Source organism: Mobula birostris, chromosome 14 (genome assembly GCF_030028105.1).
Source record: "Mobula birostris isolate sMobBir1 chromosome 14, sMobBir1.hap1, whole genome shotgun sequence".
Classification (NCBI taxonomy): Eukaryota; Metazoa; Chordata; class Chondrichthyes; order Myliobatiformes; family Myliobatidae; genus Mobula; species Mobula birostris.
In genome coordinates, this window is record NC_092383.1 from 92,922,574 (window position 1) to 93,046,305 (window position 123,732).

General features: G+C 40.9%; 3 protein-coding genes and 1 pseudogene across 3 annotated transcripts in view; 2 read left to right on the forward strand and 2 right to left on the reverse strand.

Annotated features, from left to right (window-relative positions):
* Nucleotides 1–1,518, forward strand: part of LOC140209554 (acidic mammalian chitinase-like) — a 28,907-nt gene extending 27,389 nt beyond the window's left edge. The window contains exon 11 of the mRNA XM_072277819.1: nucleotides 977–1,518. Within this exon, the coding sequence (XP_072133920.1) occupies nucleotides 977–1,518 (542 nt within the window). The remainder of the gene's footprint in view (nucleotides 1–976) is intronic.
* Nucleotides 1,519–11,483: 9,965 nt separating this feature from the next.
* On the reverse strand, nucleotides 11,484–51,691 carry LOC140210107 (uncharacterized). The gene is made up of 10 exons (XM_072278946.1): nucleotides 51,574–51,691; nucleotides 42,430–42,678; nucleotides 36,735–36,838; nucleotides 34,904–35,049; nucleotides 30,777–30,878; nucleotides 27,010–27,325; nucleotides 24,413–24,504; nucleotides 18,317–18,470; nucleotides 17,730–18,095; nucleotides 11,484–13,890 (listed from the first exon to the last, which is right to left on the reverse strand). The coding sequence occupies exons 1-9, from the start codon at nucleotides 51,676–51,678 to the stop codon at nucleotides 17,732–17,734; spliced, it is 1,632 nt and encodes a 543-aa protein (XP_072135047.1). The 5' UTR covers nucleotides 51,679–51,691; the 3' UTR covers nucleotides 11,484–13,890; nucleotides 17,730–17,731.
* Nucleotides 41,739–42,302, reverse strand: LOC140209555 (large ribosomal subunit protein uL11 pseudogene; annotated as a pseudogene).
* A 12,986-nt stretch (nucleotides 51,692–64,677) lies between the features above and the next one.
* LOC140209416 (acidic mammalian chitinase-like) lies at nucleotides 64,678–120,944 on the forward strand. Its single transcript, XM_072277662.1, has 12 exons — nucleotides 64,678–64,718; nucleotides 68,612–68,705; nucleotides 70,132–70,164; nucleotides 70,926–71,130; nucleotides 96,157–96,213; nucleotides 102,451–102,616; nucleotides 103,985–104,109; nucleotides 109,102–109,225; nucleotides 109,893–110,075; nucleotides 113,737–113,853; nucleotides 118,780–118,912; nucleotides 120,931–120,944. The coding sequence occupies exons 2-12, from the start codon at nucleotides 68,681–68,683 to the stop codon at nucleotides 120,942–120,944; spliced, it is 1,182 nt and encodes a 393-aa protein (XP_072133763.1). The 5' UTR covers nucleotides 64,678–64,718; nucleotides 68,612–68,680.
* The last annotated feature ends 2,788 nt before the right edge of the window (nucleotides 120,945–123,732 follow it).

Sequence of the window (123,732 nt, forward strand, 5' to 3'; positions counted from 1 at the left end):
CCTGGAAAAATGGGTTGAAAAATAGCAGATGGTTTTTAATGCAAGTGACACACTGCTTCACTTGCTTAAGTCCCTGAATGATGGGACGGGGAAAAAGTGAAAGGACAAGATACAAGAATTGAGTACTACCTGGGCGAGAAAGATTAGACTGATCTGGGAGTAGGTTAAAAGCTCAGCACAACATCGTGGACCAAAGGGCCTGCCCTGTCCTATATTGTTCAATGTTCTAAGTGTTCCGTTGGAAGGAGCTGTATGATAGGAATTGTTTGGTGGGAATGGATGAGTGGCCAGGGAGTCACCCTTCAAAATCCTGAAAGGGGTACGGGAGATAGGGGAAGAATACTGGTTTCACCTGTCTCTTATGATGGTTCACCTGTGATTAAGCAGCCTTCATCATCCCTCTCAGCCACTACCACCGCCCCTTATTCACACCCCTCTGGACTGCACCCTGTCATTCCCTCTCCACTCCTCCCTACTCTCTGCAACTTCTAACATGTCTGAATTCTAGCTTTTCTCGCTCCTGATTAAAAAAATCATCAACCCAAGATGTTAACTACTTCTCTTACCACAAGAAGCTTGCTGAGTAGCTTCAGCATTTTGTGTTTTTATTTCAGATATACTACAGCTACAATTTTGCTGTGCTTTCCGCATAAAACATATGGAATCTGTTGGGAAAAATCAGGGAAGTAATTGGTGGAAGCTCTGACCATTTTCCAGTTCTTCTTAGACTTCAAGCTAACCAAGGGCACACTATCAGGAAACTGGAAATTCTAAAATGGTGCTGTTATTTTAACAAGTGAGAGAGGAAACTAAGGCCAGCTCAGCCTAATACTGATGAGAGAACAACTGCAGAAAAAACTCTAGAGCAGCAACATTTAGGAAGTACTTATTAAGGAGAAATTGAATTAATTTTTTGTTGTTGTGAGGAACAAAGAGAACAGTGTAGAGTTAATCACGTCATTGTTTCTTCTTTCAGCCACACCATTGCCCACCTCCACACCACCAGATTCACAGTCCACGTGCCCTAACCTAGAATTTTGCGAAGGCAAAGAGAACGGTGACTATGAAGTTGAGTGTGCGCCAGAGAGCTTCTATCGGTGTACTGACAATGACACACAGGTTAAGAACTGCCCCAGAGGAACTTCCTACAGCAGCATTGGTGGCAAGTGTGTCTGGCCACCCAGGCTGTTTCCCGCAATTCATTTGGCAGCCAGCAGCTTTTGCGAGGGCAAACCTAATGGTTCTTACGCAATCCCTGTCCCCATCTACTACAAATGCAAGGCGGAACAAACACAAATAAAGCACTGTTCCTCCAATTTGCTCTATGATGCAGTCAGAAGAAAATGCGTGAGTGCGAATATATTCAGTGACTATGATGTGGAGTTCTGCAGTAACAGTGAAGATGGTACCTATCCTATTCCTGGCAGACCTAGCAAATACTACCACTGTTCCAAAAAGAATACCAACATCGGGAATTGCCCTAAAGGAAGTGTTTACAATGACCTCTGTAAATGCTAACTCTACGTTTATGTAGAAACAGCAATAAAAATCAGTTTAACAAACTGGGTGGCAATAACATTGTGCACGAACACAAAACAGAATGGGTCTTGTGATATTTAGAGATACAGGTACGGTCGCCGTTTCACATCTCCAGAGACCCAGGTTCATTACTGATCACTGGTGCTGTCTGTGTGTAGAGTTTGCACGTCCTTTCTGTCATCGCACGTCTGGATCTTCAAAATCAGAATTATTATCACCAACTGTGCAGATTTTAAAATTACTAAAAAATATACTACAAATTACAAACTAAATAAATAGTGGAGAAAATAGGAATAATAAGATGGTGTTTATTTACCATTTAGGAATCTGATGGTGGAGAGGAAGAAACAGATTCTAAATTGTCGAGTGTCTGTCTTGATGCTGCCGTACTTCCTCCCCGGTGGCAGCAATGAAGGGAGCCTGTCCTGAACCTTAACAATCAAGGTTTCCCAACCTGGCATCCACGGACCTCTTGGTTAATGGTAGAGGTCCATGGTTGGGAAGCCCTGTCAGTGACAGACGCCGCCATCTTGAGGCACTGGCTTTTGAAGGTGTCCTCAATGGTGAGGAGGCTAGAGCCCATAATTGAGTTGGCTGAGTCTACAACCCTCCACAGCTTTTTTATTTTGCCTGATCCTGTGTATTGGTATCAGATAGTAATGCAAGCAGCCAGAACGCTCGCTACCGTACATCTGCAGAAATTTGCTAGCCCTTGTTGACAAACCAAATCTCCTCAAAAACCTAATGAGGTATAGTCTCTGGTGTGTCTTCTTCATAATGACGTGGGCAGCAGATCGGAGTTAAGAGCTCTCTGCTGCAAACAGAGGAAAGGAAACAGGGACCCTATAATAAGGTATTAACCAATTGGTCTGTTGTCTCCACACCTGCCACTCTGCATGTTAGTTTTCTCATCTACTCTCCCCCTCACCTGAATTCATGTGTCACCTGTCAGCTTGTATTACGTACCCTCCCCTACCTTCTTATTCTGACTATCTCCCCTCTTCCTTTCCAATCCTGATGAAGGGTCCCCGGCCTGAAATGTCGACGGTTTATTCCCCTCCATAGATTCTACCTGACCTGCTGAGTTGCTCCAGCATTTTGTGGTGTGTCACAGTTTATAGTTCTGATGAAGAGTCCCTGAAGGGAAATGTTGACTGTTTTTTCCTCTCACTCCTGATGCTGCGTAACCGGCTGGTGCTTATAGCTTCGGCAGTTTTTGCTTCAATTACTAGATCTGAAGTTTTATTTTAATTTCACTAGTAATATTATGGGTGGCAGGGTGGAGGTATGTCTCTATCAAAGGAGGTGTCTGGCACTCCTTCCCTCCGCTAGCCTGCAGGTCACCCTTGGGTAAGGCGTAGCACCCTCCCACCCCCCCAGCGATCAGGGTCACATGAAGCCATGGGAGCAGATGGTGGATGGTCGTATGAGCAGCTGGTGCATATCACAAGTCCTGGTTATGAGACCACTGACACCAGGCTGACGATCTCTGAAGAGTATTGCTCATGGCTGGGATCACCCGTCTTGTAAAGACACTGCCCAGGTGGTGGTAATGGCAAACCACTTCTGTAGACAACATTTGCCAAGAACAATCGTGGTCAAGACCATGACCGCCCGCATTATACAACATGACACATAATGACAATGGAGTGACATTGTGCTTTTTACCTTTTTTTTGGGAGGTACGGGCAGATTTACTTTTCAAACAAGACATTTTTTTTTAAATGGATACCTGCTGCCAAGGAGACAGAAGCAACAAGTACTGGGCAAAAGTCTTAGGCACATGCAAAAAAATTCTGTGAAGCAAATATACTTTCAAAAATAACGAAATGAACAGTTCCTAAATATCGGAAAATTTACTATGAAGAGTTTACAATAAAAAGATAAATCAAATCAAAATTTGGTATGACCACCCTTTGCATTTAAAACTGCGTCAATTCTTCTAGGTACTGTTGTGCAGTCTTGTAAGAAAATTATCTTGGAGAACTTGCCACAGTTCTTCTGCAGACTTTGGTTTCCTTGCTTGTTGCTGTCTCTACAGGTATTTGTAGACTGCCTTGATGTTGTTGAGATCAGGGTTCTTTGGAGACCAAACCACCTGAAACCACATAAAATATCTAGGGTACTTAAGACTTTTCCACAGTACTGTATGTGGAAGGAACACAACCGTCATCTGGTTCCCCTGCAGTCTAACATCAAAGTCTCTCGTCATTGTTCCTATATCACTCTTCTAAATCTTAGAATCCTCTCCCCAACCTCACCACTATGAAGTGTGAGGAAACATGAAGGCTGCAGAAGGACTTAAGCAGATTAGGAGAATGGGCAAGAAAATGGCAAATAAAATACAATGCTGGAAAATACATGGTCATGCACTTTGGCAGAAGAAATTAATATGCAGACTATTTTCTAAATGGGGAAAAAATCCAAAAATCTGAGATGCAAAGGGACTTGAGAGTCCTTGTGCAGAACATCCTAAAGGTTAACTTGCCAGTAGAGTTGGTGGTGAGAAGGCAAAGTACAATGTTAGCATTCATTTCAAGAGGTCTGGAATATCAGAGCAGGAATGTGGTGCTGAGGCTTTATAAAGCACTGGTGAGGCCTCACTTTGAGTACTGTGAAGAGGTTTGGGCTCCTTATCTAAGATGTGTTGGCATTGGAGAGGGTTCAGAAGAGGCTCACAAGGTTGATTCCAGGAATGAAAAGGTTATCATACGAGAAACATTTAACTATACTCACTAGAATTTAGAAGGATGAGATGGGATCTCATTGAAATCTTTCAAATGTTGGAAGGCCTAAACAGAGTAGATTTGGAAACGATGTTTCCCATGGTGAGGGAGTCTAGGACAAGAGGGCACAGCCTCAGGATAGAGGGGCATCAATTTAAAACAGAGGTGCAGAGCAATTTCTTTAGCCAAAGGGTGGTGAATGTGTGGAATTTCTTACCACAGCTGTGGAGGCCAGGTTGTTGGTGTACTTAAGGCGGAGACTGATAGGTTCTTGATTGGGCATGACATCAAAGGTTATGGGGAGAAGGCCGGGGAGTGGGGCTGAGGAGGGGAATAAAAAGATCAGCCATGATTGAATGGCGGAGCAGACTCAATGGGTCGAATGGCCTAATTCTGCTCCTATGTCTTATGGTCTTATAAATAAATAGATGTATCTACACAAACCCTCGAGATTGCACAAACGTGATGAAAAAGTGGACATGTAAAACTTAAAGACATATTAATCATTCAAGATGCAACCCAGAAAACAATGACAGAATTTGTGATACACTACTTCTTTTGACGTAGCTCTCTAACTCAGCCAACCAAATAAAAGAGAAAATGAAAGAAATATTCAGTAGTCTAAGTGATATCTGTAGAGAGAGAAGCAGTTACCCATCAGAGGGTTAACTTTACACAGGACAGTAACTCTGTCATAAGAAACATTTAAGAACGCCTGAACCAATGACCTTTCGTAGTTCCTACATTCACATCCATGTAAGACTATAAGACATAAGAGCAGAATTAGGCCATTCAGCCATCGAGTCTACTCTGCCACTCCATCATGGCTGATTCTAGATTCCACTCAACCCCATATGCCTTCTCGCCATATCCTTTGATGCTTTGACCAATCAGGAAACTAACAACTTCCGCCTTAAATATTTCCACGGACTTGGCCTCCACCGCAGTCTGTGGCAGAGCATTACATAGATTCATTACTCTCTGGCTAAATAAATTTCTCCTTACCTCTGCTCTAAAAGGTCTCCCCTCAATTTTGAGGCTGCGCCTTCTAGTTCTGGATACCCCCACCGTAGGAAACATCCTCTCCACATCCACTCTACCTAGTCCTTTCAACATTTGCTAGGTTTCAGTGAGATTTCCCCCCCCCACATTCTTCTAAATTCTAGTAAGTATAGGCCCAAGGCTACCAAACACCCCTTAAATATTAACCCCTTCATTCCCAGAATCATCCTTGTGAATCTCCTCTGGACTCTCTCCAATAACAACACATCCTTTCTGAGATACTGGGCCCAAAACTGTTGACAATACTCCAAGTGCAGCCTGACTAATGTCTTACAAAGATTAAGCATTATCTCCTTGCTTTTATATTCTATTCCCCTTGAAATAAATGCCAAAATTCCATTTGCCTTCTTTATCACAGACTCAACCTGTAAATTAACCTTCCGGGAGTTTTGCACAAGGACTTCTAAGTCCCTCTGCACCTCTGATGTTTGAACCTTCTCCCCATTTAGATAATAGTCCGCATTATTATTCCTTTTAACAAAATGCATTATCATACATTTTCAACACTATATTCCATTTGCCACTTTTTTGCCCATTCTTCCTGCTGCAATCGCATTGCTTCCTCAGCTCTTTACCTACCCCTCTATCTATCTTCGAATCACCCGTAAACTTTGCCACAAAGCCATCAATTCCATTATCCAAATCACTGACAAACAGTGTGAAAAGTAGCTGACCCCTGAAGAACACCACTAGCCAATGGCAGCCAAACAGAAAATGTCCCTTTTATTCCCATTCACTGCCTCCTGCCTGGCAGCCATTCCTCTATCCATGCCAGTATCTTTCCTGCAATGCCATAGGATTTTATCTTGTTAAGCAACATCATATGTGGTACCTTGTCAAAGGCCTTCTGAAAACCCAAGTAAATGACATCCACTGCTTCTCCTTTGTCCACTGCTTGTTACTTCCCCGAAGAACTCTAACGGATTTGTCAGGCAAGATTTCCCTTTACAGAAACCATGCTGACTTTGACTTATTTTATCACTAGCCTCCAAGTACCCTAAAACCTCATTCTTAATAATAGACTCCAACACTTTCAAAACCATTGAAGTTACGCTAACTGGCCTATAATTTTCTTTCTTTTCCCTTCCACCCTTCTTAAAGAGTGGAGTGACATTTGCAATCTTCAAGTCCTCCGGGACCATGCCAGAATCATGCGATTCTTGAAAGATCATGACCAATGCATCCGTTATCTCTTGAGCAACCTCCCTCAGTACTCTGGGATGTAGTCTGTCTGGTCCAGGTGACTTATCCACCTTAAGGCCTTCGAGTTTGTCTAGCACTTTTTCCTTTGCAATAGCAATGGCACTCACGGACCTCTGGCACACTGTGTCTTCCACAGTGAAGACTCATGCAAAATACCCATTTCTTTGTCCCCCATTACTACCTCACCAGCATCATTTTCTAGTGGTCCAGTACCAACTCTCACCTTCCTTTTATTCTTAATCTAACTGAAAAAACTTTTAGTATCCTGCTTTATATTATTGGCTAGTTTGTCCTCATATTTCATCTTTTCCCTTCTTAAGGCTTTTTTAGTTGTCCTCCGATTCTGCTGCGCCACCTGATCATGGCTGATTTATTTTCCCTCTCAGTCCCATTCTTCTGCCTTCACCCCATAACCCTTGATAGCTTTACTCACCCCAACACTGAACCTATGGGCTCACTTTGAAGGACTCTTCAGTATTATTTATGTAATTTCGTATTTGCAAAGTTTTGCTTTTTTTGCACATTGGTTGTTTGTCAAGTCTTTGTGTGTAGTTTTTCATTGATTCCATTTTACTTCTCTGTTCTACTGTGTATGCCTGCAAGAAAATGAATCTCATGGTAGCGAGACCATGGTCTTGCAAGACCATGGATCTGCACCTGGAAAGTCTTCACTCTCCAGGGCGCAGGCCTGGGCAAGATTGTATGGAAGACCAGCAGTTGCCTATGCTGCAAGTCTCCCCTCTCCACGACACCAATGTTGTCCAAGGGAAGGGCATTAGGACCCATACAGCTTGGCGCCAGTGTTGTCGCAGAGCAATGTGTGATTAAGTGCCTTGCTCAAGGACACAACACATTCCCTCGGCTGGGGCTCAAACTCACGACCTTCAGGTCGCTAGTCCAATGCCTTAACCACTTGGCCACGTGCCCACATATGTCCCAATATGCTACCTCATGGTAGCATATGGGGACACTACATACTTTGCTAACAAACTTACTTTGAATTTTGACGCCATTGCTAATCAAGTACCCCAATGACTTGGCCTCCACCCTCTGGCTAAAGAAATCCCTGCCCCACCTCTATTCTAAAGGGAGAAATGGTTCATTTTAGCCAACTTCTAATGTTCATTCTGGGCAACTAAAACAAAAGATGCAATTGCCTAATCATGTACAATGCTCTTAACTGAATGATTTTAGAAGACAGTTCAGAAAACACTGGCCACAACAAAATTCGCATTACTGTGCTGTCACCAATTTTCAACTATTAATTTGCACCACTGGGTAAAATGAGAGGCTGGGAGAGGGTGGACAGAGCAAGAGGAGGGAAGGTGGAAAAGAGAATCATAGACACCACAGACAGAAAATCTAAAATATTCTGGTGCAATCTAATCAATGTTATTTTTTCAGAAAATTCATGCACATTGTTTGATGTACACCTAAAGCAGGTTAGAACATTTGTTATTTAAGAGTTCTATTATGTATAAAAATGTTCTGGGCTTGCCCAACCAGAATAATTGATACCATGAGATAGTTAATTATGGCCATGTAAAACGAGCATTTAATTCCGCCTTGGATGGTCCCAAGCCTGGCTGCAGGAGGAGGAGGAGGGCTGGGCAAGGGGCTAGCAACCCCATCCTGTAAAAACAATGTTACAGAAATCCCAACAGAAGCTCCAAATACTCAAAGATCCTGGGAGAGGAAGGATCTTTGCCTAGATGTATGAAGTTGCATGGTGAAAACAGAAGCCACAGGCCAATCAACCTTCAGCTCAGGACAGAGGACTCAGGCGAGGTGCTGTGGCAACCTATACCCCAATAGGGGTGATGGTTTTAAGAAGAAGAAAAGGAACATTTATCTGCAACCATTACTGATCAGTGTTGCCCTACAGGTTATAGAGAAGACATGACAGAGCCTACACGAGAAAATCGATAGGGATATGTGACCAGGATAGAGATCTATCTTGGTGCAATCACATTGATGTCATGGGCAAGAAAGCTCAGCAGCACCTTACCTCCTCAGAAAACTACAGAAATCTGACAGGATTCCTTAACAATGCACCACAGAAAGCACCAATTCAGATGCATCACAGCTTGGTACAGCAAATGCTCTGTCCGCGACTGCCAGAAGTTACAGAGTTGTGAACACAGCTCAGCACATCACAGAAACCAGCCTCCCCTCCATGGACTCTATCTGCAATTCTCGCAGTTTCAATAAAGCAGACGGCATAATCAAAGACTCCATCCAATGCTGCTGACTAGTCTAGTAAGAGTCCTGGTCCACATCTATTCCAGCAAAAATGCCACATGTGTGTGGGTGTTCCTGAGGCACAAAAATAAAAGCATTTTTGGAAGGACTGGCACCATCAAAGTCTTCCCTTTGAGGTTCAGGGTGATGAGAAAATCCTAGAGAAAGATTTAACAGGACAGTATAGGGAATATTGCACAACACACGGAATGTTTCAATGACTGCAAAGAAAAATTTGTGGATGCTGATTCCAGTCTTGTCGTCATTTATACTTGAGGGCTTCATTACGATTGTCTGCTAGAGGGTCCAGATGAAAATTGTCCTTATGGCCTTTGTTGAATTTAGTAGTAGATCCTGTAAAAAGAGTCGAATTGGGTTTATTGCGGTTGTTGAAACAGGAGGCTTAGCTGTGCGAAGCGTGCATATCGATGAAGATACACTTAACTGGCTGTAGTGAAATGTGTATAAGAAGCTATCACAAGAATCAAAGGCCTTGCAAAGATGCTCAATTCAGCATTGCAGGTGATTGGAATGCAAAACAACACTGTAGATGTTGAAAATTTGAGTTATAGAGCGCTATGGCACATCTGAATCTAGGAGGGTTTCTTGAAATATGCAGATAATCCAACCAATGGCTGTAGTAGACTACTGAGCTGGGATTGAGTCTGCCCAGGTGATCAAAGTTTCAGTGAGGGGAGTCACAGTAACGTAGCAGTTAGTGCGACGCTATTACAGCGTGGGGTGTCAGAGTTTAAAGTTCAATTCCAGCATCCTCAGAAAGTAAGCTTGTACACTCCTTCCCATGTGCGAGTCGGTTTCCTCCCACAGTCCAAAGGCGTACCAGTTAGTAGGTTAATTGGTCATTGTAAATCGTCCTGTGCTTAGGCTAGCACTAAATTGGTGGGTTGCAGGGTGGCTCAGCTTGAAGGGCCGAAGAGCCTGGCTCGTGCTGTATCTCTAAGTAAAATAAATTTTGGAAATACTATATTGATCATCTTTCTGTAAGGATAGGACTGCAGTTGGAAGGACAAAGTTAAAGATTAGCTTTATTTGTCAAAGTATACAGCGAAATGCATCAAATCAAATCAGTGAGGATTGTGCTGTGCAATCCACAGATGTCACTACATTTTGGGTGCCAACATAGCATACCCATAAATAGTTAAACTGTTAAACTCTTCCTGCTCCTGATTAAACTGGAGAGAGTGCAAAAAAAAATCATTTATGAGGACGTTACCAGGGCTGGAGGTTGGAGTTATAAGGAGAGGCTGAAGAGAGGAAATCATAGAGCACACAGCACAGAAACAGGTCCTTCAGCCTAACGAATCCATTCTGAACCCTTACTCTACTTAGTCCCCTTGATATAATTTTATATAGAAACATAAGGAATAGATAAGATAGAGGGGGAAGAAAGTTGTTTCCACTGGTGGATGAGACTAGAACTAGAGGACACAGCCTCAAGATTCAGGGGAGTAAATTTAGGACAGAGATGAGGAGGAACTGCTTTTCCCAAAAGTGGTGAACTTGTAGAATTCTCTGCCTAATGTAGCAATGGAGACTACGTTCGTAAATATCTTTAAGACAAGGTTGGATAGATTTTTGCTCAGTAGGGGAATTAAGGGTTATGGGGAAAAGGCAGATGGGTGGAGATGAGTCCATGGTTATATCAGCCATGATCTTACTGAATGCTGGAGCAGGCTCAACAGGCCAGATGGCCTACTCCTGCTCCTATTTCTTATGTTCTTATGTTTTTATGTTATGACCCACACCTGGACCATAGCCCTCCATACTCCTCCCATCTATGTGCTTATCCAAACTTCTCTGAAATGTTGCAGTCGAACCCGAAGGTAGCTCTTAAACAAGAAAAAAAAAAGTGCTGGGGAGACTGAGCAGGTCAGGCGGCAGTTGTGGAAAGAAAAAGTTAGTCAATGGCCTGACAAAGACTCTGAAGACAAGGATATGTTCTCATGCACGCTAACCGTTTCTCCCTCGCAGAATGCTGCTTGACCTACATCAGTTTTCTGTATTTTCAGTAACATTAGGGTTCTTTTGTGCTTTATTGTTGAATAACCTTGCACATTGAAACAAGTACATTTATGTAAGTGTAAAGCACAGATAAGAGCGCTATCTACCTATTAGATTAAAATATTAGAAATACTTTCCCATTCACCTCAATTAGTCTACAGCATGATGAAACAGTCTGGTAACATTTGATAATGGTTTGGGAACATTTATTTGATTGTTGGGCGGCACAGTGATTAGCGTAATGCTATTACAGCGCCAGAAACCTGAGTTCAATTCCGCTACTGACTATAAGACGTTTATACATTCTTCCAATAACCACATGGGTTTTGTGGAAATATATCTGTAACCCTTAAGTCTTTATGAATTTATAACTTTTGTCAAATATAATGTGACAAAATGGAACCTGAGTGATCCCAGAATGCTTTGCTGGCTTGTTGAAGTGTTTAGCTTGCAAGCGGGTTGCGCTTTCTATCAGGATGTATGCTTATGGCAGGTAGTGCTTTGACAACAGAGAAGAAAAGGACGCAGCTGTCATAGGGGGAAAGGCCTCAAAATGCAATTCTGATTAAAAGAACAGATGCATGGATCCAGATAAGGAAGGAATACCATTATGAGATGGAATGACCTCAAAGACATGAAGTTGATGAATTACTGATCTCAGTAAAATTATAAAAATGATTTATTCTGAGTTGTAAAATTGAAGCTACCTTCCAACGATTTAACATAAGGAGGTAGACGTTCTCTTGCAAGAAATAAATGCATTTATTAACGTGATCCACTCTGAACTTGTTATAGTTCTTACTGTATTTTAGAGGACGTAGCTGAATGGTACACAACAGTTTCCTCCAGGTGCTCCAATTTTCTCCCACATTCCAAAGACATACCTGTTAGTAAATTAATTGGTCACATGGCTGTAATTTTATTTAGAGATACCAAACTGTATCTGTAAATAAAAATAAATGATACAAAGAAGTGCAAGAATTAAACAAACTTTCAGACCTCTAAGATCTATTTATTGTTAACATCGGGGGGTGGGGCGAGGGTAGGATAATAACTTCCAACTGGGAACAAACGTGGAAGGTGATGAACGACAATGTCTTCTGCCAGTAACTATAAAGGAAATACATACACTTAGTGGCCACTTTATTAAGTACACCTGTACACATGCTCATTAATGCAAATATCTAATCAGCCAATCATGTGGCAGCAACTCAATGCATAAAAGCACACAGACATGGTCAAGAGTTTCAGCTTTTGTTCACACCAAACATCAGAATGGGGAAAGAAATGTGATCTAGGTGACTTTGATCATGAAATGATTGCTGGTGCCAGACAGGGTGGTTTGAGTATCTCAGAAACTGCTGATCTCCTGGGATTTTCACATATAACAGTCTCTAGAGTTTACAAAGAATGGTGTGGTAAACAAAAACGCATCAAGTGGCATTTCTGTGGGCAAAAATGCCTTGTTACTGAGAGAGGGCAGAGGAGAATGGGCAGATTTGTTCAAGCTAACAGGAAAATGACAGTAACTCACATAACCACTCATTATAATAGTGTGTTGCAGAAAAGCATCTCTGAACGCACAACACATGAAACCTTGAAGAGGATGGACTACAGCATCACACTGGGTTCCACTCCTGTATCTAATAGGTGGCCAGGGAGTGTATTTCTCACACTGCAAATTAAAATTAATCCAATAAACCAGGGAAAAAAACAGAGCAACAGCAGTGATGGGGAAATGCTGAAGGACAAGCTACTTAAGTATTCACTTCAAAGAGAGTTAACACACACCCAGCAGGTCACTAGCACCTTTAACTATCAAAAAATAACTAGCATCTGAATTCATTAAATATATCACTCATTCATTACGTGGCAAACTTTCCTTACTCTATACAAATCAACAGCTTTTGTACAAACAGAGAAAATCTGCAGATGCTGGAAATCCAAAGCAACACACACAAAATGCTGGAGGAAATCATCAGGTCACGCAGCATCTATAGAAAAGAGTAAACAGTCAAGATTTCAGGCCGAGACGTTTCAGTTTTTGTATTTATGGCTTGAGTTAATTTGATGGTCATCAGAATATTTAAAAAATCTAAATAAGCCCTGACCACTTCACCATGCACTCGATACTGAGGTATTGACAAGAGACGGAAAAAGTTGAAAAGAATTTACAGTAATTACTCTCCAAATATGATGCTTTTCTCCTTGATATATTTTAACCAATAGAATTCATACTTACTGAAGGTTACTCAAATTATACAGATGCACATCATTTCTCATACAACGCTGATTCTGTCACACTACTGAGATACAAGGGAAAGTATAACAGATATAAATAAAAAGACATTAATATTGTGAGAATCCAACCATTGAACACATTACGCTGTTAACAAACCTATCACAAATAAAGACCTAATGGACTATCCTATCAAGTCTTTGTAAGCTTTGTATTACAAACCATTTGATAATTTGCAAGTTACTTAAAAATGTGAATAAATACCCAACTGGAAATACTGGAAATCAATACCCCGAGAACATACACTCACTGGCCACTTATTAGGTACAACCTGCTCATTAATACAAATATCTAATCAGCCAATCTAATCTAATCAGTGATTAGCACAACGCAATTACAGCCTGGGGCATTCCAGAGTTCAGGGTTGAATTCCAGCGCTGTTCCGTACATCTTCCCCATGGAATGCGTGGGTCTCCTCCCACAATCCAGACGTACCAGATAGGTTAATTGGTCGTTGTGAATTGTCCCATGATTCCGTTAAGGTGAATCGGGGGTTGCTGGTGCAGTGTAGCTCAAAGGGCTGGAAAGGCCGACTCCACACTGTCTTACTAAATGAATAAATCATGCGGCAGCAAATCAATGCATAAAATCATGCAGACACGGTCAAGAGGTCCAGTTGTTGTTCAAATCAAACATCAGGATGAGGAAGAGGTGTGATCTAAGTCACTGTTCACGGAATGATTGTTGGTGCCAGACAAAGTGACTTGAGTATTTCAGGAACTGCCGATCTCCTGGGGTTTTCTCTAGAGTTTATTAGAGAAGGTACGAGAAACGAATAACATCCACTGAGCGGCCGTTCTGTGGGTGAAAACGCCTTGTTAATGAGAGAGGTCAGAGGAGAATGGCCAGACGAATTCAAGCTGACAGTAACTCAAATAACCACACCTCATAAATAAGAATCTCTGAATGCACAACACATTGAAACTTGAAGTGGATGAGCTACAGCAACAGCAGACCATAAACGCATACCCTGTGGCCACTTTATTAGGTGCAGGAGGTACCTAATAAAATGGCCACTGAGTGCAATTTTGCAACCAGCATTTTGCAGAGGAATGCAAATTTCTCAATGAAGACCTAACATTGTCCAACACGCTCCTCAAAGTCATATTGTTCCTTTCAAGTAGGATTTTTCTGGAGGACCCAATTCTTTCTATCAGAATTCCTTTCAAAAGGACCGTACAATTCCTTTAAAATGTACTTAAAGCAACCAATCCGATAAAATGTAAATAACATCAGCGAATACAGGTACAAAACCACTGACTGGAATTAATGCGTCATCCATCTACAGGCCAAAGCATCTCTGCATTGCGATGAACATTATACAGCAGAGTGGTCAATAAGACCACAAGAAATTCCTCCTTATCCATTCTAAAGGGACATCCCTCTATTCTGAGGCAACGCCCTCTGGTCCTATACTCCCAGCCTGCGAGGTTTCTACTGGATGCAGCCAAGTTACAGGGCAAGAACTCTCTAACAATACAAATGGCCCAGCTTGTAGAGCTGCTACTTCATAACACCAGCGAGTCTGCTTTAGTCCTGACCTCTGGTGTCAGGAGATTATGAATGAGAGGGAAATGGATCAGCTAAATGGCCTAATTCTGCTCCAATATCTTACGGTGTTTTCTGTGCGGAATCTGCGTGTTTCTTTGTGACCATGGCTTCTTCTCGTTTCCTCCCACATACCAAAGGCACATGGGTTAGCAGGTTAATTAACCCCTACCAGGTTTGTGAACAGTTGAATTTGGAGTCAATACATGTTAGTGTGGGGAGAATGAAGTAGGTTCAAGGTTGTCGGTCTGCATGGACTCAGTGGGCCGAAGGGCCTGTTTCTGGGTTGCACCTCCCTATGATCTTAATGAAACTCCACTTGAATTTGGCTTGATGCTATGGAAAGAGATTTACAGATTTAAAATAAAAACTTTAAAATTATTACCTAAGTTAATTAGGATTTTAAAAGACACACGAATTTTACAGGAACATAAATGTCAAAAAAAAGGTACAGAATAACCTATATAAAATATCAATTAGTTTCAGTTGTACCAATATCATAGCAGTTAATGGTGAGGCTTTGACAAGCGGACACGGCAGAAGCCCCCCCTCCACCCCACCACCCACCCACAAGAGGCCTTAAAAACTCAGGCATTTTCATTATGAAAAATTATACTTAAGAAGTTTAGGATTACGATAGGGTAAAGTAATAGATAGATACACTTAGTGTCTGGTAGAAAGTAGTCACTTACGAAGATGCGCAATGGGGAAAAGCAAAGAACCGTCACTTAATTGTACAGCATAGATGAGGAAAAACCAGATCAAAATTTATACTAGATCATTAATGGAACAGTGTGGAAAATTTGATTATTTGTTTATGAGATAAATTCCACATGAACAGTTCAGCTCAATGACATTTTTTCTCTTGTTATCTTCGACACTGTTCCTTAGCTTGTGGGGTGGGGGGGGGGAAGATGAGCTCCCACTACCTATTAAATGAGCCCTAAAACCAGTCACTCCAGGCAGATGGGGCTCATCAGCCGTGGTTGGCAGCTCACCTAGGAGAAGGAAAACGGGGATCTGAAACCTCCGCTGCCTTGCGGCTACACCCACTCATGGGGAAGGCTTCAGGAGAAAACCCTGAGGAACACTCCGGAGCTGGAGTCCCAAAGGTAGTTCTACACTGAGCTCAACATTGACCGGCAACTCCCGCAACGCTGCTAGTGCCAAACTGAATCAGTCTCTGCCATTCCTTTGGATCCATCAGCTGTGTGGAGAAGGGGAGCCTGCTGCACAGGAAACAGCTTGCTCTCCACATCGTACTGCCCTGGCTTGCATATCACATATACAGCTGGGAAGCAACATCCAGAGTTGACTGTGGCCAATGGAGTCCTCAAGAACTTCTACATACTTCTAAGCATTAACCAAATTTCTACCACTACTCAATGCTTTATCAGCTCCAGGTATCCCAGGATCTGCCTCCCTCATTTCTCTTTTCACTACTCCACCACAGCAACCCAAAGCAAACAATATTTCACAATGAAGGATTTATCATTAAAGAAATCCACACCAGAATTATACAACTTTTTAATATAACCTGGTGTCTGTGGATAGTAAAGGACAGAATCCCTGCTAATATGATAAAAGAACATCTAGAAATGAAAAGTATCGCAGTGAATAGTCAGTGGGTATTTCAAAAGGGAATTTTTTTTTACTGAATTTGAGATACAGAGAAAGTAGACAATGTAATACAGTAGATCCAATTTAACTCAACTTGCTAAAGATCTTCAATAAAATACTTCATAAAAAGACTATGAACAAGGTCAAAGATGGAGGTATGAGGAACAAGTGACAAAATGGATTGCTAACTAACTTTAGGACACACTGCACAGAGAAGTGCAAAGAGTAGCTATTCACAGTTGAAAATGTCAGATACTGGTTTTCTAAGAGGACAATGCTCTTCACACTTTACATTAACAATTTAGACTCTCGAACCAAAGACAATTTCTAAATTTGAAAACAATACTAAAGGGGGGAAATGTCTGATACTGAGTATTACTGCAGTATATGTCATTAATAAACTTGCAAAAAATGGGAAAATCAAAAAACGAGGTTGAAAACATCACTTTAAGTACATTTCCTACAGAAAAGACAGGCCAGTTATTTATTACTCTGAGGGTGCTTGTCTAAGTTGGGTACAGCAGAGGTTTTGGAGTTCCAATAACTTCAATAAAATCAGTACCGCAGCTTAGCAAGACCATAAGACAAAATAAAAAACCAAAAAGCATCAAGTGCTTTCTTTCTGTAGGCAGAGTTGCCAAGTTATGCTGAACCTGTATTGAACCTTGGTTAGACTACATTTAGAGGACTATGTACAATTCTACTCTCATTATAAAAAGGATGAGAGGAGATTACAAGGTTACTAGAAATGAGAGAGGATACGTATCAGGAAAGTATGAACAGACCAAACTACTACTCTCTTGGGAAAACGGGGCCAAATAAAGATCTTTAAAATTATAAAAGATCTTGAATTTGTGGAAAGACAACACAATTCCACTTGTGGGAAGAAGCACAACCTGCTGTCAACAATATAAGACTGTCAAGAGGAAACTGAATTTAGAAAAACCTTCTACACCAACAGTGGTGGGAATGTGGAACTCACTGTTGTAGAGAGAACTCAAGGTATACAGTATAGTTACTTTCAAGGGAAGGCCAAACAAGCATATGTGGGTAACGAAACTAGGGGTCACTCTGATAGACGTTCAAGACGCAAAGCTAAAAAGGCTTACTTCTGTGCAATGTTCACTGTGTAACTGCAATTAACCTGATCTACTGTTGGTTAAGACATGGCACTATGTTACCAGCCTCATATTTAAAGACACAGACTGCAGACAGAGTTTCGCCAGTTAAGTACTGCATGAAAAGGATCAACATTAAACGGCTGATCATGTACCAGAGGCATTATTGGTGGCGAACCTCTACAGACGAATTGGGGATCTATTTTGCTGGAATCCTGTGGAAGATGCTAAATTGGGTCATCACTGTAGATTTATTTACAAGGTATTTAGTGTGTATGTTCATTTACAAGATATTCAGTGGCTTTACTATATATAATGATTTGTCCAAAAAGACAAAATCGACACACATACCATCAAAACTCGTACTCTCTGTCCTTTTCTTTTTTTCTAAGATATTTTTCTTCACTGTAATCGTGTCCTTTTCCACTCTTTTCTGAATAAACATGCCAGATATCATCACTTCTAGAGGTATATCTCAGAGAGTCACAAGGCCCTTCTAGACCATAGCTGTCCCTTTTATCTCGGCTTCGGTCTGAATGGTGATCCCTCCGAGGAGAATAATCACAATGAATCCTTTGTTGCCGCTCTGGATCATAATCCATTTTTTTATCTTGATAGTGACCATCACTGGAACTCGGACTCCTGGAGCGATCCCTTACAGATCCGCTTCTCTCCCCAGATCTCTGATTTTCTCTCTGCCTTGGATATTCCAGCTCCCTTAAAATGAGCAATAAAATACAAACTCATTAGAATAAACAATTCATTGTATTTGAAAACCCAAATATTTCTTGTGTATTTTTACAACTTGTCAAATTCTAGCACATCTTTAATCATTTGACTTCTACATGTTTAGATCATGGACATTAAAATTCCATGGAAATACAGAAACGAACCTTAATAAATAAACTGCTAAATGTTCCGCAAGGAAAATAAATTACCGTAATCCTGAAGAAAATTGTTTCAATTCTGTTCCATGCAGCTGGCTTGGAGGACAATTTAACGAATCCCTGTAGTTATCAGGTGTAACTGATTTGGTCTTTTTTACAAAAGAAACAAGCCGAAGGAGACTCCCATAATCTTCTGAAGAGTCATCTGAAACAAGGATGGAGAAAAACCTCTTTCAGAAAACTTATCAGCCCTTGCATGGCTGGACCAAAAACTTCCACTTAGAAAATAAATATGAAATAGAAAATAAATATATAAAATCCAGATGAATAAGACAGCATCTTGGGCACAAACTATATAAGACTCTGGTCAGACCCCACTTGGAGTACTGTGCTCAGTTCTGGTCGCCTCACTATACGAAGGATGTGGAAACCATAGAAAGGATGCAGAGGAGATTTACAAGGATGTTGCCTGAATTGGGGAGCACGCCTTACGAAAACAGAATGAGTGAACTCGACCTGTTTTCCTTGGAGCGACGGAGGATGAGAGGTGACCTGACAGAGGTGTATAAGATGATGAGAGACATTGATAGTGTGGATAGCCAAAGGCTTTTTCCCAGGGCTGAAATGGCTAGCATGAGGGGGCACAGTTTTAAGGTGCTTGGAAGTCGGTACAGAGGAGATGTCGGGGTAAGTTTTTTTTTGAAACGCAGAGAGTGGTGAGTGTGTGGAATGGGCTGCCGGCAATGGTGGTGGAAGCAGATAAGATAGGATCTTTTAAGAGACTCCTGGATAGGTACATGAAGCTCAGAAAAATAGAGGGCTATAGGAAACCGCAGGTAATTTCTGGGGTGAGGACACGTTCCGCACAGCTTTGTGGGCCGAAGGTCCTGTATTGTGCTGTAGGTTTTCTATGTTTCTAAACCTCCAAACCATTGAGGACATCTTAAAAACGTGGTGCCCGAAGGCAGTATTCATCACTAAGGGCCCTCACCATCCAAGACATGCCCTCTTTGTATTACTACCATTACGGAGAAGGTATCGGAACCTGAAGACACACCTTCAACGCTTAAGGACAGCTTCTTTCTCTCCATTGTCAAGACTTCTGAAGGGTCCATGAACACTATCTATTACACACACACACACACACACACACACACACACACACACACACACACACAGTACTATGCAAAAGTCTTTGGCACCCTAGCTATATACTTCAGACAGCATTTACGCTCTTGTAGTGATGGAACTACACAAGCTGCAGGCCTAGATAATGCAATTTATAAATTAATAAATACTTAGAATCCCCACAACTTCTGATTTTGTTTTGTCAATCAGAACAGAGACAAGACTAGCATTTTTGTCTGCCTCTGTCCACCATCAAGTGGTGACAAAATAAAGATACACCAGGCCACAAGATTAGATTTTGGTGATGGCCCATCATAACGATCATGTCACATGACTTGGTGAGGGATATATATTTTCACACAGAAGGTGGCTGGTATATGGAACAAGCTGCCACAGGAAGTGGTTGAGGTGGGTACAGTAGCATCACTTAAGAAGCACTTGGATAGGGACAAGGCTTCGAGACATGGGCCAAATGTAGGAAACTGGGTCTAGCTGGATGGGCACTGTGATCGGCATGGATTCATTGCACCAAAGGGGCCTATATCAATGCAGTAATGCTCTATGACAGCACTAGAGAAAGGACAAGACCAATTCCCGTCAACATAATCTGCATTGAGAAGATAGATATGAATAAGGGCCTGGAAGTTTATTTCTTGTGTTCATGTGCACATTTTTTACTACAGACTGCTCTGGCGATATTTTATCCAAAACTCAATGATGCCACTTATTATTACAGACATTGAAGCCCTCCACCCAAAATTTTCGAGCATTTGCTACTCTCATAAGCCAAAGGACAATAGGTGGTCTTATCACCAGTGTTTGACTAGCAATTCAACATCAACAGCAAGGGCTAGTGGATGTGTCTCCTTACTGTCAATGGAAGACAGTACCCAGGAATTGTAATTTAGCAGTTGAGGATACTGGCTGTAAGGTGCAAGTCTGAGTACAACACGAACAGGCAACTGCTTGCCTGGTCTGCTTGTCAACTCACCAAATTTTGTACATTACAAGCAGTAAGGCTGATCAACACCTCCACCCAATAACTAACTTCACCACCACTACTTTATCATTTCTTGTCAGAGTTCAGAGCCACTTTATATAGAGACATTCCTGCGCCTAGCATTTTATGTACATATAGTATAATCAATGTGTGTGTGTGTATATATATATATATATATATATATATATATATATATACACACACACACACACTCCCTCTCTATAATTATATGCTAATAAATATATGGTTGGGTCGAGTTGTGCTCCAATCTTGGCAATTTACTTGCAAATGTTTCGTCACCGTTGGCCAGATAAATTGCCAAGATCAGAGAACAACTCAACCTTACCATTAACCGCACGAGCTATCCAAATTATTTTATATAAATATATATTTATATTTATTGTATTTTTTATTATTGTGTTCTTTATCTTATTGTGTTTCTTTTTTTTGTGCTGCATCAGATCCACAGTAACAATTATTTCATTCTCTTTCACGCTTGTGTACTGGAAATGACATTAAAAATCATAGCCATTGTGCTCTAAACTTACATCAGTCCACCTCTTATTTTATTTCTTATGTTCTGCATACAGAGAATAATTTAGTGTAAAACTTTTTAAAATTACAATCAGTTCTGACCCCTTGACATTGTAGATGCTAATTTTTTTCTAACATGCACTTAATTTCAGTGTAGTGTGTTAACTCGTTCAACTTATTTTTTCAACAAAAATCACAAGCCTTTTAAAATAGCTCTAGAAATATACCATTCTTTCAGTCACTTAAGCTAAACAGCATAATGGACAAATGTTTGCCCTTAAAAATGGACAATTTGGGAAAAGTTGGTCAAGAAAATAGTAAATATAGAGGACAGTAATGAGACATGAATATGTTTATTTATTTACTGGGGTGCAGCATAGAATAGACCCTTCCAGCCCTTCGAACTGCACTGCCGAGCCATCCTCCAATTTAATCCTAACCTAATCGCAGGACCATTTACAATGACTAATTATCCCTTTTTTTTTCCTCACCCCTTATGGGTGGTGTGTATGTGTATTTTTCCCTCTACCAGGGGTCTGGGAGTTTGAGGGCTGGGTGCAGTATCCTTGCTGTTCCCAGTAGTGCACTCTTCTGGACCGAGACCTCAGGTGCTGTTCTGGGGATTTTTAGAGCCACTCTCCCAGTCCAGGTGTCACAGCTCCAGGTGCTCCTATTATCACCGGAATTACGCTGGCTTTAACCTTCCACATCCTTTCTATCTGCTCTTTCAAGCCCTGGTATTTCTCCAGCTTCTCATATTCTTTCTTCCTGATGTTACTGTCATTCAGCATTGCCACATCTGTGACTATTGCTTTCTTCTGTTCCTTGTCCAGTATTACTGTCTGATTGATTGACCAATACCTGCTTATCAATCTGCATTTGGAAGTCCCACACGATCTTAGCTTTGTCATTCTCCACTATGTTCTCGGGTGTTTCCCGTTTGGAGTTGAGAGTGTCCAATCCATACTCAGTGCAGGTGTTCCTGTACACAATTCCTGCAACGGCCCATGAATTCTTGATGAAGGTCCTTTGTGTCTTGTTGACCTTGTGCAAGGACAGGCATTTCAGGATCCATGCATGAGGCATTGAGTCGTATGCTTTCTGGTAGTCGATCTAGGCTGTACTTAGGTTGGTTTGTCTGGTCTTCAAGTCTCGCATGACTGCTTTGTCTACCAAGGCTCAGGAACTTGCACACAGATCCCTTCAGCTTGATGGCTATGATATCTGATAGGATCTTCCATGTTATTAACAGGCAAGTTATAGGCTGGTAGTTTGATGGTGTTGCTCCTTTGTGACGATCCTTTATTAGGAGTACTGTCCCCCTTGAGTTAGCCAGTCAGGGTGGGAGCCTGCTTCAAGCAGCTGGTTCATTTGAGCTGCCAGCCATGTCAGTAATGCCGTTAGTTTCTTCAACCAATAGGTCTGGATCTTGTCAGGCCCTGGTGATGTCCAGCTCTCCATACTTGCTACCCGTTGCTGGACATCTACTGTTGTGATGGTGACTGGTTCTTCTCATAAGAAGCATTCCAGTGTTAGTCCAGTATAGTAAGCTATATCTGAACTACTTCCAACACGACAAGTTTGACAGTTCTCCAAGAGGACCACGACCTTGTCCTGGTTTGGAGGCTTGCATACCTCAATGATCCGGAGAGCTATATTGGGTGGAGTCAGGGCTTTATGCTTTGGCTCTTGGTAGGGTCACCTATGCCAAACAGGTCAAAGGGTAGAGGCCAGACTAAGAGTCATCCACTGGACCTCTAGGTTCGGGGGTACAGCACAGGGGTAACAACCCTGAATGGTAAGACAAAACTGTTATGAAAAAGCAATAAAAAATCCTTCTACAGCTGAATGCAATGGTATTCCTGAGTCTCCACCTGGGACTTGCATGACTGACAGTAGTGAAAACCGAGAGGAAGCTACTGACATGATGAAGGAAGCCCTGAACACCACCAGAGATGGAGCACCTTCATCGTTGCCCTAAATGCCAACAGTGTAACAGGCAGTAAGTAAATATTGTACAGGTATTGGACTCCTTATTTTGAGGAAAAATATCCTGTTGGAATACTTCTTATGAGGAAAAATTAAATAGGCTAGATTTGCCCCCACTGAATGTTAGAAAACTAAGAAACTAGATTTAAACGTAAGAGTCTGCAGGAGCTTAACAAGATAAATGAGGAATGAATCTTCCTGTGTGAAGAATTTAGAACTAGAGTCATTATTTAAAATTCACCACGTTAAAACAGAAAAAAAAAGTGATATTTCTTTCCTCAGTCACAAGTCTTTGGATCTCTCCCCTAAAAAGGACATTAGGGTAGAGCTTCTAAATATTTTTAAGGCAGAGATAGAATGGATACTTAATAAGCAAGCAACACACACAAAATGCTGGAAGAACTCAGCAGGCCAGACAACATCTTTGGAAAAAGAGGACAGTTGACATTTCAGGCCGAGACCCTTCATCAGGACTGATGGATTCGCAGGATCTGCAGATTTTCTCATATTTGTGTCTTGATAAGTAAAGATTAGTACAGTCAGAACAACCATGATTTTATTGAATGGCAAATGTTCGTGGGTCCTGAGGGACCATTAATGCTCCCAATTCAAAATGTTCATACAGGAAAAGTGACAGTACACAAGTACCTTCAAGAGCACAGCATACCTTTTAAAGTTCTGTCTTGTCTTCTTTAGCTTACATGTAAGGAATATACTTGTATGGAGAATACTGGATTACGGGACCTTTTTTGAATTATTTTCAAAATCTTTGATTTGCTATTAAGCACAGATGTTGGTGAACAATATGTTTTATTATATGATAAGGATTTTTTCCTTTTCTTTTTTTTAACCAAACAGCTGTTTTTTTTTCTGGTAGTTGGTTTAGATTTTTTTTGTATAATAAAATTATCTTTTCAGTATTATGTTTAAATTTAATGTATACGGATATGGGGTCATGAGACTATATTTGTGATTTCAATATATTGTAATCAATATATATTATATATCCTACTGTGTATTCTTTTATGTAAGAAATCAATAAAAATATTGAAAAAGAAAAGAATACTGGATTACTATTTCTGCTTAAATACTTCTTAGAGCGGCACAGTAGTACAACAGCGAGCAGAACACTACACAGCGCCAGCGGTCTGGGTTCAATTACTGCCACTGCCTGTCAAGAGTTTGTACATTCTCTCTGTGGCTGCATGGGTCTCCTCCAGTTGCTCCAGTTTCCGCCCATGTTCCAAAGGCAGACAGGTTAGTTAGCTGTGGGCTTGCCATGTTGGCCACACTTGCAGGCTGTCCCCATCACATCCTCGGACTGTGTTGGGATTGACGCAAATGACGCATTTCAACATACTTCTAGATATAGAGGTAACAAATAAAGCTAAGTGTTTATCTTTAGATCATTTACTGACCCAATGCATACTGAGCATCTTTATGTTTGCAGATATGCAACGTCTGCAGCATTTTACTTCTGCTGTCTGAGCTCTTACCTTTGCTCTCATTACTGGGTAAAATTGCCCCTCTTCTTTCAAGCTCTTTTCTGATCTCCATGCTTTGCAGGGTCTCTTGAAATTGTGGTTCCCTGTGAAACATGTAACGCTCAGTTATATTGGCTCGTATATGTCAAGGGGAAATCCCACCCAGCACCTGCCTCAACGCTTCCCACGGAGTCGGCTGCCGCCCGAATCAATCCCAAACACCAATCATCAGCCAGCACACCCAGTACGTTTTACCAAGGGCACTTTATAGATATTACTAATTCTATGATATTAATATAAATTCGATACAGAAAATAATGAAAAACAGGCGCCAAGACTTATCAAAGTCCAAGTTCTTCGCGCGCAACTGTTGGAGCTCAATCGATTCCTGACAACCACCCAGATCCTATCGACTCACGGCTCGGGACCACCTGAAGTGATCGACCGGAGCCTCTCCACATGTCCGCCGTCCTCCCTGTCTCTCCTCCGACTCCCCACCAAAGCCCCATCCGCCATCCTCCCCGTCTCTCCTCTGACCCCCCGCCAAAAACCCCGTCCCCAGTCATATGATACAGCATTGTATCCGAAAAGAAAACGATACATGACCACCCATTGGCTAATAGCACCCTGCTGTCTGTACTAACCCAAGCAACTGTCTAGCTAGAGACTTTCTCAGCATTTAACATAACAAAGAAGCATTCCCCAGTATAACATAACAAAGAAGCCATTTTAAATTTAACATAAAAAAAGAAAGACCCGTACAAACAAATGGCCTTAATTTAACAAGACAAGAGTTCAATTTGCAGCATACATGATCTGATATGCTGGACTGAAGCTGTGACATAACTTGATAATAACCTGCTATGCCCAATGGACACTTTCCTGAAGGGTCTCAGGAGGTACAGGAGCCCCAAGACACACACGCAACGTTTTACAAATAGTTTCTTACACTCTGCTATCAGATTTCTGAATGGAAAATGAACCCACGTACACTACCCCACTCTGCATTTTTTTTTGGCTTCTGCTCTCTTTTTGCACTACTTAGTTACTATATATATGGTTCCTTAAGGTTGTTATAGTCATGGGAGATAGTGCAGATAAGCTCGCACTACTTACTAAATGCTCCCAATGGCGTGCGTCTCAAGTAGTTTTTGACAACCAAGGCCAGCTCCCTAGCCTTCACTTGAAGCTCAGCTACTAAGCCTGGTGGAGCCGTTTCTACTGACAGGAGACAGGGCAAAGGCAGGCTACTGGTGCCTGAAGACACACACACAAATGGTAGATGGCCCTTGACAGCAATGGTTGGCAGTTCATCTAGGAGAAGGAAAACTCTGATCTCAAACCTCCGCTGCTTTGCGGCTATACCCACTCATGGGGGAGGCTTCAGGAGTAAACCCCCAGGAAAAATTCAGAGCTGGAGTCTCTAAGGCAGTTCTACGTTGATTTCAACAGTGATTAGCAACTCCAGCAATGCTACTGGTGCCAAACTGCATCAGTCTCTGTCATTCCTTTGGGCTCATCAGTTTCATCGGGGGGGGGGGGGAGCAACAGCTTGCTCTCCATATTATACTGCCCTGGCTTGCGCATTACAGTTAGAATACAACATCCATTGGTCAACCATGACCAACGGAAAATAGCTATAAATACACACACACACATATACATACACACACACAGGTATACAGCCACAGATTATAAATACTTACAAACAGGTATACATTGTAATTTGTAGTTTTTTTTGAATTACGTATTGCAATGTACTGCAGCAAAACAACAAATTTCAAATCACAAGCCAGTAATATTAGACCTGAGGGTGATATTCACTGAACCACAGGCTACAAGGGCACACAGCATGTAATAGGACTTCCATATTCAATCAAGATTGCAGATGAGTTGTCAAACGATGGCATCTCACATTTAAGTGACATGCACCGATGGAACAGTAAAAAGGCCATCGCTCCCATGCTCTCTGCCAAAGCATACATGGATACCAGGGAGAAAGATGTGCCAGCCCCTTGGGAAAATTACAAATTTCAACAAGCTCTGAGTGAAGAAATGCCTTCTCACCTCAGTTCTGGATGACTGGACAGTTAACACTCTAAGCCTTGGTTCAAGAATCCCCAGCCAGAAGGAAAACTTTTTCCCAGCACTTATGGTGACTAAGAATTTTATGCTTTAATGAGTTCAGTACTGATTTTATCGAGCGCAATGGAGAACAGCCCTATGTTCCAGGAATCAATTTTGCACTCCCTCTTTTAAAGGTTTATCCTTCGTAGATAGGGAGACCAGGTCTTTACATACAACTCAAGGGGCAGACTTAGTAGGAACCCATTTGATTTCAGTTCATTCCTCTCTAAACTTGAGTTTGTCAGTGGTGGGAAAACTAATGGAAAATATTGTCAAGGACAACATTTGCTTTTGAGAAACGTAGGTAAGAATGGGAAAGCCATCCTAGATTCATCGAATCATGCCTAAGTTTATTGAAGTCAATTTTTTCCAAAATGAAGAAAAAACATGAATTTTGATAACAATAGTAATCCAATTATGAAATTAATTTGATTAATCCAATTCTGAAAATATAAAAGTTAAATAGAGCTGTAAATTCTCACCTTGCAAGCGCTCTGTATGGATTAAACATAGGTGGAAATAAGTTGTTGCGAAAAGGAAAAAATCCGGGGTTGATTGGTGGTATGAAGGGCGCAGGAGCAGCACAAGCCATCTGGAACGACTGACGATAACCATGTCCACCAAAACCTAGTCGTGGAATACTCATAGCTGAAACACCCAGTGAAATGAAGTTTCGTAACAGAAAGTTAGGAGAAAGAAAAGCAGCAGGTTGGAATTTATTTCCAACAACCGAAGCTGTTAGTTTAACTGCCGACTGTTCGATTGGTGAAGGGGTCTGGTCTTGAAGAGCTGAGTCCCCTGTCACAAAAAGAAGATATTTAAATGATGCCATGGAATTATGCTGGATCTGCTGTCAACATGGAACACTATAGCACAGGACTGGTCATTCTGTCCACGATGTTGTGCCAACCTCTTAACTTACTCGAAGGACGATCTATCCTTCCCTCTACATAGCTCTCCCAATTTTTTTCACCCATGTGCCTATCTAAGAGCCTCTAAAATTTCCCTAATGTATCTGCTGCTACCACCACCCCAGGATTCCACACCCCTATCACTCTCTAAGAAACCTACTTTCCTCCAATCACCTTAAAATTATGCCCCCCTCGTATTAGCCATTACCCTCTGCATTATTTTCAAAGAAAGTAGCCTTTATAGTATCTAAATGGAAAGTTGACCAAATAAAACTGGAAGTACGGAATACCTTTTCATCTACGCTTTAGACACAGGTTTTTACAAGATCTTTCTGATGCACTGAAATAGTCCAAGTTTTATACAAATAATTTCATTGGTGAATAGAATCCAGCTCCCAAAGTACAAAATTCATTGGATCAACACCTCAGTTAAGCAAAACAACAATCATTCATTCAGCACAACTTGACAAACGAATGCCATCACCATCTAAATATGCAAGTAAAGTTAAGCAATTTTTTTCCTCAGATACAGGTTAGAGGCTGGGTATATTGCGTTAATGGAACCTGGAAAACTTTCTATGAAAATAAAGCTAACAAGAGCTATACTGCGGTTTTTAAAAAAACATATACTGTCTCGATGGTTGGGATTTGTTGCTGGTTCTCGAGTCGGGGAACTCGGAATAAAAGCGACAACGCAGACTGTAACGTCAAAATAGCGAGTTGTTTGCTGGCGTCCCATCTCGCTGTGGAAGGGGAAACACCTCTCGGTTCCTTGTTCGCGAGAGTAGCCTGTGGCATGTCGAATTGTACTATGAGCTTTTGGTCCCTTATCTAAGCAAGGATATGCTGGCATTGGAAAGGGTCCAGAGGAGGTTCACCAGAATTATTCCAAGAATGAAAAGGTTAATAATATGAGGATCATTTGATGGCTCTAGGCCTGTACTCATTGGAGTTTAGAAGAGTGGGGGGGTGGGGATCTTTTTGAAACCTAACAAATATTGAAAGGTCTGATACAGTGGATGTGGAGAAGATGTTTCCTGTAGTGGGGGAGTCTAGGATCAGAGAGCATAGCTTCCAAATAGAGGGATGTTCATTTAGAACAGAGATGAGGAGGAATTTCTTTGCCACAGGTGTGTGCGGAGGCCAAGTCATTGAGTATATTTAAAGCAGAGGTTGAAAGGTTCTTGATTAGAAAGGACACCAAAGGTTACAGGGAGAAGGCAGGAAAATTGAGGGTTGAGAAGGATAATAAATCCCTCTTTAGCAGTACTTTGACAAGGTCCTGCACGGGAGGTTGGTCAAGGTGGTTCAGATACTTGGCATTCCAGATGAGGTAATAAGTTGCATATCGCTCTCAACCCTCAATTCTCCTGTGTTCTCCCTGTAACCTTTGACACCCCTTCCAAACAAGAAACTATCAACTTCTGCTTTAAATATACTCAATGACGTGGCCTCCACACCTGTCTGTATTCTTTTTTCCATAGATGCTGCCTGACCTGCTGAGTTCCTCCAGCATTTTGTGTGGGTTGCTTGGATTTCCAGCATCTGCAGATTTTCTCTTGTTTGTGAGTGGAAGTAGTAGCCTCTCTGACTGGAGGCCTGTGCCACAGGGATTGGTACTTGTTTGTCATCTATAGCATCAATCTGGATGATAAAATGGTAAACTAGATCAGCAAATTTATGGATGACACTTAGTCTGGGGTTATAGTGGACTGCGAGAAAGGCTATCAGAGCTTGCAATGGGATCTGGACCAGCTGGTAAGATGGGTGGAAAAGTGACAGAAGGAATTTAATGCAGACAATCATGAGGAGTTGGACTTCAGGAGGACAACCAAGGTAGGATTTATGTGGTGAGCGTAGGGCACTGAGGAGTGCAGTAGAACAGAGGGATCGGAGAATACAGATCCATAATTCCATGGAAGTGGTCACAGATAGAAGAGATCGTAAATAGAGTGTTTGGCACATTGGGCTTCATCAAGTTTTAAGTACAGGGTTGGGACACTTTGTTGAAGTTGTAAAAGATGTTGGTGAGGCCTAATGTGGAGTATTATGTGTAGTTCTGATAACCTACTTACAGGAAAGATATCAATAAGATTGAAAGAGTGCACAGAAAATTCACTAGGATGTTCTCAGGTCTTGAGGACCTGAGATACAGGGAAAGGTTGAATAGGTTCAGGCTTCATTCCCTGGTGCATAAGAAAACAAGGGGAAATTTAATACAAGTATACAAAAAATTATGAGGGGTATAGATAGAGTAAATGCAAGCAGGCATTTTCCACTGAGGTTGGACATGACAACTACAGGTCTTGGTTTAAGGGTGAAAGCTGAAGTGTTTAAGGGGAACATGAGGGGGAGCGTCTTCATTCAGACTGTGGTGTGACTGTGGAACAAGCTGCCAGGGGAAGCAGTGGATATAGGTTTGATCGCAACATTTAAGAGAAATGTGGATAGAGTTATGGACCATTGCAGGTCAATGTGACTAGACAGATTAATAGTTCAGCATGGACTAGATGAGCCAAAGGATCTGCTTCAATGCTGTACTTGTCCTATGATTCTAAATCAACCATGATGGAATGGTGATGCACCCAATGGGCCAACTTCTACTTCTATGTCTCATGGTCTTATAATTTATTAATTTATTGTTATTGTGATTATTTCTTTTTTTCCTCTTTCTTTTAGTATTTGCAGTTTGGTTTTTTTTTTAACACCTTGTTGTCCATCCTATTGGGTGTGGCCTTTCATTGATTCTCATAAGTTTCTTGTATTTACTGTGATTGCTCGCAAGAAAAAGAATCTCAGGCTCGTATGTGGTGACATAAATGTACTTTGATAATAAATTTACTTTGAACTTTGCTCATCACAGAATACCTAAATGTCAGCTTTGTTTTCTAGCTGCAGTGTATGTACTCAACAGCACTGGCCACTCAGATAATGGTGCACGAACGAATCTCGAGGTTAGATAGGTGGTACAAATACTAAATGCTCAACAGCTTTGCCCGGGGAGCAGCACTACAAACATGGGATGGGTTAGTTCTCAAGTTACCCTTAATCTCCTGAGCCACTTCAGAAGTATTTGATCAAAGGGCAACTTCCCCTCTCAATTGCCCTCCAGAAGCACTTGAAAAAAAGGCTGAACAGAGATCCTTCCTTCCAGGCTCAATGTAAACACTGGTAACCCAAAAGAAGAAATTTAGGTAACACAATGGAGGAAAGCCACATCTTGTATGAACAAAAGACAGCAAATAGCCCTTGTCTTCAAGAGCAAAGCAAATAAAATATTGGGAGCTTGGCAGTGACAGGACAAAAGCAGACCCACTTGAATATGAGGTTAAATATACCTTGAACTGTTTCTTTCAAAGAATCAAATGCAGACTGACGATCACTTCCATCATAACTAAATACTTCATTTCCTGATGAATACGCCTTCGATTTTTTCACCGCTGCAAGATAAAGAACATTGTACTATACACCATTGCAGTAGATGGGTGTCCTTAACACGAGACAAATAAAACCAGCAATCAAATTTAATGCCACATTATTTGTTGCTTTACTGGGCCACTTGCCCATAAAATTCAAGATTCAAGATTTTTTAATGTCATTTCTAGTACACAAGTGTAAAGGAAAAAGAAATAATTACTCCAGATCCAATGCAGCACAAATAAAAACACAAACACTATAATAAAAAGACACAATAAATATGAATACATAAGATAGCTTATATACAGAGATTGATTGTATGTCCATAGAGTGACACTACAGACAGGAGTGTCTGTACATAAGGTGACTGACAGGAAATGATAAAGTGATGGGGAAGGATGTAGAGGAATGGGTTCAAGCAACAATCAAGCTGGGAAGTTGACTGGTGAAAGAGACAAAGGGCTGGAGAAGGGGGAATCTGATAGGAGAGGACAGAAAGACATAGGAGATAGGACAGGAAGAAAGGGAAGGGGGAGGAGCACCAGAGGAAGATGAAATGCAGGTAAGGAGATAAGGTGAGAAAGAGAAATGGGAATGGAGAATGGTGAAGGGGGAGAAGCCAAGAAATTGATGTTCACGCCATCAGGTTGGACGCAACCCAGATGGAATATAAGGTATAGCATAAACCCAGAGGGAATACAAGGTGTAGCATGGGTGCTCGGCAAAGCGGTCTCCCAATCTACATCGGGTCTCACCAATACACAGGAGGCCACACCGGGAGCATCGGATACTGTAAGTGACACCAAAAGACTCACAGGTGAAGTGTCACCTCACCTGGAAGGACCGTTTCGGGCCCTGAATGGTAGTGAGGGAGGTGTAGGGGGAGGTATAGCATTTATTCCACTTGCAAGGATAAGTGCCAGGGAGGGACAAATGAACAAGGGAGCCATGTAAGGAGCGGAAAGCAGTAAGTAGGGTGAAAATCTGCAGGTTTCCTCTTGTTTAAGATATTCTTGGTGGCGAGATCTTGTTGGAGATGTTAGAACTTATGGAGAGTTGTGTGCTGGACATAGAGTCTGGTGGGGTGGTAGGTGAGGACAAGAGGAACCCTATCCTTGGTGGGGTGGCGGGAGGATGGGGTGAGGGCAACATAAGTGAAATGAAAGAGATACGGTTGAGGGCAGCGTTGACAGTGAAAGAAGGGAAGCCCCTTTCTTTGAAAGAGGAGGACATCTCCTTCGTTCTGGAATGAAAAGCCTCATCCTGACAGCAGATGCGGTGGAGACAAAGGAATTCAGAGAACAGGATTGGCATTTTTACAGTAACAGGTTGGAAAGAGGTATAGTCCAGGTAGCTGTGAGAATGAGTGGGTTGATGTTTTCTCCAGCCCTTCATCTCTTTCACCAATCGACTTCCCAGCTCTTTACTTCACCCCTACCCCAGTTTCCCGTGCCACTGGCTGCAACACAAGCCCAAAGCATGATCGATCCACCCCTGTGCTTAACAGTTGGAGAGGGGTTCTTTTCATGAAGTTCCGCACCCTTTTTCTTCAAACATACCTTTGCTCATTATGGCCAAAAAGTTCTATTTTAACTCCATCAGTCCGCAGGACTTGTTTCCAAAATGCATTAGGCTTGTTTAGATAACAACACACATCAAAGTTGCTGGTGAACGCAGCAGGCCAAGCAGCATCTGTAGGAAGAGGTGCAGTCGACGTTTCAGGACGAAGGGTCTCGGCCTGAAACGTCGACTGCACCTCTTCCTACAGATGCTGCTTGGCCTGCTGCGTTCACCAGCAACTTTGATGTGTGTTGCTTGAATTTCCAGCATCTGCAGAATTCCTGTTGTAGGCTTGTTTAGATGTTCCTTTGTAAACTTCTGACGCTGAATTTTGTGGTGAGGACAAAGGAAAGGTTTTCTTCTGATGACTCTTGCATGAAGGTCATATTTGTGCAAGTGTCGCTGCACTGTAGAACAGCGCACCACCACTCCAGAGTCTGCTAAATCTTCCTGAAGGTCTTTTGCAGTCAAACGGGGGTTTTGATTTGCCTTTCTAGCAATCCTACGAGCAGTTCTCCCGGGAAGTTTTCTTGGTCTTCCAGACCTCAACTTGACCTCCACCGATCCTGTTAACTGCCATTTCTTAATTACATTACGAACTGAGGAAACAGCTACCTAAAAACGCTTCTTATAGCCTTCTCCTGCTTCGTGGGTATCATTTATTTTAATTTTCAGAGTGCTAGGCAGCTGCTTAGAGGAGCCCACGGCTGCTGATTGTTGGGACAGGGTTTGAGGAGTCAGGATACTTATAAAGCTTCGAAATTTGCATCACCTGGCCTTTGTTAACGATGACTGTGAACAAGCCATAGCCCTAACAAGCTAATTAAGGTCTGAGACCTTGGTAAAAGTTATCTGAGAGCTCAAATCTCTTGGGGTGCCCAAACTTTTGCATCGTGCTCCTTTCCTTTTTCTCCCCACCCTAAAATTGTGCAAAATAATACACCAATCTTGCTTAAAATATTGAAAAGAATGTTTCATCTTTAACTTTATGACTTTTGGAGATCAGTTCATCTTCTACTCACTTAACTATTCACATACACACACACACACACACAAATGAAACCCTGCATAACACTACCCCACATAGCGCTGATTCGTTAAATGCAGTTATTCTTTATTGAAATTATTTTAAATGACAAAAATTCATTCTAAAGAACACTTAGAACTTCTCAAGAGCAGTCACCATTAAAGTAAACATTTAATTAGCCATTGAGAGTGCTTTACATATACTCTGCGCCACTCACAGCCAATCACGTATTAGTTCACACTCTGCCTCTCCACATGTGTGTAAACGTTCTTGCTCCCTTGCCAATTTATTCCATTTTTTTCACCCATGATGTCTGGAAAACGACCTGCAACTTTCAGTGAGGGTAGAACATCCAAGATGTCTAGGAACAGCATTAGCATGGATGTGAAACTGCAAGTGATACAGTGTCTGGAAGCTGGTTGCTATTGGTGCCTCTTTGAAAGTGGCTACCCCGATGATTAAAACAATAAAAAAAAATGAAGACAAGATAAAACGACGACCTTAAAGTTATCATCAATGAATTTGACTCGTTCAAGGAGATATTTGCTTGAAAAAATAGAAGAAACTAAATATATGGGTGGAAACCAAAGACAACAAAACATGCCCCTAAGCCAGCAGATAATAATGGAAAAGGCAAGAAGCATCTTCAATCATATTCAAGAAGAAGGTATGTCGGTAACATTCACAGCTGCAGAGGCTGGTTTGATAGATTTAAACAGCACAGTAACCTCCATGGCATACGCACCTTTGGTGAAGCGGCCAGTGTAGACAGCAAGAGCTTTAATAATGAAGAGCTTTGCAAATTGGGAGAGCAATGCACCCTGGGTGAATCTAAGGAGACAGATGGAGTAGAGGAAACACCAGGAAGAAACCTCACAAAATTCCTCAGCACTAGCATCACCACGATCACACAAATCATGGACCAGTTCATCGATAATGACCCTGACTGGTAGCGAGGCAATAAGGCAAAGAGAGGTGATCTCCACGTGATTCCTTGCTACCGAGAACTGCGTTATGATAGGAAACTTAAGAAAAGGCAGTCAAATCTCGACATCTACTTGAAGAAGCAGCCAAAGTTAGAGAAGGACCCACAGCCTGGTCCCCCCTCTTGGATCTAACCATCACCCGCTTCCCTCCACTGTTGCTGTGATGTGTTGCTGCTCCACTGATGGACAGGTTAGGCCTACTTGTGTGTTTGGTTCTCCAAGAATTACTGTGGATACGTAAAATAATATAACATATCTTGGGTTTGACTTTTTTTTTAAAATCAGGAACACATGACCATTTACACAATGTTATAATGACCTCGCATCACGCTGATTTACATAGTGCTCCACCCCAAAGGAACGCATCCTCAGCATTCAGCAGATCTAAGTGTATATACAACAGTAAGACTAATATTATTATGGAATAAAATCCTCTATTCTCACGAAATAACTAAAAAGTAATTTCTGAACTTACCACGTATGAACTGCGTTTCAAAATACTGGCGATTTGCTGTGGTAAAGGGCCGTACATCAGGAATCTTCCCATGAATTTTTCTCTTTGGGATCATTTCCAACAATCTGTAACTATCCCAATCAGAACTCAGATCCACTTTAGCAAATCTATAAACAAAAACCAATTGATTATTTTTCTTTTACTATCCAAATACAATAATACACCACTATTTTATAAGCAGACCCATGTTTCATGCAAGGAGGATATGAAATTTAGTTTTCATTCTTGTGCGATGATGAGGCCACCCTAAGTGTGGAGGAGCAACACGTGATATTCCGTTTGGGTATCCTCCAACCTGATGGCATGAATATAGATTTCTCTTTCCGCTAAACAAATCTCCTCTCCCACCCCCACCCCCCCATTCCGCACTCCATCCCACTTCTTCCCACCTCCCCCGGGTTCCCTCCTCCTCTTTTTCTCCTATCAGCCACTCTCCTCTCCGAACAGATTCTTTCTTCTCCAGCTCTTGACCTTTCCCACCCTCCTGGCTTCACCTATCACCTTCCAGCTGGCCTCTTTCCCCTCCCCCCCCCACCTTTTTATTTTGGCATTTTTCCCCTGCCTCCTCAGTCCTGATGAAGGGTCTCACCCCGAAACGTCAACTGTTTATTCACTTCCATAGATGCTGCCTGACCTGCTGAGTTCGTCCAACATTTTGTGTGTATTGCTGTGGATTTAGCATCTGCAGACTTACTCGTGTTTCATTTTTATTGTTCATTCCCCATCTGCTGTTTCTCCATCCCTAGTTTTTAATAGCATTGCATGCTCCCTCTCGGTCCCACCACTTAGAGATACATATTCAGCCCCGTTATGAACTCTCACCTAGGAGCAAACCCGACAGGCAACTGGCCTAATTCTGCCCCTTTGTCTTATGGTCTCTTCCCTAAGATCTAGTCTTCCTTTTTTTTTGTTGCTTCCCTTCAAACTCCTTCAGAGGAGTAATTGTGAGTCAATTATGAATTCACTAAAGCTCCAGAGGTAACTGCAGCGCTGGAAGCCAATTAGGTAACAGTGTGGAAACTGCAGTAAGGCAAGGGTTAACATAATGGGCAGGCAAGGATAGGTTGCAAATAGAGTGCAAATAGCCCAGGCAAGGAAGGTCTTTGGAGAGCAGAGCTTCCCTTTGCACACCTGGGGTCTGAAGATAAAACAAGTAATCCAAGAGACAAATGAAGTGAGAGGGTTTGAGAAATAAAGAGCTGAACAGAAGCGAAGTAGTGTTCATAGGTTCATGGACCATTCAGAAATCTGATGGTGGAGGGGAAGAAGTTGTTCCTAAGACGATGTGTGCAGATTAAAGAAAGATAGTGCTGGAGAATAGTGATTTTTTGTGTTCATCTCCTAAGGGAAAAATCAAAATCAATCCACTATGCATTGAAGTAGGACAAGGTAAAATAACAGGTGCAGAATAAAGTGTAACAGCTATAGCGAAAGTCCAATGTAGGGAAACAAAAAGGCACCAGATCTTAACGATTATGAGGTCAAGTGTCCATCTTATTGTACTGGATAGAAGCTGTCTTGGAGCCTCGGTGGTACGCGCTTTCAGGCTTTCATATCTTCTGTCCACTGGAAGAGGGGAAAGAGAGATGGCCAGGGTGTAGTTGAATTAAGTGGATTGGAAACATCCCAATGACAATTATCACTTAAAGGAATGAGTCTGCAGTTTCACGTATGCCAATAATTGTGACACAGTGATGATCTTATTGATTTAAGTATTTGTCTGCAATGGAATCGATCTCAAAGTAAACATACAAAATTTATCACAGAAGTTTTTACATAACTTCTCACTTACCCTTTTGATTGACCACCTTTTGGAACTTCATAAATTCTGATGTTATTAACATTAAATACTCCAGCAGAACGACTGGCACTTACTAAGTCATCAGCAGATGTCCACTGTTAAAAAAATATACAAACATGATCAGAACAAAGCAAATGTCTTCATTGCTAAACCTTTTTATTCTTCACTACACATGCTCAATATTACGTTAATTAATGCTCAAATATTCTTAACCTACATGTCAAAAATTCTTCTAAATTACTAAGGCTAGCATTTCAAATCCAGTTCGATAAAAGACTTAAGATCAAAACAAATACCAAAAATGTCAAAGCACTTAAAACACTCTATGCCTTTTCTAGCATTCTTACAAAGACACATCAAATGACCAGTTACTGTCTCCTTACAAGAAAAAACCTCATGCTCAATTATTTTCCTGCCCATCCCATTTACACTCAGTGACCACTTTAGCAGATACCTCCTGTACCTAGTAAAGTGGCCACTGAGTGTATGCTCATGGTCTTCTACTGCTGTAGCCCGTCCACTTCAAGATTCGACATGTTGTGCATTCAGAGTTGCTCTTCTGCTCACCACTGTCGTAAACGGATGGTTATTTGAGTTACTGGTGCTTGAATGAGTCTGGTGATTCTCATTAACAAGGCATTTTTGCCCACAGAACTGTTGTTTACTTGATTTTTTTTTGTTTTTCCACACCATTCTCTGTAATCTAGAGACTGTTGTACATGAAAATCCCAGACCAACACTTTCCGAAATGTCCTGGCTTCCTCCCACAGTGCAAAGATGTAGGGGTAGGTTAATTGTCCTCCGGTTAGTTTAGACTTAATCAGGGTCTGGGATTGTTGGGGCAGCGTGGCCCGAAGAGACCTACTCCGCACTGATTGCTAAATAAATAAATAGGGACAGAAGGCTGTTGCCGAACAGTTTCTAACTAGTGTCAGTTGCAGCACTTATGTGGCCGTTAGACACTATACCGTGTTTGAGCAAACAGCTTTTAAAATAGCACCAGTGTTGTGTGTTCAAAAAGCAATGATCTTTGTCACTGACAGTTAGAGAGAAATAACCAGCAAGGCCATTCAGAACCGGGAGTGAAAAAGAAATGATTTCATTATTTCAACAAGTTAGGAACTACAAGAATTTGAAGGTATCAACAATCATTCTGAACACTATAATGAAAATACAATCGCCAAAAGCATTGTATGAAGGCAGTCCATTACCTGCACTAAGAGTCAGTGCTGATTTTGCTCATTTACAGTCAACCTAAAGTATATAACAATATACACCAAATGAATTTGCCATCAATAACTATTAGAAACCAATACACAGTTTGGATGGCGAGGTGGAGATACTCTCTACCAAAGGTGGAAGGTGTTCCTTCCCTCTGCTAGTCAGCAGGTCATCCTTCGGCAAGGTGTAGCACCTGCTTAGCCCCCGTTCAGGGTAACACGAAGCCACGGAAGATGGTTGTATGAGCAGCTGATGCAAATCACAAGTCCCGGTTATGCAACCATTGGTGCCAGGCAGACAATCTCTGAAGAGTACTGATAACGTCTAGGGTCACCAGTCTTGTCAAGACACTGCCCAGAAGGCAGCAATGGCAAACCACTTTTGTAGAAAAATTTGCCAAGAACAATCATATTGATAAGTACCTTTTGTAATGTTTTAAGTTGTTCTGTATTTCATTTAAATACATAATTTGTTACTCAGTTAAACAGCAGTTTGTCTTTTTATACCTTTTAACTATTTCCATGAAACCAGCTAATTACAGCAGCCACTTAATTGGACCAAAATATACTGGTTTCGATGAGTGCCAATTAACCGGAATCCACTGTAGTTTTCTGTGCACCCTTTTCTCGCCCTCAACTTCCATTCATACTCAAGCCCTGTCTAATAAGGACAGAAGATTGGCAAAAGGCAGACAGTAGGGATAAAGGGGCTCTTCTCAGACCCCTGGTGACTACTGCAGTTCTGCAGGGGTCAGTGTTGGGACAAGTTTTCACTTTATACGTTAATAATTTCGGTGAAGGAACTGACTGCTATGTGGCCAAGCTCTAAGACCATGCCAAGAATAGTGGAGGGGTATGTATTGTTCTAGAGGCATGGATTCTGCAGTAGGACTTGGACAAGTTAAGAGAATGGGAAAAGAGGTGGCGGAAAGAATGCAGCACAGGTGTTATACACTTTGGAAGGGCAAATAAAGTGCACGTTCATGCTCTTCTGCTGCTCTGGCCCAGACACTTCAAGGCTCAAAATGTGCTTTCAGAGATGCTTTTCTGCACACCACATGATTGTTTGCTGCAATGCATTGCTGCCTTCCCATCAGCCTGAAACAGTCTGGCCATTCTCCTCTAACCTCTCTCATTAACAAGGCATTTTCGCCCACAGAACTGCCACTCACGGGATGTTTTCTTTTGTTTTTCACACACATTCTCTGTAAACTCTTAGAGACTGTTGAGCATGAAAATCCTAGGAGATCAGCAGTTTCTGAGATACTCAAACCACCCTGTCTGGCACCAACATTCATTCCAAGGTCAAAGTCACTTAAATCACATTTCTTCTCCATTCTCACTCCTCCCCCATCCCATCAGACATGTATCACCAAGCTCAAGGACAGTTTCTATCCCGCTGTTATCAAACTCTTGAATGTATTTTTGTTCAATAAGGTGGGCTCTTGACCTCACAATCTACCTCGTTATGATCTTGCACTTTCTCTGTAGCTTCTACACTTTATTCTGCATTGTTATTGTTTTATCCTGTTCTACCTCAATGCACTTTGTGACGGTTTGATCTGTAACAGTATGCAAGACAAGCTTTCTACTGCATCCTAATACACCAGTACACTAGTGTGGAACTAGATCTGTATCCCTGAAGTCTTTATGAATTTGTAACTTTTGTAAAATGCTTTTAGAATATAAAAGGAAGGAGATAATGCTGAGCCTTTATAAGACACTAGTCAGGACACACGGAGTATTGTCAACAGTTCTGGGTCCCCTATCTCAGAGATGTGCTGTCATTGGAAAGAGTCCAGAGGAGGTTTACAAGCATGATTCCAGAAATAAAGGGGTTAACATATGAGCAGCTTTTCGCATCCTTGAGGGGGGAATCTCATTGAAACCTACCGAACATTGGAAGGACTAGATAGGGTGGATGTGCAGAGGATGTTTCCCATGGTGGGGGTAATCCAGAACTAAAGGGCACAGCCTCAAAATTGAAGAGTGACCCTTTGCAACAGAGGTAAGGAGGAATTCTTTTTTAGCCACAGAGTAGTGACTGTGGAATGCTCTGCCACAGATTATAGCGGAGGATAAGTCAGTATGTATACTTAAGGTGGAAGTTGGTAGTTTCCTGATCGGTCAGGACACCAAAGGACATGGCAAGAAAGCAGGTATAAGGGGTTGAGAGAGATCAGGGTTCAGCCATGATGGAATGGCGGAGCAGTCTGTTCCTATGTCTTACAGTCTTACTGTGAACAACGTGGAACCTACAAAATCCAAGGTGCTTTGCTGGTTTAGATAGGAAGCTTACCAAGTCTCTGTGAATTTAAGATAGGAAGCTGCTTTTTGACAGATTTGTTTTATGGCTGGGAGGGTGGGATGTTTTGACAACAGAAGGAAATAGGATAGAGCTTCTAAAGAACAAATGTGAGAACCAGATAAGGATAAAGATAACAGAGGAATGTTACTGGATGGAGTAACCCTAATATTGTTTTCTGTTGTGGAAAAAAATTATAAAAGTCCTTTGGTTGAAACATAAGGTCAAAGCTATTTTCCAGATGATACTTGGCTAGAAGATACAACTTCCCTTGCAAGTAAAATAATAAGTGCACTAATAACGTGATCCAGCCTGAATTTGTTGTAGTTTGTTACTTTATATTAAAGACCTAGCTGAACAGTACACAACAAACCACACTGACCATCAAAACGTCACTGACCACACAGCACAGCGACTGCCCTATTCCCTTACACTACAACTCCAGCTGCTGTTAGTCCCATCCCAAACACACTACCATAAAAAAGAGCTAAAACACAGCTTACAAATAACGACCAAATTGACATCATCACAATTTTACTCCCAATTAAAGCAACTATGTGCAGTCCATTGCTGCCACCAACTTACCAAGAAAATATTAATGTGGCCTAAATTCTTAACTGTTTCTGGTCTCCCAAATGTTTTAATAGATAAGACAGTGCAGAGAGCTGTGGACACAGCTCAGCACATCATGGAAACCAGCCTCCCCTCCATGGACTCTGTAAGCACTTCTTGGTACCTTGGTAAAACAGTAAGCGCAATCAAAGACCCCCACCCATCCTGGACATTTTCTTTTCTCACCCCTGCATTGGACAAAAAATACAAAAGCCTGAAAGCTCAAGAACAGCATCTATTGCACTGCTCTGAGACTGTTGAATTGTCCCATTGTACAATAAAATGGACTCTTCACTGCACAACCGACCGTGTTATGACCTTGCACCTTACTGTCTATAGTGCACTTTCTCTACAACTACAATGCTGTATTCCACACTGTTATTGTTATATCTTGTACTATCTCAATGCACTGTTGTAATGAAATTATCTACATGAATCTTGTGGAAAAGTTTTTCACTGTACCTTGATACATGTAATAATAAAACAATTTATAAATTGTTTCCAGAGTAGCCCATTCTTAAGCTTCTATCTATCGACGGCACTACATTGAGGTAATCACCAAGCCATAATAATTCATACCTAGTTTCCTCACTAAGCATAGTTGGCCAATAAGCTGATAGACTGACATCACATCAGCAGTTCACTGTGCCAGGCATGTTTAATGTCAACATGAGGAATTCTGCAGATGCTGGAAATTCAAGCAACGCATATCAAAGTTTCTGATGAAGGGACCCGGCCCGAAACGTCGACTGAACCTCTTCCTAGAGATGCTGCCTGGCCTGCTGTGTTCACCAGCAACTTTGATGTGTGATGTTTAATGTTACATCATTATATAATACCTCACCTCACATGTATAGATTTTTTTTATCTCAAAAGATTTTATTTTACTTTGCTGGGATCCTGATACCTGGCACTTTCTCTTCATTCAGTAGGACACTCAATTCTGCCTTCATTGATGTCGTCAATGGCACTGTGAGGATGTTTGCCATCAATGTTGCAACCGATGGACTGAGCAGTTCCAAGGATTTCCTTCACAGTTCCTGAAAGGTCTCCGGCTAGAGAATGATGGCTCATCTGCCGGGCAATATTAACTACCTCATCAAAGGTGATGCTGCCAGTGTGTTTAATATTCTTTTGCTTCTTTCTGTCCCTGGGTGGTTCCTTCAGAGCTTTGATGATTAGGACAGAAGATGATGGGACAACCTGAATCCGTGCCTGTCGGTTCTGGATGGTCAGCTGGATTGTGATACGAAGGCCTTTCCAGTCACCTGTAGCCCTGGCAATGTCATCACCCACTTTCTTGGGAGACAGACCCAATGGACCAATCTTGGGAGCCAAAGCAGAAATTGCACCAACTTCACCTCCCGTACATCTGAGGTACACGATCTTAACTTCGTTAGGGTCGAATTTAGGAGGCATCGTGCTGGCTTTGACCTACACAGGTGCATGGTTTAGGTGTCGGATGAACCCAGGTTCAGGACGACCAAAAATTAGTTGCACCATCACCGACGCGAAAGATATAGATATATCACACTATAAGCATACTCACCCATGTCAGATTGCCAATCAGCAGACTCCTCTCAAGAAGTGGAACAGCAACCTTACCCGGAACGGAAGGTTTGGATGGAGTTGTGGTAGCTGGAGCTTCAGTCGTTGAAGCAATTGCATCACTTGATGAGCACTCTGGTAGATTACAACTGTCCTTTTTAGGGTTGAACCCATTGTCTAAAGGTACGCCTATTATATCATCAATTAAATCATCATAGAGATCCATCTGGTTCTGATTTTCATTTTCTGGCTGTGGGGAACAAAAGGTACAATGGTGAACACCGCATTTTCTCAGCAAACAACTGAATAACATGCCCATGTTTGGAATGTTCTATCTTAGAAGGGCCACCCATTGTTTCAACACCATCACTGTTTTTATACAAAGCTCTGCTCCATTCCACCGTGTCATCCAGTGATGTCATCAGTGATAAATATGACATGGTATTTAATATTCCCCACTATTGCAATGACGTTGAGGCTTTGGAGAGGTTCAGCAGCATGCTGCCTGGTTTAGAAAGCATGTACTTCATGGGGATGCAGTTCTGATCACAATGCTACTGGAAAGGTACAATGCCACTGAACAGAGTGCAGAAGAGATTTGATTTTAGGGCCAAATTACAATTATAGGGAGAGACTACCCCAACTGGGGTTGCTGTCTTCCAAGGGAGGCTTAGTTATCATGGTGTAAACAGTTAAATACTCATTTCCCTTAAAGAGAATTCAATATCTAAGGGAACTATTTAACTTAGCTGTAGAAAGATAAAGAGAAAAAGAATGGAGATTTGTAAATCATCGCTTGATATTTTGTGGTAATATTTTCTTTTTGTGTGTTGTGTGTGATATAGGTATTGTGGTCCATGGTCCAGAGGAATGCTGTTTTGTTTGGTTTTATATTTGTACACTCAGATAGCAATAAACATGAACTTGAAAGAGTCATACAGAGAGAAACTCCCACCACATTTAAACCTGCAGGACTATGTGAATCAACAGAAAAATTGTGGTATTAATCTAAAAGCACAATTGGGGTGGATGGGATAAGCAGACTCTCATTTCTTAAAAAAAAGTTTATTTGCAGAATCTCCAGATGAATGTTTTTTTTTTAAATTTCATAGCATTGCTTTATATTCTCTCAGCTCTGGGGATTTCTACAAATACATTAACATCTGTGGCTTGATTCAGATTCACTTATCGCAGGTACAGTGGTATTGTGAACCCTGTAGAATTGTCTCTATTTCTGCATAAATATGACCTAAAATGTGATCAGATCTTCATGCGTCCTAAACTAGATAAAGAGAACCCAATTAAATAAATAACGCAAAACATTATACTTGCTCATTTATTGAGAAAAATAATCCAATATTACTGTACATGCATTTGTTGGGAAAAGTATGTGAACCTTTGCTTTCAGTAACTGGTGTTATGCCTCTCACCCCTGTACAGCAATAGCTTCAGCCAAACATTTCCAATAACTGTTAATCAGTCCTGCACATCAGCTTGTAGGAACTTAAGGTCATTCCACCTGAGAAAACTGCTTCAACTCTGGGATGTTGGTGGGTGCCTTTCCACAACATTTCTATAAGATTAAGGTCAAGACTTTGACTTAGCCATTCCAAAACACAAATTTTCTTCTTTTTAAGCCATTCTGTTGTTGATTTACTCTGGTCTTTTGGATCATTGTCTTGTTGCATTATCCAACTTCTATTAAGCTTCAGGTGACCATCTGCTACCGACTTTCTCCTGTAAAATGTCTTGATACACTTTTGAATTCATTGCCCCAATGACTACAAGCTGTCCGGGCCCTGAAACAGCAAAGCAGCCCCAAGACACCATGCTTCACAGTTGTGATGAGGTTTTGGTGTTGGTGTTGGTGTGCAGTGCCCCTTTTCCTCCAAACATAAGAATGTGTATTTCTGCCAAAAAGATGGCTAGCATGAGAGGGCACAGTTTTAGAAGGTACAGAGGAGATGTCAGAGGTAATTTTCTTTTTTACGCAGAGAATGGTGAGTGCATGGAATGGACGGTGACGGTGGTGGAGGCGGATACGATAGGGTCTTTTAAGAGACTCCTGGATAGGTACATGGAGCTCAGAAAAATAGACGGCTATTGGTAACCTAGGTAATTTCTAAGGTACACACATGCTCGGCACAGCTTTGTGGGCCGAAGGGCCTGTATTGTGCTGTAAGTTTTCTATGTTTCTATGTTTCAGTCTCATTTTTCCACAGAACATTGTCCCAAAAGTGTTATAGAATATCCAGGTGGCCTTTTGAAAACTTAAGATGTGGAGCATTTTTTTTGGAGAACAGCATTTCCTTCCATGAACACCATTCTTGTTCAGTGTTTTTCTTATAGTGGACACATGAACAGAGACTTTAACAAGTTCTAGAGATTTCTGCAGGTCTTTTGCAGTTACCCTTGGGTTCTTTCTCATCTCCTCCAGCTTTGCACATTGCGCTTGTGTTGCCCTTAAAGGCATTTATTTGACTTTGTTGGGTCTATGTTTTAAATGATTTGTTTGTGACTATTTTCTAGTTAAAGTTAAAGGTTGATGACTATGTTACAGTTTAACAAAGGTAAGTTCAATGTCTATGGTATATCATGGCATGCGATGACATCACGTCCGGTTTCACCGCGTCTTGGTTCGGGAAAGTGTGAAGGTGGGTGCCATGCGTGCAGCGTGATCGTGAAGAGCTCCGTTTCTACCCACAAAGAAACATTATAGAAGTAACGCCGTAAATTCGTAAGAATGCATTTGAAGTAAAAATATTAACACGGTTTCTGTTAAGGAAGTGGCGGTTGGGGCGGCACGCGTCCTGGCTTTTCAACTATTCAAACGCAGGGTCGGCTTGGGCCCGGCGGCAGTTTGACACGACCCCCCCCCCCCCCCGCCTGCTACTCGGGGCGGCTGGAGACACTCGCTAAAAGAAGAGAGCGCGCGTGGTCTCCAGAATGAAACAGACTCTGTATATGTTTGTATTTGTTTATCAACAGTTTTCACCATACGATGTTAATGTGGAAGAGTGAACAGCAAATGGTTAACCTTACTACAACTCTGTCTTCATTGGCTCCGGTTTAACTTGGGGTTTAGTCAGAGTTTCAACACACTGCACGAGAACACTACAGTGCTCTTGGTGTGATCTTTGCAGGCTGCCCACTCCTACAGAGTGTAACAACAGTACTGAGTTTCCTCCATTTGTAAACAATTTCTCTTTCTGTGGACTGAAGACTCAGGACTTTAGAAATGCTTTTGTAGCTTCTTCCAGCTTCCTGCATCTTTATAATCCTTCTTCTAAGGTCTTCTGAAAGTTGTTTCAATAGAGGCATGGTGCACATAAACAGATCTTTCTTGCGAACAGCAGGTTCTGTCAGTAACCTGACTTTGTGTGTCTTTTTTATAGGACAGGGAACCTTTACAACCCACAGCTCCAAAATTGTCTCATTAATTGGAACACCTGACTCCAAATAGCTTTTGTAGAAGGCATTACCCTGGAGGTTCACATATTTTTTCCAACAAATACATGCAATATTGGAATATGCTATAATATGCAGGGCATTCACTATTTCCCACCGCGTACAGTTCTGCTCTCCCCACTATTGGAACGATGTTGAGGCTTAGGAGAGGGTGCAGAAGAGGTTCACCAGGGTGCTGCCTGGTTTAGAGGGCATGTGCTATCACAAGAGGCTGGATAAACTTGGGTTGTTTTCTCTAGAGCATCGGAGGCTGAGGGGAAATCAGATAGAGGTTTATAAGATTATGTCAGGCATAGGTAGAGTGAATAGAGAGCGTCTGGTTTCCCAGGGTTGAAATCTCATGCGATGAAGGTGAGATGGGGTAGGTTCAAGGGGAATATGAGGGGCAAGTTTTTTTACTCTGAGCATCATGGATGCCTGGAATGCACCCCCTGGTATGATGGTAGAGGAAAATACGTTAGAGGCTTTCAAGAGACGTTTGGATAGGCACATGGTTATAATAAGGATGGAGGGATAAGGACATGGTGTAGGTGGGGGATTGGCGTTTGGATGTTTTTGATTTGCTTTTTAGCTGGTTTAGCACCACACTGTAGGCTGAATGGCCTGTCCCTGTGCTGTATTATGTTCTATGTCATAAATATTAAATAGACATACATCAATACATCTAATTGTCATTGATTAATAAACAAGTATGTTTTTGTGTTATTTATTTAATTGGGTTCTCTTTATCTAGTTTTAGGACTTACATGAAGATCTGATAATACTTTAGGTCATATTTATGCAGAAATAGAGAAAATTCTACAGGGCTCACAAAATTTCTAGCACCACTGTACATCGAAACATACATGCCGTTTCCATTAAAAACCATTCTTGTTAACAACAAAAATGTGTCACTTGCGTAAACAACCAATACAATGCAAGGATGTACCGGGGGCAGCCCACAAGTGTCACCACACGTTCCAGCTCCAACAAAGCATGCCCATAATACTCAGCAGAACAAGACAAACACAACAAAAAAGGTCAAAACAAGACCTTTCTTCCCCCACCCAATCACACAGACAGGTCTCTAACCCCAGGACAAGTCTCCAGAGTTCTTGGACCTTGGACTCTCGGACTGGTTTATTCTCCTAACCAAACTTTGTCAACAATGCTCACTTTGAAGCTATACCCATCATGCATCAGTTTGTCTCCCCAAATCCATCTGTCCATCGTCCTCACCAGGTTCCACCTATCAGGTCAGCCCTTGTGTCACCCTCCCCCTCACCTCTTCACACCAGCTATCTCCCTTTTACATTCTCAGTCTCAATGGACCAACCCTCTGCTTCCAAAGCCTGGCCGACCCAGAGGTTTATAATCTTGCTCCAGATTACAGCAGTCCTTCAAATCTCCTTAGGAGCTTGAGCGAAGAACTGGTATGATATCTAAAACTTTGACAAACTTCTATAGACGTGTGGTGGAGAGTGTATCCCAGCCTGGTACGGAAACACCAATGCCCTTAAAAAGAAAATCATACAAAAGTATCCATCATGGGTAAAGCCCTCCCCGCCAATAAGAACATTACAATTGTTGTCACAGGAAAGCATCATCCATCATCAGGGACGCCAGCCACACAGGTCATGCTCTCTTCTTGCTGCCACCATCAGGAAGGTGGTACAGGAGCCTCCGTATTTGCAGTTTGTTGTCTTTTGAACAATGGTTGAATGCCCAGTCAGTGCTGTCTTTCACTGATTCTATTATGGCTATCATTCTATTATGGATTTTTTTGAGAATGCCTGCAAGAAAATGAATCTCATGGTTGTAAGTGGTGACATGTATGTACTCAGATCATAGATTTACATTGAACTTTGGACTTCTCTATGATTGGATGACCAACACAATATGTGATTATTTCAATATCAATTATATTAATTGATGGCTAAAGACATAGAACAACGAAGAGTACAACAGAGAAATAGGCCATTTGGCTCACAACATTGTGCCGAACCAGATAAAAAGCAAATCAAAACACACAAACACAAATCTCTCCTACCGACACAATATCCATATCCCTCCATCTTCCTTACATCCAAGTGTCTATCCAAACGTCTCTTAAAAGCCTCTAATGTATTTGCCTCTACCACCATACCAGGTAGCACATTCCAAGCATCCACCACTCTGTGAGTAAAAAACTTAGCCCTCACATCCCCTCTGAAACCACCCCATCTCATCTGTAATGCATGCCCTCTGGAACTAGACATTTCTACCCTGGGAAAAAGATACTCCCTGTCTACTCCATCTATGCCTCTCAATCTCGTAAACCTCTATCAAGTCTCTCCTCTGCCTCCATCGCTCCAGAGAAAACCACTCAAGTTTGTCCAGCCTCTTGTGTTAACACATTCCCTCTAAAACAGACGGTACCCTGGTAAACCCCTGCACCCTCTCCAAAGCCTCAACATCCTTCCTATAGTGAGGCAACCAGACCTATAAGGAATATTCCAGATGTGGCCTGACCAGTTTTATAAAGTTGGAACATTACCTCCTGACTTTTGAATTCAATGCCTCAACTAATAAAAGCAAGTATTCCATAAGTCTTCTTAACCATCTTATCGACCTGTGTAGGCCCTTAAACTACACGGCATAAGGGACTTCGAGGGGCAGGTTTTTCCACACAGCGGGCTGTGGGTAAGTGGAACAAGTTGCCAAAGCAAGTGGCAGAGATGGGTACAATTAGAGGTTAGCTTTACTTGTCACATGTACATCAAAACATACAGTGAAATGCGTTGCTTGCGTCAAATCAAGTCGGCAAGGACTGTGTTGGGGGTAGCATCTGAATGTCGCCATGCTTCCATGCCAACAGAGCATTCCTACAATTTACTAAACCTTCGTCTCCGGTGGAAACCCATGGGGCGAACACACAAACTCCTTACAGACCCCAGTGGGAATCGAACCACCATCAGTGATCACTGAGTCTGTGAAGTGTTTGCACTAACCATTTGGACAGCTACATGGATAAGCAAAATTTAGACAGGTATAAACCAAGCACAAGCAGGTGAGACTAACTAGACTAGGCACTTAGATCAGTGTGGCGAGTTGGGCCAAAACACTGGTTACTGTGTTGTACAAGTCTTTGACTTTACAATTAAGTATGGATTAAAATCTCTCCGCTATCTATCATCTCTAACTGTTTGACTGCCAGCTAATCTCAGAAATAGTTTTCTAATTTTCAGGATCTCCCAGTGGCCACACATTTTAATTCTACGTCTCATTCCCATTCTGATATGACTATCCACGGCCTCCTCTACTGTAAAGATGAAGCCACACTCAGGTTGGAGGAACAACACCTTATATTCCGTCTGGGTAGCCTCCAACCTGATGGCATGAACATTGACTTCTCAAACTTCCACTGATGCCCCACCTCCCCCTCGTACCCCATCCGATATTTATTTATATACACACACATTCTTTTTCTCTCTCTCCTTTTTCTCCCTCTGTCCCTCTCACTATACCCCTTGCCCATCCTCTGGGCTTCCCTCCTCCCCCTTTTCTTTCTCCCTAGGCCTCCTGTCCCATGATCCTCTCATATCCCTTTTGCCAATCACCTGTCCAGCTCTTGGCTCCATCCCTCCCCCTCCTGTCTTCTCCTATCATTTCAGATCTCCCCTTCCCCCTCCCCCTCCCACTTTCAAATCTCTTACTAGCTCTTCTTTCAGTTAGTCCTGACAAAGGGTCTCAGCCCGAAACATCGACTGTACCTGTTCCTAGAGATGCTGCCCGGCCTGCTGCGTTCACCAGCAACTTTTATGTGTGTTGCTTCTAATTTTGAGATGTTTTCATTGGAAAAGAGCAGTTCTGAAACTTGAGCTCTGTTTTCCCAATGACACCTGCCCTGTTTGTACTTCCAAGCATTTTGTTTCTATTTTGGAATTACACTGCAGAGCTCCCAAACGTAACTTTCATATCTCAGTGGAATTACTGCTTATTTACAATTTAAAGTGGCAGATGCAGCACTACAGAGCGGGAACACTTAGCGAGGAGAACCCTAAACCCACTCAATGGAGGATTGCTTAGTAGAATATGGTCTGCGTTGGTTGTTGATCAGATTAGACCACAGGACAACAGCAGCAGAATTAGGCCATTTGGTCATCGAGTCTGCACCATCATGGCTGATTTACTATCCCTCTCCACCCCATTCTCCAGCCTTCTCCCCATAACCTTTGACACCCATTTTAATCAAGAACCTATCAACCTCCGCTTTATATATACCCAATAATTTGGCCTCCACAGCCATCTGCGGCAATGAATTCCATAGATTCACCACTCTCTAGGTAAATAAATTCCTCCTTATCGCTGTTCTAAATGAACATCCCTCCATTTAGAGGCTACGCCCTCTGGTCCAAGACACCCCCACTATAGGAAACATCCTATCCACATCCACTTTATCCAGACCTTTCAATATTTATTAGATTTCAATGAGGCCCCCCCCCCCCCCCCTTCACTCTTCTAAACTCCAGTGAGTACAGGCCCGGAGCCATTGAATGTTCCTCATATGTTAACCCTTTCATTCCTTGGATCATTCTGGTGAACCTTCCGGACCCTCTCCAATGCCAGCACATCCCATCTTAGATAAGGAGACTAAAACTGCTCACAATACTCCAATAAAAATTGCTGGTGAACGCAGCAGGCCAGGCAGCATCTATAGGAAGAGGTACAGTTGACGTTTCAGGCCGAGACCCTTCGTCAGGACTTCAAATCTCTTACTATCTCTTCTTTCAGTTAGTCCTAACGAAGGGTCTCGGCCCGAAATGTCCACTGTACCTCTTCCTATAGATGCTGCCTGGCCTGCTGCGTTCACCAGCAATGTTTATGTGTGTTGCTTGAATTTCCAGCATCTGCAGATTTCCTCGTGTTTGCACAATACTCCAATGCCTTACGTTCTTGCTTTTGTTTTCTAGTCCTCCTAAAATTAAGGCTCATCAAGAGAGGACTATGTGTGATATTGTTTACAAAAAACAGTGGGTATGCTTCATGAGAGAAATCTCAGTCTGTGTATCAACAAACCCCTCCCACCACACCACCTGTCCTACAGCATCATGTAGTTTGGAAACAGATCTTCCCCACCCAACACCTGATACGGATTGTTCCTCCCCCTCCCGTATATACTCCGAATCCCCGCGGCTGGACCACCCGACTCCACTCCCACACCTACTCCGAGCAGCTGACCTCTAACCCTGAGGTTTTGGTCCTCAAATACCAACTCCGAGCCCCGGTTGTACCGCCCCCCCGAAACCCTATCACCCAGTTGTGGTTACGTCCCCCCCCCCACCGAATATACCCCCATCCCCCAGTTATGCCACCACGCCCACCCTACGAGGATCCCCACCCCCACCCGACCTCCGGGTTATTCACCCGCCCCCGATACATCCGTCGAAGCCCAATCGCGATTTTACCACCAACCTCGGTTCGTGACCCCGCCCCCGGCGGTTATCCCCGCCCCCCGTTACCTGCTCGGAGCCAAAGGCGACCGCCCCTCCCCTCCACCACCACCACCCCAGTTGCATCCCCATCCCTGTTCGAGACCCGTTGTGGCCCCCTTCCCCCGGTTTTATCCCCGCCTCCAGGAGCAGCCCGGAAACGCTGATCTCCAGTTTTGCACCCCGGCCCCTGGTACCCGGGGAGCCCCCTATCCCTAGGTACTTACCCCACCCCCTGGTACTTGCTCGGAGCCGCCAGCCCCGGCCGCTCCGGCCTGCAGCAGCCCATGCACCGCCATGTTCGAGTGGACCGCCATTTTAAAACAACCCATGGTGCCAAGCGGGCCGTAGCCGGGTGGCTGGCGCTCTCACTAGTCTGCGCCCTCTGTGGCGGCCGGTGGTACTGCAAGTGGGGAACGGCGAATAGTAAATAACAAGCGCCCAGCATCCTGGAAGGAATTGTTAAAGTTCATAGATTTCACTGTCTAATTACCACGTGAAAATAACACATCCAGCCCCTTATATCATTTAACAAGTAGAGTTTATTGTCGTGTGCTGCGAGGTTCAGATTCAGATTTATTTATCCATATGTACATCAAACATCCATCTCTCAGACAATCAACACTGGCGCACCTCAGGGAAGCGTGCTTAGACCACTCCCTATACCCATGTATGCATAGCTAGGCACAGCTCAAGTGCCACCTATAAATTTGCTGACGATAGAACCATTGTTGACAGAATTTTAAGACGGTGACGAGAGGGTGTACTGCAGGAACAAGGTATCTCAGCTGGTGGAGTGGTATCGCAGCAACAATCTTACACTCAACGTCAGTAAGACCAAAGTACTGATTGTGGACTTCTGAAAGGGTAAGACGAGGGAAAACACACACACCAGTCCTCATTGAGGGATCAGAGGTGAAAAGATTTCAAGTTCCTGCATGTCAATATCTCCGAGGATCTGACTTCGATACAGCTATAAGTGCAAGAAGCTAGCTGGATTCGAACCCAGGACCACTCGCCATGAAGTCTGACGCAGATGCCACTACACCACTGGCCAGTTAATTTAATTATTGAATATATATTATAATTACCATATTTCACAGTTTCTTTTTCTCTGTTATGTATTGTGTTGCACTGCTGACACAAAAGTCAACAAATTTCACAACATATGCCAGTGATAGACATTAATTTTGAAAACATACAGTGAAATGCATTGTCTGTTCCGCCACCGGCATAGCATGCCCACCATGTTCAGCAGAACAACAGCAAAACAAAGCAATACACACAAAATGCTGGAGGAACTCAGCCAGTCAGGCAGCATCTATGGAAATTAATATAGAGTTGACACTTGGGGCTGAGACCTTTCTTCAGGACACAGAAGGAAGGGGGAAGATGCCAGAATAAAAAGGTAAAGGGAGGGGTAAAGAGGGAAAAACAGGAAAACAATCCCCTTATCCTCCCTCCCACCCATGCACACAGGCCTCCAACCCCACGGCAGTTCACCAATGAGCTTCAAATCTCCAGTGGACTCATGGATTCGCAGATATCAGGCCTCCAACTTCTCTAATGGACTCGCAAACATCAGGCTTTAGCCTTTGGGCCTCAACATCCAGATTTGCAACTTTGGTCTTCGACCTTCAGGGTTTAACCTTCGGTATCAACCCTCAGACTCGCCGATGGCAGTCTAGGTACAATGCAAAAATCTGCAAATTGAACTGCATCTATGGAAGGAATAAACAATTGATGTTTCAGCCCAAGACCCTTTTCCTGAAACATTGACTGTTTACTCCCTTCCACAGATTCTGCCTGCCCTGCTGAGTTCCTCCAGCATTTTGTGTGCGTTGCTCAAGATTCCTAGCATCTGTAGAATATCTTGTGTTTATGAAGAATCAGAATTATTATCACTGGCATACAATACTATGCAAAAGTCTTAGACATAATATGTTAACATGGAGCGAAGAGCAAGTTTGTAAACCTGATGTGAACAGATGGCAGAGAAGGAGCGCCAGGGGCAGGGTATGGTGCAGGTGCAGACACACCCAGCCCTGAGACACCAGGCTAGGTCACTTGATTCCAAACAATTAGTTTATTGATCATTACAGAATGCCTCTCTGGTGCTTCCCACTCCCTCCCATCTCTCTTCCCCTTTTCCCAACCATGATACCCCTCTGCCTACCCCCTCCCACTGTCAGTCCACAATAGACACCCATATCAGAATCAGGTTTATCATCGCTCATATATGTTATGATGTTTTTTTGCGTCAGCAGAACACTGCAAAACATAAAATTACTACAGTACTGTGCAAAAGCCTTAGGCACAGACAGTATATATAGCTAGGGTGCCTAAGACATTACTTGGTACTGAGTGATGAGAGATTTGTTGTTTTGCAGCAGTGATACAGTGCAAAGGCATAAATTACTATAACTTACAAAATAAGTAAGTAATGGGAAAAAGGGAATAACTGGGCAATGTTCACAGTTTCATGGAACCTTCAAAATTCTCTTGGCGGAAGAAAAGAAGCCATACTTCAGTTGTTGAGTATGCGTCTTCAGGTTCCTGTATCTCCTCTGCAATGGCCAATACAAGAAGAGGGCATTCTTGAGGCACCATCTTTGAAATTGACCTTGATGGTAGGGAAGGTTGTATGCATGATGGAGCAGGCTGGGTCTGCAACCTTCTACAGCCTCTGCAGCCTTCTACAGCCTCTGCAGCCTCTTGCAATCCTATGCATTGGAGCCTCCATAACAGGCTGTGTTACAACCAGTCAGAATGCTCTCCACTGTACTTCTATAGAAACATAATCTCCGAATCAAAATGCAAACCATTATCATATTTTCTGGGAATGCCCCGTTATCAAAGACTATTGGAGTGGGATACAAAATGCCCTACAAGACATCTTTAAATGTGGAACACCCTTAGAAAGTAAGGCCATATATTTTGGGTATATACCTCAAAAATGTTTGAAAAGAGATAAATATTTAATGAATATACCACTGGTGGCTGGTAAAAAGACCCTTACCAGGAAATGGTTATCACAGGAGAGCCCAACTTTAAACGCATGGATGGAAATTACAATGGACATTTACAAAATGGAGAAGATAACAGCGTCTGTTAATCATAAGTTGGAACAATTTGATTCATACTGTGAAAAGTGGTTTAACTACATAACACCTCATAGGCCTGATTTTATTCTCACAAGTCAATGAATATATTGTAAAAAAAAATCACTCCCTACTCTGTACATAGTTTTCTTCTTTCGATTGTTCTTTCTTTCCTCTCCTTTCTATAAGTGTATACCTCAGATAAATATTATGTGGTGATTTGTGACAAATATGACTATATATGTACAGCATCTGAAATACATCTTATGGAAAGTTTTGTTTGATGATGAGCTTCAATAAAAAAATAAATTACAAAAAAAAAAATAATCTCCTCAAACTCCTAATGACATATAGCTGCTGGTGTGCCTTCTTTATGATTGTTGGGATTAGGATAGATCCTCTGAGATGCCGATGCCCAGGAACTTGAAGCTGCTCACCCTTTCCACTGCTGACCCACTTCTCCTTCCCAAAGTCCACAATCAATTACTTAGCCTTGCTAGCTTTGATGTGAGATTATTATGACACAGCTCCACCAACCAATCTATCTCACTCTTTCAAGCCTTCTCATCATGAGAACTTGCTGTGCATGTCCTGGTATTGGTGACAGTAACGCACACAAAACGCCGGAGGAACTTGGCAGGTCAGGCTGCATCTATGGAAATGAACAATCTGTTGGCTTTTTGGGCTAAGACCCTTCTTCAGGACTGGAAAGGAGGGGGGAAGATGCCGTTATAAAGAGGTGGGGGAAGGTGAAGGAGGACGACCTAGAAGGTGATAGGTGAAGTCAGATGGGTAGGAAAGGTAAAGGGCTGGAGATGAAGAAATCTGATCAGAGAGGAGAATGGACCATGGGAGGAAGGGAAGGAGAGGGACACCAGGAGGAGGTGATAGGCAGATGAGAAAAATAGGTAAGAGGCCAGAGTGGGCGATAGAAGAAGAGGGAAGGGGCAGGAAAAAATTACAGGAAGGAAAAATCAATATTCATGCCTTCAGGTTGGAGGCTGCCTAGAGAGAATATGAGGTGTTGCTCCTCCACCCTTAGAGTGGCCTCATCAAGGCAAAAGAGGAGTGACCAGGATTGAGTGGCAAATTAATTAAAATAGAATTGGACACTGGCTCAGCTGTTTCAGTTCCACAAAAGGAGTTTGAACAGCAATTCAAAGATACCACTCAACTATTTCCAAAGCAGTTCATTCCATATACATACCGCTCTGTGTCGGGGAAAAATTACTCCTCAGGTCCTCTTTAAACCCTTCCATTCTCATAAGTTTGACTTCTAGTCTAGTTACCCCTATCCTGGAAATGAGACTGTGACCATTCATTTTACTTGTGCCTCTTGTGATTTTATAAACCACCTTTAAGTCTTGAATAGACTTATAAATATTAATTTTTAGTCTCTCAGTCTAACTCATCATGTCCCTTGGATGATATTTATCCACCTGCACTGAACCTTCTTTATGACTGTAACACTTGTATTTTTTTCCTTTTCTACGACCTCAATGTACTTATTTATGAAATTATCTATCTGGATCTCATGCAGAGTCTTGTTGCATGTGACAATCATCATCAGGTGCCATGTCCAGTTTGAGCTTTGACTGCCATGGCCCACACACTCCTGTTTTCGGTCAAGTGGATCAATTCATTGGTATTTATTTCCAGTTCTCTGGCTGCTGTCTCCATCATCATTTGTCTTTGTCTTCCTCTTGCTTTCTTCCCTTCAATCTTTCCCATAATTACAGTGCATTCTAACTCCTCTTTCCTAATCACATGTCCAATGAAGTTACGTTGCCTTTTCACAATCTCATACATTATTTCTCTTTTCGTGTTTGCTCTGTTCATGGCATCCTCATCAGATATTCATTTCATCCATGATATTCTTTGCATCCTCCTCAAAAACCACATTTTGCTGCTTCAATTCATTTCCTCACATTACTAGATATTGTCCAACATTCTGAGCCATACAACATAACTGGATAAATGTAACAACAATTAATTTATTAATTAAGGTCACCTCTTATCCTCCATTGCAAAGAAAACAACTAGCCTTTTCGACGTCTCATTAAAACTCAATCCTCCTCCCCTCCCCTTTTCTGCTCTCTAGCCTAACCAATAATTTGTTCAACTGTAATGTGGCATCACAACTCCCATATTCAATGTCTCAGCCAACAAAGGCAAGCATAACATATGCTTTCATCACTGTCTACTTTTGTCAATACTTCAGGGAACTATGGACTAATAACTTTAAGTCTATTCAACAAAGCTTCTCAGGGTCCAGCCGTTTACTGTATGTGCAGGCCTGGTTAGAATTTGTAATTGCATCATTTCACAATTGCTGTTGATTCATTATTGTCACATGTACAGTGAAAATCTTATCTTGCACACTGTTCAGTTAGATTAATTCATTACATAACACATTGAAGTAGAACAAAGTAAAACAACAGAATACAGAATAAAGTATAATAGCTAAAGGGAAAGTGCAGTGCAGTTAGACAATAGGATGTTAAGGTCATAATCAAATCAAATTCAAGTTTAACTATCATTCAACCATGCATGAATACATTCGAATGAAACAGTGTTCCTCTGAGGCCAAGGTACAGAACATGTACAGCACATTCAAAATAGCAAGCATAAAAACAGTCATGTAAAAAGAAATACATATGAAGTGGATCATGAAGTCAAGAGTCTAACTTATAATTATTTGTCTTAAGTTAAGTTTCATTTACAATTCTCTTCCATTCCCCAGTTGATTTATACCTTGTAAACTTCACCGTCCAACATACCACCAGATTTGGTGAAATCTGTAAACTGATATTCTCTTGTCAAACCATCAATATGTATGACAAACAATAAAGGACCCAGTACTAATCCTGTGATATACCACTGGTTAAAGTCTCAAGTCTGAAAAGAACCCTCTACCATCATAAAGGCAAATTTATATCCAATTTACTTTCTCACCCTGGATCCCATGCACTTTAATCTTCCAGACCAGCCTACAATGCAAGATCTTACTGAAGTACATGTGGACAACATCCACTAGCCTATCTTTCTCAGTCCTTTTGATCATCTTAAAAATATTGTTTTGTGAAATGTGTGAGCTTTTGACATCAAATTAAGTTATTATCAATTTTTAGAGAACTTAGCGGACCATTAAGCATCCTTATATGTGGTAAGGTATAAATGTTTGTTCAGACTGAAACCATTCTGTTCAGGAATTGTTGTTTTTAACTCTTTGGCAAACACTATTGCCTGACAGAAAATGAGATGTTGTTCCTTGATCTTCATTTGAGTAGTGTACAGGCCAAAGTCAGAAAGAAGTTGAAAAAGGAAGGTAACTATTTCTGGAAGTTTGATCACTTTTGTGAACTGAGTAGGGGACTATATCTCTGGGTTTTTTTTTGAAAGTGATGGAAATTACATTCCAATATAAGAACAGTTTAGTGTGGCAAATGAGGGTGCTAAAGTTTAAGGAAGAAATTACCAGTTGTTTGGAAATAATTATTAAATTTGTTACCTATCAGAGAAATTGACTATATGACAGGCTTTACTCTAAAGTAGTTTGATCTATGATTTAAAAGCAAAAGCTATCTTATATTCCAGTATCCTTGGTGGATAATGCGTTCATGTTCCTGTCACAAACTTAGATATTGTGGATTATAAAACCATTTTTCGTTAAGCTGAATGCTGGCAAGTAATTCTAATGGGTTTGGGGGTCAATATATATAAACTGTGTATAATTTATTCCTGTCAGTGAAATCAGATCAGTGCTTATGTTCTAGGGTTATATGGAAACACTTTAAGGTTCCAGTGGTGCCACAGTAATCTCATCTGGATCAAGCAAAAAGCGGCAAAGGCTCAGTGCATCAAAACATTGGAACAATGTTTGGACTGTTTGGTTAGTATGTTTTAAGAATATATCTGTAAAAATATTGAACAAAAGACATCATCTAAATTTAAATTCTGTCGCAGCTTAAATATTTGTTAATTGTTCTTTGCTCCAATAAATTAAGTGACAGGGTAAGTTAATGCAACAATTATATGTTTGGTCTATGCTACCAAACACATTAGCTGGATATACAGTATGAGAAGTCCTGTTTTGTTAAAGACGGTTGGTCATCCTTTTGTGAGTTAGCTATCTATGGTCAGCATTTGGAGAAACAATATGTGCATGTTTAGAACGTATGGGTTTCTAATGTTATTTTCAGACTGCAGCTATTATTGATATTGTCAGCAAAGGCACTATTTGTTGCCTGTTACCCTCCCCAGAGGAGGAAGGAGTCAAGGGCAGCAAGGATGAAGGGCAACCCAACAGTTACCCCTTTCTGACATTATCCTGGAAAGACCAGGCTCCCTACATAACTCCAGAAGAATTGTAAAATGGGGAACAAAGTTAGGGAGTTAAAGGTGCCTGGAAGAACCGTCAAGTTTCCAGAGACTGTAAAAGGAGCTTTAAATGGTTATTTCTACCTAACAGGAGAGAGAAAAAGAAATCAATGGTTGCTTTAAATGCTGAGAAAAATAACATTATGCCATTGAATTTAGAGGCAACATTGTTTCGTTAGCATTAAAAGATTTTATAGATACAGTATACTGTAAACTGAAACAGAAATATTACAGCTTCTTAAGTAGATATAGAACTATTGATTTCATTTGATTTGGATTTCATTTTCCTACAGATTAATTTAATTCCATTACCTTTGATATAAATTTCCATTCATTTTCCACATACTTAATAACTACCACTTAGAAGACATTAATTATAGCAACAGATTCTTTAAAATATTTGCTATTAGCTCACCCTATGAAATAGAGTGTGCAGCATTTTAATACACAAATTGTGCATCACATTTTACACATGTTTTAACATGGTAGTAACTATTTCTCGTTCATTCATTGAGAACTTGCTGAAACACTGAATAATAAATAGGTTTATTATTATCACATGTACCAAAGAGCAGTGAGAGGCTTGAATACATACTGTTCATACAGATTAATTCATTACAACAGTACATTAGCAGAATGCAGAATAAAGTGTTATAGCTACAGAAAAAGTGCAGTGCATGTAGATAATAAGGTACAAAGTCATAACAAGATAGATCGTGAGGTCAAGTGTCCATCTTATCAATGAATGGTAAAGTGGATAGCTTTGAGATAATGAATGGATAGTATTGCAGAGCACAGTCAAGAACGTATGGGTGTTTATGTATTTATTAAATGTGGAATTTAGAAATGTGATGAGAACAATAACTGAATAAAGACTGAATAGTTTGAACAAACGTGATTGTGGTAGATCTGAACTGTGATGGATGGAGTGTCAATTTGAATCGTGTGGAGTTACTTGGAGCTGGAAACTTTTGTGTTTCGTTTGTCCAGATCTGTCTAAATGAGTCTGGAAGTTTTCATCAATACGGTTCAAAAGCAGAAGGAAAACCGGAAGTATTTTGGCTGTACAAGGTAAAAGAGCAACAAAAGACCTATCAGATACAGGAGCAGAGCTGGCATTGATAGGCATTGCTGAAAGATGAGTGGCAGTGAATTAAACAGAACTCCAGAGCACAAAAAATCTGAATGATAGCAGAAAATGCTAGAAATGCTCACCTAGGTCATGCAGAATCTCTATTAAAAATAGACTTATATTTCTGTTTAATGACTTTTCATAAGAACTTGTCAAATCTTTACTCATGACCGGGAATGTTTCTTAAGCCTGGGAAATTCCTGAGACTTCACTGCAATCACATTATTTTAATGTAGTGAATTACGATAGTTGGTGACTTAAAACCCTTCTACATAGAATTGTAATTCAAATTAGAGTATTGAAATAAACAATGTCGTCATTAGTTCATGTAAGCAGCAGTGTCATTCATGTGTCTCCACATTTCCTATTTTATTTAATTTTCCTTATAATTTTTCTCTCAAGAAATGAAAAACTCAAATAATTCTACCTCTTAAAGATGGAGGTATCAGCTAAGGAACAACCAACAACTATCCAAATTTCCACAACTTGGTTCTCATCCTCGAGAATAAATATTTTGTGTAAATGGCTCCAATTTTCTTTTGGAGAGTTCCTTTCAAACAGTTGGTTACTTCTTCTAATCTTTCTTCCCTTCGCTCAGCATCCATTAAGCTGTTTTTGTAGCTTTGCATTCTAAATGAAAAATATAAATAAAATACATTTTCTGATTATTTTTTTCTTTTTTTCTAATAGGATTCATCATATTATCTCAATTGCAACTGGGTAAGTCATAACATTGATGGAAAATGTAAGACTTACTACTACTTATCTTCGTATCTCAATAGTCCGTTTTCCCAAAATGTGGTGAATGAGGAAACTCAACTCATCAGAATTTGCACTGTGAATTGTATTTAAATTTTTTAGGGAACATTTTAAAAATTTGAGTATTTTTTGAAAACTAATTTTATTTCTTTCATCAAAAATTAAGTAACTATATTTTAGAAAAGTAAGTTTTGATAAGATTTTATCTATTTGCCATGGAAAATACTGACTTGCTCTAAATACTTATATTTTTGCTTTCAACTGCTTAAATATTATATTGAATGTTCTTCAAAAAATAATTGACATATTTGATCAAAATATATTTCTATTTTAGGCAATAATTTTATGCTTATCTGTTATTTCTCAAACTGGGCACAGTACAGACCTGGAATTGGACGTTACCTTCCTAACCAAATTGATCCTTTTCTATGCACCCATCTGATTTATGCATTTGCCAGCATGAATACAAACCATAAACTGACTACTTAAGAATGGAATGATGAAGTTCTTTACAAATCCTTCAATGATCTGAAAGTAAAGTGAGTAAAAATACATTCCTCATAAATTTTTTCTCCTACACTGAATTTTATCTTTTATATCCTTCTTAAATTCTTTCTCATGTGTTTAAAGTACGGATAAAAATATTGCTTATTGTAGAGGATATTACCAACATTTCTGGTTTTCAAAAATGAGTGTTCCTAGTTTTGCATGGATTTGAAGTGTTGTCCGAAGGTTATCCCTGGATCTTCACGAGAATGATCCCAAGAATGAAAAGGCTAATGCATGAGGAACGTTTGATAGCTTTTGGCCTGTACTGGCTGGAGTTTAGAAGAATGATGGAGTTTTTTTAAAGTGTAGACGTTTTCGTGTTGTATAGTTCATTTCTGCAATTTGGGTCAAGGTCAGGGAACAAAACTGCACATTAAGTGCGAAGATTTTAGATTGTGAATGGCAAAGTGAACTTTTCCTTCATTACTTTGCTTATGATTAAGTTGAAGTGATGGTGAAGTAGATTGGATTTGTTCAGAATGACAGATGAAATCTTGTCAGAGTATGGTCTTTTCTGTATCCAATGAACTCAAGCAGCATGGATGTGCGTGTAGAATACTAACAGAATGGAGGGACCATCAGTGATTACCAAGGTAAATCATTATCTTCACACTTCACACTACAAATCGTTGAACCTTTTACTCACATGCTGGACTCTGCAGTCACTCTCAGAGAAGTTCATGGAGTCATTTTGATGTCTATGAATGTCTTATGCTGATGTGGCGGGAACTTGATGCTTTGACCTGAACTATTGATTGTAGAATGGCACAGCTGCATCTACGGTAGGTTGTCTCTGCTAGTTAGCCTTCCTGTAGTTTTGTGTTAATAGCTTCAGGTCAACATCTCATTTTAAACAATCTCTGTCAGTAGGCAGCAAGTCGTAGGCTGCATTCTGAAAGTCACAAGTAACACTTGTACCACAAAGTTCCAGGTATGATCATCACCAACAAGTGAGAATCTAAGCATATCCCAAATAAATATAAATAATCACAAAACATTGTTCATTGAAAGTTTAGAAGAAAGTTGTGAATGGAAATAAATATTGGGTTGAACAAGTAGTCAGCTATATAGTTAGAATGTTGTCTGGTGAACTGTGGAACACCACAAATGTTGATAAAAGAATAAGGGCCATTTGGGTTGGCAGGTATGAGTCTGTGTGGCAGACTTTCTTACACTACAGCTTGACTATTTTATGGAACTGTTTTACCATTATTTTCATTCCAGTTTTAGTCCTCTGATATTAAGAGAAAGAAAACTCTAACATCAGCTGGACACCTCTTTGCCTTGGTGAAATCCAGCTCCTTGTTTAGTGCTGGGTGGACCTTCACACCTGGGTTTCCCAACCTTTGTTATGCCATGGACTCCTACCATTAATTGAGCCAATGACCTGTTCCTGTTTCAAACTGTTCTACGTTCACCTCTGATCTTTGTAAGTCATTTTAAATGTCTATGTTATTTTGATTAGGACAAATGTCAGGACAACAATCATTGGAGGTCATCTTTGAGTAGAGACAGCATTTAGTAAGATCCCTGCGTCAATGTTAATATAATCCCCATTGTAGAGATGCCAATGGTATGTACGTTGCCATAATTATCAACATTACCGCCACAAATAGTTTGGTTGTGTCTGATGACACTCCTAGTAAAGTAAGAAAAAGAACAATTTTAAATGCATGGGGTAAAATATTGTTCTTAGTTAAAGACTGTAGTTAAAAATGCCATTTACAATAATAGAATGAAAAATATAGTTGTAGGCAGTAAGAATAATCTTATTTTTCTGTGGAAAACCTTCAGGAGTGAGTGATTCAAAGCACAATGAACAGAGCAAGTTCATATTATTTGTAACTGAAAAATACTTCCCCCAAAGTATCTGCATTGGAGATTTTATTTAAAATAAATGTATGTCTTACTGGACTGTCAGAGAACAAATTTTCAATTGTATTGCTGCAGAGGTAATCAGTGAAAATATGTAGCCTTAAAACAATGGTATTAATCACAATATGTTATCTTTAGATTTCGTATTTCCATCATAAAAATGTTGAAAAAAATTGCTGAATACACCTTCATAGATTCTGTGGACTGGATGAAATTAAGAGTACAAAACATTTGTATTTAAATTTTACTGAATACTATCAAGCAGATAGTTTGTTTATTGGCATTTGTCATTAAACATTTTGAGAAATAGAAATCTGCAGGCATATTATTTAAACAAATTGTCATTTTTACAGTATTATTGTGAACCACAATGTAAACATGTTTGGGAGTATCGTTGGCAATATCCTACTTACTTGACTTTATAGTGACTAAAATACTATAAATCAGCTAGCATTTTAGAAAATTCCCATTGATAGTTGACTATTTCAAAGAATATATTTAATATATGTGTTCTTCATAATCTCCATAAAAATACACAACTATGAATTCTATGCTATATCCTCAGATAGTCAACCTTGTGGCAGTTATAAAGTTCAAACAACCTGAATCAACGTGTGTACATAAATAAATGTTTGCAAGGTTTTATATCTGTGAGATATCAATGATTAGGAAATTAGCTTCCTTTTTATATACTAATAATATCTTGTGGTCCAGTTATATTAATTAAAATGATAAAGATTCCGTTCTAATTCAAGTCAATAGATTTATCTTTGAAGGACTCTTCATCTCATGTTCATGATATTGCTTATTTATTTATTTTTTCCTCTTTTGTATCTGTACAGTTTGTTGAGTTTTGCACACTGGTTATTTGGAGGTTGGTTAGAATTAAATTCAGAATATGGAAAAATATCACAATGCCCGCTTTGGAAATACTACTTTTGTCGCCGCAAAATCATCCAGTCTTCTCCAACCTGAAACCTTGGCCAAGCAGCATATATGGAAAGGAGTAAGCAGTTAACATTTCGGGCCGAGACTCTTCATCAGGCTTGGAAAAAGAGATGAGAAGACAGAGCAGGAAGATGGGGGAAGGGGAGGAAGAAGTACAAGGTGGTAGGTGGTAGGTGAAACCGGGAGGGTTTCATAATGAACATTCCAGAATGTTCAACTTCTGAGAAGGGTGGTCATAAAGGATAAGGAGGTAAGGTGGCGCTGTTAGAGAGAAGTGATATCTGTCCGATAGTCACAGAGGTTAATGAGGTGGCACTGTTAGCGAGGGGTGACATCTGTCCAATAGTTAGAGAAGGTAAAGAGGTGAGGTGCCACTCTCAGTGATGGGTGACACCTGCAGAATGGGAGAGGGACTATGCACAGGACTGACGTCAGCATCCACGGAGCTTCGCCAACGACTCTCTCGGGAAACTGGACATCCAAAAGGAAGGGAGCTCAAAAGCAGATCACATCCACGCCACTCTCCCCTGCCCCGCCGCAGCTCCCGGCCCCAGAAGGCAGAAGGGGGGCGCGGCGCGGCGCAGCATGGCATGGCACAACCGGCACAGCCCGCGCCCTGATTGGCGCGGTGCGGTCACGTGCCAGTGCTCCTGGCACTGCGCAGGCGCTGCGTTTCGGCGGGGTTGTGGTTGTCCGCTGGGCAGGTGGGGTGGAAGTGGTAAGGTGGGTGCTCGTTAGTCGCTGGGGTACAGTGAGTAACGAAAGCGCCCTTCGGGAGGAACGCGTTATCCTGCGGAGTAAATAGTGACATTCATTAGAAAGCCCGAATTTTCACATCACGGAGTCAAAGGGGCAGGGGTTAGGATCGGTGAAAAGTCACCGCACGATAACGTTGCTTCAGTTCCAAAAGATGTCAGGCAGTGATGAATCCTTTCCCTGTAGTCGCGGCGGGTTGTTGAAGGTTCTCTGCCTGTCAAATATACCGTAGAACCAAGGGTCCAAAACAATTGTGGAAATAGAAGGGGACATAGTTAGTCAAGAAACAGTGTTGTTAGCGAGCCTGAAGACCGATGAAACCTTTACTCGGAATCAGAAGCAGGTTTATTATAATTGACATACGACGTGTAATTTCTTGTTTTGCGGTATCAGTACAATGCAAAGACATACATTACCATGAGTTGGAAAAAGAGTTTTTTTTAAATAATGAGGTATTGTATATCTGATGGGGGAGGGGAAGAAGCTGTTTTTAAAACATTGAGTTTGAAGTGTGGGTCTTCAGGCTCCTGTACCTCCTCCCTGATGGTAGTAATGAGAAGAGGGCATGTCCTGGATGGTGAGGGTCTTTAGTGATGTGATGCGGCAAAAACGGTCACCCTCTTGGAAAAGGTTCTAGATGGCAGGAGGGTTATGATTGTATTAGAGAGAGGAAAATTAAGAGGCATGTTTCTGCAGGGCAGGAACAATACTTAAAATTAGCTTTATTTGTCACAGTAATAATGAAACAGTGAACTGCAGTGTTTGTGTCAATGACCAACACAGTCCCAGGGTGCGCTGGGGGCAGCCGGCAAATGTTGCCATGCTTCTGGTGCCGATCACAACTTAGAAATCCTAGCCATTGTCTTTGGGAGGAAACTCACTTGATCACGGGGGAACGTACAAACTCCTTACAGACAGTGGTGGGAATTGAACCCCGATCATTGGCATAAATCACACCCTACCTGCAGTGCAACATACCATTGCAATGCACTGTTGTAATGAATTGATCTGTATCAATGGTATGTGTTAGTTTTCCACTTGGTGCATATGACGGTGATAAACCAATGTACCTATTTCTATTTAGGTATTTATTTATCTTTAGGCATTTTGGAAAGCCAAATCAAGATAGAATTTTCACATTGAATGGTCGGACCCTGGAGAGCTTTGTAGAACCAGCGGACCTTTGGAGTTCAGATACATGGCTTCATGAAAGTGGAGTCACAGGTAGAATTGGTGACCAAGGCTTTTGGCATGCTGGCTTTCAGCATTCAGGGTATAAATTATAAAACTTGCGATGTTGCGTTCCACAAGATGTTGATGAGGCTGCACTTGGAGTATTCAAAATTACCCCTGGACAGTGACCCCACCAACAAACCCAAGGCCATCATCTCCCGCACAGTTGCAGATCTCAGGAGAGATCTCCCCTCCATATCCTCCTATCTGATAAAGAGCCTCAATCCTTATCTCTTATTCAAGATCCACAACAGGACTGTCCTGGTTAGGCCCATTGTTTCTGCCTGCTCTTACCCTACTAAATTGGTCTCCTCATACCTCCATCCTCCCAGCCTGCCTCTCCTTGTCCAGTCCCTTCCCTCTACCACAGACGCTGTGTGACCAGCTGGGTTCCCTAGCACGCTATTTGTTGCTTGGACATCTTCCTATAGGAAAGATGTTATTAAACTGGAAAGAGTGTAGAAAAGATTTTCAAGGATGTTGCCAGAACTCAGAAGGACTGAAATAGGGACGGAGGTTGAACAGGCTAGAGCAGGGGTTCCCAACCTTTTTTTATACCATGGACCAATACCATTAAGCAAAGGGTCCGTGGACCCCAGGTTGGGAACCCCTGGGATAAAACATTTTTCCTTTGGAATGTAGAAAACTTAAGCGATCTTACATAGGTGTATAATAGTGCCATTGGGGGCATAGATAGGGTTTGTATGCTTGGGGAATTAAAGTGAGAGGGGAGAGATTTAATAGAAAATTCTGGGGTTTTTTTTACACAGTGTGTGGTCTGTATGTGGAATGAGCTTCCCAAGGAAGATGCTGAAGAAGCTTTAATAATAATTTTTAAAATACAGTTGGACAGGTACGTGGATAGGAAAGGTTTTGAAAGTTAGAGGTCAAATGTTGGTAAATGGGATTAGATTGGATAGGCATCTTGGTTGGCATGGACAATTGACCCAAAAGGTCTTTTTCTTTGCTGTATGACTCTGACCTGTTAATGGGCATCCCAGAGCTATGAAAGACACAAGAGACTGCAGATAGAGTCATATAGCAGTGCAGCATGGAATTAGATCCTTTAGTCCAACTCATCCATGCCATCCAAGTTATCCATTTAATCTAGTCCTGTTTGGCCTAAATCCCTTTAAACCTTTCCTATATATGTACCAGTCAAACTGCATTTTAAATACTGTTGTTATACCTGTTTCAACCACTTCCTCTGGCAGCTCATTCCATTTATGCATCACTTTCTACATGAGGAAATGACTCCTTGGGTCACTTTTAAATCTTTCACCTTTCAGCCCTCTAGTTTTTGATTCTCTTCTCCGGGAAAAGACTGCCCTTCGTAATGTTAATGATTTCTATAAAATCACCCCCTGGATAACTTCATTCCAAGGAATGAAGTGTTAACCTGCCCAACTTCTTCCTGTAACTCAGTAGCTTGTTTACCTCAAAAAGTGTGGCCTAAATTCTTGCAGCCACTGTAAAGGATCAGTGCACAAGGATGACATCCTAATTATGCCTGATGCAAATATGTTTTATTTGCATAAGGGGTACCACGATTGGCAGTTGCCTATACAATATTCAAGGTGCATTTTGATCAGGAAATCATAGTGACTGTGTCATCCTCTAAAACTAGAGTTCCTATATGTGCTGTTGGAAAATAATAGTCAATGAATTTCTTAACTTCAGCCCTTTTTTAACCAGGTGTTTAATATCTAGTTCATTATTCATTAAATGATCTGAATTAATAACCTGATTGGAGCTAGGATCACTTGGCATATTTTGAAGAGGCTTTTTGTTCAGACATTATGCTGCAAATTGAAGACATTCCCTGATATGAGAGAGTGCACTAAGATTTTCTCATTGTATCTTTAGAGAGCAGATGCATAGAGTTTGTTTGTTAAATAACAGGACATTGAGTTAGTAGGGATCAGTAAAATGGTTGAGAGAGATGTAGAACAGGGTAACGTGAGCAGAAGGAAACTGAATGCGTTCGGAGGCTCGGAAGGAGAGCTCCAAAGAATTCAAAACTTAATGTATAGAGATAACATTTTTAATAGTTGTTGGTTATTGGTACTGATTATATACAAATGCTGCAAATATCAAGGAGTGCACAAGCAGCTAATCTTATAACCATACCATTTTAATCTTTATCACAATTGTGGTTATGCTTTATTAGTGCTGGAAGCGTGGTGACACTCAGGTCGCAGAGCACAATTGATGCAACACCTTTCACTATGCTTTGATGTACATGTGACAAATCATACATATAAACATATCATTTTTGGTATTTTAATAACATTTTATTTGTGGCTTTTCACTTTTTTTCTGTGATAAATTTATATTTGTTCTTAGATATTTGAATCAATTATTACTGATCAGATAAGGTTAACTGAGAATAGGCTTCACTTTAAAGTAAAACACCAAGCAGTTAGGCAAAGGATTTAAAACAGACTAATAATACTCCCTGCACCTTTTCTAGGGGAAATAAAATACAGAGTTCTTATATGAAACTAATAACCATGTGACTATATATTGTAGGTAATGTGGAAGCATTGCATAGTTCCATCAGCAGTACAAGCATAAAGCTACAGAGACACTAATCAAAGCATGGAAACGATACTTAAACTTTTTGGTAAGTATAAGTTTTAACAATTTATTCAAAAACTGTTCAACAATATATAGGTAGACTGTTTTTAGAAACGAATTATGATTTGTCATAGAAAAGGAGACTGAACAGATCCAAAAGCATCTGTGTAACAAGAAGTAATTAATGTTTTAAATTGGCAAATAGAGAAAAACCTAGATTTCATTTGGAGAGTAGATGGGGGGTGGGGGGGAGCTTTGTAAAACTGATAACTTAGCATCCAATCTTTTGGAAATCCATAGAGATTTCTAAAATCAATAATCTTTGTGATTCCTTTTACTAAAAGCAATTTTGTTTTCAAGATTGCTTTAGGTAAACTCCCACAGTAAGATTAGAACTCAAATTCTGTTCATTATTAGTCAAGGCCTCTAGAAACTAGTCCAGTTACATATCCATATCGGCTTTTACGAGGGGTGATTGATAAGTTTGTGGCCTAAGGTAGAAGGAATCAGTTTTAGAAAACCTATCACATTTATTTTTCCTACATTTACATACTTAGTCCAGCATGCGTGGAGCATACGGATCCCTTCTTTGTAGAAGTTGGCGACCTGGACCTCCAGAAAGCGGTCCACAGCAGGAGTGATTGATAACTTTGTGGCCTAAGGTAGAAGGAGGTGAATTATTACCTTCAAACTTCCTGCATTTTCACTCAAAGAGTTGAACTGCACATGCATGCAATGAAAGCGGTACAACTCATCTCCTACCTTAGGCCATGAGCTTATCAATTGCCCCTGCTGTGGACTACCTGGAGGTCCAAGACGCTGTCATTACATGCACGTGCAGTTCAACTCTTTGAGTGATAATGCAGAAAGTTTGAAGTTAATAACTCATCTCTTTCTACCTTAGGCCACGAACCTATCAATCACCCCTGTTGTGGGCCACTTCTACAAAGAAGGGATCCATATGCTCCACGACCGCTGGACTAAGTGTGTACATGTAGGAGGGGACTATGTTGAAAAATAACTGTGCTAGGTTTTCTAAAAATGACTCCTAACTTAGGCCATGAACTTATCAATCACCCCTCATATTATTCTACAAAATAGTCGGATGCCTGGGCCTCTTCCTACAGCTCTTTAGCCTTCCATTTTTGACAGAATTTTATGTACATTTATCTTGACCATAAATTGTTTTTGTGTTTGATTTTGCTGTAAGTATCCATTTATTTTTCTGTATTTGTTTCAATTATTATTTTTTAGAATGAATTGACTGTACAAATCATGCTTTAAGATCAAAGATCAGAAGAACAGTGTGTGATTTAAAGAAGAACTCTCAACTATTTTTCTTTACGGGATAGAATATAATCTTGGAATATCTTGGTGCATTTATGAAATATTAATGGCAATGTACAAACGATGCATGTCTAATACTAGAAGAAATCAAAACTATAAAATAAGTGTTTGACTTTTTTTTCCAGTAGGAATCTTAATATTGTTCCAACTGCAGTTGGGTAAGTCACACTATTGTCAAATGCAAAAGCAACAGCTAGTTATCATATTTCAGCAATCTTTTTGTTAATGGTAACTTCTTAAACAATAACATAATCCATGTGCTTGTGGATTTCTTGAAATTGAATATTTTATCCACTTTAAAAATGTTCTAATTTCATCCGTTAGTCTTGCGAGACCATGGATCTGCACCTGGAAAGTCTTCACTCTCCAGAGCGCAGGCCTGGGCAAGGTTGTATGGAAGACCGGCAGTTGTCCATGCTGCAAGTCTCCCCTCTCCAAGACACCGATGTTGTCCAAGGGAAGGGCAAGGGCCGATACAGCTTGGCGTTGGTGTCGTCGCAGAGCACTGTGTGGTTAAGTGCCTTGCTCAGGGACACAACACGCTGCCTCAGCTGGGGATCGAACTCATGACCTTCAGACCGCTAGTCCAATGCCTTAACCACTTGGCCACGTGCCCACACTTTTAATTTCAATGTGTCTTTTGTATAGTTCAGGGTCTAGTGCCAAAGCATATTTCTGGTCCAGCTGTTTTAATTAATTAACTAAGTCAGTTCTCTCTTTATTAGCTTTTTTCTTAATATATGCAGTATAGGAGATCATTTGTCCTCTATAATATGTGCCTTAAAAGCATCCCAAATGATAAGACTAGAAGTCTCTTCCAACGTATTTTCTTCAAAAAAAAAGAGGATTACATTTAAACATTAAATATTATATCAAATACTTGTTTTATTATAACATGCTTTATTTTTTTATTTTGTAGGTAGTACTTACATACTTTCGTGTTATTTCACTAACGGAGCACAATACAGATCTGGACTTGCTCGATATTTGCCTGAGGACATTAATCCTTTTGTGTGCACTCATTTGATTTATGCATTTGCTGTCATAGATGAAGACAATGAAGTTGTTACTACCATGAAGAATGATGTAGATTGTTATAAAACATTTAACGGTCATAAGAAAAGGTACAAAAAAGTGGGGTGTTTTCATCAACAGTTCAGTACGTTCTAAAGGTTTTCTTAATCTGTAGTCATTTACTGACTATAGTGTCTTCATTTGCATAAATCCTTGGAAGCAGCTGGATTTGTTGAGAGAGCCATTAGTGAACCCTATGGAATCCTAGACTTGTATAAGTAAAAATGTATGAAAGCGGAAGGAATACAGTTTTCCTTGGCCTTTCGCTAGCCACCATAGGAATATTACTCCCAGTATTGATCACCACGGTTTAGAAAAAAATATGCAGGTCCAAAAGAGTGTTTCAAAAATCACCATATTATTATGACAAAATTTAAATAGTTTTAGTTTCGTATTTAAACTAAGAAAAGTTGTGGAACTATACAGCACAGACATAGGCCCTTCGGCCAAACTGATCTGTGCTGACCAAATTGCCGAACTGATGTAGTTCCATATGTCTATATGTGTGTCATATCCCTCTAAACCTTTCCAATTCATGTAACTAAATGCCTTTTAAAGGGTTCTGTAAAAAATTTTCTTTGAGTTCAGTCAACACTGGAAACTAGTGAATGTAATGTATTTAGACTAATTATAGTCTATTAAGACAAAGGGAAAAGTATTTCTATGGAAATTTGCTAACAATAAAACATAAAGAAAAGAGAGGGTTGATAAAGTCCTATAAATGTACTTTCTATCAGTTGCCTCTGAGGTGTCTTCCATTTTCCTGAGCTGTGGCTTACTCTGTACTGTAGTTGACTGAACCCATGACTATTACCCACACCTCCCGTCTCCATAAGACATAGGAACAGAATTTGACCATTTGGCTGATTGTTGCTTTTGGACAGAACAAAATTGGATTTTTCCCTGGTGTTCACCTTCTACCTCACCAGACTCCACAATCATCCTGTATACTTTTTGCCATCCTTAACAAGATTCAACCAGTAGACACGTCTTTCCCATCTCTTCCTTTTCAAAATTTTGAAAGAGCCATTTATGATGGGTTCATTCTTGCATCCTTATCAACTACTCCCTTTCTTGCAGCTTCTTCCCATGAGGTTCAACGTTGGTCTTTTTTACTTTTGCCCTTTCCATCATCAAGAACTGAAATGTTCCTTATGAGTAAAGTAGAGATGTATTCCTTCAGCCTAGTGTTGTGCATTTGGTATTCAGAATGTGATTTTCTCGATGTTGGAGAAAAGATGTGCAGAGAGACCTTAAGAATCCTGCTGCCTGCAAGTTTATCTGTCCATCCTGCACCGACCCTGACCAACTGTCTGTGACTATTATAACTAAACCAACTACAGGCTTAAGAAGCAGCACCTCATCTGGCCACATTTCAACCTTACAAACTCAATACCAAATACTACAACTTAAGCTATTTTTCTTTATATCTGTATCAAAATTCTTGTTTATGGAGGAGGTAATTTTTTTCTCTTATCAATAACATTTACCATGTTCAATATCCCTGCATTTTGAACATTTGAAACTTTTTTTATGTTTTAATACTCACTCAGTTCCCCTATTAGTTCATCAGCCTCTTCTAATCCTAAAGCAATCCTGGGTTCATCCTTTCACAGATATTTCCTTTGGTACTTTTGTCCCTTGCCAAAATTCTTGGCAACTTAAATCTTTTCTTGGTTTTCTCTCTTTCTCAGTTCTGATGAAGAGTCTTAGATGTCAAATGTTCACTTTTCCTCCACTGATACTACCTCTGCTGCTGAATGTTTCCAGCATTTTCTGTTTTTTTAAAATAATATTTTCAGCATCTGTGGTTCTTTGACGTTCATATAGGTTGGAAGGAAAGCCGTGACAGAGGGTGTACAATGTGAAGAAATTATACCCATGTTGATAAGAATGAAATGCCAAAATATTATTGTTTGGGTTTATTAACTACTTGTATATTTATTCAAGAAACAAAGTTACAGTGCAACTATAGCAAGTACTGTATGTAGAAAGGCTAAATAAAGGGTCGCGGCCTGAAAGGTCAATTGTTTACTCTTTTCTATAGATGCTGCCTGGCCTGCTGAATTCGTCCAGCATTTTGTGTGTGTTGCAAAGGAAAGGCCTTTATTGAATTGAGTGGAGAAGTTTCACTACATTGTGTAGGATGTTAATGAGGCCACACCTATACGGATTGGGCTACCAAATTTAAGGGATATACTTACCTTGGAGGCAGGGCAGAGAAGATTCCTGCATTAATTCCTGAATTACATCATTATTTTATGAGGAAAGATTAACCAGATCGTGCCTTGATCTCTTGAGGTTTTTTTTAAGTGAAATGATGTACTAGGAACATATAAAGAAAATTACAGAGGCTTTGCAGAGCGGGTAGAGGAAATTTACTAAAATAACTCCATATAGTTGTGAATAGAACAGGGAATGTAGGATTTTTCTTAAAGCAAGAGGTTGTGAGGGGATATGTTAGAGTTATTTAAAATCATACACGGTATAGGTAGAGATTATTATTGCTGAAGGTGTGAAGAATTGCAAGATGCAGATTAAATGTGATAACAACTAACCAATATGATAGCCAGATTAAAGTAATGTAACACCTGCCACTGAAACTAAGAACTTTCCAGAAAAATACAGAGGCAACGGCTCTGTAATTTTGCTGGAAATTTCTGTGAGCAATTACATGTGATGTATATAAAAATAAAAACATGCATAAGAAATTTAAACTACAAGAATGATAACACTGGATTTCATCTAAGTGCAAAGCATTCTACAAGAGTGAGGGGACTTGACAGGGTAGATGTTGAGAGAATGTTTCTAATAGTGAGGAAATAGAAAACCAGGAGGGATCTTCTCAAGATAAATGGTAACACATTTCTGTCATATGGGCAGGGGGGGGTGGCGCTGGGAGCAGACCCAAATGCAAGACACAGACACTGGAGCACGAGCCTTGGTGGAGGGAGAACAGGATTGCAGAGCCTTGGTCGAGGGAGAACAGGAATGCAGAGCCTTGGTTGAGGGAGAACAAGAACATGGAACACAGAGCCGGGACCCTACCTCGGGAACAGAACTTGGGGCCGGGGCTCTACACAGAGTCAGGACCCCTCCTAGGGGGCAGGATGTAGGGCCAGGACTCATACACAGAACACTGAGAGACAGAACTCCACTCAAGGTAGCAGCAAACGGCCGGACCTACCCAGCGGAGGCGAGAGAACAAAGACGGTTCCCAACACAAGGTAGCAGCAAACGGCCGGACCTACCTAGCGAAGGCGTGGACGCAGACAGTTCCCAAGTCAAGGTAGTGGCAAATGGCTGGACCTACCTAGTGAAGGCGTGGACACAAAGAGACAGTTCCAAGCAACAAAAGACAGTTCCTTATCTAGACACAGCAAGGCCACAGTCTTGCCCTGGTGGTTGAACCTGATGGCATTAGAGGCAAGGACACAGGCGAGGCTTCAGAAGGAAGGCGAGGGAAGCGAACAGTCCAGCCACTGAAGCTGAACCCAGGAGCTGTTTATGTAGCCAGCCCAGAATAAGAACCATGTGCCTTAATTAAGGCACCAACAGAATAAGGGAAAACCAGAAAACCTGGAATAAGGATCGATGGACCGGTCTGTGAACCGGAATGCGAACTTCACGGACCAGACCATGACAATTTCAGTCTGGTGTGAGTAAGAATTTCTTCCTTTAGATAGTGAATCTTTAGATTTCTCTCATCTAGATGGAATCCTGTGTCTAATATCAGCAAAAATTTATTTCTGTGATAGTAGGATAATGACTGCTAAAAAATAAAAACAAAATTGATGGAAGAACAGACTCCAAGGGAAGTCTTTTGAGTATTTGCTCAAGGTATTTGCCTGTGGCTCAAATGTTGAGTACTCAGAATTCTCAGGATGGTGTACCTGATGACTACGATAGAAATGTCTTTATTATTGCAAAGATTGTTATTAAAGACAGGGTCATAAGTAACTTTGGGATTACTGCTTCAGAGTAGTTATTCTCCCAAATTTTCTCTCAACTTGCTGTAGCAATGAAAACAAAGGTTAACAGACAGAATCAGACATCCACAACTCTGTTGATTCATTGTCTTACTGTCTAGGTCTCTAGCTTCTTTGAAATGACAAGGACAATCGTAGTGATAGAACATAGTACAGCACAGTACAGACCCGTTGGTTCACAGTGTTGTGTTGACCTTTTAACCTTATCTACAATCAACCTTGTCCTTTCCTCCTACATAGCCCTCCATTTTTGTTTCTTCCATGTGTCTATCTATGAGTCTCTCCAATGTCCCTAATGTACCATTACCTCCATCAGTGCATTCCAGGAACTTACACTCCCTGTGTTTTAACTGAAATTTCTCCTAAACTGATTTTAAAAGAATGCTTTCTGGCCTTCACCATTACTATCCTGGGGAAAGGTATCTGGCTGTCCACTCTATCTATGCCTCAAATTGTCTTGTATACCTCTATCAAGTTGCCTCTCATTCAGCTTTGCTCCAGAGAGAAAAGCCCTAGCTCACACAACCTTTCCTCATAAGACGTGCTCTCTAATTCAGGCAGTATCCGAGTAAATCTCCTTTGCACCTTCTCTAAAGCTTCTATATCCTTCATATAATAAAGTTGGATGCAGTTTGGGATGCATTGGTATGTTGCTAGGGTTATGACACTAAAGGAGTAAAGAACATTCCTTCATTGTGGCATTGCAGAACTGTTTTGTAACCTGGTTTGGTCCTGCCAGCATTGCTTGAAAACACGCCGTGACCTGATATTCAACATGACTCTGTACTATAGTTTTCTGTTGTTCCCTTCATTTGCAGATCAATAAAATGGTCATTGTTTGAGGCACAGTTTTGATTATATTGATTTCATGCTGCATAAGCCATTACATTTATTTTTTACTGAAAGTTTTATTGAACTTTTAGTTTGGATTTTATCATGCACTGCTGAAGGTCAAAGGCATGGATTTTTTTTCTGCTCAGAGGAATGCTTCTTTCATCACAGGAAAGGAAGTAGATTTTTTTATTGTAGGATTTCAACTCACCGATCCAAATGTTTCAACCATGAGGTGTTCAATTTTGACATTGAAGTCAAAAATTATTGTCATGTGCACAAATACAGTGAGATACAACTATAGTGGAAAAACTTGCTTGTAGTAGCATCATAGGCATGCAGATTCAGGCAACACAAAAGATACAAGACAGTGAAGAGGGAAAAGAGACTGTGCAAAACAAGTCATTTGTACAAAAAAAAAACACAATCAGAGATGTTAATGGTACTGAGAGGTGGTCTGCACTGTTCTATTGCTGAGGTAGGATTGAGGTTGTGGAAGTAGGTTCATGAACCTTAAAGATGTAGGAAAGTAGTTGTTCCTGAACCTGATGGTGTGATTTAAAGCTTCTGAACCGCTCCCTGACGGTAATATTGAGAAAAGGGTACAATTCAGATGGCGGGGGTACTTGATTATATATGCTGCCTTTTTGAGGTATCACTTCTGTCAATGGCAGGGAGGGCTGTGCCTGTGAAGGACTGGGCTGTGCCCACTACTTTCTGCAATCTCTGATATTCTTCTTGTGTTGGAATTGCCATACTTTATAAAGTGCATCTGTAGAAGTTTGTCAAGGATATTTGGTGGTACTTAATCTCCTACAAAAGTAGAAGTTTTGACTACCACCTTTGCAATTGCATCTGTTTATAAGTGTCTTTGTATACATTTATGGGAGATTAAATATTGACAATACAATTTTAATCGAGCATGCACATAGAAGTCAATCTACATTTACTTCCTACATCTCATTAATATGTTATTGTGAAGTAATTTATGCATGATCAATGATGGTACATAGTCTTGGCTTCATTTAAATTCAGATGATTTTTGCCTCCACTCATGTACACAATACAAGATTCTGCTGCCAGATTAGATATTCAAAGGATCTTTACCCTAATATGAAAGACTAGAACTTGGAAAATAGCCTCAGTTTAAGGTATCAACCATTTAGGAATAAGATCCAAAAAATTCTCGACTCATCTTTTGAAATTTACTCCTTTCCTAGTTAGGCAAACTTGTTTAATAGTTCCAAAGCTCATATCATGACATTCTTGATGGATGTGATAATCAGGCAGGAAAGTGAGCTTGAGCCGCAGGATCATGACTGAATGGTGGAAAAAATCTGAAGAAACATGTGGTCTAGTCCTTGTTCTATGTCTTACTTTAAATAAGCAGGTCATATTATTGATGAAAAACCATATTAGTTTATAAACAGAGGTGTAGAATATGAAAGGAAGATTATAGTATTTTATAAATAATTAGTTAGAGCTCATCTTAAGTGCTGTGTATAATCTAGTCAGTTCTTTTCAGGATATTTGTTAAAACCTGAGAATTGGTAAATTGATGAAGAATGGGTTTGTTAGGAAATGACTAAGAATTTGAGGAACTGAGAAAATTTTGATTTGTTCAACTTGGAACAGAGAAGGTTAAATACTATTCCATCTGGCAAGTGAGTCGATAGATCACTGGAAAAATCTCTGAAGGGGAGATGAAGGTATTTTTAGGAAGAGTACTATTGGAATCTGGAACACTCCATCTGAAATGATGTTGAAAGCCATAATAACTTTTAAAAGAATTTGGACAGGTGCGTGACAAGGAGCAATTTAAAATAGTATGGATAAAAAAGCATGGTTGAAGCATAAGTACTCCTTTAAAAGGTAACAGGTGCAAAAAAATTCAAAAGGTACCCTTTTGCACTTGTGTGATGTTTGAGTGTTTCACAAGAGTTTGGGAAACATGTTCTAAAATTAGATTCTAGATGTTCTAAATTTGTAGTTTATTGTCGTACACCCAGTACAATGAAATTCCTTGCCCATGTGAAGTCACAGTGTAAGCAATGACAAGCACGAGAACTATTGCAAGTAACAGTAGCACAAACCAAAAAAGGTGCAAATAGAAATTCTAAAGTGACAATAACAGAGGTAGAATTAATGGTTCAAGAACATGGTAGCACCATTGAATAGGTGCTAAAGAGATGATTGGTTCAGAAACCTGTCCTCAAGCTCCTGTATCTTCGAGAAGGTATTGGAGAGAAAAGGGAATGATCAGGGTATGCCTTAATCCTTGACAATGCGGTTAACCTTACTGATGCAATACACCATGAAGGTGGACTGGATGGAAGGTTGTGATGAGACTGGACAGTGTGTATCATTGCAAGTTCTGGTGATTCATACGAGGCTGAAATACAAACTGTTAGAATACTTTATATAATATATCTGTAGAAGTTTGAGAAGTTGGAGCTTAGAAAAATAGAGGGCTATGGGTAAGCCTAGGTACACCCTATCTTCGTTATGTGCGTCTTCAGACAATGCGGGTTCTCAGTTATGCGAGGAACCTATTTCTACCAACTTCTCGTTATATGCGTCCAAAATTCACAGTTATGCGAGGAGCACTGCTTTCCCACCAATACAAGTCACGTGCGCACGCCTCACAGTCTCACTCCCACTAGTCTTGCATTGATTTTGGCAACATGCGGATGTGCGAACTAGCGCTCTTAAACTGTTTGTTCTTTTTACCTACGGTGCACTGATTTTGTGCTGGAAATATTTAACTATATCTCCTAAGCATCGGATGTCAAGTCCTGGGCCATGAGTCCAGGATCAGAAACATAAAGAAAAATGCCGAGAAAATAAAAAGTGCAGTGATTGATTCATCACAAGTGTCTTCAAAGATTGTTACCAAAGTGCGTAACCCGATTATGACAAAAATGGAGAAAATGTTGAGTTTGTACATTGAGCATGAAACAAAGAGAAAAACAACACTTAGTTCCGATCATCTTTGTGTGAAAGCTTTGGAAGTTTATGGACGCCTTTGTTCAGAGGCTAGTGAGGAAGTGTCAAATGATATTGTTAGCTTTAATGCAAGTAGGGGATTGTTTTCTAAGTTTGTTAATTGTCACAGGCTTCACAACTTAGCTGTGCGTGGTGAGCAAGCCAGTGCTGACCACGAAATTGCTGAATGCTACCCTGTGCAGTTGTGGGCTTTGATAGCTGAGTTAGGCAACAACGCCAAGGCAGGTGTTTAATGCAGACGAAACCGGGCTTTTTTGAAAGCATATGCCAAAACGCACTTACATAAGTAAGGATGGAAAAACTGCGTCAGGGTTCAAGGCAGCAAAGGATAGATTGACTTTGCTTATGTTGTTCCAATGCCGAAGGAGACTGTAAGATGAAGCCTCTCTTAGTTTACTATTCACTAAGCCCCCGTGCTCTTAAGAGCTTGAGTAAGAATATGCTTCCTGTCCACTGGGCAACTAACAAGAAAGCATGGGTCACTGGTCAAATCATTGAAGATTGATTTGCTAATCATTTTGCTGTTGAGGCTGAACGCTACTGCTGGAAACAGAATCTTGCCTTTAAAGTTAACAACGATGAAGAAGAAAGTGTCGAGTTGCAGGTGAAGGATTTTACAGTGAAGCAACTGGCAGAATTTTTTAAGGCCGCAGAACACTTGGCACAAATGGCGATGGACATGGACCCAAGTTTAGAACGGAGTCAGCATTTCCGTCGTTCCCTGCAATCAAGCCTTCTTCCCTACAAGCAAATTTATGCTGAAAAACAAAATGCTGTCAAGCAAACAATCCTCACCACTTTCTTCAAACCGGTGTCATCTCCTGTTGCTGGCAGTACTGAGAGTTCTGTGAACCTTCCTTCACCCCTTGCTGTCCTTGATGATCCTGACGACACACAACCATCCACCTCATCCATGTAAAGCTGCCTGACACCACAACAACCATTCATCTCCAGGAGCAAACACGCCTGCCACTGTTGGTGAGTATTGTACTGTACACCCTAGTATGTTAACTTTCTATGATTTATTACGTTGAATATTACCTTAAATTGATGAAATATAATACGAATGTTGCCTTGTACTGCTTTTGTGTCGTATTGGTATGAAAATGTGAATAAATTACAGATAAAACATATTTAGGAAGCCTCCAGAACACATCCCTATTTTCTCCATTTAAATAATTATTCACATTATGCGTCAACTTCGAGGAACGTACCCCCCACATATAACGAGGATAGGGTGTAGTTCTAAGGTAAGGACATGTTCGGCACAGCTTTGTGGGCCAAAGGGCCTGTATTGTGCTGTAAGGTTTCTATGTTTCTAATCCTCAAGGACAAGCTGAACTTCTTAGATGCTGATGTGCTTCCTGATCATTACATCAGCATGGAAGCAAAGGGATAACCAAAATTTCGAGTCAAGATCCTACCTGACCCTAACTACTGTCGTGTCTTCACTATTCCACCCACAGCTCCCACCCACACCACCCCCCTGATGCTGAACAATTTCCACTCAGCAGATGCTTCACCTCTGTGTCCTTGCACCCATATCTCATCACGTTCCGGGCCTGTCATGATGTTGAGCTATTACTCAATTGTTTCCACCTCTTTGGAAAGAGATCCTTTCCACTCCATGTACTTTTCCCATCTCCATAGCTTCTCTTCCTCTTGGACACCCCCTATCTTGACCTTTACACTTCTAATAGCTGAAAGTTCAAAGTAAAATTTTCTTACCAGAGTACATACATGTCACGCATACAACCCTGAGATTCTTTTTCTGTGGGCACTTTTCTGAAGTGACATTAACTGTCTTAATTTCTCCATGCCACTTGTCCACTCCAGCCTTATCCCTCCATATGCACACTATGCACCAATCCCTTCTTTGTCATCTTGGTTTTTGATAGTTTTTGGTTCTTGGAGGTAACTCATCTCAGAAGATTTTTAGTGGTGTGAGGCCCAACCATTTTAAGTAGCTTTGTTAGTGCCCTGTTGTAAGCTCAGTGGGAATGCCAGCTCAATTCCACTTGCAGCTCTGCAGCTATGTTTGTATGGTGTAATTGCAGGACAGCTTTCAGGCATGAGTTTGATAACTAGAAAGTAATATTCATACCAAATATGTGCTATGCATTGCCTTGTTAAAATTAATTTACGGGATGTAGGGGTCACCAGCTAGCTCAGCATTTATTGCTCATCCTTATTTGCCCTTGATAAGGTGGCGATGAACTACCCTTTTGAACCATTGCAGTCCAAGGTGTAGATACATCCATAGTGCTGTTAAGGAGGGAATTCCAGTGACAATGAAGGGACAGTGATATTTTTCCAAGTTAGGATGGTGAGTGACTTGGAGGGGGATTTCCAAGTGGCTTTCATCCTTCTAGATGGTAGAGGTCATGGGTCTAGAAGGTGCTGCCTTAGGAACTTGGTCTGTTCTTGCAGTGCATCTTGTAGCTAGTACACACTTCACACTTGTGCAAATGTTTGTTGATGGTAGAGAAATTGGATGCTTGTGGAAGAGGTACCAATCAAGTTGGCTGTCTTGTACTGAATGATGTCAAGCTTCTTGAGTGTTTTTGGAACTGCATTCATCCAGGTAAATGATGTGTATTCCATTACACTCCTGACCTGAGCCTTGTAGATGGTGGACAAGCTTTGGGGAGTCAGGAGAAGAGTTCTTAGCCTTTGACCTGCTCTGGTAGCCACGGTGTTTATATGGCTAGACCAGTTCAGTTTCCTGTCAATGATAACTCCCAGGATATTGATAGTGGGGGATTCAGTAACGGTGATGCCACTGAATGTCAAGGGGATGATGGTTAGAGCCTCTCTTGTTGGAGATGGCCATTGCCTGGCATTTGCTTGGCTTGAATGTTACTTGCCAGTTGTCAGCCCAAGCCTGGATATTGTCCAGGTCCTGCTGCATTTGGGTATGAACTTCTTTACTGTCTGAGGAGTCACAAATGGTGCAGAACATTGTGCAGTCATCTGCGAATGTCTCCACTTCTGACCTTATGATGGAAGGAAGATCATTGATGAAGCAGCTGAAGATGGTTGGTCCTAGGACACTTCCCTGAGGAACTCCTGCAGTGATATCCTGAAGATGAAATGTTTGACCTCCAACCACCACAACCATCTTCCTTTGTGTCAGGTATGATTCCAACCAGCAGAGGGTTTTCCCCTTAAAGCTAGGGTACTTTGAAGCCGTACTTGGTCAAATGCTGCTTTGAAGTCAAGGTTATCACTCTCACCTAACCTCTGGTATTTAGCTCTTTGGTCCATGTTAAGTAGTAACTACCTCTACTTAAAGGCAAGGACCCATGGTATTGTAGCAGTCAGTGCAAGGCTTTTACAGTGTGCAGCATTGGGAGTTGGGAGTTCAATTTCCACGCCATCTGTATGAAATTTGTACATCCTTCCTATGAGTGCATTGGTTTCCTCTCACATTCTAAAGTTGTGTTGGTTATTAAGTTAATTGGTCATTGCAAATTGTCCTGTGATTAGGCTAAGGTTAAATAGGTTGCTGGGTGGTGTGGCTCATTAAGCCAGAAGGGTCTGTTCCGTACAAAATAGTAAACAAAGAAAAAGATTGCTGTAGGGGATATAATAGCAGCCTGACATACACTACTGTTTTGTACTGACTGAAGCAGTTGTAGCAACATGCAACATGTTGTTTGTTGTGCTACTATTTTTAAAGTGCTATAGACTCAATGTTAGATAAGCAGCATGCACAACATCTTTTATTAATGAAAAGCAAACGTTGGAGGTAATTGGTTGGTTGCATATGTCTTTCAAATGTTTGGGTTGAGGGACTCTCCTTCCAGATCTGGTGCTAACAGGTTGTATTTCTCTTGGGGCTTATTAACAAACTGTGGTGTTTTCACTCTATAGGGTAAGTGGTGCACCTTTGACTATATCCAAATCTGGTTCTCCTTTCGTCTTCCTGAAGTGGGTGGTGCCTATTCCTCCAATTTGGTATGCTCTCTGTCATCAAGAATTTGTATAATCTGTGATGTGTGTCTGTAATTCTTCACCGAAATAAAAGCAAAGAAGTAGTACACTTAGTTGGTTAGGCAGTGGTCAGTTGGAAAAACAAATGTTTCATGATTCAGTTCGAAGCTTGTTGTCAGAACCAGGAAAGACAGAACACAAGTTTTAAATTGCGGAGAAGGTGGGGAGCAAAGGGAATATCTCCAATACAGGAATATGTCCATAAAAGTTCTCAGTCACCCAGATCAATGTATAGCTGAGTAGTTTTCCTCAAGTCAAGACTCGGCTGTATATTTACACCTAAAGGATAAGGGACACTCCTTTGATAACAATGTGTATATTTTGGACAGGGAGGACAAGTAGTTTGAAAGAAGGTTTAAATCTTTGTTAAACTGGAAAACCTGTCTCTGAACAGAGGGAGGTGAGGTGCGACACCACCTATCAGCTACTTACAATGCAGTCCTAACATCTCGACCCTGACGTTTCCACAACAGTTCACGCCTCCATTCATGCAAAGATAAGTTTAATGACCATCTCATTACCTCCACAACTCTTAACGACGCTCATGTAATTGCTATACCTTTAAACAATTCAGAGTTTATAAGCCAGAAAACTACTCACCATGGATCAGATCTGAAGAAGCCTTTCGGAGGAGTGGTGAAATGTCTTCTAGACAATGCAGCAAATCCAGTTGCTTTGATTTACTACTGCTTGATATCCATTAAGGGAATGATAACTGGGAGGCCATGACAGATCATCTAGTGAATGGGCTAAAAGGAGCAGCTGGGGAGAAATAGAACAAAAGCTTTTTTTAATGGGAGCAGTCAGAGGATATAAGCAGGAATATGAAAAAGTGAAAAACGCAAGGTGTATGCTGCAAATTAGGTTCTGTTCGTTGAGAGAGAATCTGAACAAATATTGCAAATGGATAACTACAGCAGAAAATGATGGTGTAACTAGCATGGTTCTGAAAACCTGTGCTAACCAACTGGTGGGAATGTTCAAGGACATCTTCAATCTGTCTTTGCTACAGCCAGAGGTTCCACCTGCTTCAAAAACGTGACAATCGTACCATTGCCCAAGAAGAACAGGGTGAACTACCTCAGTGACTATCACCCAGTGGCACTGGCATCAACTTTGATGAAGTGCTCTGAGAGGTTGGTCATGGCTATAATCAACTTCTGCCTAAGCAAGGGCCTGGACAATCTGCAATTTGCCTAATGCATAATAGGTCTACAGAGGATGTAATTTCACTGGATGCATTCTTATGTCAGGCTGCTGTCTATTGACTACAGCTCATCATTCAACACAATCACACAATCATACCCTCAATTCTAACCAAAATGCTCCAAAACCTGGGCTGCTGTACCTCCCTCTGCAACTGAATCTTTAACTTCCTCATTGGAAAACCACAGTCTGTGTGGATCGTAAGTTATATTTCCTCTTCGCTGACAATCAACACTGGCACACCTCAAGGATGCTTGATTAGCTCAATGCTCTACTCTCTCTACACCCTTGACTGTGTGGTTAGGTACAGATCACTCGTCTGAGTGCTACTGGTACTCTGTAACCCAGTACTACCTGTCACATGGTTGGGTGGTTGGCGACTAAACCAGCTCCCCCACCAGGCTTGCCTGGTGAGGAGGGTGGCTAGACACCCTGCAGGATGAAAAACTTGACCTATCAAAGGGCGGATTAACCCTGTGATAGGGTCAACAGCCATCTAGCAAACACGTGCTGTGAAGCGCAGAAAGGGCATCCCCTGTGTCGAAGCTTGGTCTAGCCATTCACTGGAACAGAACTTCCCCCTGCCGTCTTGGACCCTGCCATGCTGCTGGCTCCGGGAGGAGACGTTGAGAGGGTGGGTCTGGACCTGTGCTACCTCACTATAGTCAATGTTTATGCCCCAACTCTTTGACTAATCCCAGTGAAGTTAAGGAGGCATTCTACAGTGAGCTAAATGGTATGGTCGGATCTATGTCTATTGATCAAACCTCCACACAGACTGAATGCTGCCAAACCACCCAAAAAGCTGAACACCACCAAATTGAAACATCATGACTGTGCTGATGCCCTGAAATCATCTATGGAAACTGCTGTAAGCAGACTGGTTGAGAATCCACCAGACGATATTACTGAGCACTGGAATGCCTTCAAAGAAACGGTCTACAGCGCTGCCCAGGACACCTTGGGGAAAGTCAAGTGCAAGCATCCGGACTGGTTTGATGAGAGCAACCAATCTGTGCAAAACCTTCTAAGAGCTAAGGCAGCTGCACACCAGGCTCTTCTTCGACACCCAAACTCAAGTTCTAAAAAACGTGCCTTTTTGAGTGCAAAATCAACTTTGCAGAGGCAGCTCAGAGCTATGAAAGACTGGTGGTGGGTGAACAAGGCCAAGGAGTTACAAGCCTTCACTGACTGTAATGACTCAAGAAGCTTCTATGAAGTAATCAAGGTTGTGTATGGTCCATCAAAACAAGGCACCTCACAACTCCTGAGCAAGGACAGTACATCCATTTTCACTGAGAAGTCAGAGCACATGAAAAGATGGCAAGAACACTTCCACAAGCTGCTGAACAGACCAGGAACCATCACCGATGAAGCACTGGGCAGAGTACACCTTCGACCCATACCGTTCGAGCTAGATGCTCCCCCTACTCTTCACAGGTCATCAAAGCCATCAAACAGCTAAAACCCAACAAAGCACCAGGGCCTGACGATATCGCAGCCGAGATCTACCAGTGTGGTGGTCACACACTGACATCATGCCTGCACCAGCTGTTCATAAAGTTGTGGGGAGCTACAGAACTACACAAGAATTCAAAGACTCATCAATCATGACCATCTACAAGAACAAGGGAGACAAGAGAGACTGTCAGTTGTGGGAAAATGCCTCGCAAAGATCATCCTTAGACGCTTGGTATCCAACATCAGTGACAACATCCTTCCAGAAAGCCAGTGTGGTTTTCGAACAGGCCGTAGTACAGTGGACATGATCTTTTCACTGAGGCAGCTTCAAGAGAAATGTGTTGAGCAGCAGAGAAGTTTCTATGTCACATTTGTTGACCTAACCAAAGCATTGACACTGTTGGTAGAGAAGGCCTGTGGAAGCTCCTACCAAAATTCAGTGCCCCCCCCATGCCTAACCAACATCATCCGTCAATTCCACGAAGGCATGGAAGGCGCATCAACATGTGTGGTGAGTTGTCAGACCCATTTTCCATCAGCAACGGCGTAAAACAGGGTTGTGTTCTGGCTCCTACTCTAGACTATTCTTCGCTGCTGTTCTTCAGGATGCCACATCAGACCTGAAGTTAGGGGTCTTCCTACAAACGAGGGCTGATGGTGGGCTGCTCAACCTCGCAAGTTTGAGAGCAAAAACAAAAGTCGGGGACATTGTGGCGCATGAGCTACAGTTTGTTGATGACTGTGCACTGGTTGCCCACTCTCTCAAAAACTTACAGGAGATCACCAGTCGCTTTGCCAGTGCAGCCAAAAGCTTCGAACTGACAAATCAGCCTGAAGAAGATGGAAGTTTTGTACCAACCGGCTCCTGGCTCAAGCTACGAAGAACCAACTGTCCTCATTGATGACACTCGTCTCAAGGCTGTCAACAAGTTTTGCTACCTGTGTAGCATAATAACATTCTCAGCTTCTCTGGATGTAGAGATTGAGTCAAGAACCAGAAAAGCCTGCTTTGCCTTTGGTCAGCTGAAAGATTGAGTTTGATCACAGAACGTTGGGTTGGCTACCACGTGCAAGGTATACAAGGCCATTGTCATATCAGCCTTGTTATACAGATGTGAGACATGGTGCCCATATCAGAGACACGCCAGCTTGACCAACTGCAGTAGCATCACCTACGTTCTCTGACGAAGATAACCTGGCGAGACAAGGTCTCCAATACCGAGGTCTTCTCTCGAGCCGGAATGCCAGTAGTTTCAACCTTGGTGATGTCAGACCGACTGCACTGGGCAGGACATGTTGTCAGAATGCCTGACGGAAGACTGCCCAAGGACATCTTGTACGGCCAACTGTCCAGTGGTACCCAAAAACGAGGAGGCCAGCGACTATGGTACAAGGATGTTCTGCACAGGAGCCTCAAGAAAGCTGACATTGCTCCACCAACATGGGAGGATCTGGCTCAAGATCGCTCACAGTGGAGTGACGCCATCAGAAAAGGTGTGGACGCTGCTGAGAGCAAGCTCAATGAGGCAACAGAGGAAAGGCACAGGAGCTTCTGCTCCTGCTGCCCCTCCAAGCCTCACCTGCCAAGTATGTGGCAAGCAGTGCCCGTCAAGGATCGGCCTGTACACCCACTCCAGGACACGCATATCAAACCCCACTAACTGACTGAAAGGAACCATCATCATCCTATAGGGTGGATAGCCAGAGCGAGGTACAGCTCAAATGCCATCTGTAAATTTGCTGACAACATGACTATTGTTGGCTGAATTTAAGGTTGTTACAAGGACATGTACAGGATTGAGATAGATCAGCTGGTCGTGTGGTCGCAGCAACAACCTTGCACTCAATGTCAGTAAGACCAAAGAATTGATTGTGTACTTCAGGAAAGGTAAGTCGAGGGAACACACCAGTCCTCAGCAAGGGATCAGAAATAAAAAGGGTGAGCAGTTTCAAGTTCCTGAATGTCAACATCTCTGAGGATTTATCTTGAGCCCAACATATTGATACAATTACAAACCCCATTTCCAGAAAAGTTGGGATATTTTCCAAAATGCAATAAAAACAAAAATCTGTGATATGTTAATTCACGTGAACCTTTATTTAACTAACAAAGATACAAAGAAAAGATTTTCAGTAGTTTTACTGACCAACTTAATTGTATTTTGTAAATATACACAAATTTAGAATTTGATGGCTGCAACACACTCAACAAAAGTTGGGACAGAGTTAAAATAAGATTGAAAAGTGCACAGAATATTCAAGTAATACCGGTTTGGAAGACTCCACATTAAGCAGGCTAATTGGTAGCAGGTGAGGTATCATGACTGGGTATAAAAGTAGCATCCATCAAAGGCTCAGTCTTTGCAAGCAAAGATGGGTCGTGGCTCACCCCTTCGTGCCAAATTTCGTGAGAGAATTGTTAGTCAGTTCAAAAGGAACATTTCTCAACGCAAGATTGCAGAGAATTTAGGTCTTTCAACATCTACAGTACTTAATATTGTGAGAAGATTCAGAGAATTTAGAGACATCTCAGTGCGTAAGGGGCAAGGTCGGAAACCACTGTTGAATGCGCGTGATCTTTGAGCCCTCAGGCGGCACTGCCTAAGAAACCGTCATGCTACTGTGACAATTATAGCCACCCGGGCTCGGGAGTACTTCAGAAAACCATTGTCACTCAACACAGTCTGTCGCTGCATCCAGAAATGTAACTTGAAACTGTATTACGCAAGGAGGAAGCCATACATCAACTCTATGCAGAAACGCCGGCGAGTTCTCTGGGCCCGAGCTCATCTCAGATGGACCGAAAGACTGTGGAACCGTGTGCTGTGGTCAGATGAGTCCACATTTCAGCTAGTTTTCAGAAAAAACGGGCATCGAGTTCTCCGTGCCAAAGATGGAAACGATCATCCAGATTGTTATCAGCAAAAGGTGCAAAACCAAGCATCTGTGATGGTATGGGGGTGCATCAGTGCCCACGGCATGGATGAGTTGCATGTATGTGAAGGTACCATTGACTCTGAGGCGTATATTAGGATTTTAGAGAGACATATGCTGCCATCAAGGCGACGTCTCTTTCCGGGACGTCCATGCTTATTTCAGCAGGACAATGCCAGACCACATTCTGCACGGGCTACAACAGCGTGGCTTTGTAGACACAGAGTGCGTGTGCTTGACTGGCCTGCTGCCAGTCCAGATCTATCTCCTATTGAAAATGTATTGCGCATCATGAAGAGGAGAATCAGACAACGGAGACCACGGACTGTTGAGCAGCTGAAGTCTTATATCAAGCAAGAATGGACAAAATTTCCAATTGCAAATCTACTACAATTAGTACCCTCAGTTCCAAAATGATTAAAAAGTGTTATAAAAGGAAAGGTGATGTAACACAATGGTAAACATGCCTCTGTCCCAACGTTTGTTGAATGTGTTGCAGCCATCAAATTCTAAATTTGTGTATATTTACAAAATACAATTAAGTTGGTCAGTAAAACTATTGAAAATCTTTTCTTTGTACTTTTGTCAGTTAAATAAAGGTTCATGTGAATTAACATATCACAGATTTTTGTTTTTATTGCATTTTGGAAAATATCCCAACTTTTCTGGAAATAGGGTTTGTAGAAAGGAGGCATGGCTGCAGCTATGTTTTATTAGCAGCTTGAGGAGAATTGGTATGTCACCAAAGACACTTGAAAACTTCTATAGATGTAGCATGGATAGTATTCTAACTGGTTGCATCACCATCTGGTATGGAAGGGCCACTGCACCAGATCGGAAAAAGATGCAAAAAATCATAAATTCAGCCAACTTCATCATTGGCACAGCATCTGGGACATCTTCGAAAGAGGCAGCATCCATCATTAAGGACCCCTATCACCCAGGACATGCCCTCTTCTCATTGCTACCATTGAGGAGGTGCAGGAGCCTGAAGACACGCACTCAACATTTCAGGAACAGCTTCCTCCTCTCTGCCATCAGATTTTTGAATGAACAATGAACCGTGAACACTTCCTCAGTATTTTCCCTCTTTTTTGCTTACTTAATTTTTATATATCGTTGCTCCTTTCTACATTTTCTGGCACATCGGGTGGCAACATTGCCGTTTCTTTAATATTTGTTTTTTATGAGGTTGAGTTGCTAGCTTGACGCTCGACCCAACATGGATGGAAAGTGTGCAAGGAGCCGGCCTCTCAGGATGCTCTGTCGTTTAACAAATTCATGGCTGACCTAACGAACTTAAATTCTGCTTTGCTCTCGACCTGGTTTTTCCTTTCATCCTCTGCTTATCATTCAAAAATATAAAATTATTCAAAGATTCTGTTTCCCGCCTGCCATTCTTTAAGAAAAGGAGTTTTTTCCCCTTTTTTTGGTGCGTGCCTGTGTGCATGCGAGTCTCTGTGTGTGCGTGCATCTGTGATGCTATCTTTTTCATGGCTTTTACAAGGCACGGAGCGAGAGAGAGACTGTGTGGCGCGCCACTCCTCACACAGACATTTTTGCAGTATTTTCCCCTTTATTTTATGAGGTCGAGTTGCGATCTCGACACTCAACCCGGCGCGGATGGAAAGCATACTCGGGAGCGGACTTGACTGGTTTCGAACCCGGGAACCTCCGCTCCCGGATCCAGCGCTGATGTCATTGCGCCACCAGCTGGCCCAGGAATTTTTTTTCATTTAAAAAAAGAGAAAAGGAGTTTTAAAGACTCCCAACCCTGTGAAAGGGAACAAATGCGTCATATTTTAAAAATTGAATTGTTTTTCTGAGATCAAATGCAGACAGCTTGGACAGGTCAAACTCTGCTCCCTAGCGTTCTGAACTATGAAAAATTACACAACTCTGTAAATCAAAAAATTGGTTTACTGTTTTATTCTTGTGATTTTTAGTACATATTTAAGCTCCTGTAAATGTTACTGGTTTATTGATGCTGTTCTGAATGTCCTTACTTTGTCCATCCTGACTCATTTTATTTATAAAATTTCTAAGCTGGCAATTCAGGGAATGGGACAAATGGATTTCCCGCTTCACACCTTACAGTTAGGGAAGGAAGGAGGAGGTATGGTTCTTCCTTGCCTGAGAAATTATTTTTATGCCTCACAGATAACCCCTCTGTTATATTGGTGTAATAGGGAATATAAGGCTAGATAGAAGGAAATAGAATTTGGATTAGTTGACAGTTTTCCTCTTCAGGCCTCAATAGCTGACAAAGGATTGATGGCCCAGTTGGAAAAATTTAAAAACGCTTGGATAAATCTTAAATTAAAAGTATGGCAGAAGGTGGTTAATTCATGTGGAATTAATAACATGTTAAAACTCTTTAGATGGTGTGCATATGATACCGAATTCCTTCCCAACAGAGGAGATAAAAGATTTGAGCTATGGATAAAGAAAGGTCTTACAACCTACCTCTCATTTATAGATAAAAGAGTATTACAAAGTTTCCAAATCCTGCAGGGCAAACATGGCCTAGAACATAATGACTTTTTTAGCTACCTTCAAGTACGAAACTATGTTAACCAGAGTTGTAGATATACAGACCTATCAACAGTAGAATTAGAATTTTTCAAGATTCTGAATTTGGCTTGCAGTTCAATACTTAGTAAATCAGTTTCTCGATTATATAATGCACTCTCCCATGCTAAAAATGTAAATACACTGTATATTAAAGAGAAGTGGGAGAAAGAAGCGGGGTTGGTACTTTCAGAGGAGGCTTGGGAGAAAATCTGCAGCTTTCAATGGTGCTCAACTAATTCTTTGACTTGGAGAGAACATTGTTGGAAAAACATTATAAGATACTTCAAGACCCCATATCAGGAAAAATATAAAGATACAAATGTGATGTGTTGGAGAAGGTGCGGCTCCAAGGAGGCAAATCATTTTCATATTTTTTGGGATTGCCCTAAATTAAGTCTATTTTGGGAAGGTATAGAACATTAGTTAAGGTACTTAGGTCCCAGATACCTCTGAACTTTGAGACGCTCTATTTGGGGCATGTATTGTTTCTTGAACAGAAGGAAGATATAAAGTTGCTGCAGGCCCTCTTAGCGGCAAGTAAGAAATCAATCACTAGAAAATGGCTAAATCCAATACCACCTACATTAGAAGATTGGTATGAAATTATCTTGGAAATATTTAAAATGGAAAAGTTGACTTACTCCCTGAGAACTCAAAAAGAAAAATTTTATCAAATCTGGAATAAATGGATTGAATATATAACCCCAATGCGAGCAGACTTTAGATGACTCTCCTAATGATTTATACTGCTCTTCTCATCAACACAGTAATATTGCTAACGTAAGCACCCCTAGTCTAAATGTTTGTTTTTTTTTGTTTTCTTTTGGAAAATAGAGAATTAACACAAGTAAAGGGAAAGATTTGGGAAAGGGATAAAAAAATGAAAAAATTAAGTAAATAAGTACATAGGGATTGGATAATTATGTCTGTGGGCAGGAGCAAGCATGAACAAATTAGGATATAAACACCTACAATGGTTGATACATAGGCTTATATACAACATTTTGGACCAGTGGAAATGGTCCAGAAGGGTTATATGGAAACTAATATTACCATTTTTCTTAACAACTAATTCCATTACTTAGCCTAATAGGTTAGATTTACCACAGTACATAATTACCTACTTAAATGTTTATTTTCCTTTTATATCATCTCAATGTGTACTTGAGAATGTATAAATAATTGTAGTTTTATACATATAAAAAAATGGAAAAGGTTATATGTGTGAAAAAAGTACATGATATTTGTGAATTCCTTATCCAAATAAAAATAAAATTAAAAAAAAAAATTCTAAGCTGCTGTATTATAAGATTTTGGTGATGGTAATGACAAGATAACATTAAAAGAAATTATATTTTGTGGTTTATTGTCAGTTTGATTTGCTGGCTGAATCTTTTGAGTGTTTTTATGTTTTCCTTGTATGTGGTGTTGAGCATATGATGGGAGGACAAGATCATCTGTACTGATGCAGTTGTTGCTCCACTCACGCCACACGAGGAAAGCTCAAGCCAGGAGGATACTACACCATCGTACTTTCCGCAACTGAGCTTCAGCTCTGATATTGGCACTGCAAGCTATGAACGGGTTAGACTAGAGGTGTGAATTTTACATGTAAAGAGATCTGACATTAATAGGCTGTAGCTCTGCAGTGTGCTAAAGAAATTAACGTACTACCTTCTTGGAGACTGGAGTTGCACTCCGTTCTGCTCTGCATTACTGAGATGAGGAATACTGTAGGGGAACATGAATGGCAAGACTGAGTGGATACACATGGATATGTCTATTGCAATGACCAGTCTGCTTGTGAGCCTGAAAGAGATGTTAAAGACCATGGGGAGTCATTCTATACCTTCTGTTGAACCTTATGCTTCAGAATTAGTTATATATTATCACTGACTTAGTTGACAGAAAATTTATTGTTTTGTGGCTGCAGCACATTAAAATTACAGTAAAATTAAGTTCAAAAGAATAGTAAAGTAGCGTTCATGGACAGTTCAGTAATCTGATTACAGAGTGGAAAAAAACCATTTCTGAATCGAATGTGGGTCTTCAGACTCCTGTACCTCATCTCTAATGGTAGTAACAAGAAGAGGGCATGTCTTGGAAGGTGTTGGTCCTTAATGATTGATGCCACTTTCCAGAGGCACTGCCTCTTGAAGATGTCCTCTGATGGGGAGGACTATGTCTGCGATGGAGCTGGCTGACTACAACCCTCAACAATCCAGAGCAGGTAATGAACTGTGATGTTGCTCCCACTGAGACAAAGGCAGAGGCCAGCCAATGACTGTCTGCCTCACTGGAGTCTACTTGCTAGCACCTGAGAATAGACACAAAATTCCGTAGACATTCTAAATTGTGAGCAACACACAAAATGCTGGAGGAGCTCAGCAGATCAGGCAGTATCCGTGGAGGGAAATAATCAACAATTTAGGCCATTATATCAATAGTTTATTTCCTCCACAGAAACTGCCTGACCTGCTGAGTTTCCACTTCAGGAGCTGAGAGGTGGCATTCAGGGTAGACGCATCAACAGTGACAATAACACAGCACTGATTAATTGATTGTTCTGGTACAGATACGAGGGGTGATTGATAAGTTTGTGGCCTAAACTAGAAGGAGTCAATTTTAGAAAACCTAGCACATTTATTTTTCAACATAGTCCCCTCCTACATGAACACACTTAGTCCAGCGGTGGTGGAGCATACGGATCCCTTCTTTGTAGAAGTCCACAGCAGGGGTGATTGATAAGTTCGTGGCCTAAGGTAGAAGGAGATGAGTTATACAGCTCTTGTTACATGCACGTGCAGTTCAACTGTTTGAGTGGTTATGCAGAAAGTTCGAAGTTAATAACTCATCTCCTTCTACCTTAGGCCATGAACATATCAATCACCCCATGCTGTGGGCCACTTCTGAAGTTCCAAGATGCTGACTTCTACAAAGAAGGGACTCGTATGGTCCACGACCGCTGGACTAAGTGTGTAAATGTAGGAAAAATAAATGTGCTAGGTTTTCTAAAACTGACTCCTACCTGAGACCATGATCTTATCAATCACCCCTCATATTAAGGCATTGTCGCCGGTGATAGGATCCAACTTAAACTAACCAGGATGTTTGGTGCAGGAGAGTGCTAGTGGCATGCAAGGATGAATAATGTCTTTGCCAGTGAAGTTCGTATATTTGCTTTAAATTCACTGGTCAAAATGTTAGTGTGTTAGATTTCTAATTGCAAGGCACCTGCTTCAGCATAATGAGAAACTGAGATGATAAGGAAGGGCTCAAAAGTATAGAGCACTGCATGGTCATTGTGGGGATTAGTTTTCCTCTCATTAATATGTGTGTAAGATGTATTGTGGAATTGACCGTTTTGTAAAAAGTGTATAATTTCAGTAAGTACTGAGAATTCTCCTTACCCAACTTGTGATATCATCTGGGTCACTGACAGAGTTCCCTCTGATTTTCCATTTATGGGTAAGGGAGTTAATCTCCCTTATAATTAGCTCTTGCTTTAACCTCTGTTCATGTAAGCCTTGATGAAAAGTCGTATTAAAGGCAATTACAGGTTGTATCAGAAATGAATGCATCCTCATTGGCCTGAGGAACAACTAACGAGAGTTGTATGCTAATGTTATAAATTTAATTTCTTGCTAAGTGGTTAAGTGTTGCTCTTTTATCAGTGGTAAACAAGCCAAGTATCCATTATGCAATGTTAATGTATTAATAACTCTGCAATATCTGTAGATCTTTAATGAAACCAAATGGTTTCATTAAAATGCTGGAGAAACTCAGCAGATCAGGCAGCATGCAGTATATGGAGGGAAATAAAGTCAATGTTTTGAGATGAGACCCTTCATCAGGACTGTATCCTCGAATCCCTTATTTGTCAAAAATGTATCCATTCCTCCAACTACTGAGGATCAAGGGCATTTATTTCAGTAAGAACACCCCTCATTCTCCTAAACTCCAGCCAACTATGCTGCAGCTATTCTTCAGTAGACAATCCTCTCATGCCAGGAATTAGCTCGGTGATTCTCCTTTAGTAAGGGGACCAAGACTGTGTGGTGTTCAGATGTGATCTTGGTACCCTGTGGAATTATAACAAAACTTCCATATATGTGAACTCTAATCCTTTTCCAGAAATGCCAGTATTCCATTTACATTCTTGAACTACTTGACGCATCTGTCTGCTACCTTTTAGGTAACTCATCCACAAGAACACCTAGATCCCGTGGTACCTGTCAGTCCTCTTTATCACCTCTTCAAAAAAACTCAATCAAATTTGTGAGCCACAATTCCCCACACACACAGTACCGTGCTGACTATTCCAATAAATGATCATCAGCTTTTAACATTCAGTGGGAATGACCATTTCCAAATTCTTCCAGTATCCTCATTGTGAGGTAAAAGGATAAAAGTCATTAACCAGAAGCTTAGCTCGACCAACTATGTATAAAACATGATTACAGGTAAAAAGGTCAGTGCCTGGGGATACTGTATGAGGGAGCTTATCTCTGTACTTTTTCCACCATTCCGGACAAAGTAGCTGGTTAGATTGGCACACGATCTGCCATCCTAGCATTCACAGTACCAACTACAAGATGTACTGCAATTATGGGCCTAATCTCATCTTCTGATTTTCTGAACATCCAATTTCTGATAGAAGCACGACTTAGCTGGAGTGTATGGATGCCATCAAATGTAAATATTCATCCAAGTTGCACAGCATCCTAATGTGAAACTATATTACCATTCCTAATTGTTGCTGGGTTAGATGTTAGAACTCTTCGGTTAAGGAAAAAGGCACTCTGCCACCTTCTTAAGAACAGTTAGGAAATACAATGAATGCTAACCTTATCAGCGTCATACAATGAATTACTTTTTAAAAGATTTCCTTAAATCAAAAGACCTTGCAGGCATTTCCCCAAATAACTTAACCAAATACAACTCTCTTGGGGTTATTTCACAAAATTCTCTGCATAGATTTCCTTTAGACTATTGAGACCAATATTTGTTGAAAACATACTGAAAGTTTACTTGCATTCATTATTTTTAAAAAATATGAATTTGCTTTATTTCCTAAAGGAATAAAAATTTGAAGACACTTCTGGCTATTGGAGGTTGGAATTTTGGTTCAGTGAGGTAAGAACTTATGATAAGAATATAATGAGTAAAATTTGTAAGTGCAACGAATGTCAATTGCTTATCATCTGTCCACAGTATTCCGTAAGATAGAGGAGCAGAATTAGGCCATTTGGCCCATCGAGTCTGTGCTATTTCATCATGGCTGATGCATTTTCCCTCTCAGCCCCAATCTCCTGTCATCTTCCTGTATCCCTTCATGCCCTGACTAATCAAGAATCTATCAAGCTCTGCCTTAAATATACCCAATGACTTAGCCTCCACAGCCAACTGTGGCAGCGAATTCCAAGGATTCACCACTCTGGCTAAAGAAATCCTTCCTCACCTTGGCTCTAAAGGGACACCCCTCCATTCTGAGGCTGTATCCTTGTGTCTTAGATGCCCCACCATCGGAAACATCCTCTCCACATCCACTCTATCATGGCCTTTCAACATACGATAGGTTTCAATGAGGTCACCTGTCACTCTGAATTCCAGTGAGTGCGGGCCCAGAACCATCAAATGCTCTTCATATGACAAGCCTTTCTATCCCAGAATCATTTTCATGAACCTCCTTTGAACCCTTTCTAGTTTCAGCACAGCCTTTCTTAGATATGGACCCAAAACTGCTCACAATACTCCAAGTGAGGCCTCACCAGTGCTTTTATAAATCGTCAGCATTACATCCGTCCTTTTATATTCTAGTCCTCTCAAAATGAATGCTAATGTTGTACATGTCTTCCTCACAACTGACGTAGCCTGCAAATTAACCTTTAGGGAATCCTGAACAAGGACTCCTAAGCCCCTTTGCACCTCAGATTTTTGAATTTTCCCTTCATTTAGGAAATAGTCTACCCTTTTATTTTTTCTACCGAAGTGCATGACCAAACACTTCCTGACATGGTATGCCATCTGCCGCTTCTTTGCCCATTCTTCTAATCTGTCCAAGTCCTTCTCTACTTCCTCAAAATTGCCCACCCCACTATCTCTCTTTATATCATCTGCAAACCTTGCCGCAAAGCCATCAATTCTGTCGTCCAAGTCATTACATATAACGTAAAAAGAAGCGGCCCCGACAAAGACACCACTAGTCACTGGCAGCCAACCAGAAGAGGCTCCCTTTATTCCCACTCTTTGTCTCCTGCCAATCAACCACTGCTTTATCCATGCTAGTATCTTTCCTAATGGAAAAACAAATAAAAACAGCAAATGTTTCATTTACAGCTTTGTATTACTTTGAAGATTCTTCTCTGTGGATTGTCACCTTGTCACGGTGGAGAAGCTGTGTGGTCCTGAGATCCCAAGAGCGATGCCATCTGAAGCTATGCTTCTGGTAGGGTCACCCATGGCGGTAAGGTCGAGGGTGAGGTCCCTGACAAAGAACAATCCAACCAAGACCTCAATGGTGGAACAGTCGGATGAAGTTACTTTGAACTCAACAGCTGTGAAGGCGGATGAGGGCTGCAACAAATCCATCAGTTCCAATTGTCGTGGTTTCCATGCCATTGGAAACAGTTGGTTGATTTATGAAGTATCGTGTGCTTCTTGGACTGCAACATCAAGTACACGTTAATCAAATATACGCACAGGCATTTTCGTTCTGTGAGCCACGTCTTCCACTTGAGAGCCCATAAATAGATCAATGGAAAAAAAAAACACCATCCTTAAGCTCGATTGATAGCCACGACAACGACAACTTTGAAGATTAAATGAGAAATTAAAGTAGAAAACCTACAGCACAATACAAGTCCTTTGGCCCACAGGAGTCTCTTAAAAGACCCTATCCGCCTCCACCACTGTCGCTGGTAGCCCATTCCATGCACTCACCACTCTCTGCATAATAAAAAAAACACACCCCTGACATCTCCTCTGTACCTACTTCCAAGCACCTTAAAACCGTGCCCTCTCCTGTTAGCCATTTCAGCCCCAGGAAAAAGCCTGTAACTATCCACACGATCAATGCCTCTCATCATCTGATCCTCTGATAAGGACTGGCTCACGGACCTCCAGGTTTTTCCTCCTAAGTGTAATAATTAGCTCCTTGGTTTTGCTAGCATTGAGTGAGAGGTTGTTGGTGTGGTACCACTCAGCCAGATTTTCAATCTCCCTCCTATATGTTGATTCATTGCGACCTTTGATCCAGCCAACATCAGCATACTTAAATATGGCATTACTCTCCTATATGTTTTAGATCTTACAGAAATACCATAACTTTATTGAAAACCCGGCTAATGGATGAAAATACGGTGAATTCCGGTTAATTGGGGCAGCCAGTTATTTGTGACAACTCTTAAAGAACAAAATTTAATTGAGAAAGTAGCTGAGATTCCCTTCATTTATTTGGGACACTGCGTCACTTAATTGGGGCAACATTTTCTAACAAGTGTCAGATACGTGCACTTGTGTAACCATTAGATACTACACTGTGCTTAGAGTGTACAGCTTTTGAATATTGTCAGTTGTGTGTGCTTCTGTTCCAAAAGCAGTGATTTTTGTCACTCATAGTTGGTGAGGAATAAACAGTAAGACAATTCAGAACTGTTTTGCTCACTGTGGTTTCAAGCATTCAGACTTTGTGATGCCCGAAATGGCTGGGAATGAAAATTAAACTATTTCACTACTTGAGGTTAGGCCCTATGAAGAATTTAAAGCTATCAACTATCATCTCGAATGGTACAATGAAAATAAGGATTTGGAGAATACAGTCATTGATAGCATTGTACGAAAACAATTGATTATCTACCTTAGGTATCTGTGCTGATTTTGGCTTATTTACACTTAATGAAATGAACGTGTTAGCGTACACTGGAGGATTCCTCTGTCAATAACTATTAGGAACTGATACACAGTTTTATAGCAACACACATCAAAGTTGCTGGTGAATGAAGCAGGCCAGGCAGCATCTCTAGGAAGAGGTACAGTCGACGTTTCGGGCCGAGACCCTTCGTCAGGACTAACTGAAGGAAGAGCTAGTAAGAGATTTGAAAGTGGGAGGGGCAGGGGAGATCCAAAATGATAAGAGAAGACAGGAGGGGGAGGGATGGAGCCAAGAGCTGGACAGGTGATTGGCTTCATAAAGATGAAGCCACACTCAGGTTGGAGGAACAACACCTTATATTCCGTCTGGGTAGCCTCCAACTTGATGGCATGAACATTGACTTCTCTAACTTCTGTTTAATGCCCCACCTCCCCCTTGTACCCCATCCGTTATTTATTTATATACACACGTTCTTTCTCTCTCTCCTTTTTCACCCTCTGACTATACCCCTTGCCTATCCTCTGGGTTTTTCCCCCCCCTCCCCCCTTCTCCCTGGGCTTCCTGTCCCATGATCCTCTCATATCCCTTTTGCCAATCACCTGTCCAGCTCTTGGCTCCATCCCTCCCCCCACTGTCTTCTCCTATCATTTTGGATCTCCCCTCCCCATCCAACTTTCAAATCTCTTACTAGCTCTTCCTTCAGTTAGTCCTGACGAAGGGTCTCGGCCCGAAACGTTGACTGTACCTCTTCCTAGAGATGCTGCCTGGCCTGCTGCATTCACCAGCAACTTTGATGTGTGTTGCTTGAGTTTCCAGCATCTGCAGAATTCCTCGTGTTCACAGTTTTATAGTTCTGTATTTCATTTAAGTACATAATTTGTTACTCAGTTTAATGGTAATTTGTTTTTATACCTTTTTAGCTATTTCCATGAAACTTAGGCTAATTGGGGCAGCAGTTTAATTGCGCCAAAATGTACTGGTCCTGATGTGACTGGAGTCCACTTATACCGGTACTCTAAATCTGGCTAGGAGCCAACGTTTGGAATACAGTTGGTGTCATCCATTAGCCGGGACTATCACAGTGACTCCTGTCATTTCAGTTACTTCTCCTTGTTTGTACTTGTTCACTTGTTCCATGCCACTGGTCCCTTATTTAAAATCTTCAATCCCAATTGCCACAGCTCTTTATAACCTTTACTGATTTCTGCCTCTGTACTGAATGACATCTCATCTTCAGTGGCTGTAACTTCCATTTTAGTTCATTGGAACACATTTACCTTCTTCACTGCCTATTTCTCTCTTTTCAAATAAACTTGGTAAATGACATCCAGGGTCACTTCTGACATCTTTCCTTTTCCATCTTCTCAATGACAGGATATCTTTGATCACTTTCTTCTTTTGCTGTCCAGCAAGATTTCATCCTCATTTCATTGTGCCTTTCTCCTTTATTGTTTTAATTAATCGATAAGTATAATTGATATAATTCAATTTTACCAATTTACCAAATCTAGTTTGTCTGATTAGTGCACTGTGCAAGGTGACACAAAAATTGGTGGAGTTGTGGATAGCAAGGAAGGATATCAAAGGGTACAACAGGGTATAAATCAGTTGGGTAATTTGGAGAGAGAAATGACAGCAAGAGTTTAATGCAGACAATTGTGAGGTGATGCATTTTGGGAGATCAAATACAAGAGGATATTATGGAGTAATTGAAAGGACCTTCGGAAGGATCTTTGGATGCAAGCCCAGAGCTCCTTGAAAGTGGTGATACAACTAGATAGGGAGGTAAAGGCATTTATAATACAAATGGTATAATTCATCCGAAGAAATAAAAGTTCTTTCCCAATTCCTTGGATCTACTTTATATTAAAAAAAATTCAACTGCTTACTCTATAACGTCCATGACCTGTATTTTTTATATGTACTGATCATTTTAATTGGACTCTCTTCTATCTTTGAGAGTTTAGTTTGCACTACCTCTCACCTTAGAAACCTCCTGTAGCCCACTTAACACAAGTAATGTCTGAATTTTTTTTTTCACTGCCAGGCCTGTACTACATGAAGCGTTGCTTTCATTTATGACAACTGTTCATTATTTTAAGATTACTCAGAGGTTAACATAAAATATAATTTTCTTCTTGTAGTCTTGGACTGTCTGGCCAATATTGCTTCAAGCACACCAAATCTTTAAACTTAGATATTTTTCATTTTTTTTTCTCTCATCTTCTCTCAATCCTTGGTCTGTTCACTCCTTTAATATATTGAGCAAAGCACACAAAATGCTTAGCAAATCTGCCAGCATCAATGGAGGATCAAGGCCCTTCATCAGGACTGGAAATGAAGAGGGCAGAAGATAGAATAAGAAGATGGGGGAGGGTAAGGAGTGCAAACTGGCAGGTGACAGGTGAAACCAGGTGAGGGGAAAGGAGGGGTTGGGTGAAGTAAGAGGCTGGGATGTGATGAGTGGAAGAGGTGAAGGGATGAAGAAGGAATCTGATAGGAGGTTAGTGGGCCATGGGAGAAAGAAGGAGGAAGGGCACTAGTGGGAGGGGAAGTGAAGTGAAGAGAAGAGGGAAGCCAGAATGGGGAATGGAAAAAGAGAGAAGGGGGAGGTAGAACAGATTACCAGAAGTTAGAGAAATCGATGTTCATGCCATCAGATTGGCTGTTGCTTACATCCTTGTTTAAAGACCAACAATTGACTCTACCCTCGATTCCCGGCGCTGTGTGTAAGGAATTTGTAGGCTCTCCCCAAGATCGTGTTGGGTTTCCTCTGAGTGGTCTGGTTTCCTCCCATATTCCAGAAGCATATAGTTACGGTTAGTGAATTGTGGGCACGCTATGTTGGTGCCAGAAGTGTGGTGACACTTGCAGGCTGATGTTGATTTGATTTGACGCAAACACGTTTTACTATATGCTTCAATGTCAGTATAAATAAGCCAGTTCTAAAATCTGCAGACAAATGATCAAACTCCATGTTGTCAATACCATCTGCATCAGAAACCGGAAAAGGAAATGTGATCGTATATGATGGTGAAATATACTTAACATGCCAATGAGGTAGAGGATGACAACCTTTTGTGGGCAGTTTAAATTCCTTTGTGCACAAGCAGCAAAAGATGTGTGTTCATGCAGACACGTGTACCTTGGAGGGATCATTGTCTGTGACGTGATCCCTGCATTTAAAAAAGTTTAAACTCAACTGATTTTTAATTAACGCTGGTCACCAAACCATTTTCCATCCTTTGGTCTGTGTATTAGTGAGGAAGCATGATTTTAATAGAGGCTTCTGAATCCAGTCATTTCCCAAAGGAAAGGCCAACTAGAGCTTTACAAACCTGAGGCTAAATATGGAATGTAAATGAAGTTTTCCTTAAATTGATTTCAATTCCTTTGAAATTTAAAATGTGGCCATTTTTCACTGCATATCGATTTACATTTAAATGAAAAACAGATTGGAAAAGCACATAACCACATTTTGAATTTCCTTACTGTTCTAGTTTTACCAGAATGGTGTCTACTGAAACAACTAGAAGAACGTTCATCAATTCTGTGGTTAACTTCCTGAGGCATCACCACTTTGATGGTTTAGAACTGGCCTGGCTGTACCCTGTTGTTCCAGGAAACCCACCAGAGAACAGAGAACTTTACTCAAGATTGGTTGAAGTGAGAAAGACCACTTTTAATTTTATATCTCTGATGTACAATGTTATGAAATTATTGAATCATGTGGCATTCTCTCAAATCAGTCCCCTCTCCTCTTTGTTTATATTTATTTTCAGCTGAAAATATTCAAACGGAAAATTCTAAGAACATTTTTGTTTGAGTAAATAAAGGTTTGTTTGTTTTATAAGACCAGAAATGTCTTGTGGTTGTTTTGGTAACAATTTTCTAACACAGGAACAGCAACCTATATTTTATAGTGCCTCCAGAGCATCCAAATGTATCAAAGGACTTCAAAGGAGCACCATTGAACAGAATTAGACATTGATCAACATGACAGAATATTATATCAGAAGGTCAAAAGTTTAGTCAAAGGGCCAGTTTATTGGAGAAAGGAGAAAGAAAATGCCTAAAAGGTTGGGGAGGAAATTTCAGAGTTGGGGCGTGGTTACTGATGGCTAAGTCATCATTAAGTATGTTCATGGTATAAAGTCCAGATCTGGAGGAGTTCTGATATTTGTGCATTGGACTGGTAGATGTTATAGATGGTGGTGGGGAGGGGGTGTAGTGGTGGTGTTGGGTAGCGCTTCATGAGGCCATGCAGAAATCTTAAAATATATGAGAAATTTAAGGTCACTTTATTGGATGTTAGTGTAAGTCAGCAAGTTTAGAGTAAAGGTAAATAAAACGATGTAGATTAAGAATGTCTCTAGTTTAGTAATGATGGATTGAGAGAGGCCAGCTAAAAGTGCATTGTAGTATTCAATCCACAGGTGACAACAGCATGGATGAGGACTCCAGCACAAGTGAGTTGAATCAGGAGAGGAGTTAGGTGGGATTATTGCACATGGGTACTTGATGTTCATCATGGGCATAATGAGCCAAAAGGCTTGTTTCTATATTGTATATCTTTATAACTTTGGCTGCGGAACATAAAGTTGTGAAGTGGACTAAAGATAACAGCTTTGGTCTTCCTAGTGCTTAATTGGAGAAAATTTCTGAGCATTCAATGATGTATGTTGGAGAAACAATTAGATTGTAGGTTTTTCAGGGCAAATGGTGGTATCAGATTGCATCGTAGGACTGTTAGCTGCACCTTCATCTGTGAGGAATAGTGGTACTTCTGGCCTGAAATGGCTTTCATTAAAATGGGGTTGTCAGAAATGTGCCATGCATTCTCAGCCATTTTGACTCTGGGTAGGCTGGCTGGATTAAAATAAACAATTTTTGCATTTTCATTTCTTTGGAAGGAACAAGGATTCGATATGTAGTTAAAACACTGTAACCAAAATTAACAATCCTGAAAATCTCCATAATCCTCCCTTTGGAGAACAACTCTGCAATTATTCTAATGATTTTGCTTACTCCTAGGAACTGAAAGCTGCCTTTACGATTGAGGCAGAAGAAACAAGAAAACCTACATTGCTGCTTTCAGCTGCAGTGGCTGCTGGTAAACAACACATTGATAATAGTTATGAAGTACCTGTAATTGCTAAGTAAGCATTTTTTTAAATGCATATTGATTTTGTGTCAGAGCTTGCAAAGTAGCTGCTGTTTTCTATAATTGTTTACTGCTGACATTTTATCTTGCTATTTTGGTCTCCAGAGGTGGTATATTCTCAATTGTAGTTGGACAAAATTTTGATCCTTTTAACTGAGATGTTTAAGTACTGAGCAAACAAAATAAGATAAACATAAAAACACTTAAAAGAAGTTGAATCACAAACAAGATGATAAAAACTGGGAGACCATTTTGCTGAACACCGACACACTGTCCGCCAAGGAAAGCAGGATCTCCCAGTGGCCACACATTTTAATTCCACATTCCATTCCCATTCTGATATGTCTATCCATGGCCTGCTCTACTGTCAAGATGAAGCCACACTCAGGTTGGAGGAGCAACACCTTATATTCCGTCTGGGTAGCCTCCAACCTGATGGCATGAACATCGATTTCCTTGAACTTCTGGTAATGCCCTTCTTCCCCCCCCCCCCGCCCACTTCACCATTCCCCTTTTCCCTTCCTGCCCATCACCTCCCTCTGGTGCTCCTTCCCCCCCCCCCTTTTCTTCCATGTCTTTCTGTTAGATTCCCCCTTCTCCAGCCCTGTATCTCTTTCACCAATCAACTTCCCAGCTCTTTACTTCATCCCTTTCATCCCTTCCCCTTCTGGTCCTGGTTTCACCTATTGCCTTGTGTTTCTCTCTCCCCTCCCTCCCTCACCTTTTAAATCCACTCCTCATCTTTTTTTTCTCCAGTCCTGCTGAACGGTCTCTGCTTGAAGCATTGGTTGTACTTCTTTTTCCTTAGATACTGCCTAGCCTGCTGAGTTCCTCTAGCATTTTGTGTGTCACAAAAGTTGAAAAACAGCTGAGGGAAAGTGAATGAAGAAACGATGCTGGGGCAAATCCAAACTGAGTTTTAAAAAATGTTGATTATGAAAGAAGAACCAAGACTATTTCAACTTCTACCACACTGCCATTGAATTATTGAGTCTAATTTATATATTGTAAGGAAAGATTCTTATTTCTTGATAGCTTCAGTCTTGTTGCTTGCAATAAGAGCAGAAGTCATACCTAGTATGACAAACAGTTGCCCACCTTGAATTCTTCAATGTTCAAATGGTTTTAATACTCATTCAGACCAATACCAGCCAGAATTCAAGAGTTGAGACATTAGGTTGCAGCCTTGTAAACTCTAGATAGGAGACATCCGGAGTATTGAACTCAGTTCTTGTTGACCCATGATAGGAAGGATATGGAAGCTTTGAAAGGTAGATGCTTGCCTTTTGATTGTTTGCTCTGTGTTGCAAAGGGGAGAGCTTGCCAGTTGCACACAAAGAGAGTTGCCCAGGTTTTTTCTTCTTTTTGGATGTGGACTTAGGACTAGATAGATGCTTTTATTTTCAGCTTTATAGTTTTTAGTCATAGTCATACTTTATTGATCCCGGGGGTAATTGGTTTTCGTTACAGTTGCACCATAAATAATAAATAGTAATAGAACCATAAATAGTTAAATAGTAATATGTAAATTATGCCAGTAAATTATGAACTAAGTCCAGGACCAGCCTATTGGCTCAGGGTGTCTGACCCTCCAAGGGAGGAGTTGTAAAGTTTGATGGCCACAGGCAGGAATGACTTCCTATGACGCTCTGTGTTGCATCTCCGTGGAATGAGTCTCTGGCTGAATGTACTCCTGTGCCCACCCAGTGCGTTATGTAGTGGATGGGAGATATTGACCAAGATGGCATGCAACTTAGACAGCATCCTCTTTTCAGCCACCACCGTGAGAGAGTCCAGTTCCATCCCCACAACATCACTGGCCTTACGAATGAGTTTGTTGATTCTGTTGGTGTCTGCCACCCTCAGCCTGCTGCCCCAGCACACAACAGCAAACATGATAGCACTGGCCACCACAGACTTTTAGAACATCCTCAGCATCGTCCGGCAGATGTTAAAGGACCTTAGTCTCCTCAGGAAATAGAGACGGCTCTGTCCCTTCTTGTAGACAGCCTCAGTGTTCTTTGACCAGTCCAGTTTATTGTCAATTCGTATCCCCAGGTATTTGTAATCCTCCACCATGTCCACACTGACCCCCTGGATGGAAATAGGGGTCACCGGCACCTTAGCTCTCCTCAGGTCTACCACCAGCTCCTTAGTCTTTTTCACATTAAGCTGCAGATAATTCTGCTCACACCATGTGACAAAGTTTCCTACCATAGCCCGTATATTTTGTGTTTTTCATCTGATCTTCTTAGTTTTTTTATGCAGGGAGGGGTATTTGGGGTCGATGTACCTAATCCATTTTTGTTTTTTTTTGTGTGGGCAGGTGGGATTTCGGAGTTGACGTTCATGTTGCCTTTCTTTTTTGGTTTCATGGCAACCTGGAGAATTGCAGAGTTGTATAGATAATAAATAAGCCTTTGAAGAGGGCGCAGAAGAAGTTTACCAGGATGCTGCCTTAAGGAGAGGTTGGACAAACTTAGGTTGTTTTCTCTGGAGTGGCAGAGGCTAAATGGAGATCTGATAGAGGTTTATAAGATTATGAGAGGCATAAATAGAGTAAACAGCCAGAAACTTTTTCCCAGGGTTGAAATGTCTAATGCCATCAGTTATGCATTTAAGTTAAGCTCTTAGGAGATATAAGGAGCAAGTTTCTTTATAATAAAGAATGCTGGATGTCTGGAATGTGCTGTCTGAGGGTGGTGATTGAAGCCTATACAATAGAGGCATTCAAGAAACTCTTAGATAGACACATGAATGTGCAGGAAGTGGAAGGATATGGCATTCTGTGGGAAGAAGGGATTTTCATAACTAAATTCGCTTGGCACAACATTGTGGGCTGTAGGGTCAAATGTGCTGGGTAAGTCTGTCTGTGTTGAATCCTATACATGGGGGGAATAAAGCAGGGCAGGCAGTTTGCTTGTCTTTTTATAATTTGGTTTAGTGGTAGTGTTGTGGTTAGTTTAACGCTTTACAGTGCCAGCGACTAGAGTTCAATTCTCACCACAATGTGTAAGGAGTTTTTCCATTCTCCCTGTGACCGTGTGGATTTCCTCCAGGCGCTCTGGTTTCCTCCTGCATTCCAAAGACATACAGGTTAGGATTAGTAAATTGTGCGCATGCTATGTTGACGCTGGAAATATGGCAACACTTGTGGGCTGCCTCCACCACATACTCGGACTGTGTTGATCATTGATGCAAACGATGCATTTCCCTGTACCTGCGATGAATAAAGCTAATATTTTTAAAGATCTGATAAAACTGAGTATCCTACAAGATCATTTCAAAGGAGGATTCAGTGACATCCACATTACTGTTGGTTGGGAGTTGCAAGCAGGTAACAAAGAGTTATGTACCTGTAAATTCATAATTTACTTTATTATCTGAGTTTAAATTCCTCACTTTCCATGGTGGGCACCTGAGGAATTTGTGTTTTTGATCTGCACTCCAAATCTGGCTTTTACATTGGGCCCAGTTGCCCTCTTAATTATGGCTCAATTCAGGACAGCACATAACGAAAATCTTGTAAATTGATGGTGAGTTTCTTGAATAAGTTGGTTCTTTAGACTCTGCTACAGTATACACTGGGGATACTGAGTGAGAGTCTTAGGTAGACCATTGAACCTAAATAGAAGTATTTTATAGTAAATACAAGTGATTCTGAAAATGCGGAGCAACAGACACAAAATGCTGGAGGAACTCAGCAGATCAGGCAACATCTATGGAGAGGAACAAAATAGTCAACTTTTCGAGCTGAGACTCTTCATTGGGTCTGGAAAGGAAATGGGCAGAAGCTAGAATAAGGTGGAGAGAGAAGGAGTACAAGCTAACAGGTGATAAGTAAAGCAACACACATCAAAGTTGCTGGTGAACGCAGCAGGCCAGGCAGCATCTCTAGGAAGAAGTACATTGACTTCTCTAACTTCCACTAATGCTCCACCTCCCCCTCGTACCCCATCCGTTATTTATATACACACATTCTTTCTCTCTCTCCTTTTTCTCCCTCTGCCCCTCTGACTATACCCCTTGCCCATCCTCTGGGTTCCCCCCCCCCTTTTCCTTCTCCCTCGGCCTCCCGTCCCATGATCCTCTCATATCCCTTGTGCCAATCACCTGTCTAGCTCTGGGCTCCATCCCTCCCCCTCCTGTCTTCTCTTATTATTTTGGATCTCCCCCTCCCCCTCCCACTTTCAAATCTCTTACTATCTCTTCTTTCAGTTAGTCCTGACGAAGGGTCTCGGCCCGAAACATCGACTGTACCTCTTCCTAGAGATGCTGCCTGGCCTGCTGCGTTCACCAGCAACTTTGATGTGCGTTACCTATTTTCTTTATATTATTTGATCTTTATCTCTGCTGAAGTTGTCTCTATCTGCCTGACAGCCATTTTCTCCATCCTCTGTAATTGATGCTCTAATTTATCATTTTATTTTTCTGTTGTGACTCTGCTTACCTTTGCCTACATCCCAACCTTTTATTTATTTACTTCTGCTCCAAGAAGCGAAGTCTTGCAATCTAAACATTTCCCTGACCTCATTGCTGTTATGTCTCTTCTGAAATCACTTTTAAAACTAGCTCCATTATTGGCCCATTTTCCTGTCATCCTCTTCCTGTTTGGGTGTCAATGAAATTGACCGTATTACAAATGGTCCCAATTTTATGATGTCCAGAGATTCCTCCTTTAGTGAGATTTGAACTTGTGCATTAAGTTCATGACTACTTGATTCTAGATGTATAATCTAATTGAGCTATTTTAGTAGTTGTTTTCATTTTGGATTCTAATTTTCTGCATCAAGTAGGTTTCTTGTGTTCACTGAAAGCAACATCAACTTGATTTTAGCAACAATGGAGAACGATCTGAAATATTTTTCACCCTAATTATACCCTGAATTAATCCATTACTAATTGAATAAATAACTGTTGTTGGATAATATGTAGAGCATTGAATAATAATTTATGGATAACATGGATTACATTTTAATTTCTGTAGATATCTGGATTTTATTAGTGTGATGACATTTGATTTCAATGGCCCATGGAACTCCTTCACAGGACACAGCACTCCTTTGCATCGCCGAAAAACTGAAGAGGGTGATTTCATGTATTTTAATATTGTATGTTTACAAATCCCTATTGTGGTTGTATAGGGCAAACCTACAGTTAGTAGCCATTTTATTAGGTACAAGAGTTGTCTTCTGCTGCTGTAGCCCATCCATCCACTTTGTGTTGTGTGTTCAGAGATGCCCTTTTTCACACCAGTGTTGAAACACATGGTTATTTGAGCTACTGTCGCCTTCCCGAATGCTTGAAGCAGGCTGGCCATTCTCCGCTGACCTCTGTCATTAACAAGGCGTTTTGCTCACGGAACAGCTTCTCACTGGATTTTTTGTTTTGTTTGTTTTCACACCATTATTTGTCAATTCTAGAGATTGTGGTGCATGAATCCCCCAGGATATCAGCAGTTTCTGAGTTCCTCAGACCATCCTGTCTGGCACCAACAATCATTACATGGTCAAGGTCACTTAGATTACATTTCTTCCCCGTTCTGATGTTTCATCTGAACAACAGCTGAACCTCTTGACCATGTCTGCATGCTTTTATGCATTGAGTTGCTGCCATATGATTGGCTAGTTAGATATTTGCATTAATTAGGCATATAAGTGTATTTAATGAAGTGGCCACTGATCATATAACCACATTCTTTTTTTAATGTTGAATAATTTTCTGAAAAGAGGTTTCAAAATGTGTTTAATCTTTTTTGAACCACTGTTTGAATTGCAGGAATTTGTTATGAAATATTTAAGAGGAAAAGGTGTCCCAGGAGGAAAACTGCTAGTTGGAATTGCAACTTATGGGCGGAGCTTCAATCTCTCCACTTCAAATTCCGACGTTGGTGCTCCAATATCTGGTCCTGGACCAGCATCTGAATTCACAAACGTACCAGGCATCATTGCAAATTTTGAGGTGATAAAAATTGAGAATGTTTAGTTCAGTAAATGAAATCTAAACTAATTGCTAATTGTATAGTATTTTTATGCTTGTGGTTGCATTCATGATAGAAGCCAAATGCTTCCCTCCATTTTGAACACAGGGTTTTGCAAATCCAGTTAACCTCTTACAGGCCTGAAAGCTCTCCACTGAAAGCAAATCTCTACTGGGGTCAGAAGGGTTATAGAATGGAGATATGAGCAACACTGTTATCCACAAAGTTCAAAGTAAATTTATCTGTATGTCACCATATATAATCCTGAGATTCATTTTCTTGCAGGCATACTCAATAAATCCAAAAAGCATAATAGAATCAATGAAAGACTGCACCAATGGGCAGACAACCAATGCACAAAAGACAAGAAACTGCAAATACAAAAAGAAAAAGTACTAAATACTGTAAATAAGCAATAAACATCAAGAACATGAGATGAAGGGTTTTTGACAGTTAGTCCATATATTGTGGGAATATTTCAGTGTTGGAGTGAGTGATGTTGAGTGAAGTTATTCCCTTTGGTTCGGGAGCCTGATGGTTAAAGGGTAATAACAGTTCCTGAACCTGGTGGTGTGAAACATGAGGCTCCTGAATTTACTTTCTGCTGGCAGCAGTGAGAAGAGAGGATTAGCTGGGTGGTGGAAGTCACTGATGATGGATGCTGTTTCCTGTGGCAATGGTCTGTGTAGATGTGCTCAATGATAGGAAGTACTTTACCTGTGATGGACAGGGCCATATCCAGTACTTTTTGTCAAATTTTCTGTTCAAGGGCATTGGTGTTATCATACCAGGCTATGATGCAGACAGTCAATATACTCTCCACAACCTATCTATAGAAGTTTGTGAAAGTTTTAGATGTCATGCTGAATCTTTGCAAATCTCTAAGGAAGTACAAGTGCTGCCATGCGTTCTTCGTAATTGCACTTGCATACTGGGCCCAAAACCGGTCCTGTAAAATGGTAACACTGAGGAATTTAAAGTTGCTGACCATCTCCATCTCTGATTCCCCCTATGAGGACTGGTTCACGGACCTCCGGTTTCTTCCTCCTGAAGTCGATCATAAGCTCCTTGGTCTTGTTGACATCAAGTAAGAGGTTGTTATTGTGGCATCACTCAGCCAGATTTTCAATCTCCTTCCTATATTCTGGTTTACCACCTTTGATTTGGTCTATGAATCTTTGTTGAAAGTTGAAGGTCTTGCTAGTGGCAATACATTGGAAAGCTTGGCCTACTTGAAGCCAGAGGTTCTCCCACTAAAACCACGTATGTTAGCTTTGAAGAGGAAAATTATGCCATCTGAAATTATGCAGTGTGAATGTTGAACAGGGCGTGATTATTGTAACTCGTGGTTGGTGCTGCTCTCCAGTGTTCACTCTGTGGAAGACAAGCTGGATTGTCTGCAGCTGACCCAATGTGAAACATCTGATTTGTCTTCATCTGCTGAAACAGTCGAGATGAGGAACTGTTACATACTTGTTCTTGTAGAAACGTGGCTCAAGGATAACATCCCATGCATCATCAATCTTCAGCCCATGCCACTCAGGGACTTGTGCTAATTTTTTTTGTGATTGACTATAACTATATGTGCTGTGTTGTGTGTGATTGTTTTGCACTTTGGAGCACCCGGAGCAGTGCTGTTCCATTAAAATGTGTAATGTTGAATGACAATTAAACGTGAACTTGAAAGGACCTGAAAGGGTTATTCTGTGGAAATCTGACTTCCAAGAAGGCACAACCCTCTTTCAACCTAGCTGGGAAAAAATGGTAGCCAAAAGAAAGGTCTTCAGCTGCACATGGAAATATGAACTAGTTCATTGTCATTTAGAGCGGGGTGCAATGAAATTCCTTGCTCAGATGAAGCTTGAAGTAGCCTGTACCTATGGTAATAATAAATACAATGATGTGCAAAACTGCAAAATAAGGCAAAGGTATGCAGTCTGAAATAGTGCAAAAAAAACTGAAGTGCCAATAACAGAATAAGAAATGTAGAGTTAAAAGTACAGTAACATGACAACACCACCAGGAAGATGTTGTGAAAGAGGTGATTCACTCAGAAGTCTGATAGCTGTGGAGAAGAAGCCTTTCTGAATATTTGAGCTTTCAAGCTCCTGTATGTTTGCTCAGAAACTAGAAGAGAGAAAAGGAAACGATCAAGGCAGCAGGAAGTCTTGAGCCTATGATGGGCAGGGTTATGTTTACCACAGTCTTCAGGTTCAGTCAGTCCAGAGCAGAGATGGAACCTGTCAGAATACTTTCTATAGCATATATGTACAGATTTAAGGCAATTATCAGCATGTGCTCTCTTCCCATAAAGCTATACAGTATGGAAACTTTACCCCAGTTCTGTCCAGAAAGCACCCATTTATAATTAGTCCAATTGCTCAACTTCACCCCCCCCACCCATACTCTACCACTGACCTACACACTCAGAACTATTTAAAGTGGTTTGCCAACCTGCACATCCTTGCAATGTGGGAGGAAATTGGAACATCTGGACCAAACCTAAACCATCAAGGGTGAATGTAAACAGCATGAATGAATGTGATTTAATCAGTTGTTGAAGTTATTGGGCCAGAGTTGCCCCAGCTACACAATCATGCTGTTGAGAAGGGAATTTCAGGATTTTGTGCTGGGGGCAATGACGGACCAGTGACATATTTTCAAGTCAGGATAAAGTGTGACTTAGAGGGATTTCCCATGTACCTGTTAGCTTGCCCTTAGTGGTAGAGATCGCAGGTATCAAGTTACTGTCAAAATAATTCCTCATCAAGTAACCACAGTGGATTTTGTAGCTGGTGCTACTACAAACACTCTGGAGGGAATAAATATTCAGAGAGGTGTATGTTTGAGCTGCTTTGTTCTGAATAATAGAGAGCTTTCTGAGAACTTGGTGTGGCATTTATCCAGGCAAGTGAGAAGTTCTCCATTTTGCTTCTGAATTGTGCCCTGTAAATGGTGGAAAGGTGTCAGCAGTTGAGTCATTCACCACAGAATAAGCAAACTCTGACTTCTCGTCTAGTTATAGTGTTAATGCAGTTGGTTCTTTATTGCTTAGTATCTCTTCTCTGTTGACCTACACCCCCCAGAATATTCATAATAGGGTGTCATCACAGTAAAGCCTTTGAATTTCAAGGCAGAATCTCATTGGAGATGGCCATTCCTTTGTAATCTATTATTAATGAATTGAGTATATCTATTCCAGATTTTCCCTCATCTATCCATTTTCTCCTTGACATGAAAACTATGGTTTGTCTTTCATCCCTATGTACAACACAAACAAGGGAACCTAATGATCAAATTACATTTTAATCACTTTAAGCAGAAAATATGGTAACATATACCTGGTACATTTTATGTTTTATACAGTAAAAGTGTAGATTTCTGGCCAGTGGTGCAGTGGCATCCACACTTGGCTTCGAGCGAGTGGTCCCAGGTTTGATTCCAGCTGGATCCTTGCACGCTTTCCATCTGTGTTGCATTGAGTCTCGAGCTAGCAACTTGGCTTTGTAAAATACAGACAAGAATGCTAAAGAAATGGCAAGGTTACTGCCTGATACGCCACAAGGCACGGAAAGGAACAACAGCAAAAGTGTAGGTGCCAATTTGCTATGAGTAATAATATTTAATCTGTCTCATTAACAGATCTGTGACTTTCTGAAGGGTGCACAATATTTTTGGATTGAAGAACAAGAGGTTCCATATGCAGTCAAGGGTAATATCTGGCTTGGATATGATAATCTGCAAAGCATTTTTCATAAAGTAAGTCACAAAATATTACACCACCAAATAGGCCTTTTGACCCAACTCGTCCATGCTGACTTGAGATGCCCATTTAATCTAGTCCTATAGGCCTACATTTGTCTTAAAGTCAAAGTCCAATTTATTGTCAGGTGCACAAATACATGTGTGCATAGGCACAATGAAAGACTTGTTTGCAACAGCATCATAGACACAGAGTATCAGAGAAGCAGCATTTGCAAAGAAAACATAATATCCTTCCTTTCCAGTCCTGGTGAATGGCCAAAACATCAACTGTTTATTCATTTCCATAGATGTTGCCTGACCTACTGAGTTCCTCCAGTATTTCGTATGTGTTGCTCTGGATTTCCAGCACCTCTTGCATAAATAAATTATGAACAATTTTTACCAGAAGAAAAATTGGAAGTTTGGTTGATTGCCAAGCTTGGTAAAATGTTTGCAGATGTTTCAGCACCTTTCGAGAAGCCATCATCAGTGTGCAGTTCTTTGTTCTTTCTCTAAACTCTGTTCTGCCAACTGCTTTCTCACAATTGTTGGGTCATTCCAACATTTTCATATTGAGCATGGAACCGAACCACACAGTACAAGCCCTTCAGCCCATGATGATATGCTGATCTTTTAATCTACTTCATGATCAATCTAATCTTTCCCTCCTACATAGCCCATAACCCTCCATTTTTCTTTCATCCATGTATCTTTAAATCTGTGAGGTGAGGGCCTCCGTTGGTCAGAGTTGACCATGGATATTGTGTCCTAGCTGTCTAGATATGCAGGCCTGGACAGTACGATATGGAGAGCAAGCTGCTGCCCGTGTAGCAAGCTCCCCCTCTCCACACAATTGATGAACCCAAAGGAAAAGTAGAAACTGATACAGTTTGGTACCAGCAGTGTTGCAGGAGTTGCTGGTCAACATTGAACTCAATGTAGGACTACTTTAGGGACTCCAGCTCCAGATTTTTCCCTTGGGGTTTACTCCCAAACCTTCCCCATGAGTAGGTATAGCCACAAGGCAGCAGAAATTTGAGTTTTCCTTCTAGATGAGCTGCCAACCACAGCTAACGAGCCCCATTTTGCCCAAAGCAACTGGTTTTAAGGTGCCAGTAACCTGTCTTTGCCCCTTCTCCTGTCAGTAGAAACGGTTCTGCTGAGTTTAGTAGTTAAGCCACATGTGAAAGCCAGGAGCCAGACTTGGTTGTTAAGAGACTATTTGAGGTGCACAGCATTGGGAGCATCTAATAGGTAGTGGGAACTTGTTCCCAATTCCACCCCCCAGCTATAACAACCTTAAGGAAACCCTTAAATCTAGGAGTCTTTAAACGTTCCTAATATATCATCCTTTACCGCTACCCCTGGCATTACGTTTCAGGCACTGTGGTTTTTTTTAAAAAAACTACCTCTGCCATCTCCCCTAAACTTTCCTGCACCCACCATTAAAGTGTGTCACTTCATACTTTTCCAGATTGAACTCAGTTTGCCACTTCTCAGCCCAGCTCTGCATCTTGTTTATATCCTATAACTTTCTACACTATACATAACACCATCAACCTTAATGTCTTCTGCAAACTTACCCACCTGTCCAGTTCCATAACCAAGACATTTATAAAAATTACAAATTGCAGGGATGCTAGAACAGATCCCTGCAGAACACAGCTAATTACTGACCTCCGGGCAGAATAGGTTTCATGAACTATCAGAATCAGGTTTATTATCACTGGTGTGTGACGTAAAATTTGTTAACTTAGCAGCAGCAGTTCAATGCAATACATAATCTAGCAGAGAAAAAAAAAATAAGTAAATCAATTATGTATATTGAATAGTTTAAAAAGTGCAAAAGCAGAAATACTGTATATTTTTTTTAAAAAGTGAGGTAGTGTCCAAAGATGCAATGTCCACTTAGGAGTCGGATGGCAGAGGGGAAGAAGCTGTTTCTGAATAGCGGAGTATATGCTTCAGACTTCTGTACCTCCTATCTGAAGGAAACAGTGAGAAAAGGGCATGCCCTGGGTGCTCGAGGTCCTTAATAATGGACGCTGCCTTTCTAAGGCACCACTCCCTGAATATGTCCTGGGTACTTTGTAGGCTAGTACCAAGATGGAGCTGACTAGATTTACAACCTTCTGCAGCTTCTTTCAGTCCTGTGCAGTAGCCCTTCCATACCGGACAGTAATGCAGCCTGTCAGAATGCTCTCCACGGTACAACTATAGAAGTTTTTGAGTGTATTTGTCGACATGCCAAATCTCTTCAAACTCCTAATAAAGTATAGTAGCTGTCTTGCCTTCTTTATAACTAAGGTTAGATCCTCAGAGATCTTGACACCCTGGAACTTGAAGTTGCTCACTCTCTACACTTCTGATCCCTCTATGAGGATCGGTATGTATTCCTTATGTATGTATGTATGTATGTATGAAGTCTACAATCAGCTCTTTCATCTTACTGATGTTGAGTGCCAAGTTGTTGCTGCGGCACTACTCCACTAGTCGGCATATCTCACTCCTGTTCACCCTCTCATCACCACCTAAGATTCTACCAACAATGGTTGTATCATCAGTAAATTCATAGATGGTATTTGAGCTATGTCTAGCCACACAGTCATGTGTATATAGAGAGTAGAGCAGTGGGATAAGCACACACCCCTGAGGTGCGCCAGTGTTGATCATCAGCCGAGGGGATATATTACCACCAATCCACACAGACTGTGGTCTTCTGGTTAGGAAGTCGAGGATCCAATTGCAGAGGGAGGTACAGAGGCCCAGGTTCTGCAACTTCTTAATCAGGACTGTGGGAATGATGGTATTAAATGTTGAGCTATAGTTGATGAACAGCATCCCGACTTAGGTATTTGTGTTGTCCAGGAGGTCTAAAGCCGTGTGGAGAGCTATTGAGATTGTGTCTGCTGTTGACCTATTGTGGCGATAGGCAAACTGCAATGGGTCCAAGTTCTTGCTGAGGCAGGAGTTCAGCCTAGTCATGACCAACTTCTAAAAGCATTTCATCACTGTTGATGCGAGTGTCCTTAAGGCAGCCCACATTATTCTTCTTAGGCGCTGGTATAATTGTTGCCTTTTTGAAGCAAGTGTGAACTTCTGCCTGTAGCAGTGAAAGGTCGAAAATGTCCTTGAATACTCCCACTAGTTGGTTGGCACAGGTTTTCAGAGCCTTACCAGGTACTCCATAGGGACCTTCCGCGTTGCGAGGCTTCACACTGTCTTTAAAGACAGCCTAACATCGGCCACTGAGACAGAGATGACAGGGTTATCAGGTGCAGCAGGGATCTTCACAGCTATAGTTGTATTCTCCCTTTCAAAGCATGCATAGAAGGCATTGAGTTCATCTGGTTGTGAAACATTGCTGCCATTCATGCTATTGGGTTTCACTTGGTAGGAAGTAATATCTTGCAGACCCTGCCAGAGTTGCCATGCATCCGATGTCACCTCCAACCTCGTTCGAAATTGTCTCTTCGCCCTTAAAATAGCCTCCACAAATCATACCTGGTTTTCTGGTAAAGGCCTGGGTTGTCAGACTTGAATGCCACAGATCTAGCCTTCAGCAGACGACATACCTCCTGGTTCATCCACGGCTTTTGGTTTGGGAATGTACAGTAAGTCTTTGTGTGCACACACTCATCCACACAGGTTTTAATGAAATTGGTAACAACTGCAGCAGGTTCAAAGGTGAATCCCTTTGCCTTTTGCGAGCTAGCCAATTCCAAATCAGTGCTGCCAAATTTCCATGGATCCCATGCCTCTTGACATTCTGAATGAACTTTCCATGGGGAACCTTGTCGAGCACAAAGTATATAGCAAATTTTATAGCAAAGCACAGTTGGTGTGCTAAGAAATTAGTAATCAATAATTTTGGTCTTGTTATTCATTAGGGAAAATAATATATTTTTGAGTTAAATGTGTATTAGTTTTTAACTAACTCTTGAATTCATGCCAATTACAGGAGGTCCCAATTTGATAAATTTATTAGCATCTGTGTATGAAGTTTTCTATGTCATTCTATTCAAGAAATTGATATCCTGACTGCCATGAGTTAGATGAGCGGTATCTTATGACTAAAAATATAGGGAGGGGTGGAAAGAGTAAATGGAATGTCTGCCATAACATTAAAAGGTCTAGAGGCTGAACACACAAGTGGTTGTGATACAGACTGAGGGAAGGTGTTAACAGCTTGTTAATCACAAATGGTTACTCCTAAAGAGATATACATGGAACCTTCTTCGAGGATTGTCACCTTGTCGTGATGGGGAGGTTTGTGAGATCCTGAGAGCAATGCCTTCTAGAATTTAGGCATATGGCACTTAGCTCCTGGTAGGGTCAATCATTGCAGTAAGGTCAGGAGTGGGGGGCAGTTCCAGACAAAGAGTAATCCAACCAAGACCTCATCAGTGGAGCTGTCAGAAGATGATGACACATCACAGTAGCAGTGAAGACAGAGGAAGGAAGTAGTAATGAAGTGCCTGTATTTGTCTTACATTCCATGCCACTGAATCCTAACCCTGGTCTTTCAAGGATCTTGTTGTGACTGCCCATGTTAAACAAAGTCACGCACAGGCATTCTCCATTAAGAGAATAACCCCTTAAATAGAAGAATATCATCCTTGACTAGAGTGATCACACTACTACTATACATAGAAGAAGATGAATGAAAGCATAAAAGGGAAAAGAAATTCAGGAGCTTTGAGATATAAAACACTGTAGATGATTGAAATTGAATTAGAACAAAATGCTGGAAATACTCTAAAAAGAGTTAAGATAAAAGGCCAATGAATTTTCATCAGTATTAGCCAGCTCTGATATAAAATAGTTATCTGAAATTGTTGCATTCATTGTTAAGGTCAATAATCTGCTATTGAAAAATGAAGTGCTGTTCCGCAATCATTAGAACATTGTAAGCAACTAACAGTAAATGTACTTTTGTAGGTCGTATGGTTAAAAGAGCATAACTTGGGAGGAGTTTTTGTGTGGACACTTGATTTTGATGACTTGCATGGACATTGCAAAGGACAACTACCTCTATTGAAATATTTACAATTGCTGCTTTCAACAGCTTCAGGTAAAATGTTTGTCTTTAATGCATCTATAGTTTATGTGTTGACTCCAGGTAGTAATAATGTTTATTGTGCTGTTTTGTTAAAACAATAGGTTCTCTAATCCGACTCAATAAGACAGAAAGTTGTGTATTCCCATTATCTACTTAGAAATATAAAACTACGTTTATTAGGACAGAACAAAGCAAGCATTAACATGTTAATCTAGATATGTGCGGCCCTCTCACTGTTGCACAACTCCCGTTCTGCTGATCCGTGGCACTGTTCACAACTAGCACATCGGTGAAACTCTGAAAAACTGCCTCCAAACACCCCAACTGCTCTACTTTTATATCCTTTCCACTGAGATGCTGCAATAAGTGGACCAATACAAAGCACCATCTCAAGCCTCCAAATCAGAACCAATGTCGTTTGTCACCACTCTTCTGAGTCCCATCCTGGTGTTCAACTAACCTTCATGTTCCTATGGCTGTTCTCATAATATTGCATTCTCATAGTGTATTCCCATAGTAGTAGTTAAAGCTCTGGCTGCTAGTTCTGTTAGGTTTAGGGCCACAATGGTGGTGAGACATTTGACAAGCACAAAGGTTAACCCTTTACAATACATAGAATTCATACTGTCAAGTTTTTAATGCTAATTGACATATTTAGGATCAGTTGAATGAATTATAAAAGACCACTCCCTCAGAAATTGTACTGAAACATGAAATTCTTATGGGTCTTGGCAAGGTAATGCTAGGAAAATATCTTCCTTTGCAGGAGAGTTTAGGATCAGAGGGCCATAATAATAGGGGCTCATTTGAGTCTGAGATCAGGAAGAATTTCCTCTCTCAAAGGGTTGGCTTTGTAATTCTTTGCCCAATAAAATGACTGAGGCTGAATCCTTGAATATATTCAAGGCACATAGCTTTTAATTAGTAAATGAGAAATGAGTCATGGAGAAAGGGGGAACATGATTAAACATGATCTTTTTGAATGGAAAAACAGACTTGAGGGGCTGAGTGGACTACTTCCAGACCTCGTATTTCTTATGGTTTCCACAGCACAGAAATAGGCCCTTTTGGCTTGTCTAGTCTGTGCCAAACTGTTACTCTGCCTAGTCCCATCAACATGCACCTGAACCTCCATTGCCCTCCATACCCCTCTTAGCTATGTACTTATCCAAACTCTCTTAAATGTTGCGTTCAAACCTATATCCACCACTTCCACTGCTAGCCCGTTCCACACTCTCAGTACCCTCCTTTCACCCTTAGCCTATGACCTCTAGTTCTAGTCTCTCCCAAACTCAGTGGAAAAAGCCTTGCATTTACCCTAGCTATACACCTCATAATTTTGTACACTTTTATCAAATCTCCCATCATTCTCTTATGCTCCAGGGAATAAAGTCCTAATCTGTTCAACCTTTCCCTTTAACTCAGGTTCTCAAGTCCTGGCAATATTCTTGTAAATTTCCTCAGTACTCTTTCAATCTTATCGATATCTTTTTTTGTAGTAAGTGACCAGAACTGCACTGCAGTGCAGACACTCTTTTGATGATGTTGCTAAGGAACCAAATTTAGATATTAAATAGGAGGGTTACAAAATAAATCCTTGTTGGTGATTGGGTGAAATTGGATATTTGTCCATGTATTTATAAATGGCCCGAATAAGTGCCTGAACTTTGTTAATTTTATATACATAAATCCTAGACTCTATTGTCTTTTTTTCTTATTCTGTTAGGATTACAGTCAACTACATTCACAATGAAACTGTCTGTAGCAGTTTTGACACTAATTATCACAATATCAGACTGATGATGCTGCAGTAATAAAGACTGTACTTGCATTGGCCTGGAAGATCTGGTAAATCTGCCTCTGTTCAGAGAAGACCTAACCTGAAATATTATCTTTAAGATCTAGCCTATGTTGATGACTGTTGGAACTAGCCTTCAAACATGTGAGTGGAGATTGAGCATTAGCAGAATGGTATGTCAAACCTGTTGGCTGTTTGTACACTTACTACCTGATTCTTCTCTGCTTACCAGGAATGTTAAACTGACACAGTGTTACAGGAAAATGGTACTCAAATATCAAAGGGCAGTTACAGAAATCAGCAAGACCAATAGATAGTTCCCCGAAATGTCTTTGTTGGAGAATTAGGCTAAAACAATATTATTCTGATTAATAATTGGGTACAAAATCAACATTTTCAAATTTTGTTCCATAATTTCATAAACAACAGAAACAACCTGCCAGTCCGTAACAATTTACCCAGTTAAACCTTCAGTATTGACCACAAGTTATCTTCAGGCTATTTCTCATAAAGTGCCAATATGAGGGAATGCCATTAAAGATGTTCAATACAGAGTTGTACACTAAATTTTAATGTGTTTGTACCCTCATTTTACAAACAGTTAATTGATTTGGCTACAACTTGAACTTTGTGTTTTTGACTGTCCATTTTTAAATTTTGATTTGGAGACAATGAAATCAGGAGAACAAGTCCATAATGGATGACCTAAATTATATTTAAAGTCTAGTTACAAATTCTGCTCTGTAACAAATTAATTTAAATCATAGAGTATTATCAAGAGAATAACTTTTTCATTGCATGCTTTTAGAAATAGCCAATTTACAAAATAACTTCATTAAAAAAGATGTTTTATGTGGTATTAAAGGTTACCAATATGTAAGTGTACACTACACACATGAACTTGCAAAATAGCCAACAATTATCTATACACACACTTTATATTACATGAAATTTCCACAAAAAATTATCATTAGGTATCCCTTCAATTAATAATCTGTTTCAGCAGTACATTCTTCATAATGTCCAACCACCAGCCAGGTTAAAAAATAAATTCCCATGAAGCATTTATCGGAAAAAAAAGCTTTCCTGGAAATGCTTGGATAATCATCACAATACCTAACTCTCAACACTGAGAGTGTGTAAGAAAAAATGTCGTAATGTTTGTATGTGGCAATTGAAATGTTTGGTGTTACTAAATCTTTTTGTGCTGAGATTTCCATAGACTAGATTTGAATGAAATTATATCGTGCTCTAGAGAGTGGCATCAAGTAATGCATACTAATTGCTTCCGGTTTTACATGACTTCTACTTTGCCAAGTCCAATTATTTGTTATGGAATTTTTTAATGTTATTATAATTTTTGCTACTTAATGAATAGATCTTACATATATCAGTAACCAGATTATTTTATGTATGTGACAGCAGGTTAGGCATTTGTTTTATAAAGTAAAAATTTATGAAAAATGGATCGTATACTTTCTGCGTTTCAAATAAATAATTGTTACATTTACATAGAAGCACATAGGTGCTTACTCAACCCATTGCTGGATATTTTGATTTAAGCTATAAGTTTGTGGTATTATTTAGTATCATTGTGAGCTCTTTATAATTGGATTTTCAAGCACAAGAATTTGTCTAACAAATGCTGTTCAAATCCAACTTAGTTGCACTGTACATCGGTAGGATTGAAGACTATCATGACCCAAAATTTATCTTGTATGGTGTGCTAAGGCAACCTGAGAACTAAGTGTCATTGGTAAAAGTGATTCAAAGACTTCCTTTGGAACAATTGCCAATGAGTTGGCATCAATCCAAATGATAAAGCAACAGAAAATGGTCAGGTAGCAGCTGTGGAGAAAGAAAAGTATAACCCTTTCAGATCAATTATCTTTCATCAGAATAGCCACCTTCTACAATTATTTCAGGACAGGGCTCACTTGACAAAATCCGCATGCAACAGCATCAAGCAAGGTCATCTAAGAGGTTCTAAGATGACATCAAACCAAATGTAACACTTCCCACACCTATCGTCCACCTAATATGCAATCAGGCTTCGTACTTAAAAGTAATTTGTGTAGCTATTGATGAGATTAACAACAAAAGCATCCTCATCAAAGATGGACTGCCAGAAATGGTACTCTTAAAAAGTTAAAATGTAAATAAGATTACAAAGAATTTGGGTGGAGGGATAGAAATAAGAATGAACTCCTATAACACCTGATTTAAACCGCTTCACATACAGTTAAGTTCTTCCTGTAATTGTTTTATTTAAATTAATTAACTAGTTGTAAAGAAGGGGAATATGATGGATCGGAATGTTCTGAGAATCAGCATAGACGTCAGAGACCTAAATGACATCCTACATGATGAAATGAGTATCCTGTCACAAAAAAAATCAAAAGCATAGTTAAATATATGGATTGTGTTTATTCAGCCACAGAAATCATTCTTCCTTAATCAGAATCAGGTTTATTATCACATTTATATACTCAGTGGCCACTTTATTAGGTACACTCACTTGTTAAAGCAAATACCTAATCAGCTAAACATGAGGCAGCAACTCAATGCATAAAAACATGCAGACATTGTCAAGAGGTTCAGTTGTTATTCAGACTAAACATCAGAATGGGGAAGAAATGTGATCTAAAAGTGACTTTGTGGAATGATTGTTGGTGCTGGACTGGGTGCTTTGAAACTGATCTCCTGGGATTTTCACTCACAACAATCTCTAGAGTTTACAGAGAATGGTGCGATAACCAAAAAAAAAATCCAGTGAGCAGCAACTCTGTGGGCAAAAGTGCTTTGTTAATGAGAGAGATCAGAAGAGAATGGCCATACTAGTTCAAGCTGACAGGAAGGTGACAGTAACTCAAATAACTACATGTTACAATAAGGTGTGTAGAACAGCATCACTGAACACACATGTTGAACCTTGATGTGGATGGGCTACAGCAACAGAACACCACTCAGTGGCCACTTTTGGATACAGCAAGTAACGAATAACATGGCCACTGAGTGTTGTGAAGTTTATTGT

Coding starts and splice junctions, on each gene's coding strand:
- LOC140210107 (XM_072278946.1), bottom strand. CDS start 51,678: ATGGGTTGTTTTAAAATGGCGGTCCACTCGAACATGGCGGTGCATGGG. Junction 27,326..30,776: donor TTTGAAAGAAACAGTTCAAG/GTATATTTAACC, acceptor TTTTTGTGACAG/GGGACTCAGCTCTTCAAGAC. Junction 18,471..24,412: donor ACCCAGTAATGAGAGCAAAG/GTAAGAGCTCAG, acceptor TCCTTGTTTCAG/ATGACTCTTCAGAAGATTAT.
- LOC140209416 (XM_072277662.1), top strand. CDS start 68,681: ATGGAAACGATACTTAAACTTTTTG. Junction 70,165..70,925: donor ATTGTTCCAACTGCAGTTGG/GTAAGTCACACT, acceptor TTTATTTTGTAG/GTAGTACTTACATACTTTCG. Junction 71,131..96,156: donor TTTAACGGTCATAAGAAAAG/GTACAAAAAAGT, acceptor TATTTCCTAAAG/GAATAAAAATTTGAAGACAC.